The sequence below is a fragment of the Alosa sapidissima genome, chromosome 21 (genome assembly GCF_018492685.1).
Source record: "Alosa sapidissima isolate fAloSap1 chromosome 21, fAloSap1.pri, whole genome shotgun sequence".
NCBI classification, from domain to species: domain Eukaryota; kingdom Metazoa; phylum Chordata; class Actinopteri; order Clupeiformes; family Clupeidae; genus Alosa; species Alosa sapidissima.
The window spans coordinates 31,249,413-31,356,111 of NC_055977.1; the positions used below are offsets into that span (position 1 = coordinate 31,249,413).

At 40.0% G+C, this 106,699-nt stretch overlaps 1 protein-coding gene across 3 annotated transcripts; it reads right to left on the bottom strand.

The window, feature by feature from the left end:
* Nucleotides 1-11,724: 11,724 nt before the first annotated feature.
* LOC121695372 (transmembrane protein 164) lies at nucleotides 11,725-85,511 on the bottom strand. Of its 3 annotated transcripts, XM_042076141.1 has the most exons (6): nucleotides 84,475-85,506; nucleotides 75,188-75,237; nucleotides 74,358-74,424; nucleotides 45,448-45,526; nucleotides 34,190-34,290; nucleotides 11,725-12,686 (listed from the first exon to the last, which is right to left on the bottom strand). In XM_042076141.1, exons 1-6 carry the CDS (start codon nucleotides 84,907-84,909, stop codon nucleotides 12,480-12,482), a joined length of 939 nt encoding a protein of 312 aa, XP_041932075.1. In that variant the 5' UTR covers nucleotides 84,910-85,506; the 3' UTR covers nucleotides 11,725-12,479. The 3 variants fall into 3 exon arrangements, with proteins under 3 accessions (XP_041932075.1, XP_041932077.1, XP_041932078.1); XM_042076143.1 differs by lacking the exons at nucleotides 34,190-34,290; nucleotides 74,358-74,424 and having other exon boundaries at nucleotides 84,475-85,511; XM_042076144.1 differs by lacking the exons at nucleotides 34,190-34,290; nucleotides 45,448-45,526 and having other exon boundaries at nucleotides 84,475-85,508.
* Nucleotides 85,512-106,699: the final 21,188 nt, after the last annotated feature.

Genomic DNA, 106,699 nt, shown 5'->3' on the forward strand with positions numbered 1-106,699 from the left:
GGTATGCTGCCATGGCAATTTACGCTGCATCTCAAACCTGCTCCGAGCAGGTTATGTTCTTGGTTAACCCGAGGTTTCCGTTAACCACACCCTTTATAAGTACCACCCCTTTACTAACAATTTCTCCCGAGAATGTCGGCGTATACCTGGATGATCCATACGACATTGGAGCGCAAATCGTGAGGGGCTCTATTCGCAGGGCGAGGGGTTTTAGAGACCGCCAGATATATATATATATATATATATATATATATATATATATATATATATATATATATATATATATATATATATATATATATATATACACCTGGACAATATTGTCAGCTGTCTCAATATTGTCAGCTGTCTCAATATTGTCAGCTGAGGGAATTCGTTATCTTTGTCAGATGAGCAATGCTCCGTCATAGCAATGCCCTTACGTGGACAATTCATGTATTCCATCGGTGATGCTGAACATCTGAGCAAGAATACTGTATGTCCGAAAATAAATCGGACGTAGGCCTACATATGCTGAACATCTGAGCAAGAATAGCCTAGGCCTACTGTCCGAAAATAAATCAGACATAGCCTACAGTAGGCCTTATAAATTAAAATCACCATTTTAACAAACTTGTTGAATTACCTGCACATAAAGGCTACACATTTCCACAGCACCAGAATCCGACCGAATGCCTCCCTCAACCCCCTCCATAATCGGCCGACTCCTCTGCTACTGTAAAACACTCTGGTGCCTTACAGTAGTGTTCAAAGACACCTTTTTCTTGTTAGCTGTAGGCCTAGCCTACATGTTTTCATAATTAAGAAATATTAAGCAATAACTATATAAACCTATATTCTGAATAATGTTTTTGTGTTTCATTTTCACCTGCTGCCATGTGCATTTGGCAATGGTGTTGGATCTGAAATGTTCACAGGATTAGGCATACACTAAATCAGTCAATGGGGGCTACTTCAACATTAAATTATCCTTATTACTGTAATCTATATGCCCACTTCTGAATTGTGTTGCATCTGTAGGCCTTTTTATGAACTCAAAATAGGCAATTTAATTATTTCAACTAATTTGAGACATTCCGCAAGCTATTAATCCTCCGTAAAACATATTTGAAGAACATGTGGAAATAAAACGTTACTTTTAGGCATTTAGGCTACCCGATCTGCAATACGTTGCCAACAGCCTTGCCTTGCTTTGTTTGCTGCCGACGTATTTGATTTTTGTCGTAGAGTGAGTTTTAATTCCTCGTAACTTGTCTCAATAATTGTGCATTCCTCGTCCGTAAAATAAGGAGATCGCGTCATCATTGAAAGTGCTGACTTGTGCTGCAACCCGCCCCTTTTATGTGAACGCGCACAAACTCCAATTAGGTTAACCCCGGTTCAACAAATCAACTTCTTAATCGGCGTCGTAGTACCGATTAACACCACTTATGATAACCAGGTTTTGTCAACCCCGGTTTTACAAAGTAACCCTGGGTTACATCTGGGTAGGTTAAGCTCCCTTGGGCCCCTGGGCTCATAGGTTGCAGATTTGCTTAGTGGCCTACCAAGGCTCTGCAACGAGACGCGACATGGGAGATGAATCATCGGTCAACTTGCACTGTAGCCTATTCTACTTTCTTACTGCACACTGGAGAGGAAAACATGCTGGTAGGCTACGATAGGCTACTTCATTTAAACTTTGTTACCTTTAGTGTGTGTGTGCGTGTGTGTGAGTGTGTGTGTGCGCGTGCGTGCGTGAGGGGTTGCTCAGTGAAACATCGGAATACACCAATTCCGCAACACCGTCTCTGATAGATAAACAAAGCAGCATGCATAGAAGCAACTAGGCCAAACTGCCTGATTGAAAATTTTACTATTTCAAAGTGTGCTCGTTTTTTTTTTTTGTAGGTAACACAATTTAACAATGTATAGGCTATATTTTTTCATTTGATTGGTTCAACCGCCACCCGCCCGAATTTAATTAAAATATTATATTTCTTCACGTCATCCGCCCGATCCGCGGTTGCCACAACAGACTGATAGAACATCCTGAGGAGCTTGCTGCACATATTGAAGGACCGCAGCCTCCTCAGGAAGTACAGCCTGCTCTGTCCTTTCTTGTAGAGTGCATCAGTGTTGGCTGACCAGTCCAGTTTATTGTCCAGGTGGAGACCCAGATACTTGTAGGTGCTTACCACCTCCACATTGGTGCGTCCACACCCATCGGCAAGAGCTTGTCTCTCAGTCTGAGGGGTTGGATGGTGTTAAAAGCACTTGAGAAATCAAAGAACATGATTCTCACAACACTTTTCCCCTTGTCTAGGTGAGAATGTGTCCTGTGTAGGAGATAAGTGATGGCATCGTCCACACCCACTTTCTCCAGGTATGCAAACTGTAGGGGGTCTAGTGCATGGTGTACCTAGGGTCTGAGTATGCACAAGACCAGTTGCTCCATTGTCTTCATCACGTGTGAAGTTAGAGCGACAGGCCTGTAGTCATTGAGCTCACTTGGGTGTGGCTTCTTAGGGAGGGGGGTGAGACATGATGTCTTCCACAGTGTTGGGACTCGTCCGAGACGGAGACTCAGGTTGAAGATGTGCTTCAGTGGCTCCCCCAGTTCAGCAGCACAGACCTTGGATACAGTCTGTCAGGGCCGGCTGTCTTCCTAGGTCAAAGTTTCTTCAGCTGTCCTTTGACCTGATCTGCCGTGATGATGGGGGGGGATGAGGGGAGGGGAGGGGGAGGGGTGTGTCCTCACAATCAGGTACCAAGTCTAGGGATGTAACGATATTGTACGATATGTAACGAAGATTTAACCAAAATTATCACGGTTTTCGGTATTATCGCAATATTTTTAAAAGTGTGTTCAATATGTTCAGAAAGGACTAATAGGCCTACACAAGCTGAAATAGTTTCAAAAAGTCTGACAGCATTTACTATTACAAAATATAGGCAAAACCTTATATCAAAAGTGCAACATTTAACCAGGGACGCTGGAACTCATTTTCATCTGGGGGTGCTCATAGAGGGGGTGCTGAGGGAGGGTAAAAAATTGTTACTGAGTAGATGTAATTCTTTTATTCTGGTGCATTTTAAGGTGGACTATTGCTACTGGAGAAGGGCATATTTTCATTCACATTCATAGGCCTACATCCTGACTGCACAAACAAACCTGGCTGAGCTGAGCATTCTTAATTCATAGCATAACGTTACCGTGACATTGTGTGTTGTCCCGTTCACTTTTTCCTTGGTCATGTTTAATTGGCTTTGTGCCATAATTAAATCCATCAAGTAGATAACAAAATCAGTAGGGTACCAATTTTGTTTCATTGTACCAGGCCTACTGTATGTCAAAAGCAGGCTTGGATGAAGCTGGGAAGGATTAAACACACATTTTCCACACCGTCGTAATCATCTGTGATAATCGTGATATTTGAAATGAAAACGGTAATTGTTATCGTCAACATTTTTATCGCGGTTTACCATTATACCGGTAATCGTTACATCCTAACCAAGTCCTTATACCAAGTTTGGACTTCATACATTAACCCTTTAGGCGCCAGAGGTTTTTTTTTTTTAAACGTTCGAACATTTCGTTTTAACATATTAATTTCAAAAGGCTATATCTTGTGATGAGAGAGACTTTCTGTAAATTAGAGAAATATTAAGGATGACCCAAAGTTTATGTTGGGATTAAATTTGCATATTATGACGTCATATGGTGGCAGCCATCTTGGATTATAGAATTTTCATGAAAAGTCATGTTTGAATGATAAAATGTAGCACTTCTTTCCCCCCAAAATGTCCCTCACCTTCTGTATGCTATATTGCACAATACTGTATGCTCAGGTTCAAAAGCTCAACAGATCAGGAGTGAGATGACAAGACAAGACGAGAAACAATGTTTTTTTTTCTTTTTGTTGTTTTTGTTGATGTTTTTTTGGTTGTTTTTTTTTTTAGCTGACAAAGACACACACATCACAAGGACATGAACACATTACTAAATGTTTAGGGAAATAGATAGTAAATCAACAGTGTAAATCATTACTAATAAATGGCTGACAAAAAAAAGAATTGATGTAGCAGGCCTTTTGCTGTATAGGTAATGACTCCCTATCCATACAGGGCCGGCATTCCCATCATCTTGCAATAGACTATGCATATTTAGCTGCACCATTGCAAGACACATCTGAAGCCTGGTCACTAAACGAATCACCATCATTTTGAGGGAAGATAGTCCCCTTCAGAATCAGGCTCCGCGAATAGAAGACCAAACACTTCATTTCAGGTAAACTTTTTTGATGCCATTAGATGATAAACTAATGCAAATACTCGCCGACGTTGACAATATCGCTCTGATAAAATTGCTTACACGCACATTAGCTCTGCTATTGCTCGCACTGATTCAACGCGCTCTAGCTTGAAGATTTTGTTTAGAAGCATGACATTTTATGAGCCGTGGATGATGTATGACATGTCTGCCATCTAGTGGAGTGGAGGTCGGACGAAATACGACACCCTATTTGACAAAATTGGCCGTTTTATTCAGTGCCGCATCTTGTTGAGAAAACTCGACTGTGGTGCCTAGAGGGTTAAAGCGTCGCCGAGACATTAGCCCACTTCCTGTTTGGCCATATTTTGGCCATATTTTATTGTTTGTGTTGCTTGGTCTGAAGATCATCACCGCCAAGTTTCGTGAAAATGAGATTAAATTTGTGACTGCCTGAAACTTTTCGTAGAGTTTGGATCAAATCCAATATGGAGGTGGTCCAATATGGCCATAAGTGACGCAATAGGGGTCGAAGAACTCGGGATGGTCCAAGAATTCCGATGCTACCTCAATTGTGAAAATCAGACAAAAGAGTCAAGGATCACGCGCATGAATGCATGTCTAACATTGAACTGGTGGTGGCGCTAGAGCGTCCAATGTATATACATAAAAATTGCTGTGAGTGATTGGGACAGTGTCCTGACTAATGGTATCGAGTTTTGTCATGTTACAGTGGGCAGTGCTTTGATTTGGCCAGCTTCCCTTGCGGTGCGCGCGCGGGATCACGTGGTATCACGCGACTTTAATTTGTATTTTTCCAGTGACGCTGGTGTCTCGTAAAAAGAAACAGAGCCTGGAAAACCCTACACAGACTTCACTACAGACTTTAGCAAACTGGTTTAGAAATAATTTAATAGCCAGAAATATGCCTGCCTTAATAAAGAAATATTTGGTTAACTGCGAGTGAATCCCGTTTGCAGCCGTAGAAGGAACGCAGGGCAAATTAAACATTCTGGCTTTCTCCGAGTGCAACGATGACAGACAGACATCATTTGGACAAAATATAGAGCATATTAACCTCCGTTGCTCAGCCAAATGCCTTCCTGTTACGTCCTGTTATCACGGAGTTACAGGCGATAAATTTTTGATGGTCAAAAATCCCTCCCCTTCAATTTATTGATGCCTTCTGTAGGCTACTGGGTCAATTTGGGAGCTTGCATGCTACCACTCCTTCCTTAAAATACCTTGAAAAGGCTGTCGTTTGCACAATTTCATAAATAATCACTGGGACCGAAACATAGCCTACCTGTCAACATTTTCCGGGTTTATCATGTACTGTATTTTAACTTTAACAAGACGGTGCGAGGCCCTGTGCGAACTTGACAGGTGTGAGGCCCTTTTCTTGCATGAAATCATGCGATAGCCTATTGACGGTGCATTTTTAATAGTAGGCTAAAGGCTACACCAGTCTTTAAGAGGGGAAATTTTATAGCCTATAACATTAGCTGAGTCACATATTTGGCCATAAGCCGTTTATCATAGGCTATCACGAAACCAAACTACAAAGGCAAACACTTTAACAGGGGGAATTAATTGAGCATGAATCATGCTGAACGCTATTTGTCAATGAGTTGAAACACACATGACATTTAAACTATTGATACATTGTGCACTATGGACACTGGTCTGTAGGCTACCATTGGACAAATAAATGACATTGACTCGCCATATCCTGACTCAGAAAAAAAACATCTTCTTGCTTTTTGCCGCAAACTCAGCAATGAAATCATAGGCCAGCTTGCAGGAAGCCAACGTCTTTTTCAATTCATAGAAGGGCGGATGGAAGCAACCGCGAGGACGGCAATGAGTTGTTAACAGACATGAACCAAGACATATAGCCCAGCAGCAATTTATCTAAAATACGAAATATTAACTTTAAGTGTTTTACGATGTCTTTGTAAATTACTTTTCCCCCATCGTAATTTTAAGAATTGTATTGTACCTCCAAGGTTTATTGTACATTTTGTGTATTTGTTTTGTTTGTTTCTTTTCTTTCCTTTTTTTGAAGGGGTGGTTGTTATTTTGAATGGTCTGGCAAAACAGTATTATAACATTGCACAACACTTGTCCAAAGTTAGCCTCTAGCATAGATCTGGTGTGGTTTCACATGAATTACCCAGCTTTGAGCTTGCATGCTTATACATGTTTTCCTATTGGGGTTGCAGTGCTAACTGAGATTGAAGTGTCGGATGCATTGTGTTTTGTGTGGTAGTGAGGCTGTGCTGTTGGTCATTTGTGTGCCCTCGGGCTGTATTAGATGCCAACCATCAATATTTTAACCAAACCATTTGTAATAATAAATTGAGATTATTTTTGGTATACCCTTTTTCCCTTTTTTTGGTATACCCCTTTTCCCTCTTTGAATCCTTTAAGATACCTGTGGAAGGGAGCTAGGCAATACTATTCAAGAATAGTTTCATTATGTTACATAATGGGGGAAACGTACCATCAGGCTACTCAGCTACTAGAGAAAGAATTTCCCCTGTTTAAATGTTCACTCCAAGTTGGCCTACCATAACTTACCAACTCTGCACTGTAGACCCTAAACTGGCTATTTATATTTTTCTGTGAAATAAGCAAATGTATTTGTTCAACTTTATGAAGCAGAATTACGGACTAGGCTACTTGGAACGTAACACATTTGACATAGGACAGATGTATGTTGCTAGTGACAAAATATTAACTTTCAGTGTTTTACGATGTCTTTGTCATGGGGAAGTGTTTTTCCCCATGCATTTATTCTAGGCTACTATCAGTGACTGCCGCGAGAGAAGCGGGTTCTGTGTTTCGTTCATTTCAGTGACTGACGCAAAAGAAGCGGGGTCTGTGTTGTGTGTTGCGTTAATTTATTTTCATTGGGCATGTCCTGCCGTGCCATCAGCTCTTCAGTTCCGACAAAGCCAAAATTACTCCTTTTGAAACAATGAATGCAGGCCGCCGTTTGTATGGTTATATTGCTTGACAGGGGGGGGGGGGGGATCCCAAGCAACTTTCAGCCATAATTAAGAACATTTCCTAATTCACCCGACACTAATATTCAAAATGTTGAAAACTATTTCGGCATAGCCTATAAGCAGTTTAATTAAATGTAATGTTAGTTGTAAACAAACGGGCTACTTGGTGAGGCTTGGCCTCACAGATGCGCTTGTGCCTTAGATGGCAAGAAAAATCTTCACGATTAACTGCCTATTAACTGACCACCCGATTCACGTTGGCTGGGGGGGGGGGGCATCAGACATTTGTGCCCAGTGAATCCGGCCCTGCCCCCAACAAATCACACCTTCCCACCTCTGTGACAGCTTAAAAGAAGTCAAGAGGACTCCTAACTCACAGACCTATTCACAAACCGGTTTTTGTGGCATTTCGCCATGTTTTGAAATCCTATGCGGCTACAGGAGCTTCCAATCGTGAGGAAGCAATTTTGCATTGTAGGCATAACTAATATGCAATAACGCCACCAACAACAACCAAAACTAGGGTACTCATTGTCAACATGTAAATTAAATGTTTATTATTGTGAAACATTATTGTGAATGTGAGTTAAAATGTTATCTTTTGCAAACGTTTTCGATGTCCCAAACGGAGAGCCATACTTTATTGTTTTTAACGAACTCTATGCTACTCACCAAAATGTAGGCATGGGAATATGATGAAGTAGGCTATCCAACTGTCGTTTGTTAAATTATTGTGATTACGAGCCAGTGGTTTTCAAACATTATGCGTGACTTGGACATATAACTAAATGCAACAGGCTCATATCGTCCTCGCATTCGCAAAATGAGGACCAGTGTTTTGTCAAATTGCAAATAGCTATTCGTTTTAACAATTTTTTATGATAGTAACCTATACAAAAAGTACTTCATACTATCTTAATCTTGGAATATGGGGAGGGAAGTGGCGGTGTTTTTTTGTGCGTCTGCAGAAGTCAGCCAAATTTGAATTTAATTCTGCAGCATAAAGCAGATATATTTGTTTATTGTACAGAAAAATAAAAATGGCATGTCAAGCAGTCAATTGACTACATTGCAGTCAAGAAGTAGGGCAAATTAATTTACGAAACCAAAACGTGGGTCATAGTTGTCTAGCCTGGTAAAAACGTTACTAGATTGTATTAAATCGCCAACAACATTGTTTTCTGCAGAAGCCTACCCAAAGCTACAGATTAATTCTGAACAGTTATTTCTCTACTGGCTCAATTATCACACAAGACACTGTTTTGATTTTCATAGTTGCGTTACCCCCAACACTGACAATAATGTAGACAGCAAATTAAGATATTTTTTCGTTTTGTGGAGCGCCACCGGCTATCAAAAGCAGATTTCGATTTTCGTTAGCACCGTGTAGTCAAGCCTTAAGCCATACCCAAGTAGCCTAAATCGAGGTAATGTTTAATTATGCATGATTTATTTTGTTATTGAATTCGTAGACTGGGATTCCTCTCGGCAACAATTAGCCTATGTTTAACGGTAGCCTCCTGCTTTTTCAGAAGGGGTGGCAATCAGGCTACTGACAAAGCGATGTACAGTGGCAGAGCGACGCACAGTGGCTGAAAGTGGTACTAAAGTTTCACGCAGCTTCCTGCCGCGTAATCCGCGACTGAAGTGGCCATTTGAAAGCGACGCCCACTGTAACTCAAAGCGTCGCCGAGATGTTGGTCCACTTCCTGTTTGGCGGCTTCGTCGCGATATTTGATTGTCACAGGCAAACAAACTTGAAATTGAAAAATCTGGCAAGTATCGTTTGTGCGGCTCGGTGTGAAGATCATCTCTACCAAGTTCCGTGGAAAGGAGGTCCAATATGGCGGAAAGTGACGTAATAGGGGTCATTGAACTCAAGTCAGTCCAGGGATTCCAACGGTGCCAGATTTGTAAAAATCGGACGCACCGTTCAAAGGTCACATGCGTGAATGCAAGTCCAGTTTCGACCTATTGGTGGTGCTAGAGTGTTGGGCATAGAGTTCTGTAAATTGGTGAGAGTGATCATGGGACGGTTCTGAATCAGTGCGCCGAATTTCATAACTTTAGACCCAGCGGTTCACTTTTCGGCCAAATTTTGACCCGTTGGTGGCACTAACTAGACTGGGTTTAGAGGTCTGTAAATGAGTGTGAGTGGTCAGTGGAGTGTCCCGAAACTTTCTGCAAAAAATCAGCACTTTTTAGCCAGGCGTTCTATGGGCTGCCATAAACTCAAATGGCAGAATAATAATAGGAAAAGCTAGTAAAACAATGGGTGCCTTCGCAGCTTCGCTGCTAGGCCCCCAATAATAGGAAAAGCTAGTAACTCAATGGGTGCCTGCAGCTTCGCTGCTAGACCTCACATATGTCGTCAGAGGAAGGAAATATGATGAATTGAAGTAGTGGCTTATTATTATAGTAATGTTGTCAAATAAGCCACTACTTCAATTCATCGTGTTTCCTTACTCGCTGACAACATATGGTGATCATTTTTGGAATGGTTACATTTTATTTATTTTCCATATATTTCCTACATACTGGTCCGAAGAACAATAGTGGGCTTACTGGATCATCTCCCTCCATGACTCCGTCTGGGATTCCGGCCATTGGCCTTGCTCGCAACGAACAATTCGACCCCGAGCCAATCAGCGAGCAGGAGGCGGGAGTTGTGAGAGACGACGTCGATATTCTGCGCTGTGTTTGAATTGTAGTCCTCGAGGAGTTGGCAATGGTAGAAGTCAATAAAGCAATTCAGTCCGTACTAGCTACGCTTCCAAATATTCAGGAATTGAAGTCCGAACAAAAGGAGTGTTTAAGACATTTTATTTCGGGCAAAGATGTCGTGGCCCTAGGGCCTACTCCCTACGGGATTTGGGTAAAGTTTGATTTGTATCCCGCAGTAGCCTCGATATTAAATTACAGCATGTGCGGCAGACCCAGTAGCCTATGAACGAAGCGGTGTGTTTTCAATGATCACATCTAGCTTTGACAATTGTAATATTGTAGCGCCGAGACTATTTGCCCCCGTGTTGGGCTTTCCCGTGTTTTCTGTTTTCCCGGCGTTTGCGCGCATGTGTTTGTGCCTCCCTCTCCCTCCTTGTTCATAGAATGTGTCAATGAGTTCTGATGTGTTTTGATTGGGGGGAGGTGTCCGGGAGGGAATATTTAGGGGTTCAGATAGGTTAGCGATTGATAAGGGGAGGGAATAGAATAGGGGGTTCTAAGACGTCTAGTAAGTTTAGTCAGAGTAGAAGTGGATTACGTGCGAGTGAGTTGTGTTGCGTGTTGTTGGCCGATGAGTGTGAATGACGAGTGATTGAGACTGTGATTTATCAGCGATCAGTTTGTTATTTTGTAGTGGACACCTCCTGTTGCCCGTGCACTAGCCTGTACATCTATAGAAAATAAATTACTGGAGTTTTGGAACGATATATCAGCCTCCCCGTCTCCTAACTTCTTAACGGCGTTAGGCCTACAATATGTTATCTTCAACCTTACTGTCGAATAGTAATCTGCTATTTGCTATTCTTTCACTAACTCTTAAATTTGTATCGCAAAGCCGGCATCAGTCATTTACATCCATCTTGTTCGCTCTGGTAGGGAATGGTTGTTGTATACAGCAGCGCACAGAATTTCTGGTGAGCTTTGTAGTGTAGCTTACTTCACGATCGAGCTGGCGCATAACATACGTCAAGGCCAAACGTTAGCGATTGGGTGAAATCAGATCCAATCGTTTTAAACTTCTACAGAGTCCACGCATCCAGCTTGCAAACATTCGTCAATAGCCGAGATCCCAGACCCTTGTAGAAGCTTGCTGGATCAAACCCACTAATAAGAAAACTTAAGAACAATAGTGGGCTTGCTGGATAAAACCCACTTGAGGCCCCCAATGAATAAATATAGTTGCTGGGGACAATGAATGGGGTCCAATCAGTTTTAGAGCATGGAGATACTGGGTGTTTGGGCATTGAGATTATAGAATTGTGGAAAAACTGAGGAAGAATTGAAATCACAGAATGTACAAAGCCTACATATATAAATAGGTACCGGTAATGACTAAACTTTTTATTTGGCTTGGTAGATCTTGGGACACTGTCAACTTTAAAAGGAGATTTTGGGTCAAAAAAGGTTGGGTACCCCTGGACTATATCATCCAGTACTTTTCAAGGAAACCAATATTTTAGAGATTGGGGTTTATAACTTTATGAGATATGATATATGACATAATAACAATGATTATGTTAGACTCATGGTATAAAATAACAACACATTACAGAAATAACAGTAATACAATAATCAAAATAGCATCTAAAAAAGTCAGGATATTAAGAATCAAAAAAGTCAAGATATTAAGAATCTGTGTGGGTGAGTGCCCAGGTAACTTCAATGGGGACAATGCCTTTGTCCTAAGTCTCTAACTAATAGAATGTCATTAAACATATAGAGAAAACCACCAAATTAAACTCTTTAAAAAAAACTTTATTTTTTTCACTGGCCATGGTTATGGTATCATGGTGATGATGGTAGGTTAGAATTTAATCAGCACTCTGATTACCTGATGTACCCAGCTGTAGGTAGTACAGTTCATGGTATAGGCTACTCCAGGTGAATATGCTGATGACTTTCACAATAGCATCCAGGTCTCACTTCAAAGAACCCAGTAGTCCAACACATTTTACACTTTTCATGAATTAAAAAAATAACATTTGAAACTTACTTTTACCTTTACCACAATTTATGTAGGTGCTTGTTATCATGTGCAATGTAAAACAGATAAAATTATTTGTTTTCAAAACATTGCTGAAAGTAACAACTGTACATTAGAAAAAAAAGAAAACTTAACACTTGTGGTTGTAGCCATGACCAGTGAACATAAGGAAGCCACTGGATAAACCTCTGATAGCTATACCATGACTACACTTAATGAAGGCATCATTAGGATAAAAGAACAAGAGCCAACAGCGTTCAACAGCGTGAACAGCGTTCACCAAAGTCAAACTTCAGATGTATACATGAAAAAGTATGCATGAAAAAGACAATTTATTTGGCAAGTTTTGCATCATTACTGGTGCACACACACAAACATACAAGAATGAACTACCCATTAAAACTGATATGAGGACATCTAGGAATATATTCTGACTATGGATTAAACGATAGATTACATGATTTGGGTACGATGAACATGTACTCATGTACAAGAGAATCAGTGCTCAATCAACCTTCTTGCTTCGAAGGCAGGTACTATCCATGAAGTAGCGACACATTGGGATTGTATGTTGAGCAAACAATGTGAGCACTTTGCCGTGAGCCAAAGTTAGAAGGGTCTGATGGCCAGTGGCCCAAACTCTGTACCATTGGCCGTAGAAAGGATCTGACACAGCTGGACACAGCATGTTATTCAAGTTGACTTCCGTCATCTGTGAACAGGGGCAGGGGAAGGTGGTGGAAAAAGGCGAAAGAGATTGTAAAACTGAAATACTGAATAATTATAATTATATAATAATAGTTATAACAATAGTTATTTACTTTTTAATTATTGACATGGACGTTTAGCATTAAAACTGTAACAAAGGCAAAGGCAGGTGCACTTTGTTAAATGAGAACACACTGGCACTGTTTAAACAAAGAAGGCTGATTGTAGTGTGGATTGTAGTGTTTGTAATACACCTTGCGGTCTCAAGTTACAGCCCATGAGTTTCATTTAGTAGAGTGTTTGTTTAAACTACATTGTGTTGTTGACTGTGCCATTAGCCCTATACCTGCCTGGGCTCAAGCCTGTGAACTTGCACCACCTCAGACTGGGAGGCGGGCGTGCTAGCTAGGAGCCTAAAACCCATGTGTGACGATTATCTGAATGCTCTCCTGATGGAGAACTGGACGACAGTGCAAGGTCAATCAGACTTTTTTAAAGGTCAATGTGCTTGCTTACAAATGATAAGTTTGTTGCTTAATCAGTATGATTTCTGTAAAACTGTACATGCATCAAATCCATGTAATGTTGCCATATTAGATTAGATTAAACTTTATTATTGAATGTTGCCATATTTACCACTTCAAGTTGTTGCTTCCATTTGTAACTAGCTTGTAACTGTAAATGTCAACTTTGTAAGCAATGAAATATGAATTGAACTGAAATGAATTATGGAATTGTGTCTGGTGAGGATAATTTGTGGCCTACGGCCGATTTAGAGTAAGCATGGGGGAAATTGCAACGTCTATCCGATAGGGATAAACTGCCATTATTTTTTAGTAATTTCAAGCCAAGTGATGAGTAAACGGAAAGCTGCTGAAAAGAAAGATAAAAAGAGCAGGGTGGATGCGTTAACACAAAAAATGTCTAATCTTAAGGATGAGGTGAAATTGCTAAAGATGGTAAAGATTCAAAATGAAACAAAGGTTGCCATGTGAAACACCTAATCCGCGAGATTTGGACACGAAGTGAGTGTTTGTGTCAATCAGATTTCACCCGAAGAAACACTGTATCCTTTCAATGAAATATGAGAAGCCGCTCTGAAATGTGTGAAGTGATAAATTCAGCAACAAAGCAACAATCCATGATGAATGCGAAAATGTTGATGAGAATGTAGATGAGTATGAAAATCTCAGACCTGTGACAACAAGGCAAGCTAATGGAAATGTTTATTTCTATAAAGTCGCTAAACCTCACAAAATCGATCAGTGGTCTAAGGACATGCAGCATTCTCGGAAAGCAGGCATCGAGGCCTGGTCTAAGATTAACCGCTTGTGCAACATTTACCAGTTGCATCCATTTGATAGCGTGGCTATGTTTGCACTGTGCTGAATACTTCTGAAGCTAGCAGGGTGAGATGTGCTATTGAGACTGGTTTAGGTGAAAATCAAAATTTGTAATGGTTGGGTGGCCCTCCGTGAGTGGATTATGGGCATTACGAATGCAAGTACAAATTGGGCTAAAATATCCGATCGTGAGCAAAAAGTTAATGAAGTTATGGATGTTTTGCACAAAGATTTGTTGACGTGTTTTTGAGACATTCTGGCGAGAGTGGTCTGACAACATTGGATCAAGTGGCAATGGCACGCTGAAGGCTAATCTTTTGCAAAACTTGCTTCCAGATTTTAAGCAAGCTGTTAAAATGACCATGCCCACTTGGGACGACACAACATTCACTCTTAAAATGCTAATCAATGCAGCAAAGAAAAATTTGCAAAGATATGGAAAAGATTTTTGAAAGACTAGAGTTTCAGACCCTCTCACATCTAAAGACAAGTAAAAGAGTTTTAAGTCACAGACTATGATTTTGCAATGACTAGGGATCTTGCAGGGTCACTATTTACAAGACTGCAACTAGATTCCTTTAAATTATTACCCATCGTGCAATAGATATCAACAGGAACTGAAATGACAGCCTACTAAACTCAAAGTCATATTTTCGTGTTTCTGCAGCATTGTTTCGTGTGACATCCCTAACTGATATAGAGTTGTTCTGTCATGTGGAAGAGCCGACTAATGATGTATAAGAAACTAAATAACAAATTATCATATTCATGGGTTTCATCAGGTCCCTTGCCACAGCTCTCGCCTACTTTGCCCCTTCCTGTTTGGTGTTGGAGAGGGGTCACTATTGGTTTTTATATTGTTCACGTCACTATTTGCATGAGCCACAACTAGAAAGACTTGCGATAATATCAAACTCCGACTGACTTAGATCACCACTAAGATTGGCACCTTACATTTAACAATCTAGTTGACGGGAGCACGCCGCGATTCCAGTACAACTCCCATGATTTCTGTCCGACTTTGGAAATGTAGTCGCTGACTGTGAAAACAGACCAAAATCTTACAATGTAAGGCCGCCATTAGATGTTGATATATATGGGTCAGAAGATGAACAGGAGTGTTTATTGAGAAATCCAAATACTAATGATCCGGAGAAGGTGCCATCAAGAGAATGATCTATGATGAAACATGCTCCCAAAGAGAAGTCAAAAGACACGTCACAAATGCAAAATACGAAGTCATTAGGCAAACCAATGCACACTTCGTGGTCATAGCAAGCGTGGGCCCCATAGTTCGAATTACCCCCAAAGAGACAGAAATATCAGTTGTGGGGGTCAGATAATTTTTCTGATATTGTGAAAAAATATAATTACCGTTACAAGTCAACTCCTATTTTCACTGTAGTAACATTTTAATGTAAAGCGATTTCAGACACCCCTATTGTGGACCGTACCATTTTTAAACACCGTGGCGCTAGAAGCAACTGAGATGGAGAACGACTTTCTCAAGCAAGTGTTAAGTTCAACATTGAATGACAAAACGCTAGGTAAATTCCTCCAGTAGGCTAAATTCGGTTTGCTGCTGACGTGCATGGGTAAATGTAAGTTGCTAGCTGACGTCTAGCTTGTTGAAAATGTGTTATTTTACAACCTTCATTTATAAACGTGTTTTGTTCTTTCATAGCTCATGTCACGTCTTCATACATTGAATTACTGGCTACTTACCTGCTACTTACCCACTGAGGCTAGTAAAGTGGACTTTGGTTAGTTAGTGCTACCAAGGATAGTTAGCAAGATAGGCTAATTCTCTATTTAAATCAAGCTTTACATTGTGGTGGTAAAATCGATTGTCATTTCCAAGGAGATGAACTCCATAGGTGTCCATTCTCATTTTATCTTGAATACATTATTGTGCCCTTTTGAAATTAGTTTGGCACAGATCCTGTGTTTTTATATTACCGGTAGGCCTATGCACAAGAGGTTCTGATGTAGCTAAGCCTACATAACATCAGTGAAACCTGTGAAAACATAAAAAGACCCAAGTAGCTTAGACTAAATAGTATGTGCTAGTATTTGAATTTGTTTTTAATTGGTTGGTATTGTTTTTGCATTCTATTATTTCATATGTTTAGTTTGATAAATGTAGTTTCATCTGAGAACCCTGATACTATCTTAATGAAACTAGGATTTTATTTTATTCATAGAGACACTATGAGGAAAAGGAAATGGCACACATCAGGCACTTTTTTGGTGCTAAAAGAGTAAGCAGGAAATATTAACACTAAGATCTACAAACAATTACATTAAAAGTGTAGGTGCAGTTAGGTTTTATAGCCTACACTGTTCATATGTGTTAAGGAAAGGCGTGCTCAGCAGACAGGAGAGGCACAGGATGAAAGCCGTGAGCAGGCCGCAGGAAGACAACAGGATATATAAGAACGATGAGATATTCTGTAGCCTACTGTTTGTCGCATGTTTAGACCTTGTATGTGTGTTGCACAACACATGTTGCACTTGGCGATCATGGTGGGGTAATCCGCACTCTGGTGGGCCCCATTCAAATCACAACACTTGGCACGATAGCGAGAGTGAAAGTATAAGTATAAGTATATATACTTTTGATCCTGTGAGGAAAATTTGGTCTCTGCATTTATCCCAATCCTTGAATTAGTGAAACACACTCAGCACACAATGAACACACAGTGAGGTGAAGCACACATTAATCCCGGCGCAGTGAGCTGCCTGCAACAACAGCGGCGCTCAGGGAGCAGTGAGGGGTTAGGTGCCTTGCTCAAGGGCACTTCAGCCGTGCCTACTGGTCGGGGTTCAAACCGGCAACCCTCCGGTTACAAGTCCGAAGCGCTAACCAGTAGGCCACGGCTGCCCTAGCGGTGATAACGGTGAAGATAATGATAACCAGACTGACTTGGATACTTGTGCTGAATTGACTGAAACAGTCAAGACATGTCATCAGGTAACAGAGGCGTGTGAGGAGTCACTTGACGAGGGACACTCCCTGGTGCCTGGCCAATGGCCGATGGTTAACGACCCACTCAGAGTAGCCTTTGAAGCTAATTGGGAAGGGCCATGCCAGGTGTCGATAGTCACTGATGCAGAATCATATGATTATGGATAAACGTGAGTCCTGCTGTTGACATTTCATAACTTGTACAAATGTGACCCGCCATATGAAAACCAGCAGCAAGTCGGCCTAGACGAAATTGCGCAAAACACAATTTAAGTTTTTTTTCAAATTAGTTATTTTCGTTTTTTTGCAGAATGTGCAAGTTGAAGTCATGAAGAAGCCACTCCATGTTTCAGATAACAGTATAGGTTGCCTTAAAAGTATACATTTTGTCGTTGAAATTGGGTATAGTTTTGGCAAATTTCTCTTTCTGCTGGGGCGTGTTAGCTAATTTCCATACTGAACTGCAGTTGGGCATTTACGTGCTTTTGTTATTTTTCGGCCAATCAGCTGCACGTTACAAGCGATACACATGGCTACTTAATATACAGCAGAGGAACTGGAGCGTGAGATATCAGACGCTATCTCTACGGTAACATTTGAAGGGGAAAAAGACGAAATGGAGAAAATCCGTAACTGTAGCGACAAACTTTCTCCAGAGCTTATGTACAAAATACGGAGTGATTCTATAGCTGCCGAAAGAGAGTGGCAGGACATGCGAATCATTGGCCATCTTGAGGCAAACAGACAGACAGTAGTTACTTCCAGTAGTTACTTCGGAGATGACTACATCCACCAGAAAGCCGCAGACGAAAAGAAAGTCCCCCCGGACCGCGTATTTCATCGGAGGCAATGAAGTCTGCAGGAATACTTTTCAGTTTCTCATGGCATAAGTAGTCCCTGTTACATTGCAATTCCTGCTACATTGCTTGCTAGCTAGCTACATTGTTATTAGCTAGCTCAGTACTGTCGTTTAAAGTGATATGCACATCGAAACTAAGCTGTAATGGGAGGTTTTTGGCTAGTAATGTGAGCATCTGCTATTAATTTGAATAATGCTTGAATTGCTTGAATGGACTGATGCTAATGATTTAGCACCTAGCCTACTGGAGGACAGTTTGTATGAATACATCCAGAGTAAGGTGCAAAGGGGCCTGTTAGCATTGCCTGAATTGAATGTGACGCTAATGGTTTAGCAACTAGTCTACTTGAGGACAGTAGGCTATTGCTACTGAATTGCTATTCAGGGCCTTTTGTAATAAAAGCATTAACATTTCAATAAAGTACCTTCTAATTCTCATTATTCTAAGTCCAGTGAAGTGCCTAATGAAAATAACACTACATCAATATTAACAACACTACAATTCTTTCTGCCCTGCAGGCTAACAGATTCAGGTGTCACAGTGACACCTGTAGGGGTTAGGGCTACAGATACCAGATGTCACAGTGTGACATCTGTAGAGGAGGGCTTATCTCAATGAGATCCAAATGAGCACAATTGTCTTTCATTTGACTCAGGTGAGGTGACAATTTGCAAATCTATCAGGCCAGTTTTCTCAGTAAAAGGTTTTCAGAGGGGTACAGCGGGGAAAATACAGTGGGCATCGCTTTCAAATGGCCACTTCAGTTGCGCATTACGAGGCGTGAAGCTGCGTGAAGCTTTAGTACCACTTTCAGCCACTGTGCGTCGCTCTGCCCCTGTACATCACTCTGCCTGCCGCCCCGAAAATCGAAATCGAAATTTGCTGTCTACATTATTGTCAGTGTTGGGGTAACGCAACTACGCAAATCAAAGCAGTGGTGTGATAATTGAGCCAGTAGAGAAATAACTGTTCAGAATTAATCTGTAGCCTTGGGTAGGCTTCTGCGACGTTTTTAACAGGCTACGCTATAGAGGCTTAGACAACTACAGTATGACCCACATTTTGGTTTCGTAAATTAATTTGCCCTACTTCTTGACTGCAATGTAGTCAAATGACTGTCTGACATGTCATTTTTATTTTTCTGTACAATAAACAAATACATCTGCTTTTTGCTGCAGAATTACATTCATATTTGGAACTTATATAGTCCAATGCATCGTTACTCTACGTTAGTGTTTCCCAAAACCATAATAGCAACGAATGTTCGCAACCACTATCGTAAAGTTGTGTAGTTACAACTACACCTCTCAACATGTGGTAGAATGCTAGTAGAAGCATAGTTCCAGGGATCTTCATGTCAAAGACGTCACTGACGCCAGTTATTTGTTTGCAAATTAATAATTATGAATATATTTAGGTTTCTAATTGATATTTACACTTCTAACCACCATACATCCATATTTTAAAATGCCCAAGGCAGAAAATACATAAATTAAAAGTCAATTTGCAGCCATGTGCACGTAAGTAAAAGTCACACACCTGCAGATAATAATAAGGTGGTGCGCACTTTTTGACGAGTCAGCCGAGAATATGTAGCCTTTATGGGGCCTTGTTAGTTTACGCAAACCAAGCCAAGAAGGCTGATTCTGATTTTGATAATATGATCTGCACAAAAGATAAACTTAGGTAAACAACGATGTCAATATTGTTGTCAAAATCTTAACCCAGATTCGAACAATTGGACAAGGGACTGGTAACTGCTGTGCAACGGCGGCTGTCATTATTACATTACATTTCGCAGTCATCTGCCGGCCTCAACGCAATGCGCCACAGAAGTATGTGCAGGTGCCCGTTCACGTGCTACTAAACGTCATTAACTACCTTAGTCCAGACTACTGAAGTTTGGAAACTATCATGGTCCAAACTTACAGTACTATGTAAGTACGACAGTTTTGGGAAACAGTCGTAACTTACATGTTGGTTAGTTGAACGATGCATCCTGTTAGTAAAAAGCTAACCTCCGTAGTTGTACGGGAAACGCACCCCAGATCAGCTTGTAGGCCATTTACAATCTGTTTATTGTATTTTATGAAGCCTACACAGTAGATCACATGCCACATTTTCACTTTCAATAGACAGATGCAATAGCCATTGGTCAAGTATTGAATATAAAGCAATTAAGATAGTACCCTATACAAAAAGTACTTCATACTATCATAAAAATTTGTTAAAACGAATAGCATTTTGCAACTTGACAAAACACTGGATTAAATATCGTAGGCACAGGAGAAAACTTGTACATCCATTGGCCCGTGGGGAGATCACATGCCAGTTGCCTCTCCCATCAGTGCTAGGACTCGTTCGGCTGTGAGCTTGTTTCGCCAAAAAAAAACTCTATTGCAGATATCAATGCGTCTTTGTTCATGGGTTTGGCCTCACAGCAGAGGCTTAGACAACTATGACCCACGCTTTGGTTTCGTAATTTTCCCTACTTATTGACTGCAATGTAGTCAATTGACTGCTTGACAGGTTATTTTTATTTTTCTGTACAATAAACAAATACATCTGCTTTATGCCGCAGAATTATGCACTTGGCCAGCCTTTAGAACGGGCACATTTTGGAGAGAATAGAGAATGTACAGTACGCACGCAAGAATCTGTAGGCTATTTGTGGCTGGTTACCAGCAAACAATGTTTAATGCATTAACTCAAGACTTCAAACATTTTCTAAACAATACAAACAGAAAGGATGCAGCAGGCAGCAAATGTAGAAGAGTCATTTCCAGTAGAAGAACAAAATGCTGAATGAAGCCCAAAGATATGAAGGCATACAGTATCTGGCAAGTTGTTATTTTTTGAAGACGTAAATGGTTGGGCTATAGGCATAGTTTGCAAGAAGGAGACATAAAGCGTGAGAATGCCACACTATCCACAGCTGTGGTAGCGGGGGTAGGAGGATTACTGTTAGCGCAGGATTTATATAAAATTCTTCAACAGAAGGCCTGCCTCGAATGCAGGCTTGCCCAAAAAAAAGGCCTGTGGTTTGCGCAGCCTACAGTAAGTAGGTCTTAGTGAGTTAGGAGTCCTCTAGACTTCTTTTAAGCTGTCTCAGAGGTGGAAAGTTGCGTTCGTTGGGGGCAGGGCCGGATTAACAATTCATAGACCCTTGGGAACAAATGTCTGATGGCCCCCCCTGCCCCCCAGCCAACGTGAATCGGGCGGTCAGTTAATAGGCCCATTTAAGGCACAGGCGCATCTGTGAGGCCAAGCCTCACCAAGTAACCCGTTTGTTTACAACTAACATTACATTTAATTAAACTGCTTATAGGCTATGCCGAAATAGTTTCAACATTTTGAATATCAGTGTCGGGTGAATTAGGAAATGCCTTATGGCTGAAAGCTGCTTGGGATCCCCCCTGTCAAGCAATAACCATACAAAAAGTTGAAAACAGATGACATGATGCGCGTCACTGACATAATGCGCAAATAATATAGCCTAGATATTCCAATATATTCGAATACATGTGTTTATTTTAGAGGGGATATTCGAACGTCATTTATGAGCAATTTTGACAGCCCTAGTCCACTGTAGGCTACGGCAATCGTCTATTAACACCTTCCACCTAACCCCGGTGAGTCGGGGTCGCTATAATGCGTGTGAAATAGCACCATTGAGTAGCCTATGCGATATAGCCTTAAAATCGTTCCGTTGTTGTGTGCCTTCTGGTTTCTCCACCTACTGGTTTCCTTGCGCGTGCATGCGCTGCAGCAGTTGTCAGACATTCACAAACAAGTTGTTTTAGGCGGTTTGAAGTCGCTTTACATACGCCATGAGCGCTCGGCTACATTACAGCCACTCGGACAAAGGACAAAAGACGCAAAAGCAACACACGTGTGACTCTCTCCATCCTGATTCCCTACTCTTTGAGCCAACTAATATGTTACGCGAATCAATTAACTATTGTAGGCTACAATTAATTAATAACGTAGGCAACACCCAGGTAACATGTTGTCCAGGCTATCTGAAACAAGGGGTTGCCTCTCATCTACAACAACTGGTTACCTTTGGCTGCTACAGTCGTCAGTGCACTGTGCACAGTAGGCCTATGCTACTCTTTGTGGTTGATCAACTAAAAATAAATAATAGGTGTATTTGGTGATGACGTTATTGTAGGCCTAGTAGACCTAAATTCTGAGAAATTAAATGGTATGAGAAACGATCTACATAGCGCACCAGACCGCGATGTCTTGGCAAAAATTAGTGTATTTTTTAAGTCAATAAACATTCTTAATTTTCGAATGTCTTTGTCAGGGAACATCTGACTTTTAAAAACCATAGGCCTGGTAGTCGCTCAGACAAGGAGTTATAAGATAAAGGCAATACCATTTGTGTCACCTAATGCAGTTCAGTGAATTAGCAAGATACCATCAGAAGCCAACAATCATAAGCACCTGTGCGCGCGCACGCTCTCTCCCCTGCGCATGAAGCTGTCTGCGTGTTGTAGGCTAGATTTGCGTGAGTTCTTTCTATCTGCTTTACTTTTGTGAGTTGCGACCACCTAGGCTATGTTATAGACGTGCTATGAGGTACCAGTGTTTAGCTGTGTCACAAAACGATAAGCTTTGTCAGACTACTTTTAAAATGATATTCATATACATTTTAAACATTCGGGGCTGAAATACGCGCCTTGTGTAACACAAAGCCTTGTGTTAATTCTTCAGGTGGGAAGTGTCAGGAATTTTCATACGAGAGACGCTCTCATTGGTGGTTAGTATATGGAGTAGGGAATTGACAGCAACATATCCAATCACATTATGAGATATGCTGAATTTAACATAAACTGCGATGTTTGATTTTAAATTAATGTAAATTTAGCCGGGACTGTAAGCTGGCACACGTGGGTGCTCGATGTTTTCAGTGGGTGCCCGAGAGACGGAGCACCCACGGTATCAGCGCCTATGACAAGTGTATCTCGCGGTTGCATCCATTACAAACAAACATGCAATGTGAACGTCTGGGATTGGGGAGAGCACTAAATGCTCTTCTGAATAAGCACGAAGTCAAGTCTTTAAATTAAAAACACTCTCTAATAATCAAAAAAATAAACGCTAATGAAGTAAACTTGAAGTGACCATGAAAAATCGTTTATCGCCTGTAACTCCGTGATAACAGGACGTAACAGGAAGGCATTTGGCTGAGCAACGGAGGTTAATATGCTCTATATTTTGTCCAAATGATGTCTGTCTATCATCGTTGCACTCGGAGAAAACCAGAATGTTTAATTTGTTCTGCGTTTCTTCTACGGCTGCAAACGGGATTCACTCGCCGTTAACCAAATATTTCTTTATTAGGGCAGGGCAGGCATATTTCTGGCTATTAAATTATTTCTAAACCAGTCTGCTAAAGTCTGTAGTGAAATCTGTGCAGGGTTTTCCAGCTCCATTTCTTTTTACGAGACACCCTGCTCACTTGAGACCTTTGCCGGTTGTTGCAGCGTCGTTGCAGCGTCACTGGAAAAATACAAATTAAAGTCGCGTGATGCCGCGTGATCCCGCGCGCGGACCGTGAGGGAAGCTGACCAAGTCGAAGCACTGCCCACTGTAAGTATTGAACACGTCAACATTTTTTGCAGTAAGTATACTTCCAGTGAGGCTATTTGCATGACATTTTCACCAGACATTAGTATTAACTTAGGTAATCTGCACATATAAAAAAATCCAAACATTAATGTCCATAACTAGAGTTATGAGTAAAAAAGTGAAATGCCACAGGAAAAAAGTGCCTACTGAACATGCCTACTGAAATGTCTTAAATACTTTGTGGAAAAGCCTTTATTTGTAATGAGAGCTTCAAGGCATTTCCTGTATGACGAAACTAATCAGTCGCAGTATTTAGGTGTGATTTTGGCCCATTCTTTTAAACAGATAGTCTTTTAATATTGAAGATTCCAGGGGTCCCACTTGTAAATCCTGATCTTTAGATAACTTCAAATACTGTTAAATTGGATTTAAGTCAGGGCTTTGATTTCCTTTCTCTGAAACCAATTGAGAGTTTCCTTTGCTGAATGCTTTGGATCATTGTCCTGCTGGAAGGTCTAGCTATGTCTCATCCTCATCGTCTTGGTGGATAGCAAGATTCTCCCAGAAAAATGGCTCCATTCTAGCCTGGCGAGCCAGACCTACATTAAAATGTAGGGTCTGGGCACTCACCATTCGCAGTGCTCAGTCCGAGGGGTGGGATAATCAGTTGTCTTTGAAATTCCCTCTGCATGCAATAGGACGCAATAGGATATTTGTTTTCAAGTAGCAGGGAATTCAAGCCAAACCGTTGCAACTCTGCCATCAATCATGATGTTAAACGACTCTATACACGATTTCAAAGGCCTGATTAAGTTTCGATTTCTGGAGCTCACAAGCCAACGGAGAGTTGCTAGACTAGCCCTGGCAACAAATGTAATTTGCTGCCGCTAGGGGCACGTCTAGATTTCTAGGCTAGCTCCATTCATCATTCCTTCAACTGTATGAAGTCTGCCAGTACCATTAGATGAAAAACAGCCCCCCACCGTGATGCCTCCACCTCCAAACCTCACTGTTGGTATGGTATTTTTAGGGTGATGGCACAGTGCCATTTCTCAAAATGGGGACAGATTGAAACAGATATGGAAAACGTGGGAGAGTAGTCATCTTCACAGAATCAACGTTGACCAACGTTCAAAGTCCTCTTGAGTTTTAGATAGCAAAGGAGTAAAATTTGCCTTGAAAAGGTCTTTGAATTTGTGAGTGAAATGAATTCCAAGATATTTAAAGCTATGATGGGCTACTTTGAAAGGCAGGTTGTGTAAAGGGAATGTCTGAGCAGCTGTATTGACAGGGAATATCTCACTCTTAGTAAGATTTAATTTATAGCCAGATATTTGACCAAAGGACTGAAGACCAGGACCAGGGCGGCAGGTATAGAAACAGAGAGGCTGGAAAAAAGATGAGTACATCACCACCATACAGAGAAACCTTTAATTCAATACCGTTTCAGTATATGCTAGAGATATCGGGGTGACAATGAAGTGCCACAGCAAGGGGTTCAATGGCAATTGCAAATAGAAGAGGACTTAGAGGACAGTGGAGATTAAAGTACCCAGATTGAATGTTATTGGTTCTAACTGAGGCTTGTGGGGAGGAGTAAAGCAGTTTAATCCAGGATATATATTTCTCCCCAAAAACAAATTTTCCAAGAGTGTAGAACAGATCCACTCCACTCTATCAAAAGCTTTCTCAGCATCCATGGATATCAAAGCTTCTTCCATGTGAGAGATGGAGGGATTGTAAATGGTATTAAATACCTGTCTAAGATTGGAGAAAGAGTGTCTATTGCATATAACCCTGTTTGGTCAGGTGAGATGATAGTTGTGAGAATAGAGTCTAGACGAAGAAACAGAAGTTTAGACAGTATTTTATACTGTCAGTATAACATTTAGTAAACTTATAGGGCAAAAAGAGGCACAGGCTAAGGGGTCCTTGTCTTTTTTCAGAATGAGAGAAATAGATGCCTGATTGAGAGTCTGAGGAAGAAGGCCATTTTAAAATGATTATACATTTCTAATAGCAAGGGGGAAAGCTGGAGCCAAAACACCTTGTAGAACTCCACTTTGCAATGTCAGGAGCGCTGGATTGAACTCCTCTATGGCTGATCTAAAATATCTACAGCAAATTCTCCAAAACATCCAAACCATTAAAAAAAGATTATTGAAATCGAGAGGCGGAAGTTTGTTCCGTTGCATAAAGTGACATGTAAAAGTCTCTGAAAGCATTATTAATCTCTAATGGGTCAGATGTCTTGCTCGTTTGTATCTGAGGGATTTGATGGGAAGAGGCTGCCCGTAGCAGTTGGTGTGCAAGTAATTTACTAGCTTTATCGCCATGTTCAAAATAGGTTGATCTGGTTCGAAGTAGTAGTTCAGCGGAGGGTTGTGTCATAAGAATATCAAATTCGGCTTGTACAGCCTTTAACTCATTGAGTGCCAAAAACGTAATATTACGTTTTTCCTTCCCATGCGTTGAGTGCCAAAAACGTAATATTACGTTTTTAGCTCTTTTTTTTAATTACGAAACTAGACACTCTAACACACCTTATATGCGATTTTGGGAACTCTGTGATGAATGGAAATGAAATATATGACGATCGAAAACTCATGAAAACGCACAATCTGGACATTTTATCTGCACATTTTATCATAACTCCGTTGCCGCTTTGGGTCGAATCAGTGACGCATGCACGTCAGGTCAAAACCAGGCCATTTTGGTGGGTCTATCACTAGGTGGCAGTCTCGCCAGGTCTCGCTGATCACTTCCCGGAAAGTTTACACAAGTAACAGGCAAAACTTCATATTTCATGAAAGACGTTATATCTCCATTTCTAGAAAAAAACAGCGATTTTGATGAAAACTAGCCACTGTTTAGCTTGGGATTTCTCAGGAACAGAGGCGTGTAGAAATACACGGTTTGCACCCACCGAGAGCTTAAAGTCTCACCTTTTAAACGAGCCATTGTATGTGTTCATAGCTGTAACACAGAATATGCTGTGGCTGTACAAATATCATCAACAATGGTCTAGATTGCTGGCACTCTAGGACAAAGCTCCCGAAAACAGTTAAAATAAACTGCCGAGTTAAAATAAACTGCCATGGACACAGGAGAATGATCAGAAAGAACGATTGCCTCGTATTTACAGGATGACACCGATGGAAGGAGTTTGTTATCAATAAGGAAATAATCAATCAAAATCTGTGCGCCCGGTCAAGGGCTGGCTTGTCTTGGAGACTCGGTAGATCATTGAGTAGCTGAGCTGTGAAGTCAGTGGGTTGCTTTCCCTCTGAACCTTCAGGCTGACCCAACAAGCGTATGTTATTCCATCTCGAACTCCCCTCCAGGTCATCGCATTTCTTAGTAAGGGAATCAGCCAAAGTGGTCAACGTAGAAACTTTAGCTTCAAGTTCCGTTAGCCGATCACTGTGATCATTAGCAGCGCGTTCTAGCTCGCCAACAGTTTCACCCACTAAGCGGAGTTTTCTCTCAAAGGGCTCCAGAACCGCTGTTATCTCCCTTTTCACAGACTGAGACACGGCCGTGTCAAATTTACTAATAATGTCAGAACGCATTTCTTCCACCATTTCCCTGATGTTGACTAAGGGGTTACCATCTGAGGGCTCTTCCTTGGGAGATGCTCGAGGCTTGGTGTTTCAGCCCGTTTTGGAAGAGTCTGGTTTCTGTGGTTTACCAGTCATCTTCAATGTTGCAAGCTGTACAGTCAGCGTAGCTTGAAGTTATCTTTTCTCAGCACACAAAATATGTCGAATAGACGTTAAAGTTGATGAATTATACAGTGGGCAGTGCTTCGACTTGGCCAGCTTCCCTCACGGTCCGCGCGCGGGATCACGCGGCATCACGCGACTTTAATTTGTATTTTTCCAGTGACGCTGCAACAACCGGCAGAGATCTCAAGTGAGCAGGGTGTCTCGTAAAAAGAAATGGAGCTGGAAAACCCTACACAGACTTCACTACAGACTTTAGCAGACTGGTTTAGAAATAATTTAATAGCCAGAAATATGCCTGCCCTGCCCTAATAAAGAAATATTTGGTTAACGGCGAGTGAATCCCTTTTGCAGCCGTAGAAGAAACGCAGGACAAATTAAACATTCTGGTTTTCTCCGAGTGCAACGATGATAGACAGACATCATTTGGACAAACTATAGAGCATATTAACCTCCGTTGCTAAGCCAAATGCCTTCCTGTTACGTCCTGTTATCACAGAGTTACAGGCGATAAACTATTTTTGATGGTCACAAGTTTACTTCATTAGCGTTTATTTTTTTGATTATTAAAGAGTGATTTTAATTTAAAGGCTTGACTTCGCGCTTATTCAGAAGAGCATTTAGTGCTCTCCCCAATCCCAGACGTTCACATTGCATGTTTGTTTGTAATGGATGCAACCGCGAGATACGCTTGTCATATGCGCCGATACCGTGGGTGCTCCGTCTCTCGGCACCCACTGAAAACATCGAGCACCCACGTGTGCCAGCGTGAAATAAAATCAAACATCGCAGTTTATGTTAAATTCAGCATCTCTCATAATGTGATTGGATATGTTGCTGTCAATTCCCTACTCCATATAGGCCTACTAACCACCAATGAGAGCGTCTCTCGTATGGAAATTCTTCCCACCTGAAGTTATTAATTAATGGTAGCCTACAATAGTTAATTGATTCGCGTAACATATTAGTTGGCTCAAGTAGGGAATCAAGTAGGGAAGTAGACGCGTGTGTTGCTTTTGCGGGATTGAATCGAGTTTAATGCTAGTTTTCAAAACATATTTTTTTTTACATGTCTTTTGTCCGAGTGGCTGTAATGTAGCCGAGCGCTCATGGCGTATGAAAAGCGACTTCAAACCGCCTAAAACAACTTGTTTGTTAATGTCTGACAACTGCTGCAGCGCATGCACGCGCAAGGAAACCAGTAGGTGGAGAAACCAGAAGGCACACAACACCGGAACGATTTTAAGGCTATTTCGCATAGGCTACTCAATGGTGCTATTTCACACGCATTATAGCGACCCCCACTCACCGGGGTTAGGTGGAAGGTGTTAATAGACGATTGCCGTAGCCTACAGTGGACTAGGGCTGTCAAAATTGCTCAAAAATGACGTTCGAATATCCCCTCTAAAATAAACACATGTATTTGAATATATTGGAATATCTAGGCTATATTATTTGCGCATTATGTCAGTGACGCGCATCATGTCATCTGTTTTTAACTCAGGGCTTAAAATTCATGTTTCAAAATGGGGGGGAATTCCCCCCTTAGGTTATTCATGTAGGGGGGATTTACACAATTTGGGGGGGAGGGGGGGTCGATTCTGATACCAAGTCAAGAATTGCGATTTCAATACTTCGATACTTTAAAAAAAAAAGTGTTTGATTTTGGGGCCCCCACCACCCTGACGTCATCAGTAATATATACTGTAGTGGGATCATTCACAACAGTGGACATCCTAGATTCTGCTTGACTCTCTCCACACACACAAACACACACTGAAAATGATAGCTTATGTGATATGTTTCTATCATATATTTTTGAATTCATATAGAGTGTATTTATTTAATAATGCATTTTTTAAAGTATAGCATTTTACTAGTAATTACTGTAGTAGCTAAACATATTTAGTAATTTGAATGCCTCATATTGACGTTTAACCTATAACACTTAGGCATATCTTTAATGTGGTGTGTAGGTCCAATTGAGTGCACATTGGTGATGAGTAGGTGTAATTCACTGCCTGTCACTTTAAGAAAATACCTGAGAGTAATTCTATGGAGTAATTAGCCCCCTTTCAACCTGACGGTTTTAGGCTGTAGTCGCTAGTGAATAAAAGTTGTGCATAGTGCGGTATGTGTATGCAAATCATTATGTTTTCTATGTCATTAGATACAATAAATGTTCAAAAAACTAACATGTCGAAGACAATCTTTCTGGGATCAAATGTTGACGTGACCTGAGCTAGCAGGATAGTTACCAAGGAGCTCTTTCCAGATGTAAAAGTTTGCCATGGTAGCGTAGCCTATTTGCGTAAGCGCAAAGTGGTTCTCTCTCTCTCTCTCTCTCTCTCTCTCTCTCTCTCTCCGTGTGTGTGTGCGTCTGCATGAGGCTATGTTCAATTCAACTCGGTAGTTGATCAGTCCGGTCAATAGCACCGCATTCACGCCACTTAATGATTAGGCTATATTAACGTCATCAGACAGGCTGTAAAAGTGTATGCGGGAATTTCTCGCATTATGATGGCTAGAGTTGCGGGACTTGAACAAATTATGCGCAATACCCGCAATCCCGCAGTGAAATTTAAGCCCTGTAACTTTTTGTATGGTTATTGCTTGACAGGGGGGATCCCAAGCAGCTTTCAGCCATAAGGCATTTCCTAATTCACCCAACACTGATATTCAAAATGTTGAAACTATTTCGGCATAGCCTATAAGCAGTTTAATTAAATGTAATGTTAGTTGTAAACAAACGGGCTACTTGGTGAGGCTTGGCCTCACAGATGCGCTCGTGCCTTAAATGGCAATACAAATCTTCATGATAGGCCTATTAACTGACCGCCCGATTCACTTTGGCTGGGGGGCAGGGGGGGGCCATCAGACATTTGTTCCCAAGGGTCTATGAATTGTTAATCCGGCCCTGCCCCCAACGAACGCAACTTTCCACCTCTGAGACAGTTTAAAAGAAGTCTAGAGGACTCCTAACTCACTAAGACCTACTTACTGTAGGCTGTGCAAACCACAGGCCTTTTTTTGGGCAAGCCTGCATTCGAGGCAGGCCTTCTGTTGAAGAATTTTATATAAATCCTGCGCTAACAGTAATCCTCCTACCCCCCGCTACCACAGCTGTGGATAGTGTGGCATGCTCACGCTTTATGTCTCCTTCTTGCAAAATAGGCCTGTAGCCCAACCATTTACGTCTTCAAAAAATAACAACTTGCCAGATATGCCTTCATATCTTTGGGCTTCATTCAGCATTTTGTTCTTCCACTGGAAATGACTCTTCTACATTTGCTGCCTGCTGCATCCTTTCTGTTTGTATTGTTTAGAAAATGTTTGACATCTTGAGTTAATGCATTAAACATTGTTTGCTGGTAACCAGCCTACAGATTCTTACGTGCGTACATTCTCTATTCTCTCCAAAATGTGCCCATTCTATAGGCTGGCCAAGTCCGTAATTCTGCGGCATAAAGCAGATGTATTTGTTTATTGTACATAAAAATAAAAATAAATGTCAATAAAATGTCAAGCAGTCAATTGACTACATTGCAGTCAATAAGTAGGGCAAATTATGAAACCAAAACGTGGATCATAGTTGTCTAAGCCTCTGCTGTGAGGCCAAACCCATGAACAAAGAAGCATTGATATCTGCAATAGTTTTTTTTTTTTGGCGAAACAAGCTCACAGCCGAACGAGTCATAGCACTGAAGGGAGAGGCAACTGACATGTGATCTCCCCACGGGCCAATTGATGTACAAGTTTTCTTCTGTGCCTACGATATTTAATCCAGTGTTTTGTCAAGTTGCAAAATGCTATTCGTTTTAACAAATTTTTATGATAGTATGAAGTACTTTTTGTATAGGGTACTATCTTAATTGCTTTATACTCAATACTTGACCAATGGCTATTGCATCTGTCTATTGAAAGTGAGAATGTGGCATGTGATCTACTGTGTAGGCTTCATAAAATAAAATGAACAGATTGCTAATGGCCTACAAGCTGATCTGGGGCGTTTCCCGTACAACTACGGAGGTTAGCTTTTTACTAACAGGATGCATCGTTCAACTAACCAACATGTAAGTTACGACCCCCCTCCATGAAAATCAAAGGCTACATATTCTCAGCTGACTCGTCAAAAAGTGCGCACCACCTTATTATTATCTGCAGGTGTGTGACTTTTACTTACGTGCACATGGCTGCAAATTGACTTTTAATTACAAGGATACAAGGAAGTTTATTGTCACATGCATAGAGTTACTGGAAGTAAGAAATGCAGTGAAATTATGTTTATGTATTTTCTGCCTTGGGCATTTTAAAATATGGATGTATGGTGGTTAGAAGTGTAAATATCAATTGGAAACCTAAATATATTTATAATTATTAATTTGCAAACAAATAACTGGCGTCAGTGACTGGCGATAGTTCCAAGATCCCTGGAACTATGCTTCTACTAGCATTCTACCACAGGTCGAGAGGTGTAGTTGTAACTACACAACTTTACGATAGTGGTTGCGAACGTTTGTTGCTACTATGGTTTTGGGAAACACTAACGTAGTGTAACGATGCATTGGACTATGTAAGTTCCAAATATGAATGTAATTCTGCGGCATAAAGCAGATGTATTTGTTTATTGTACAGAAAAATAAAAATGACATGTCAAGCAGTTAATTGACTACATTGCAGTCAAGAAGTAGGGCAAATTAATTTACGAAACCAAAACGTGGGCCATAGTTGTCTAAGCCTCTATAGTGTAGCCTGTTAAAAACGTCGCAGAAGCCTACCCAAGGCTAAGGATTAATTCTGAACAGTTATTTCTCTACTGGCTCAATTATCACACCACTGTTTTGATTTGCGTAGTTGCGTTAACCCAACACTGACAATAATGTAGACAGGAAATTTCGATTTCCGTTACCACCGTGTAGTCAAGCCTTAAGCCATACCCAAGTAGCCTAAATCGAGGTAAATCGAGCTTTTTCAGAAGGGGTGGCAGGCAGAGCGATGTACAGTGGCAGAGCCATGCACAGTGGCTGAAAGTGGTACTAAAGCTTCACGCAGCTTCACGCCTCGTAATGCGCGACTGAAGTGGCCATTTGAAAGCGATGCCCACTGTATCATATAAAATGCCACATTTCCAGGAGCCACTGTAAAACATGTCTCACATCGCCAATTGCTCAACAGCGCCCCTGATTTTGCAAAATATCTTCAGCTATGAGGTTAATACACGGGGGCAGTTAATGTAGTATTAATATGGTTTTGTTGTTTTAACTTGCATAAAACACGGCCCTGCAGCTTATATAGATAATGTGGCTAATACACAGGAAATTACTGTATTGTTTTTCTTCTATAATTCACAAAATCAGAGGTTTGAGGATTCCCGCTTCTGCCGATGAGTTCAGGAACTTGGCATCCTATTTGTAAAAGACACTACATAATACTTTTTGGTATTTTTAGATTCTTACATTTGATATTCACATTTTCTTGACCACTACACTATAGGAATGGTTTGATTCTTTACAATCTAAGCATAGTTTGAAAATTTTGATTTTTTTTTTGTGATAATTTATTTAGTTGGTTTATGATCAGATGGGGGATTGTACAACCCCAAAATAGAAAAAGTTGGGACGTTGTGTAAAATGTGAATTAAAAACAGAATGTAATAATCTCTTAAACATCTGCAAATCTCATATTTAGTTGCAAAAAGGACACAGACAACATATCAAATGTTGAATATGACATCTGTCTATTTCATGGAAAATATATGTTAATGTTGAATTTGATATAAGCAACACGTTTCAAAAGAAGTTGGGACGGGGGTAACATGTAAAATGCTGGAAAAGTTGGGTAATAACTAATTAGGGTAACTGGCAAACATGATTGGGAATGAAAAAGAGCATTCCAGAGAGGCAGGGAAGTAAAGTTAGAAAACTAAAGTTAGACCAATTCAAACCCTTCTATGACCCTTCTATGACTGCCATCTGCCCAGCTACCTTGAGTCAGTCTGAACCAGTCTCTTTCACTCTCAAGCTTTTTAAAGACATTTTTGTTGATACTGGGCCTCATATCCTAAGTATCATTAACATTAATAGCAGCCTTATGACAGGTATTGTATTGCATGCTACAGTACAGCCTCTGATTAAAAAGCCTATTCTTGACACTACAGTCAAGCATGCTTTTGCTGCTGCTTATTAGACAGGTCCCTTCTCTAAACATTTTCAAATCCCATCTCAAAGCCTATTTCTACTCTATAGCTTTTAACCCCCCACTTTTGCCACCACCCCCACACACACCCCACCACAATAATTTATTACCTTGTATTTCATTTCTTATTGTCCTTGATCCTGTTTTCTGTTTGCTGATTTATTGTTGTTGTGACAACTGCTTCATTTATCACTATTATTTTAAATTAGGATCTACTTTGTATTGTTATTACTATTATTATTATTTTATGTATTACTATTTATTGTATTGTATTACTATTTATATTATTATTTTTTTCTACAGCACTTTAGTCCAGTGTTTTTTAACCACTGTGCCGAGGCACAATAGTGTGCCGTGAGAGATCAGCAGGTGTGCCGCAGAAAATTACTTATATATATATTTGCACTATTTGTGGTATGCAGGCATTGTACAACAGGGGCCCCAGTATTCACAGAATCATCACATATCCAGTTCATAACAACAATTAAATTAGATATAGTCACCTACAAATGAAACAGAGGGCGCTTGTTTTATTGAGCAGGTCTTGCATAGAAGCCATAATAAGGCCATATCTCTGTATTATTTGACATTTTAGGCTATGGTATGTTTATTTTTTCTTCACACAGGATGTTAGAGTGCCGTGGGACATTTTAAGTGTCAAAAGTGTGCCGTGGCACAAAAAAGGTTGAAAAACACTGCTTTAGTCAGCTGTTTTTAAGTCGCTTTGCATAAAAAGTGTTTGATAAATTACTAATTTTAATATAATGGTCCCATGATTGTTCCTAAATCTGTGCACAAAAGCAGTGAGCTTAAAGGGGTATAAGAGGATTCCATACCATTCCAAGGCCTTGTAGAAACACAAAGTGGTAAAGGAACAAGATGCCAGTTGATAAGAGAGCCCACCACATATCTCCAAGAGGTTCAGGTGTATACACACCTGTCATAGAAAAACATAATAAAAGAGGGAGTGAAACCATTTGGTAAGAAATTGTTGTGAAGTCATTGAAAATTGAAATGCAAGCTCAAACATACAATATCCTTTGATCGAAAATAGAAAAGGCACTCCTTAATTAAGATGTATTTATTACAAAACAACATGTCCTACATGGACCAGTTAAAAATGCTTTTTTTTAACTGGTCCATGTAAGACATGTAATTTTTGTGATAAAAAGCACCCAAAACAAAAGAACAAAAAAAGGAGTCTAAGGATTGAGCACACCATTGACCTTGCATCTGAACAATTAAATATCCTTTCCTTTTTTTATTCATATCATGCCTGTGTCTAGTAGCAGACATAATTAGGATCAGTAGTAATAGTAAAACTAGGTTTAATATACCAGTGGAACTCAAGGTGAGATTTTCAGTGGCAATAAAAAGCAAGTGAACCCTTAGAAATTACCTACATTAAGGGATTCTTTGGCTCTGTTCGAAACGGAAGACAGCTGCCTGTTGCCACCCTCCCTAAATAGAGAGCCGTCTCACTAGACACGACTTTGAATTGAACGCATCTTTTAAAAATGAGCGTAGCACTCTAGAATCGTTGGTTAACACTACCGTATGACGTTAGCAAAAGCCAGAATGTTAAACTAAAGTAGCTTACATAAGCTAGCAGGCTAATGGTAGACATTAGTTTGACGGGCGGCACATATATCAGACCACACACTATCAATGGTTACAAAAATGGTATAATCAGATAGTAAAGGGTTTATTTCTCACGTCAAATCTACAAATCTATGCAAAATAATGTCACACAAATCACATTTAAACAGATTACCATGTCATCCACCACCTTTGTTTACTTTTCACAGCTGTTTCAAACATTGCCACAAAGGATTATGGGTGATAGGGAGCATGAAGTGCGAACCGCACTTGCTGCATTGCTCCCCAGTTAGATATCTAAAAAGGCAGCAGTTTTTACCATTTCGAACAGAGCCTTTGTTTTAAAATATTAGCATGCACAATCTGTTTTCACTGATAACACACAAATTATTTAATCTTGTTTATAGTTCAAACCTTCATAAACTCAGTTGGAAGAAGTATGTGACCCCCAAGGCTAATGGCTTCAACAAAAGCCAGTGTTGGGAAGGATACTTTCAAAACGTATTCTGTTACAGAATACATGCCCAAAAATGTAACGTATTCCATTACATTACTCAATCTGAGTAACGTATTTTGAATGCTGGATTACTTCCACATTAAATTGCATTTTACAAGTGTAGGAATGTGGCCATCAAATCATGCTTACTAAACAGGCCTATTCTGGTGTGTTCTTCTGTTCCAACTGTCTGAATGTAGTCACACGTCAACTAATCAGGTACCTTACCTTTGTCTAAAACTCTCAGGGACTTCCATCAATATGTTACATGCCCCACTAGACAAAATAAAACATTGGACCTATGTTATTGTTCAGTGAAAAATGCATTCAAGTCCATCCCTCTCCCACCTTTAGGCTTATCTGATCACAACTGTGTACACCTCATCCCCTCATATCAAACTGCTCTTAAGAGAGGCAAGCGATAGACTGTGTACATTAAGGACTGGTCGGAGGATGCTTGTCTTTCTCTTCAGGGGTGCCTGGACTGCACAGATTGGGATATGTTTAAGGACTCATGCTCTGATATTGATGAATTAACGGATGTTATCAGTAGTTGGGTGGCTTACTGTGAGGATATTGTCATCCCAACTAAGGCCTTAAAAGTTTACCCCAACAGTAAACCATAGGTTACCAAGTCTCTTAGGGGTCTTTTGCGTGAGAAGAACAGAGCCTTTAAGGAGGGAAACTTGCTAGCACTGCACAAACTTAAAAAAGAGATAAAACGAGAAATCAGGGTGGGCAAACTAAAGTATAAAGATAAACTAGAAACACAACTGAAAATGAACAACCTGGGTACAGCCTGGGATAGTATGAAGACTATAGTAGGGCTTAAAGAAAGGGGAAAGGGGAAGTTAGAATTGAACAGCATACCTGACCCAGGACTGGCAGAGGATCTTAACAGGTTCTATGTCAGATTCGACACACATGACTTCAGTAACAGACATTCTGAACTCAAGAAGAGTCTTCTGGCACCCCCCCCCCCCCCCCCATTTATCCCTTGTTTTAATGAGCATAGTGTTGTTAGGTGTTTCAAATACTGCAATCCAAAGAAAAGCCCTGGCCCAGATAACATCAGTGGCCGCACGTTAGAAGTGTGTGCTGAACAGTTAGGCCCTATCTTCCATCACATATTCAGTTTGTCACTCTCCTTGCAAAGGGTGCCATCTCTATGGAAGCAGTCTGTAGTGGTGCCTGTTGCTAAGGTCAGTCGGCCCCGAATCCTAAATAATTTCAGGCCGGTTGCCCTCACATCTCTTATTGCAAAATCCTTAGAGAAGCTGATTAAAGCTGAGCTCCTAATCAAGGTGCAACCCTCTCTTGGATCCTTCCCAGTTTGCCTATAGGGCCAAGAGGGGGTGCAGGATGCTACCATCACTCTACTAAATCTTCTCTATAAACACCTGGAGGAAAGTGGGAATCATGCAATGTTGCTCTTTGTAGATTTCTCCTCGGCATTTAGCACCATCCAACCCCACCTACTGATTGAGAAACTACTGAACAACTTTAGCCTTGACCCAAGCCTGACTGGTTGGCTACTTGATTTCCTCACGCAGAGAGTTCAGAGAGTGAGGGTAAATAAAGTACTGTCCAGTGGCCTAACATCATCCACAGGCTCACCTCAGGGATGTGTCCTCTCCCCCCTGTTGTACATACTGTACACCAATGACTGCCGCAGCCAGTATGACAACAGGCACATTCTAAAATTTGCAGATGACTCTGTAATTGTCAGTCTCCTGAATTCCCATGAGAATGAGCATGGCCCTGTTATCAATGAATTTGTGTCATGGTGTGAAGATGCTTTTTTGCATCTGAACATCAGTAAAACCAAGGACATGTCCATAGATTTCAGACGCCTTCCCCCTGCTCCAAAGCACAGTGTCATCAATGATCAAGATGTTGAAATTGTATCATCTTACAAGTACCTAGGCACCTTGATTAATGACCGGCTTAAATTCGACCTGAACACCACCTCGGTGTGCAAGAGAGGGCAACAAAGACTCTCTGCACTTAGGAAACTGGCTAAGTTTCAGGTGGACAAAACATTGATGGCATTGTTTTACAAAGCTTTTATTGAGTCAATCCTCACATTCTCCATTATCTGCTGGTATGGAAATGTCACCATCAGAGACAAAAATGCACTTTCCAAGATTGTAAATATGGCCAGTAAGATAGTGGGAGTGAAGTTTGTTAGTCTCACCGAATATTTTAATAAGCAGGTGTTCAACAAAGCGATACAAATATATCAAGACAGGCCATCTCCTGTATTCTGAATACGTGCTGCTGCCATCTGGCTTGCGTTTTAAAACTCCTATTGCTTTTAAGCAGAGGTACAAAAATTCCTTCATCCCCTTTTCTATCCAAGTACTGAATGCACACAACAGGAAAAGATAGATTTGTCCATTTAGTTTAGTTTATTTAATGAAGTTTTTATCTTGTTTTTACTGACTTTTTAGGCATTGTCAGACCTATTTATCACAACTAAATTATTATTTTGTGCATATCTGTCTGTATTGTATTGTGTGTGGTATGTCGTGTGGTATGTGATCCTGTCTGCAATCAAATTGCCCATTTGGGACAAAGAAATAAATTGAACTTGAACTTAAACTTAAACTTGATACAACTATAAAATAGCAACGTGACCAGTAAAACTACAGCTGACGATTACCCTGGCTAATTAAAAACATAACATACTTTAAGATGCTTCTTCAGGTTGGAGCAGGAGCATAGCTAGAAATTATAATTAAGGTGTGCCGGTGAGATTTTAGGTGGCCTCAACCCAGTAAAAGTGAGGGGCGCAGAGATATGACAGGTGGGACGCAATTACCTGGAAATGTAAACACTATAATGTATAGCCTATCAGTGCTCTCAAAATTAACGTGATCACATAGGCCTAATAATAATGAAAACCATGTTAAAATATGCTACTCGAAAGAATAATTCACTTTCAGAGGCTGCACCATAATTCATTTTAAAACTTAAATGTAGATCTAATCAGAAAACAAATGCATTAAGCTATTTTAAGTCTACTATGTCTGCAGTAGGTCTACTGTTCTTTTTAGTCATGTTGATTTGTTATTTTATCATCCTGTTTATGTTGTTGTGTGTGGTGTCTTAAGCTACTTGGACCTTGAATTTCCCCTTGGGGATTAATAAAGTATCTATCTATCTACAAATCAACACGTGAACTAGGCTTTGTTTATTGATTAGCAAAGACTGAATACCGATTGGCCGAAGTAAGCTATTAATGCTTAGATAAATATCTTTTGACATGAAGAACTACAATCAGTGAGGAACAGGAGTTACCAGAACTTACTTCACTCTTAATTTGCTGTGTCATTTTTTTGTAATTTCAGGGTCTCCGATGGCACATTCATAATGCACACTGGCTGCGTTTTGACGGGTGCAATGTGAGGCTTGTGCAAGACGGCGGGGCTTGGATTTAAACATGGAAACAATTTCATCAAAGCTGGCTACTAGGATAAGCTATTATGGTTAGTTTTAGTGTTAATTTTGTCACCTATTTTTTATTTAGTCTTAGTCTTAGTCTTGTGACGAAATGTCCTTTTTAGTCTTTGTCGTATTTAGTCATTCAAATATCATTTTTGTTAGTCAAGTTTTAGTCAACTAAAAGTCTCGTCATTTATAGTCTAGTTTTAGTCAAAAGAAAACTAAAGCTATCTTAGTCTCAGTCAGTTTTAGTCAAAACATTTTAGTCTTTAGTTTTTTCTGATTACCATTTCAGTCAAATAGTGTTTCACACATCTCAATTTTCTAACAATATTGTGTGTCCACAGGGCTACTCGACTGTTATAATTACTCATTCTGATTTTTTTGTCAGTCAGTACATGCACAGGTAAGTCGAGCTACAGTTATAGCTCGGCTGGGATTTGGCCATAGACAGTAAAAGATTTGACTGGACCACTGTCATGATCTTCATAGACCAGTGTTTCACAAAGTGTGGTCCGGGGACCACTGGTGGTCCGCAAGCTATCCCAAGTGGTCCACGAGCAGACGTGGTAAAATATAATATAGATGAGTTGTTTGCAATATTGAACCAACTTGTATGTAAATTCAAACTGTTCTACAACACTGTCTATGTCAGATATGCCAGTTTAAATCATATTAATCCTCTGACACAATTAAACAAAGTGCAAAGACAATAAGCAAGGTGGTTCAGTGAGTATTGTGTAGGCTAATATACTGCTAGGTCTATTTTTTTTTTTAGCTAGGTGGTCCGTGCGTTTCTTTTTTATTGATTAGTTAAGTGGTCCTTCATCTGAAAAAGTTTGATAAACACTGTCTTGGACCCAAGTATGAATGTTTTACTCTGCCACGCTAGATGGGGATATGCGCCCAAACGCAACACAAACTCTCAATCTTAGCTAACTTGCTAGCGAACTTTCCATATTAGCTTACTTGCTAGCAAACTTTGCATCATTAGTGTAACTAGTTAAATAGTTGACATTACTTGCTGAAAATTTTCGTATGAACATTCTGGGGGATGTTAATTTGTATATGTATGAGAGAAGCTTCAACTTCTGGGTATGTAGCATTGTGGCATAAAGCCTAACTCTGGCAGAAATCTCCGGTGTTCTTGTTCCATGTAGTTTCCTGCTGCAGCCACAGGGTTGCAGCAACAGCACGTAGACTAGCCTACAGGAAAGCTGCTGCGCATGAACCATGAACTCATTCGGAATATTTTGAAAAGGTAACAGCTATTCTGTCTTCTCATTTGGTAGACGAAAATGGAAGAGAAATTTTATCTTAGTTTTTATTTCATGCAAAACATTTTAGTCTCGTCTTTTTTCGTCAACAATAATGCATCTTAAGATAGTCTTAGTCAGTGTTTCAGGACATTAGTGCAGTCTCGTCATCGTCTCGTCTTAGTCATGTAAAAAAAGGTTGTTGACGAACATTTTTCCTCTCGTCTCGTCTGACGAAATTAACACTAGTTAGTTTGGCAGGTCAGAATGATAAGAACGGACGAAGTAATGGTAAGCGTGAATGTATTTGGTGGGAAATATTTTAGGTGTGCCAGGCCGACGATTGGGTGCTCCAAGCACACCGTGGCTACGCCACTGGGTTGGGGGTGGAGTCTTTGGACGCTGAAAGGAGGTTGGTGCTGGCAAGCAGAGGTTATATTTCGTTCTCCCTTCTCTTTCTGTAATGTGAAATGCTGTTTGAATTTCCAAGACAGAAACGCATTCCTGCCCTGGCTCTGTTGTGCCTGTTCCAACTCCAGCTCTACCTGCTGCTTCTCTTCCGACTCTATTGTGACTGATCACGCAAATAGCTTTTTTTTTCGTTTTCATATTGGGGCTTTGAGAAATGCAGGGAGTTGCCTTAATTTATTTAGAGAATGGATAAACTTGTGAAACAGAAGTATCGTCATGTAATCCATTGATTTCAACAATGTAACTGTATTCTAAATACCAACTAAATTGTAACTGTAACGGAATACAGTTACTCATAATTTGTATTCTGAATACATAACGCCGGTACATGTATTCCATTACTCCCCAACACTGACAAAAGCTCATTTGAATCAGATGTTAGAAAACCTAGAGTTCAAATAATAAAACAAGTTTTGCCATGTCTGTTAGAGCTACTTTTACTTAGGAAATAAACAAAAAACATTTTGGCCTCTTGCCTGACAATGGAATCTCCCAGCAATAAGTGTATGCCATGTACAGTAGGGCTGTCTATCTTCCTCTATAATCCCATTCGAATTTCATTCATAATTATTTTAATAATCAATTTATATTTGTTATATATATATATTTGGTATATTTAATGCTTACATTTGGCCTGTTATTAATATTTACTTTGTCTGTTAACAACTTATTGCGGTCAACCTGAAGCGTGTAGCCCATCTCGCGGTTATGGAAATATCGTGCACTATGGATGATTCTGCCATTTTTATAGCTAGAACAGTAAGGGCCATATCATGACATTCTAAAGTGCATCGTCACTCGTCAAAAGTCTATTCAAATTTAGTAGGATGTCCAGTTCACATTGGGAGGGGTTTTGTTATCAAAAGTGGAGCGCATAGCGTAACAAGGTGTTCCTAGGTCTTTTAATCAGTCATATGGGTGTGTTTGGGGCGTAACATCATTTTAAACCAATGAGAATGACATCTGTCATTCCCTTTAACGGCGCAACGCACGATATGTCAAATAAATGCATCGGTATTTTGGCATTCAACGGCGCATTTGAAGGAGGCTGCTTGCGAGACCGTATGAAATAGTCATTCTTAAACCATGCATTACTAAAACCTAGCATAGCCTTCACGCATTTGCACTCGTCTATTATTTGAACTCATTGGCAAAGTGAAACTAACTTCACCAAGGTGTCAGTCAACGAAGACAGTTATATGCAGTTACTTTCACTATTGACTGACAATGGGTTACCATCGAAAACATAGGCTGGAAAAAGCAACACTTACCCTAATATTGCTCAAATGACTGAATAAAACAACATTTATCCTGCAGAGGAGTTGCTTATATCTCGTGACAGTGCGTCTTCAGCTGTGCTCCATACGTGTCTCTCGCCTCTCCCCTAATCACTTTTAACCGTCATTACCAATTTGCACATGATGGTGAATAACTACTCATCATGAGATGTACAGTATTTCGTAATATCTTTATTCTAATTATGTTTCCCATTGTAATCGTGCAATTTGTAATGCTTTGCATGGACGTGCGCTGGTGTGCGTTCTTGAATGATAGAAGGATGGTGCGTGCACCTGCCAATATGACTGTTGACATGCGCTCTTAAAATAGCATATGAACAACTCGCCATTGACTTCTGACCAGGTTTAGGTGGTGTATGATAGCGATTTTTAGACAACGCGCTAGTCCCCTCCCTAGGTTGTTAATTGCCACACCCCTGGGCGCAATGTTTAAAAAAATAAACGTGCAAAATAGCGAATTAAGCTTTGCGCGGGTGAATAACGAGCTTTACGCAATGCGCTGGAGCCCAAAATACAGCCCTAAGTGTTCCCATTTATATCATGTTTCTATAGTGCAAAATGTTATTTCACTATGTTTATACGTGGGTTAGGCCACTACACATCCAAATTCCAAGTGTTTCAATCGTCCCGCCACAGACTTATGCCATTATAGCCCGTTTTGCATTCCATGTAAACAAGCATGCTACATTAAAGTCTGAGTTTAAGAAAAAACACTAAATTGTCTACTGAATAAGCTTGACGTCAAACATTTACATGAAAAACACTAGCCTGACGAGCCAGACCCACATTAAAATGTAGGGTCTGGGCACTCACCGTTCGCAGCACTCAGTCCGAGGGGCGGGATAATCGGTTGTCTTTCAAATTCCCTCTGCACGCAATAGGACAGCGCTATGAGTCCTATGTGTTTTCCCATCAGCGGAGCTAGTTGGCTAGTTCAAACTTTTGCCAACTTAAAAAAAGCTTAACTCGTGTCACACTGTTCGCCAACAGCAACATCCATCTTCTTTGTTTTCAAGTAGCAGAGGATTCAAGCCAAACCGTTGCAACTCTGCCATCAATCATTATGTTAAGCCCGCCTAACGACTCTATACACGATTTGATTGGCCTGATAGAAGTTTAATTTTTCGAGCTCACAAGCCAACGGAGAGTTGCTAGACTAGCCCTGGCAGCAAATTTAATTTACTGCCGCTAGGGTGCGTCTAGATTTCTAGACTAGAAAAACCCCCAAGTACAGCTCGCTGCAGCCTGCGGGAAGGCAAGGCTTGACATCAAGCCCCGCCCACATCCAACTCAGCCATGTTTTCTTTGCCTACGTCACTCCCCATACGCTTTGGCTTTAGGCCTGCTGCCGACAGCCCGGTAGCGAATTATATAGTATATTGTTTCATATTAGATGATAGAAACTGATTATTTAGGCTAAACACAAATTACATTTCATGCAACAACAGTGAATTTTTCATGTAGGCCTAGGCTAGTTACTGTAATTGGGTTCGTGTAGGCCTACTTTTTCGTTCATTTGATTTCCGGTTTTGAAACCATGCACATTCACATAAATTGGTCATTTTAAATATTGATGACAATGTGTTCAAATGGAAAACGAGCCATATTTCATTTAATTTAGCCCTCAAAAGTAGAATGGTGTGTTGTTTCATTATCATGGACTATCAGTTTAACAGCAAGAATTCTCCATTACAACCAAATAGCCTACAAAGGGGCAATTTTGCTTTATTGACAACAGGTGAACCAGAAACATGCATTGTGTAACGTTAACCGGTTAGCAGCTAGATCAAGCTCGACATCCTCATCTCAAATATAGGCTACTGCCCAGATAGCAAGCAGCTATCGGACCACCGGTAGATAGGCTACTTGTCAGCAACCCGCGATGGTAACGTTAGGCCATCGGCAGTTCGCCGTATAAACGAATAAAGAAAAGGTTGTCAAATCTGAGGCTCGTTAGCCCAGCGGACCGCGGTAGAACCGATGTGAAAAAAACTCAGCGGTCCGCCGGCGACAGCGAAACCGGTGGCCCGCCGCCAGCCTATTGCCATCTGGGTGGTTAACTTTGCTGGCTAGCTAGCCAGCTAGCTAGTTCCTATCTGACGAATGAGTAGTGTGACAACAGCGTTCTTATGGAAACATTGGTGCTGTTGCGAGTTGCTGCACTGGTTTGAATCCACAGTTTACGTGTTGAATTACACAATAAAACGTGTTTTGCAGTAAGTTGCTGGTTTGTAGAATGTAGCACTAGCAGCTCGCCCAGTCTCGTTGCGAGTCCTGGCTCTCTCTGCCGACTGCCTCCCTCCCTCTCGCCGCCAGCAATTTTAAACTGCGTGACGTAATACAAAAAAACATGGCTGACTTGGATGTGGGCTGGGCTTGATGTCAAGGCCCGCCTTCCCGCAGGCTGCAGCGAGAGGCTCCTCAGAAAAACACTTCTTAATAATCAAAAAATTCAACCACTAATGAAACTGACTTTTAACCATCAAAAACTGTTTATCGTCTGTAACTCTGTGATAAAAGGATATAACACAAAGATATTCGACTGATAGGTGGATGTTGACATGCTCTATGTTTTGACCACTCTGAGAAAACTGGAATGTTTCATTTGTCCCGTGTTTCAATCGTCCTGGTTCTCCCCAAATTCTCGGCTGGCTCTTTGTCTAGTGATTTTTAATTTGGGCCTTTACGACATCTTTACTCATAATAGTAATTTCAACATTCGATTAGTATTGACTTTATAATTCCATTTATATTCGACTACTGAAAATCGTTCCAACAGCCCTAGTGCAGTAGTGTCATGGCCAATGAAGGAGAGGGGTATGTGCCCCCTCTGATAGCTTATCTGGATTATTTTTTTGTGTTTCATTTTATTACAAAATTGCATAATTATATTTAATTATGCAATTAATATCAAAACAGCCGTGGAAACAGTTGTAGTAATCAGAATGAGATTTTGTGACCAATTCATGCCAGGTAACCACCTAATTCCAAAGGGTTCCCATACCTTTTCTTGCCACTATATCAATTCTGTGTGATGAATCACATAGTTAAGTAACATTTTAATCTGGTACTGTTCAGGTGGAAAGCTAGAAGTATATAATCAGAAAAACCTAGCAAACTGAAGAATTAAGGCTTGACAGTTGAACAAGTTGACACTAAAGAAAGAAGCAGCCTACTACAAACTAAAAAGTTGTTAAACTGAACTAAACAGGTTCATGACCTTCAGGGTGTCCTGTTACATGAAATCAATGGATAATTGCCTCTGCCCTATCCAGTAGTGTGATTTCATATAACAGGACACTTCAGCGGTCGTTATTCCTTGGTACAAAGTTTGGGGTCCCAATATGATGAACAATGTCTGAAACAAATGAAAGAAACAGTGCCTAGGATCTTCAATTCAAGAGAGGTGAAGCATGTGCTTTCTGCCAGTTAACAATACAATCTAATGTATTAAAACAGGGTTGAACTTCCTACAAAAGATTATAAGGGTGAGATAGTAGAGTTAGGCAGATTCATGGTCAGCTCACCCCCTTTCCTGAAGAGATAAATGGGTACCAAGTAAAGCATGGAGTGCTGAATGTAGTAAATCTCCTTTTCAAAAGGTAACTGTAAGAGAAAAAAAAAACTACAGTCAGTGATGTCTTGACAAACTTTAATCGAAAGCATGACATTTTGTGTCACATTTTTATCACTCCCATCTAGGTTATGAGTAGCCTGGCGAAACATGCCGCTCCATCTGGCATCCTGTTTTTGTTTGTTTTTTATAATTTTTGTGATTTTATGTAAAGTTTTGATACTTATTTATGTTTACTTGTATTATCTCTTTATTAATGTTGTTTTCGATAGTTTTTGTGTTATTCTTAGTCCTTTTTTTCTGCTTACAAGTTGGCTGATACCGTAACGTTAACGTCAAGTTTTAATGTTATTCCACTGGGCTGAAGAGCTTGCCATAACTACCATCCATCCATCCGTGAACAACACTGCACTTACAATGTCTGATCAGAGAGATTGCTTAGGGCAGCCGTGAACCTACTCTGTGAGAGATCTGCAGCTGCCACGACCACTGAGCTGCTGCCGACCTGAGAGGTGCCATGCTAGCTTCCTGGAGTCTGGATTGCGTAAAGTTAAGGAACTCTGATAACAACGATCTCACAAAACAACAAACTGTCGCTGTTAAAATCCACCGAGCTGCTGATCTGCAAGATCGCTCATGACTTCAGACTGTTCTGTGCTTCCAGTGCTCTCCAGACTGGCAGTAAATCCTCCGGGTGGGTCAGTTATAAAGACACAACCGGGGGCGGAGTGCAATCGGGAAAATCGGGAGTTTTCCCGGTTGGCCGGCCAATAAATTTGTGCGGCGCGGGCCGGCCCATAGATTGTTCAAAGCGGCCGTGAGACGTACGCGGCCAGCCTTATGTTCATTGAAATTAATGACTTTTCTTAAATTCTCCGCGAAAATCTCCAAGATCCCCAGTATTTGAATAAAAGAGAAGTCCAACCAATATTTATACCACTCACTCACTCACTCTACATCTCAGTCATGGTTACCCTGTACACCCATCTCTCCCATTAACCTAATTTTTGTGTAGCCAATCTTAATTTAGTTCTTCTTAATCAAGTGTTACAGAACTTTGGTCACAAATAAAAAAAACAGCAATTTAATTTGTTTGTTTGTTTAGTTACACTTTACTTGACAGTATCGACATAAGAGTGACATGACACTGTCATGAACGTGTCATAAACAAGTCATAAACGTTTATGACATAACGCTTCTGTCATTAAGTGTCATTCGTTTTTTTGTCATAACAAGTTAGGGGTAGGATTAGGATTAGGGTTAGAGTCGATACTGTCAAGTAAAGTGTTCCGTTTGTTCTTAAATTAACATAGAATGGTGCAAAGCCTCCTGGGAATGGGGAATGCATTTATCCAATAAACCAATTAAAGGTTAAGTCTATTTACAGAAATATAGGGGGATAAACGAGTGGCCCCTCGTCTAATGGCATGACCCTAAAAGCAAGCAAGTTCGAGGAAAACTACAGGATTTTTGACAGTCGAAGGATTTGCGAGGTTCCTTGCTGTTTTACACATGGAAGAGAAGAGAAAGGTTAGCGGAGCTCAAACCTTGGCGTTATTGCTAGGCGGGAACTAGCACAAGCTAGTCAAATGCTGGTATGGTAATGACTAATTAGTGGGCCCCTCAGGCTGATCGATGGTTAGTGGAACTCATTGAAACTGTCTATATGTATATACTAGGGATGCACCGATCCAACTTTTTCAACCTTGATACAGATGGCTTGTGTATCGGTCGATACCCGATACCAATCCGATACCATAGTTAAATTAATAAACCATCATGTGGTTTACTGACTTAAACATCCTTTCCCTAACTAAACATCACTTTCCTAGGACAAAATCTAACAAAATAACACTTAGATATAAATGTAATATATTATTATTAGAATTATTATTATTACTACTATTAGTATTAAAAAATAAACAATTGTGCACCAGCAGCAACTTGGAACAGCATTCAAATTCAAGTTCACAGTTATTACTAAATAATAAATCTTACAAGCAAACATAAAACACACAAATACATAACAACTTTCTCCCACCAAAACCAGTTTTGTGCAGATAAAACTCCCATATTAGTGATATACATTAAAACACCCCTGGCAAAATGGTTTCACCCGTGAAACCCCTCTATTTACCCATAGTGGTACGGTCCCTCGGTTTCCCCGCGAACCGCGATATACTAAGAAGTTCACACAGAGTTTCAATGTTCAATGGTGGTAACCCTATGGTATACGAAGTTGTAAGTTTTAACTAATAAATGAGAAGTTTTTAACAGTTAGTGTGAACATTTGCATTTCTTGATACCAAGGATACAAGGAAGTTTATTAGCACATGCATATAGTTACTGGAAGTAAGAAATGCAGTGAAATTATGTCTGGTGTCAGCCTATTTGTGCATTTATGGGGGGTGTGGGGGGTAAAAATTGCAGTAGAAGAGGGGTTTAGTGGATTAAGTGGCAAGGGCTGCATAAGAAAGGTGGTGGAGGATTGGGATTGGGGGGGCACCAACAAGGAGCACCCAAGAGCAACAGGGGCAAGGAAAAACTCCCTTACCAAGGAAGAAACCTTGGGCAGATCCACGGCTCAAGGGGCTAACCCAACTGCCAGGGGTCTTGGTACCAGGAACAGTTTATACAGATAAATGACAAGATGAAAATGACAATGTGTTGAGTTTGAGTATTTGTTGACAGTCACGCATTGAACGTGTTGCCTAAAAATGCAACTAAAATGCATGAATCAATCAAACGTCATTAATCAATGACAAATGGTGATTAATAAAATAATGAATAGTAACCAGACCGTGAGTGACCGGGCGGTCAACCCACGTGTTGGATTGTGAGTTAGGTGGAAATGGAGAAAAAGGCACTTGCAGGAGAGGTGGAGGTAGGTTCTGTTAACTCCAATTATTTATTTTTCACTGTATTCAAAAATAGCAACACTAATAAACAAAATACTTTTCCCTACCAAAAACAAACAAAAATAGCACAAACAATGCACAGTCCAAAGTATCAGCATAATACTCTGCCTCACAACAGGAGAGTCCTTCACCTACTACGCACACAATGGGAACTGAGCTACCCCATTAAATAGCCCCTGCTATTACTGTCAAATGGCCCGTATGGGGATAATTGAGGCACACCATTGAACCAGGGAAGCACTCAAAATATGGCTCAATAATACATAGCATAAATCAACATAACAATGATATAGAAAACAACAGAAAAGTATATAATGAACAAAACATATGTCCGTTATAAATACGTACATAACCACAAGGCATAAAGAAACAATACAACCAAGAGAATAGAACACCCCTGTAGCATAATGCCCTGCTCCCTACCCCTGCAGAATGTTTATAATGACCGTTCCCGGCGCGGAGTGCGCTTCCGCAATGGGACAGTGACAGAAGTCGGAGCGTCAGGAAGTGTTGTGAGTAGATGTATGCGATGTATGCAATGTATGTACCAGATTATAGGCACTATACAGACGATATAACATGGCAAATGGAAGACAAGCTAGTGGGTACCACACTATGTAATTGTTATTGATAAGAATGAAGTTGGTAATGACGTTGTAATGAGTGAATGAGCGAAATCGCGGCAAACCAAACAATTGGTTTGCTGCGTGAACAAACGCCAAACCGGCAGCAAACACCCGACACCAACAATAAAACCCGCTGTACATCCCTTGAATAACACAAAGTCTACAGAACATGCAACAACACTTTACACCACACACAAAACATTTTACATTCAAAGAGGGACGCAGTGGGGGAGTGTGTGCTACTGGCTGGTTGCGTGTCAAGGCTGTCTTCGAAGCTGAAGTAAATTCGGATCGGCCCATGGATCTGCTAATTTTTCCGATCCCCGATTTTGTCAATATCGGGGCCGATATCCGATCAAAATATCGGATCGGTGCACCCCTAGTTTATACTTTAATAATTCTCTACAAACCTTTTCAAAGTGCCTGGTTTTCCAATTATTTAATTACCTGTGTTATTAGGTTGGCATTGTCTATACTTCCTTTTCTAAATGTATACAGGCAACTATTGGAGTGCTATGATACCAAGATACATGTCCTTTTGCATGATGCTTGAAATTTTCATCCACCCACAAAGCTCTTTTTATATTGCACTTAAATATCTATAGTTCCTTACACAATTATTGAAAGTGCCTGATTTTTCAGTGGTTGTATTGCATTAGCACTATCCATAGTTCTTTTCTCCAAATGTAGTCTATACAATTATTTTGATTTATACAAAAAACTTGTTAATATGCATGCTGGAAATTATGAATGTAGTTCTACATACACAATGTCTACAGAGTTTTGGTCCCTAAACTCAGAATTTTCCCAGTGGATTTTAGTGCCCCACTCCGCCCCTGGACACAGCTGTGCGCGGTTTCGCGGAAGTAGTCATCATTGCCCTTGGACATTTTTCAGCCAGTTAGATGCAACCAACTGGACTAATTAAACATGGAATGTCCTTTTTTATTTCTTCCCCCCCCCTTTTTATTATTCGTTAAGGTGAGACACGGCAGGTGAAAACATTGTTTTTTCATGCACTGGTCAATTTCGAGATGTTGGGCTAGTTTGCTACCTTAGCATGTATTCTGTCACACTACTACAACAAAAAAAGTCCGATTTACACATTTAAGTGTTTATTTCATTACATTGTGTTTACTCACGCCTGTATATTTCTCCTAAATTCAACGAAAGTTAGCATTCTAGCCTTACATGTACTACCGCGACCGTGATCGAAAACATTTCATGTGTAGTACCGTTGGAAAGCTCTGTTTTTCCTGCATCACACTATGTAATCCATATATATATATATATATATATATATTATATACAAAAAAATGAGGAAATATCCAACCTTTAAGGACACCAATTTTCTTTGCGAATGAATAATGTATCATAAATAAATAAATGTTTTTCCTTAAAATACAGGGGTCATAAGTATTGGCACCACTATGTTAAATTCCCATAGAGGCAGGTAGATTTTTATTTTTAAAGGCCAGTTAATTCATGGATCCGGGATACTATGCATCCTGATAAAGTTCCCTTGGCCTTTGGAATTAAAAAAGCCCCACATCATCACTTACCCTTCACCATACCTAGAGATTGGCATGGTTATTTCAGTTAGCCTATTAGCTGGTTTGATTTGCATTGAGCTTAATGAGCATACAAATAAAACCATGCCAATGTAATCTGCCTGTCAATGTGACATGATTTTGTTTGTTAGATTTGTTAACAATATATGTCATCTTTATTTTAAATACTGAATTACCCTTGTTCAAACAAAATGTTGAGAAGAGTTGGAGAAGTACATTTTTTCATCCTTCATTCTAGGATGTCAAGAATAACACTAACATGTGTATGAGAACTTCTACAGTAGTTTAATTTGATACCCTGGTCACCATCCCAGCCTTAAAATTCAAAACAGAGGATACAGCAGATTAATCTCAATTACGGAGTAACCGAGGCAATTGTGTTAATTTCATTTGTAACGCCAACACCTTAATGTTGCCTTAAAACAAAAACAGTTTCTTCGCACTTTGTCACAGAATAGGACCTGCACTATGTCTAAATCACGCATTCATGATCCGTTGTTTGACTCCTGAACACTCCCATTATCCAGACATATACCTAAAAACTAGGGGTGTATGAAAAAACTCGATATTTTATTTTGCAATACTGTATTGATTATATACAAAAATATTGATTTGTTTTTTAGTTTAGGCTCTGTGCATGTTTCTGTGCATATTCATGGGTAAGACCTTGTGGAATCATTGGAAATGTGGAATCATTTTGGTTTCCAGAGTAAAGAGAGCACTACCGATATCGACAGGAACCATGCAATTTGTAAACCGTTTCCGGCAAAGATCAAGTACTCGGGTAATATCACAAATTTGAGGGCACATTTAGCAAGACACCATTCAGACGCTCAGTTAAGCGAACAGCAAGTCAACCCCTCACAACTCACCCATGCTTAAAGGAGAATTCCGGTGTGATATTGACCTAAAGTGTGTTGAAACATGATGCCGTGTGAGAACGTATGTCTCATAGCTCACCTCGGCTTGTCCCCTGCACTCAGAAATCTGCCGCTAGTTAGCCAATGCTACCAACAGTGTTTCGTTGTGGTGCCTCGGGCATCGGCCTAGCCATGCAAATAAATCACTGTTTTACACCATTTACGAGGCTCAAAGTAGCTCCATACTTCATTGGTAGACTTCCGAGGGCCTTGACATTTAAAACAAGACATGGAGAACTTTGAAAAAGCACTGGTAGATGGATATCACATCTTTCATGGCCAGTTAAACCTACACATTAGCCTAAATGCTATTTCCCTTGCCCCGCCTGATCTAGGTGGCATGGGTGCCAGACATGACAGTTAAGCAAAACATGACATTCAGATTAATAACATTAGTGTTTCTTTGTTGCCATGCCTGTAAATTAGTGCACATATAGGCATGGGCTACTTCTGCTATTATAGCAAGGTGTTACCATTTTAGACAATTGTTAAAATGGCTAAATTAAATGGCATGGCTATTAAATGATACATATTAGTCGGCTATTTAGGTTCATTGAGGAGAATAAGGCACCATAATCTTTACATTAAGCCTAACGTTACTGTGGCATTGTGTTGCCCCATCTGCTTTTTCCTTCACCTTGTTTAATATGCTACATGTTTATAACTTAACTTACCCATGAATTGGAGTTTTGTTCATGGTCTTTCTGTTATTTGGACTCATTTGAATGTTCTTCTTGTAGTCCAAATCCAGAGTGAAACAAAGTACGTGTTCAAAATAAAACCTCATCTTTATTTACATCCAAGATACAGAATAGGGTAGTCTAGCCATATTTCTAAATAAACGCTACTTGTGTTCATATGTGCTTCGCATTTGTGCTCTGCACTTGTATGGGTGCAAGCATTCTGTCGGGAGGTTGCAGTGATAACATGGCATGGATCGTCACTGATTTGGGCATTTTCCTAATAAAGTAAGTGGAATGGATTCAATATGGAAGCGCACATAAAAGAGGCAGAGAATAGATTGATACAGTGATTTTGACATGGTAGAAGTGTGTGTGTGTGTGTGTGTGGGGGGGGGTCCAAACTAATGATATTAAAAAGTTTGTGGATCCTGTCCCACCCTCATACAATGGTTCTGATGCCCAAGACATACAACAAACAAATTCACAAATAATGAAAAGCAAAAAATAACAGAAATGTTAAATTAGTCCTGTTGGTTGCATCTAACCAGCTGAAAAATGTCCAAGGCCAATGATGACGTGCGTGAAACCGTGCACAGCTGTGTCTTTATAACTGACCAACCTGGAGGATTTACTGGCAGTCGGGAAAGCACTGGAAACACAGAACAGTCCAACTTGTAAGCAGAAACAAGGGACTAAGAATAACACCAAAACTATCAAAAATAATGCAAATAAAGAATGAATCTAGACAAATAAATGTAAAAAAATAACACATTACATAAAATTATGAACATTATATAAAAACAAAAACAGGATGTCAGACGGAGCAGCGTGTTTCGCCTGCGTACCCTTAACCTAGCAGCAAAGTGTACTCTAGCTACATTGTTGGCATCTGGTAAAAACTAGCTATAGATGTACAGTACGTTTTTGAAAAGAAAAGGGCTCATGAAAGCAATAAGGACAAGACGAGGCTCGAGGAGGTTGAAAAGTTGTTTCTCCCATTCCATCCCATGTATTCAACTAGCCTTCACTCACTGTGATATTGGACCATGATGGGACAGCCTTACTTTGTAGAAATTGTTTCTCCGCAAAGCATATCTGTATTTTCTGATTTGGTAATAGAATCTGTTGGGCCCTGCCTGCTCTCCATCTTTAACAGTTCCTTGTGTAATGGTAGTGGTCCCTGATTATTTTAAAACGGTTTGAACCCTTTGTCAAAAAAATCTGGGCTTTTCCTCAAAACTACAGACCTATATTCAAATTACTTTTATATCTAGAATTCTTGAAAAAATAGTGTCCAATCAACTTCTTTCTGCTCTTGATAACAGCATTTTTGGGAAGTTTCAATCTGGCTTCTGAAAACATCATAGCACTGAAACAGCACTACTGAGAGTTACCAATGAACTTTTAAAAATAGCCGATGATGGCTTGGACTTTGTCCCGATACTTCTGGACCTTAGTGCGACTTTTGACACAATAGATCACTGCATACTGTTAGACAGACTGAGGCATTGGGTGGGATTATCTGCTACTCCATTGCAATTGTTTACATCCTATTTGTCAAATAAGAAAGTTTTTTACACCGATACGAGTACGAGTATTTACATTTGTGTACTTGCCGATACCAAGTGTCGATACCGATATTTCTACCACAAAAATAACTACCATAAAATTGCAAAGAATTTTCTTCTCGTTACAATAAGCCTAAAATAAATCTAAATAATAATGAGTATCAAATAAAATATAGAATAGCATAAAAACGTATTCAGAGTACATAAAATATAATATAAAATATTACTAGATAATAAAAATACTTAAATCTAAGATAAATTATATAAATATACAAAAAAGGACAGAGCAGTTGCGACTGACAGCCACTTGGCAGCGCCGTTACTAGGCAACCAATAAACTACAGTAATAGTTTAGCTCACAGGTGAGATGTGGCCTATGATTAAGCTTTACATTTCAATTAATTGTAAATCATTTCTGTGTTGTGCCATTTCATTTTAGTTTCATCTCAATTTCTAATAATAATGTTAGTAATAACTACTAATAATCTAAATGAAAAAGGTGAAAGAAAAACATGAATAATCTTTTATAAGTTCAAGTACTGAATAAATTATGCTTTGTAAATTACATCTTTTTTTAGGGCTGTCAAAATAACATGTTATTAATTTAGATTAATTACTTAGAAATAATAACGCATTAAAAAAATTAACGCTGATTAATCACATTTCATAGTGACATTTGACTCAGTGCAGTCTGGCTATCGTGACTGAAGGAGACAGACGAGAAAGCACTGCTGTGAATGAAACATTTAGCCGACGTTTTAAAAAGATCGCCCAGACCAATACTTTTGACAGGAGCATCAATCTACTATTTCTGCTGTAAGGAATTTCCGTTGCCTATCATAGGAGTTCATCAAGTCTGAAGTAGCATCTCGATGCAAAACAATCCGGAGGTAGGCCTTTGAGTTAGCACACCTCTTGATGATAATAATGCTAGCCGCCAGCCTTGTCAAAGTTAACTTAACGTTTTGCTGAGCCTGACCGACTAACTAACTAACCGACAAACTCCCTTACTAAATTGACTACATTTGTTGCACACTTGTGTAGCAATGAAATACTTTGTCTATTTTTTTATTTTTGTAGTGAATTTCATCAAATCAATGCACATTATTATTGATTGTATATATACACAGAAATTACTATTATTATTATCTTGTGCTAAGTGCTGCACGATGTTGCTAAGCAACCAGTGTTTACAGCATTCCTCAGTTGCAAAGTGGATGCTGTAAGGGGTAAGCCACTATTATTTTCTGCCGATAGAAACAGCATTAATTATTTATATAAAAGTATTGTTCTTGAATAGAAATCACCTGAAAACAATGTCAAGATCTTTTATAAGTATTATTTAATCACTTGTAACCTTGTTTTAGCGAATGTGTAAGAGAAATCAAGAACTAGCGTTCATAGTGTCTTAATGTATGCCGTAATATAATATATACAATTATATTGTACATAAAGTTATTATCAGCCCACAATGAGTGAAAGCGATGTCATAACCTTCTGTTGTATACATCATCATATTGTATGTGTTATTAGTAATATTTGAAGCTTTGAAAATAGTTGAAATAGTTTTTACCGTTATTAGCCTTTCATTGGTATTTGCCGTTACTGTGTGTAGGGAATGGGAGCAAGACTGCTGTGTGTGTGCACATTCTAAAGTGCCCCTTTGTGCCCCATTCTGTGCCCAGGTATTAGGGCTGTAACGATACACCAACCTTACGATTCGGTTTGTATCAGATTTTTGACCCACGGTTCGATACGAATCTCGAATCTCGGGGGGGGGGGGGGGGGGGCTATGCGGGGCTATTAACATTTTAATAGCCTCCCTTAGATTAGAACACCAGAGGATTACAATATAATATATCTATTATTTTATATCCTGATATAAAAATATTTTTTCTGAATGACTGATATTTATGACAGCACACTTTATGCAGATTAGTCTATAGCCTAGGCCTACTATTTTTTATTACAACTCTACCTCTTTAATTCAGCTGTCTGGTTGAAGCCTGGAAATATTGTTAACAAAGTAACATAGTTGACTAGCTTAGCCTATCATAGTCTACTGATTGGACTGTTCAGTTTTCCCATGTGTGTTTAAGTTTCAAGGTAATACTTGTTCTCCTTGGGATAGGCCCTTTTGGGAAACGTTGGTATTGAGATGATCAGTCAACTTCAATGCAAGAGTTTTAAACAAATATGTGCAGCATGCTAATGATGCTAAGCGGATTTAATAGTAATTTAGCTAGTCGTCTATGCGTCCTTGCTTTCACGATTGTGAATGTTTTATTTAAGTTGCGCGTGTTCATTGAGCAGGAGAGGGAGGGAGAGTGAGCGGGAGGGAGCGCGAGAGAGAGCGGGGCAAGGAGAGGGGGTTTACTTCTATACTGTTTGGTAAAGTTGCACACATTCTACAATGAAAGCAAGGAGAGGTATGAAATTATTATTTATTTATTTATTTGTTTTTGGGACAACGTAGGCTACCGATAAGTAAAGCGGGAGTTGTGGGTTGCTTTTGCGGCCGCGTAAGCTGCAAAGCACTGCGTGAAACACTAGAAAGGGTGTGTCGCAATTCTGCCTTTTCACACCGCGACACAGTATCGTGGATATGAATGTCGCGATTTCGGTTTCGACTCGTATATCGTTACAGCCCTACCAGGTATGAAATGTTGAAACGGTTCTCTTTTAATATAAAGTGGGTTCGGTCACCTATTTACATTGTTGTATATCGCCATTCGCCACTATGTATATTTATTATATTACATGATTCATTCTATGTATGACCTGTATTAAGCCAAAGCCTATGATAAAGGCATAGTATAAAGCTAAGGGGCCTACCCGTATTATATATGAGTCTGTTGTTTATCTTTATTTATCACATTGTAGGCCTATAACTTCTGTATTGTATTATATTGTATCTTTGTCATTTATATCTAATTATTATCATATGTATAATTTATTATTTATGATTACTGGTATATGAGTTGCAAAGTGGATGCTGTAAGGGGGAATGGGAGCGAGACTGCTGTGCGTGTGCACATTTTAAAGTGCCCCTTTGTGCCCCATTCTGTGCCCAGTAAACAGTTGCAGATATCCAGCCTCCTGTGTGTGTACTTCATTCTTCTTGCCCTGTGCATTCAACTGGTCCTAACCACTTGACATCTGTGACACTTGAAACAAAATGTCTTCAAAAGTATGTTGAATGTGGTTACATTTATTTCCATTCCAATAACTTCACACACTACATTTCCGTTCGCACTTGTCTTGTAGGCTATGCTGCGGTTCTTTGCCTCGTTTTCCTACTTTAATTTCTTGAACTGCTGTATTTGTTATCCTGGACTGCCACCTATTGGATAGAAAAGGCATCAACCTAGTAATTATGTGAATACAAAAAGAAAAATCATGGAGGGTGTACCCAGGGACGTTTTAAAGCTGCAGTTGGCAATATTTTTTTGATCACATTCACAGAACAACATAAATCATCCGGGTTTAGAAAAAAACCTGCACTTCTACATCCACCTAGAGCCTGTTATTTGTTTTGCAAAAATCCACAGCGCCCGGTTCTTCTGGTCCAATCAGAGCAGGCCTGTGTGAGGTCTGACTGCCAATCACAGTCTGGTAAACACTGACAAGCACTCGATGAGAGGGTGCTCGGTGGTAGTGGGGGAGAGAAATGTAAACATTCAAAATCTTGGGTAAGTCTGCAAATCTGTCAGACTTGCCAACTGCAGCTTTAATACCACCCTAGGCCCTTGGGCTATGGAGGTTTCTGAGCAGAAAGAAACTAGTCGCAACGTCCTCTCTTCCCAGATCCAAAGCTCGCAACTCCTCTTCAGTGAACTCAGGTTCGAAAAGGTAGGGTCTTGGATCTTGGTAGTCGAAGTCATCATCTTCGTCTATCGTGTAATCTTCCATATTCATTGCCATTAGAACTCTTAGAGAAAGCCCACCTGTCAGTGTCAGCCTAGTAGCAGAGAACTTGATAGTCACGCTGGTGTATTGCCGGAAGTTGAGGGTTTTCAGATGCTGCGTGATGTCTTTGCGCCTGGCAGCGGTGCTTTACCGGTGCTATGCCCAAAAATAGTTCCAAATCTAAATTGGTCTAGTAAATCCCTTCGTGTTAATTTGCATTGATATTTGTATGCAAATGTATGATGATATGTATGATATTTGTATGTAAATGTACAGGTTACGAGAAATAATTCTAAAAAATCTTGAGTTATTTGATTCACTTTTGCAACGACATGCTAGCTGGAATCGCCGGATTACAGCGACTACGGTAAGCTAAAGCTAACCGGGCCGTTTCTAGATTAGGACAATGGCTGGGTCGGCTATAAAACGCTTTGGCTCACTCATCCAACTCCTAGGGATTGCGGGGAGTGACCCAATTTCACCTAGGGGTGGCGTATTCCTTTAACACCTCCCACCTAACCCCGGTGAGTGGGGGTCGCTATAATGCGTGTGAAATAGCACCATTGAGTAGCCTATGCGAAATAGCCTTAAAATCGTTCCGGTGTTGTGTGCCTTCTGGTTTCCTTGCGCATGCATGCGCTGCAGCAGTTGTCAGACATTCACAAACAAGTTGTTTTAGGCGGTTTGAAGTCGCTTTTCATACGCCTTGAGCGCTCAGCTACATTACAGCCACTCGGACAAAAGACATGTTTTTAGAAAATGTTTTGAAAACTAGTATTAAATGGGAGCGTACCTATGTTCCCCGGGTCTTATGTTCCCCGCTATTTTTATGGGACCGGGGAACATAGGACCCTTTTTGTAGAAAAGGGTCCTATGTTCCCCGCCTTGTATCTGACCACGGAAATTGCATGGGATATGCTTGCGAGTGCACATTTCGTGCACAAACGGTAGCAAAGTGTATTTTTCTATGAATGTTGCTTGCCGTAGCACACCAGGTAGACCTACACATACGCGCACGGTGCAATATTGACACAAGCCAGAAGGGCGATTTTCCTAACTTCCACGTTGAGTACAGCAGAGTAACATTTTTTATAACATAGGCCTACAATGATTTTACTTGTGTAGTGCTTCTTTACTGAATATAACGAGTTCAAAGTTAACATTCTAGGTTCTTGAATTTCCCCTGGAGGATCAATAAAGTATCTATCTATCTATGTATCTATCTATGTAACTTCACATTGTCCGCTTCAACACTAAATTGAGGACAGCAACACACACGAGCTGCACCTCTCACAGAAGAAACGCGCTACAACTACATGCCTTTTTAAGTTGATATTTAATTGGTTTGTTTTGTTCATTTTTCCGTTCGCTGGCACGCTGCAGGGGGGACTGCGCGTTGCTCCGAAGCCCTATTTCTAGTTTTCCAGCAACATATTAGGAAGCATATGCCATTATACAGCATTGTACAATATATTCAATGAAATGCCAACATGCTGCATTAAATGGATCCATAATCCAGTCATACTGAGCACTGCTGGTTGGGAAATATTTTTGAAATAAACTTTGCAGGGATGTGATGTAGGCCTACTGTTTAATACATGGGATCACAAGAGTGCCTCCCAATCAGACGTTTCAGCGATTTCGCTAAGAAATCTCAAAGGCATAATACTGTCGCGATCGAGGCGCCTGTCCCATACTCAAGTTTTTTTGGTGAATGCAGTAGTCTTATTTGCTAGGTGAGGTGCTTGTCTTTGCCTTGTAACTGGACATTTAACTCAAATGTATCGCTAAGATATATCAAATATATCGCTAAGATAGGCCAGCTTCGTCAAGAAATGTTCATTAGTGAACGTGCTTGCAGATTCAAACATGCGCTCTTCCTCCAAGAAGAGGCGACTCGGAGCTCAAACACGCGCGACAGCACTTTACCAACCCGCGCCTTGCCGTGCGGCTGCAGTCTACTTGGAAGCAGCGGGGAACATAGCCTGGACAACATGTTACCTGTCCTATCTGAAACAAGTGGTTGCCCTTCATCTACAACAACTGGTTACCTTGGGCTGCTACAGTCGTCAGTGCACTGTGCACAGTAGGCCTATGCTACTCTTTGTGGTTGATCAACTAAAAAAAAAAGATGTATTTGGTGATGACGTTATTGTAGGCCTAGTAGACCTAAATTCTGAGAAATTAAATGGTACGAGAAACGATCTACATAGCGCACCAGACCGCTATGTCTTTAAGGGTTGAATGAAGGGAGTTTGCAAAAATTTGCGTATTTTTCAAGTCAATAAATATTCTTAACAGACAAGGAGTTATAAGATAAAGGCAATACCATTTGTGTCACCTAATGCAGTTCAGTGAATTAGCAAGATACCATCAGAAGCCAACAATCATAAAGCACCTGTGCGCGCGCGCTCTCTCCCCTGCGCATAAAGCTGTCTGTGTGTTGTAGGCTAGATTTGCGTGAGTTCTTTTATCTGCTTTACTTTTGTGAGTTGCGACCACCTAGGCTGTTATATACATTCTATGCGGTACCAGTGTTTAGCTGTGTCAAAACAATAAGCTTTGTCAGACTACTTTTAAAATGATATTCAGGGCTATATACATTTTAAACATTCGGGGCTTAAGACCCGACAAAGCCTTGCGTTAATTCTTCTGGTGGGAAGTGTCAGGAATTTTCATACGAGAGACGCTCTCATTGGTCGGTAGTATATGGAGTAAGGGATTGACAGCAACATAGCCAATCACATTATGAGAGATGCTGAATTTAACATTAACTGCGATGTTTGATTTTAAATTAATGTAAATTTAGCCGGGACTGTAAGCTGGCACACGTGGGTGCTCAATGTTTTCCGTGGGTGCTCGAGCGACGGAGCACCCACAGTATCGCCGCCTATGCGTATCTCGCGGTTGCATCCATTACAAACAAACATGCAATGTGAACGTCTGGGATTTGGTAGAGCACTAAGTACTCTACTGAATAAGCACAAAGTCAAGCCTTTAAATGAAAAACACTCTTTAATAATAAAAAAAATAAACGCTAATGAAGCAAACTTGTGACCATCAAAAATCGTTTATCGCCTGTAACTCCGTGATAACAGGACGTAACAGGAAGGCATTTGGCTGAGCAACGGAGGTTAATATGCTCTATATTTTGTCCAAATGATGTCTGTCTATCATCGTTGCACTCGGAGAAAACCAGAATGTTTAATTTGTCCTGCGTTTCTTCTACGGCTGCAAACGGGATTCACTCGCAGTTAACCAAATATTTCTTTATTAGGGCAGGGCAGGCATATTTCTGGCTATTAAATTATTTCTAAACCAGTCTGCTAAAGTCTGTAGTGAAGTGTGTGTAGGGTTTTCTAGGCTCCATTTCTTTTTACGAGACACCCTGCTCACTTGAGACATCTGCTGGTTGTTTGGATTTGTTGCAGCGTCGTTGCAGCGTCACTGGAAAAATACAAATTAAAGTCGCGTGATCCCGCGCGCGGACCGCGAGGGAAACTGGCCCAAGTCAAAGCACTGCCCACTGTAGAAATAGGCTACCTTTAACCTACAGAACAAGTTCGTTGTGACACGAACATTGGCTACCTTATGCATTATCACTTCACTGCCCGACAAATACCCTATATAGAGACATCTCATGCCACCAATGGAGAAAGCATTATGTTTTGTGCAAGTGGGTTAGCACAAACATAGATTTTGGTGAACAGAGATGCAGATCACTAATTAATTTCTTTGCACAAAAGCCCCTGTTCTGCGTTCACTCTAGCGAGACGAGTGAAATAAATTTGTTTCATTATCATAGGGTATTTGTATCTTCAGAGTGGTTCAGTTTGTCAGTCAGTCTCAGCCTCTCTTCTATCTCCTCTACACCAGTTTGGATTTATTAGGATATTGTTAAATTTTGTTACACTTTAGAAGAGAAGACAGAGGAGGGGCCTCGCTCCACCTGCATCGATGTCACCGTAGCAGTGCGATGTGCTCAATTATTTGCTAGCACCAGAGTAATGACACCGCAAATACGGACAAGGCCGTTTATTTTCATTATTGATGATTATTATTATTATTATTATTATTATTATTATTATTATTATTAACCCTTAGAACCCTAAGCTGTTTTTAGGGCATTTTCACTACCTTTATTCATAAGGATTCATTCTGGTCATTGTAAGTGCCACACACACATATTATATATTGTTTTTTTTTTCCAGCAGTCTAGGCTATCCAGATCTGCCATCATTTCATGTATTAGTACTAGCATTGATTTTATTTTGATTTTTAAAGAGTTTAAATATAAGAAGCGTATTACAAAAATTCTTAGATTTCGACATGTATCTCACCACAGCAAGCTCATAGCTCTACATGCATTTCATGTGTGTGTAGGGCAGACTGTCCTGAATCGGGCAATATAATTGCCATGTTGGAGGGATACTCTGGGGCTGAGCAATTTACAGAAATATGTGGTGTGTGATTTACGGAAATAAATTACATTTTTTATTTAGTGATGAAAAATGACCTTTCTGCGCTCCATATCTGTGACACGAACTTATCTGACCTGACTTGACCCGAGGTTGCGTGTTAGCCTGCGTGCCTATAGTGTATGCACTCATAATGATTCTCAACTTTTTACTGCATTGCCATGAACAAAGTAAAGGCAAAAAAGGTGTTTCTTTGTTGAACAAATTGGGATGCAATGTGAGCCTTGAATTGGATGCCATGCAGGAAATTGCTAGGATATCAAAACCAGATTATAAACATGCTTTGCCATAGAGAAACACACGATAGCGTTGGATTATAAACATGCTTTGCCACAAAAACAGAGAAAAACGTGGGGTAAGTCCAGCTATATAAAGTTATTATTTTGCAGTCACTTCGTCTGTTTTATAACCCAGAAGGATGTACTTGGTATCAAATGATAGCTCTGTGTCTCCTCTTTCATTTGACATGCGTGGCATATTTATCCGATCACGGGTCCGCGAGTAATTCAAACGAGAGTAATGGGTGTGCAGCGTTGGTTTGTGTACATGACGTTATTATTTTGCAGTCACTTTGTCTGTTTTTATAAGACATCAGGATCGATATGTACCAATGGATAGCCCTGTGTCTCCTCTTTCATCTGATATGCTTGCCATATCTATGCGATCACGGGTTCGCGAGTAATTCAAACTAGAGTAATGGGTGAGCAGGTGAACGCAAAGAAGTAGACTGTAAACATGATGCAATTTGATTTAATTTCATGATTTTTTTTAAATTTTCATACTTGATCGTACAGACAAGTGATAACATAGAAACAATGAACTCTAAAGTATAAAATGTTGGTTTGGCCCTTCATTGATTCACTCATCTGCCAAACTTGTTTTTAAGATATGTTCATAGCAAAAATGGATGCAAGCAATTAATTTAGATTAATTAATCACAGAGTATGTAATTACTTAGAGGATTTTTTTTTAATGGATTGACAGCCCTACTTTTTTTCACAGCAGATGCCTTGAATGTGTTGATGTCATATTTGTAACTCTCAATCTGTCAGTTTTATTTCGACAAAATCCACCAGAAGTCATCATTTAAGGAGCAGGTGTTGTAGGCTCCTACGACTAAAGGCGCTGACACACAAACCCGATTATCGGCCGTCGGGCGTCGTCAGACAGTCTGTTCGGTGTGTCCCGTGACGTCTTCAGTCAGGAGCCGTCAGCGTTCATTTTGGGCGATTTGACTTGTCGAATCGGCCAGTGGCAGGCGGTCTCAATGACCAATCTGTTTGGTGGAGTGCTAGCCCTTGACTAAACATTATCTCGCATTATTATGACCATTTGACCTACAACCCCAAAACAGAAAAAGTTGGGACGTTGTGTAAAATGTGAATAAAAACAGAATGTAATAATCTGCAAATCTCTTAAACTCATATTTGGTTGCAAAAACGACACACACAGACAACATATCAAATACTGAAACTGACAAATTTGACTATTTCATGGAAAACATATGTTAATTTTGAATTTGATACCAGCTACATCCCAAAAGTTGGGATGGGGTAACAAAATGCTGGAAAAGTTGTGTAATGATAAAGAAAACAAAAGGAATAATGTTTCACAACTAATTAGGGTAACTGGCAACACGATTGGGTATAAAAAAGAGCATCCCAGAGAGGCAGGGTCTCTTAGAAGTAAAGATGTAGGGGTATTCATCCCTCTGTGTAAACCTGTGTGCACAAATGATGAAACAATGTCATCTTAATGCTTCTTCACATGAAATTGTGACATGGGAGTTAATCATCTACAGGACATAATATTATTAAAACATTCAGAGAATCCAGAGAAATCTTTGCAAACAAGGGAAAGAGCTGAAAAACAAATTGGATGTCTTAGTCCATGGGCCAGACCAGATACCGGTACCATCTGGGTGGGCAAATTCTAGTTGTGATTTTTTTATACCTACACATCCCTAGTTTATGTTTTGATATGATAACCACTAAAAAGCTACCAATCTCAGAGGTCTATCACCTAATGAAGTAAACCACCCCCCCAAAAAAAATCGCATTTTAGACACCTGGTGCATGTCCTGGTTGAAGCCATGGTTAAAACAATATTGAATTTTATCATTTTAAAGATTATATCCTGAGCCTTCATTCAAAAACATTGATGAGGTCCTCTGATCAACACAGAGGACACTGGAGCTCTTTGAACTAACAAAAACACAAAATTTTTCACAATTTCCGCCTAAACTTTACACCTTCTTTATGCCCTGTGTACGGTGTTCATTTTAGGACATCCTCAGACTCAGGTGTCAGACTCAGAAAAACATCGGTCATCTTCAGACAAAACTGCATCAGCGTCAGAAAAACCTCTGTCATCTTCAGACAAAACTGCCTCAGCGTCAGAAAAACCAGACTCAGGTGTCAGACTCAGAAAAACATCTGTCATTTTCAGGCAAAACTGCCTCAGCTTCAGAAAAACTTCTGTCATCTTCAGACAAAACTGCCTCAGCGTAAGAAAAACCTCTGTCATCCTCAGATAAAACTGCTTCAAACCAAACTGCCTCAGAAAAACATCTCTAAGGAGTCAGGTCTCAGAAAAAACGCTGTCAGAAAAAGTGGAGTCAGGTCTCAGAAAAAACGCTGTCAGAAAAAGTGGAGTCAGGTCTCAGAAAATCAGGTCTCAGAAAAGTATTAAGTATTAAATAAAGACAAATGTGCTATGCCATGATGTAATACCATATAATACCATTATAAAACGTTAGCAGTTGTCATTGTCATTGCACAACAATAATAGACAGACATAAAGATAGACAGGTACTTGAAATGTAATCCCCAGGGGAAAATAACTGCAGCGTTGTTGAATTCATTTGATATGAGATGTTATCTTAACTTTAGAGAAATGTGCCTTGTTGTTGGTACCTGCTATTTCATGTATTATCATAATGGTATTATATGGTATTACATCATGACATAGCACATTTATCTTTATGGGGGTTTGGGAATAATGATGTGATGATAATGATGCAGGTTTCTTACTGGTAGGTAGTGTACAACTGGGAAACGGTTAGCAAAAGTAAGAAATAATGGTCCAGGTGTCTTTCTGGACTTTCGTGGTGGAAAAATGTTTAACCCACTTTTCCCTAGCTCATTGAATGTACCGTAATCCTACGAAAAACAAATTATTTTGCTGTATGTAGTACGTAGCTTACTCCGGAATGTGCCTTACAGCAGCTGCTAATGTTACTAGCGAAGTGAGGTTAGCTAAGTTACATCCATGGATTTCCTACAATGTGTATACCATTGGATCACTTTCTACCTTTACCATTGGATCACTTTCTACCTAATTTCTACATCTAACCAAGCACCAAATATAACATGCCAGTGAACAGGCTTGGAATTTCACCATTCTGGGGGCAAGGCCACTTGGCCTTCAGTTGGGCATATTTGGTGGGGGGCACAAAGGCCACATGGGCACCAAGGCCAAAGTTAACTATACAGTAGTAGGCTATAAAAATGATCAAAGTTGTATTTAGCCTATTCACTGCAGTAGACCTGCATCATTGTATGAAACATAACAAAAACATGAAACATGACATATTACATATAACTGTAAATCATCTGATCATCTAATAAAAACAGATATCTAGGCTATATATAACATTTATTTTATATTTGGCCTGCTATGAAATCATGTGTTGAACAATTTAAATTTAAGCACAGCTCATCTTTAAGAAACTCAAATAGCCTAGATGCATGCTTAGCATTTTGTGATCAGGCTACTTTCATAAACTCTTAGTCAGCTGTCCTCTGATTTACCAATATCTAGGCGATATTTGTAACATTTATTTTGTATTTGGCCCGTTATGAAATCGTGTGGAACAATTTAAACACATTGTAAAACTTAAAGCCCAAATTTGGAGACATCAATGCATGTCGAAATTTACTGCAAATTCAAAACTGGATTACTCTGGAACGGCTAACTGTACAGGGGACTGCTTTACACCTTTATGTTCGGTAAGGTCTGCTGTTTATTCTGATATGTGGTTTGTCATGTGTTAAAAGAAGGGTTCGTAAAGTATTCCACCGAGATGAATGGGTAGGGAGATCATGGACGCAAAACCTTCAGTAGAATGTATGATTAAATTTAATTATATTATTTACTTTTCTCGCGAACCGTTCAACACAGCAATTATCGGCTAACATCGTTTAAAAGCTGAGAAAAAGCTCTTTCATGTGACATCACTTGTGATGTCTGTGTGATGAATAGGCTACTTTGGGACTCTGTTTTTTCTGACAGTGTTTTTTCTGAGACCTGACTCCACTTTTTCTGACAGCGTTTTTTCTGAGACCTGATTTTCTGAGACCTGACTCCACTTTTTCTGACAGCGTTTTTTCTGAGACCTGACTCCACTTTTTCTGAGGCAGTTTGGTTTGAAGCAGTTTTATCTGAGGATGACAGAGGTTTTTCTTATGCTGAGGCAGTTTTGTCTGAAGATGACAGATGTTTTTCTGAGTCTGACACCTGAGTCTGAGGATGTCCTAAAATGAACACCGTACCTGTGGCATCAGAGAACATTACAGACACAAAAGACAGAACCTGAAATACTCTCAGGACTCCAAGGATTCAGGAAATGTATGCTTTACCCATACTACTTCATTGTTGGATGTGATTTTAGGGCTAAACCAAGAAGGATGATTTTGGCCAAAATTCCGCACATGGAACTTCATTGGTTTGTTAGGTAGATGTGTAATTGTGTTTCTATTGTCATGCCAAGTGTAAATGTAACATTTTGACCACAGCTATATCAGGTAACCTATGTAAGGTAGTTAAGTGTATAAGTTGGTAAGTAAGGTCAGAAGTTTATAACAATGTGGTTTCCACAGGTAGGCTTTAAGGTAATACGTGTATAACCATGTTGTTTCCACAGCAAAGTTACATAAGATACGTAAGGTAGGTAAGTGTATGACTATTTTTGTTTCCATGGGTGTAAAAGGGGAGTATGCCAAGTAAAGGTAGTCAAAAAGAGTTTGATGTAATTGGATTTTAATGAACTAACTGAATTTAATTCAGCAGTTAATTCAGTCAGCACCAGAACATCTGTGTCATCAGCTGTTATGATCACAGCCTTGTAGCCAGACTCTGCTGCATGGAGAGCATGCAACAGTATACGGGTGTCAGCTTCTTCCTGAGAGGATTTGAGCTGTTTCTCTTCCTCCCACTCATTCTTGTTAATTTTGAAGCACCCCTCCTCACAGGTAACATATAAGGTCTTGTCTTTTAGTTTCTGTCTGTGCTTGGGTGCTTTCCATTCCTCAACTAAGAACTTGATAAGACTGGCTTTGCTGGTAGCACTGCAAAGTAGTTTTCTCCACTGCTGGATCTTGTGTCCAGAAACAATATTCCTAAACTGGATGCCCCCCTGAAGTCTGCACCCCCGTTTACCCTTTCTGCATCTTTGATTGACATTTCCTTGTAAACATCAAAGACCACATCAATGCGCTCACTCTTAGCACCTTCATGTAAGACCTTAGCCAGCGTTGATTCTGCCAGCTGTGCAAATGTTTTATCATTCCCTTTCATCTTTTGCACCAAGCTCATCCCATCGATGATGGCTGTTGATGGCTCTGTAATGACTTCTGCTGGGGTAACACTCTTCTCCAACTCTCTGGCGAGAGCTGCCTTGTTAGTTTTGCGGAACGATCCATCCCCATTAGCTAGGGACCATGGCAGTGGTCCCAGGGGATTAGCCAACACATCGCTCAGGTGTAGCTCTCGGCTCTGGGCCACCAGAACCATGTGGCCAAAGATTCCCATCTGCCATAAGAACTACTTTATTGGCTTGACCTTTGCTGAGTGTTTTTCGCCAAATCTCTGAGAATGTTTTTAACTTCTTTTTTGTCATCTTGTCATGGAACTGTGTGATTGGTGGTTTTGTCTCCAGACGCTCATGTTTGAAGACTTGATATGCATCCTCTCCTATTTTTTGGGCCTCAAGCAGGTCTTTGGCCACATCTGGTGGAGCAAGTGTGGCACTTGACAAGCTCACAAACTCATTTTGGTCTGGACTCAGTGGATTCACCCAGCAGTTTTCCAGGATATCAACAATGGACTGTACATCAGCGTAATCTCTCTTGATCCGGGGCAGTTGTAGGTCTGGGTGACTGAGCAGAGAATTGCCTCGACCCACCATCTCCCTCAGTTGCCTCAGGTAGGTACTGCGGTACTCTGATGTTAATTAGTACTTTGACACAGCTCCAGGCTTGAGGCTGAAGCCTTTGGTTCCTCCAGGTGTTTGTGTGTCCTTGTTTACGGTCTCTTCGATAGTTTGATCTTCAGGAATTCGCCCAAAAGGATTTTGGCTGCCAATTTGTACAGAGAAGCTTTCCTGCAGGAAGTGGGCATGCACTTCAGGGTGTTCCACAGGCAGTTGTGTCATCTTGGCATAATAGTAGGATAAGTAGCGAGCATAGTTAAGCTTGTCATAAGCAAAACACCAAGGGATCATCTCTCTGATGCATGCAAGATGCAACATCCAATTACCTTCTCTGGAGGCTCAAATCAGGCCTAACATGATCTCTGTCATATCAAGGTATGACATCCAGAAAGCTGAAAGACCATTTTGGATCCGGAGGGAGCCCAAGTAGACTTGGAACAGTTCCATGATGCAGCTGATTGAAACATCTTCCATAAGCTCTTTGAGTGTTGCCTGACGGCTGTCAATGCTCCTTAAGGCTTGTTCAAGATGGCAATACTCTGTTGGATGTTGGCCTTTAAGCCACAGAGTGAAGCCTTTTCAGGCAAGCTGCATCAGTGCCTCAAACAAGCTTGTGCAGCCTGACAGCTCTGTTGTACTTTCTGCCTTCCATAACACCAGCTACCGACCCCTCAGCAATGACACCAGATTCCACACAGAGGTTTCGCAACCCTGCATCTTGGAAACGTTTCCCCAGAATGGAAAGAAGATTGCAAATGGTGTGGAACATACCCATCCTAATGACAATGGTGTTGAACTTGTCATGTTTCCATGCAATTTCTAATGCTTTAGCATAGAGTGCTTGGTCGAACACACAGACAATTGTCTTTAACTGCAGGGACTCCATGATGCTTACTGACTGGTTAAATATTTCGTAGACAGTAGACAACTCTGTAGCAGGAGCATTTATTGTATAGTATAGTATAGTATAGTATAGTATAGTATATATACTTTTTTGATCCCGTGAGGGAAATTTGGTCTCTGCATTTAACCCAATCGGTGAATTAGTGAAACACAGTTTTACTTTTACTTGAGTACATTTTCAGATTGGTATTTTAACTTGTACTTGAGTAATATTTCATCAAGGTATTGGTACTTTTACTTGAGTACAATATTTTCGTACTTTTTCCACCTCTGCCTGGTAGTTCAAAGTACATTTCATTAGCTGTTGATTTTTTTTAAATAAAAAAGTATTTGCTGCATAAAGGTTTGACTTAATGCTTATTAAAGAGACTATTTAGTGCTATTCACAATGCCAGATCCAGCGTAAAAGTTTACATTGATTACAAAATAACGAATAATGTTCATGGTGGGACGGTTGAAACACCGGCAAGGCAGTAACTCAAAATAAGTTAAGCAAATCCACAAAATCTCATGCCTGTTTCAACCATCCCTGCCTGGGGGGCAAATGAAACAATTTCACATTTTCCACTTTCACAAAAAAAAAATTCCAAAGGATTTTGTTCAGGGCTTAAAATGTGACTACATGTAACAGGAGACAGATGTAGGCTTTCAGTCTCTTACAATCTCTTTATAAATTAAAGCTCCTGTTCTCCCCTACTTTTAAGCCGTAGGCATGTTGGGAATAAGGGGACAGTTATATTGTGTACATTAATCTGAAAAAAAGTGCAATAATTTATGTTATTGCTATTTTTTATTATTGTATAACTTCTGTTTTGCTGCCACTGTCATTTCCCTTATGAAGAATAACTAATCACATAGTAACAGCTAAACAATGTCCAAACTACAAAATTACAGTCTCAAAATAATCACATCTGCAGGATAACAACAGTTTACAGGACATGGCCTATATGACTTCTCGTGTATTTCTCACAACAGTGTACAGGGCATGGACTATATGCCTTCTCTGTGTGTTTCTCCTGTGAGAGTTAGAAGTATGAATTAAGAGCTATATCTATTAGTTAGCAGTTGATGCTTATATGCTAAACTATTTAAAAGAACATAAGTTAAACATGTAAGTTGGCCACAGTCTCATGACACACCATAATATCACAACAAAAGTTTCCACTGTGTCCTTGGGGTGGTGTGGGAATATTTTTAAGATTATAAAATGAGACATAGACAGATACATATCTGAAACAGGGAAGAGGTGGAGGTCACAACAAAATATGACAGTTGAAATAAGTTGATACAAAATGGAAAATTGATACATTAGGGGAGGAAGAAGTTCCATTTGCGGAATTTTGGCCAAAAGCATCATTCTTAGTTTAGCCCTGAAATCACATCTAACAATGAAGTAGTATGGGTAAAGCATACATTTCCTGAATCCTTGGAGTTACTTGGCATACTCCCCTTTTACACCCATGGAAACAAAAATAGTCATACACTTACCTACCTTACTTACCTTATGTAACTTTGGTGTGGAAACAACATGGTTATACACATATTACCTATTTAAAGCCTACCTGTGGAAACCACATTGTTATAAACTTCTGACCTTACTTACCAACTTATACACTTAACTACCTTACATAGGTTACCTGATATAGCTGTGGTCAAAATGTTACATTTACACTTGGCATGACCATAGAAACACAATTACACATCTACCTAACAAACCAATGAAGTTCCATGTGCGGAATTTTGGCCAAAATCATCCTTCTTGGTTTAGCCCTACAATCACATCCAACAATGAAGTAGTATGGGTAAAGCATACATTTCCTGAATCCTTGGAGTCCTGAGAGTATTTCAGGTTCTGTCTTTTGTGTATCTAAATGTTCTCTGATGCCACAGGGCATAAAGAAGGTGTAAAGTTTAGGCAGAAATTGTGAAAAATGTTGTGTTTTTGTTAGTGTACTCCAGTGTCCTCTGTGTTGATTAGAGGACCTCACCAATGTGTTTGAATGAAAGCTCAGGATATAAATCTTTAAAATGATACCAATTCAATATTATACAACACTGACAAGTGTCTTAACCATGGCTTCAACCAGAACATGCACCAGGTGTCTAAAAAGCGATTTTTTTTGGGGGGGTGGTTTACTTCATTAGGTGATAACCACTAAAAAGCTACCAATCTCAGAGGTCTATCATATCAAAACATAAACTAGGGATGTGTAGGTATAAAAAAAAAAAAATCACAACTAGAATTTGCCCACCCAGATGGTACCGGTATGCTATATTTTGGGTCCAAGGACTATCTGTGATCTTTTGGACCTCAGATGACAACAACCATCAACACCAGACCTGTTTCCAGACCGGTCATTGTATGGGCTCAGGAAAACCTCTGATAACCATTGTCTATGTGCCCAGTTTGATACTCAGTTCAAAAACTACAGCCAAAATTGTAACAGCTAAAATTGTATAGAGACATGATACAGAAAATGCCACCCTCTTATTTGGGCCTGAGCTTGTTTAGAATGGACTGAGGTAACATGGAAAAAGGTCCTGTGGTTAGACCAATCAAAGTTTTCCATTCATTTTGGAAATCATTGACTCACCTGGGCTAAAGTGGAGAGGGCCTATCCAAGTATTCAACCTATCCAACTTGTTTTAGCGCTCAGTTTGAAACCAAACCTCTATGACTGTGTGGAAGAGCATTAGTGCCTACAGCATTAGCATCTTGCACATTTGGCAAAGCACAATCAATCCTGAATAATGTATACAGGTTTTGAGCCACATATACTACCATCCAGGTAATGTCTTTTCCAGGGACGACCTTGAATATTTCAGGAAAACAATGCCAAAATGAATTCTGAACATATTTAAATAGTATTTCTCCATAGAGGAAGAGTCCAGGTGCTAAGATGGCCTGAAAATAATGGAATGAAAAACGTGACTAAGAATACCCCATACTGTTGAGCAACTCAAATCCTATATCGGGGAGTAATGGGACAACATTTCATTCTCAAAACTGTAACAAATGGTCTCCTCAGTTCCTAAACATTTACAGAATTGTGTTAAATGAAGAAGTGAAGCAGTACAGTGGTAAACATACTCCTGTCCCAACTTTTTTTGAAACATGTTGCTGGCATCAAATTCAAAATTAACATATACTTTCCATGAAATAGTCCAAAGTTTCATTTTCAACATTTGATATGTTGTCTTTGTCCTTTCTGCTGCTAAATATGGGTTTATGAGACTTGTATATTGTGACATTCAGTTTTTATTTGCAGTTTACACAACGTCCCAACTTTTTCTGTGTTGGGGTTGTACATTCAGCGATGTAAGATATGAACCGGTTTTCTACAAGCCACGTCTTTCCAACATTGAAATTGTATTCTCAAACTAAATAAAGAGAAAAATAACTTTGTGCAAGAGCTTTGCTGAGACAGATCACAAACAATCACCTGTTCTCAAAGGCTCTAGACTCAAAGGCTCTAGACCCCTTAGCTGCTAGCTAGCTAGCGAACATCACTAGCCGTTCCCATTTACTTTCCGTTTAGCTAGCTAGATTGGTTAACGGGCAAAAAAAATGTATTTATTCCGTGTCCGAAAGTTTCATCACACACAAGCGATGACAATAAAATAGTACACAATATATTTATATTTTCTTATTGCTTAAAGCAACACCAAAGAGTTTTTTGTACCTTAAAATAATGTTTTGTACCTTAAAATAATAATTCGTTTCAGTGGTTCATCAACTTGTAACAGGGTGAACGGCACTTCTGCATTCGCTTCACAGCCCTCTATCGGCTATAACCGCACTATGTAAGTTTGCCAGATCGGGTAGCGGATCTGTAGTTCGATGGAATGAGACATAAGAAACTACAAATTTGACTTGCATCTGATGTCGCAATACATCGTACTTTCATAAATCGTGCAACATATTCTACCTTGTCTGTGGACATCGTTATTTGCAAAGCCAGTGCTGGATACACAAATAGCGTGCGTGCGACAGAGGGAAAGTTCTTTGGTGTTGCTTTAATCAGAGAAGTCCAAAACTAGTGGCATTTCGTTCCATTGGCGAATCCTTTTATGATTAATCTTGGTAACTCTTGGTATTTCGCACACACGCAGAACGTAGCATGTGCTGTTATGGAGATGCATTACGTGTTGCGCACGCGCAGAACGTACCCCCAAGTCGGCATCACTTCGGTGTTTTCCAAGGCACTTTTTTGACTGACTCGGGGAAACGTGAGCCGACTGACCAGCCGACTGCCTTTTCTGCCGACGGTCGGCCGTCTGGTTGGTGTGTCAGAGCCTTAACAGCACCACTGCTGGAAAAAAGTCTAGGGGAAACACTGGTCTTATTTGTATTGGTCTTATTTGTATAGACATTTGTTTTTTGTCCTGTTCATTCTTTTATTTATGTAAAGCACTTTAATTAACTTTGCTTTCGAAAAACACTATAAATGAAGATTATTATTACTATTATTATCATTATTACTGCATGGCTAAAACATTTCTATTTTTGATTATTTGGCCAAGAGGAAGGTATTAAAGAATCGTAGAATGAGATGGCTCTTTAGAAAGGACTTTTCAAAGCTACAGCACAGCCTTCAATCATATGCAAAGCAGGCTCCCTAAATTGGCACTCAGTCATCAAAACTTTTTTACTACTGTAATGAAAGCTACGTGTGGTAAATACAATATTCCTGTCCAGACTGATTGCAGTCTGGCAATAACCCTGTACTGCAGGGTTGTGCAAAATTCTGAATTGAATTGAGAATGACAATAATACAATTGGAATTTAAATTAAAGGAAGTAGAATTCAATTAAATTCTAAGAAATTAATTTACATAATTTAAGTGTAGTGTTTAACAATGAAGCTTTACAGTATACGTTAGCTATAATTGCATTGCATATATTCGATAAATAATATAATTTTGAATAAATGTGTACACATTACCTTCTATTAACAGGAAATGTTTTCCCCAAGCAATGAATGTTAAAAGCTCTAATAATAAGTCAAAATTCTGAATTTTGCACAAGCCTGCTGTACTGATAGGATTCTTTATATTAAGACAGCTTAATACTCACCAGCCTGGTGTTAACCACCGGAAAAAGAAGGGCCAGCAGGGCTCCATTTAGCATGTGGACCTGTAGTCTACATAGAGAGTAGAATCCAAACGAGATCTTGCATCAATCCCAATGTCATGTCCACCAAGACGCAAAAATACACACACGCTCTTCTAACTTTCGGCTGCAGCCAGTAAAAAATAAAAATCAACCGACCGAAATCGAAGCCCGTCTTGCTACTCTGGTGTGGAAGTATTTTGTCGTTCATTCATGTCAATTAATACCAACTTACTCAACTTAACAAGTGAAAAGATTATCTAATTACAATCCAAATTACTTTAGGCTAAGGTATAAAATGCACATTGATAAGTGCGTATAGCAGCATATTCCATGAACACTAACCTTGGGTCTCTTAGGAGTGTGCTGAAACAATCAAATTATCATTCTGTGTTGTTTCATTTCACTATGTTCATGTCGTCTATGTTTAATGTTTGTTCTGTTTACAACGGTTTCAAAATAAAAAGCGGTTTCAAAATAAAAGCCCCCAAAACAGAATAGGAAAAAAGCCAAAAAAGAGCAAACGACATAAGGAATGCCATAATAGTAATATTAAAGAAAGATCGAAAATCTAATTGAATCGTGACTTCAAAAATCGAAAATTAAATCAAAGATTTGGAGAATCGTGACACCCCTACTACCTACCTAAGGAAACATTATACCATAGTCAACCAAACATTGCTGAAGAAAAGATGACAATTGTAAACATTAATTAGTGATTTACTCGGATTAGTAGTATTCAATTGCTTAAAGTTTTTTTCTATTCCTCAACAAAAGAACATTATGATACTGACCTGAAAATGATCATAGCCGTTTTACAAGGTGGACAGGCTAGGAGGAAGATCTGGAAAAAAGATCAGGGAGAGTTATAAATACAAGAGAGACAAATAAATACAAATACAACTAGATGTACTGCAAAGCGGTACAAAATATGACCGCTGCTCAGTGCTGCATTATCTCCACAAAAAAAATAACGCTCGTCAATTTGTCTCCTACTCCATCCCCAACTTTTACATGTAAATGAGAGTGAGCATAGGGCGTGTTTGTTTTTGTGTATGTGTGCTTCTCTGTGGGTGTATGTGTGGGGGGGTATTGGGGTGTACGTGTGTGTGTTTGTGTGTCCGCATGTGCCTGCGTGCCTATGAGTGTGTGCGTGCCTGTGTGTGTGAATGTGTGTGCGTATGCGTGCATGTGTACTGTGTGCGTGTGAGTGAGTGAGTGAGAGCTGATATGGCCCCCCATGAACGGAATTCCACAATATTTGGCATGCATTCAGAGGGTGTCATAATGATCTTCAAATTGCATGCAGTTTTGAAGCTGTCAGCCAAAGATACCTGTGATTACAAGCAGGGTTCTAAATGAACACCCGCCAACCCGCCTAATAATTACTTGTTATTTCATTATTTGTTTATGAATGTGATACAAGCAAACAAATAACGCTTTGTTTTTCAGGCTTTTGATTTCATGGTCAGATCAAAAGTATAGAGAGAGGGGAAAAAAGTCCGCAACACCAGTATATGCTCCCAAGTTATAGTTTATTTACCGTGACGTTTCGGGCCCACTCAAGCCCTTCATCAGATCAAAAGTATAACATTTAAAGAACGGCCTCAGGGCCAAAACCGATTTTGATATATTTTTATTCCGATTTCTGTGACCTGGAAGTCAATCCGAAGTCACTTTCAGTCAGTGTTGCCAATTTAGTGACTTTGTTGCTAGATTTAGTGACTAATTTTGGCCATCCCTAGAGACAGAAAATATTGTCTAACAACTAGCAAGAAATTGGGCAACTTGCGCAACGATGGCAAAGTCGGTTTCGCTGTTGACTCGTCAGAAAATCATCTCCCTTCTCATGCCTGTTTCGTTTATGAACATCGCGATCGCCCAAAGCGTTGCCCTATGATTATAGAAGTAATGACTGGCCTATGTACTGTAGTATCAGAAGTCTCTTGCCACATGCACTTACCTGGGTCACTTGCCATAAAAAGACTTATAGTGACCTTAAAGGGGTGGTTCAGCATTTTGGACATAGGACCTCATTTCCAAGTTAGCAAGTGTGATAACTATCAGTGGAGACCGTTTTCAACACGTTTCCTCCCGTCCTTCTAGTTGCAGAGTTCGCAGGTGCTAAGCTAGTGCAAGTCATCAGTATGTGCCTGCCACTAAAAACAGTCTTACCCACTCCACAGGAGTGTATGCATGTGTGCGTGTGTGAGTGTATGCGTGCGTGAGTGTATGCATGTGTGTGTGTGTGTGTGCGTGTATGCGTGCGTGTGAGTGTATGCATGTGCGTGCGTGTGTGTGTCATACAATTCTATATATTATTTTTACGTGGAGAAGGTTGGCCTCAGACAATGGAAACAGATAGAGTGTGTGTGCGCGTGTGAGTATGCGTGCGTGTGTGTGAGTGTATGCATGTGCGTGTGTGTGTGTGTGCGTGTGTGTATGCATGTGCGTGTGCGTGAGTGTATGCATGTGCGTGCGTGAGTGTATGCATGTGCGTGCGTGTGTGTATGCGCGCGCGTGTGTGTGTGCGTGCATATGTGTGTGTGGGTCATACAATTCTATATATTATTTTTACTTGGAGAAGGTTGGCCTCAGACAATGGAAACAGATACAGTGTGTGTGCGTGTGTGTGAGTGTATGCATGTGCGTGTGTGTGTGTGAGTGTGTGTGAGTGTGTGCGTGCGTGCGAGTATGCGTGCGTGTGTGTGAGTGTATGCATGTGCGTGTGTGTGTATGCATGTGCGTGAGTGTATGCATGTGCGTGAGTGTATGCATGTGCGTGCGTGAGTGTATGTGCGTGCGTGTATGCGCGTGTGTGTGTGTGCGTGCGCGTGCATATGCGTGTGTGTCATACAATTCTATATATTATTTTTACGTGGAGAAGGTTGGCCTCAGACAATGGAAACAGATACAGTGTGTGTGCGTGTGTGAGTGTATGCATGTGCGTGTGTGTGTGAGTGTATGCGTGCGTGCGAGTATGCGTGCGTGTGTGTGAGTGTATGCATGTGCGTGTGTGTGTATGCATGTGCGTGTGTGTATGCGTGTGTGTGCGTGAGTGTATGCATGTGCGTGCGTGAGTGTATGCATGTGCGTGCGTGTGTGTATGCGCGTGTGTGTGTGTGCGTGCGCGTGCATATGCGTGTGTGAGTGTATGCATGTGCGTGCGTGTGTGTATGCGCGTGTGTGTGTGTGCGCGTGCATATGCGTGTGTGTCATACAATTCTATATATTATTTTTACGTGGAGAAGGTTGGCCTCAGACAATGGAAACAGATACAGTGTGTGTGCGTGTGTGAGTGTATGCATGTGCGTGTGTGTGTGAGTGTATGCGTGCGTGTGTGTGAGTGTATGCATGTGCGTGCGTGTGTGTGAGTGTATGCATGTGCGTGCGTGTGTGTGTGTGTGTATGCATGTGCGTGCGTGTGTGTATGCATGTGTGTGTGTGTGTGTGTCATACAATTCTATATATTATTTTTACGTGGAGAAGGTTGGCCTCAGACAATGGAAACAGATACAGTGTGTGTGTGTGTGAGTGAAACCAGAAATACTAGATGAAGTCCACTGTAGGTGCAAGAAAGACTACAGCACAAAGAGATGCACATGCAAAATACATGGACTCCCTTGCACTGCCATTTGCAGAGAATGTCATGGTACTAGCTGCACAAACTCGCAGTTGCCTGATTTATAGATGAATATGACCCAGAGCGGAAGAACTAAGCAAAGAACAAACTAGGAACTGATATAGGGAGCAATAGAGAAGGGGTCGAGGATCCACACTGGATTTAAAAAAAAAACAAACATAAAAAAAACTTTACAAATAAAAATGTAATAAATTTTTTTTTTAAAAAAACACACAAAAAAACCCTCCCCTATTGTTGCTACCTTGTCGTGGTGGGGAGGCGTGTATGCCTCTGTGACCCTGAAGACTATACCGGCGGGGGTTATACCCCTGGCAGGTACTACCAGACCAGGCAGTTTTCAGGTTAGAGGCCAGTCTAAAAGCAGCATTGCCATAACCCATTGGCAGTAGGATGATTGGATGAAGATAGGGCCAATGTATTGGTCATACATATGAATGGTGTTTCTGCCGATGCAAATTGTGGAGCTCATGCATATTCAAATTCATGCAGCTGAATAGCTGTGCATATTCAAAAGAAACTTGTACAAAAAAAAGTTCATCTTCATGTATACTTTTACTTTACAATACTTTTTATTGTTTTTAAATCATTGAATGGCTTAGCCCCATCATACATCTCTGATATGTTAACTGCATATACTCCAGCCAGATGCCTACGGTCCTCAAGCAAAGGTCTCCTCTTAATCCCGAGAATAAATACTAGTTCCGCTCATGGTGCTTTTAGTCACTATGCCCCTACACTCTGGAACTTCCTACCTTCTGAACTGAGATCTTCTCAATCAGTGAATTCTTTTAAAAACAGACTGAAAACATATTTATTTGCCTCAGCTTTTGGTTAAAATGTAAGGTCTTTCCAAGTTGGTGTGGCGACTCATTTTTATTATTTTTATCAGAAACTTTTATTTCTATTACCATTTTAACTTTTTATTTTTATTTTATTTTACCATCAATGTGTTTTAAATGTCTATTTGATAATGTTTTTCTAAAAGCGCATTGAGTCTGTGTATGCCATTTGAAATGTGCTATATAAATAAACTTGAATTGAATTGAATTATGTCAAGTTTTATTGTGGTAGGAGTAAAGGAAAAAATTAAGCCTATTCGATTCGTGTATAGCTCATTTGCATATTAAAATTCACTTTTCATGGATATGTTCATTGTGTAAAGTTTCATTTTTATAGGAGTAAAGGAAAAAAATAGCCCTATTGGGGTGCATTGTTGCCTGGCCTTATTGGCACACATCTCGAATTGATGAGAATTTAACATATTTCCTCAACTAGGATTTCTTAGGACTTTTAGTATGTTGTTCTGGACACCTAATAGAAATGATCTATGCTGAAAAAAATATTTTACAATTAGTCTATTGTAAAACGCTACTTTGCCTTGACTACATTTTGAGAAGGAGGTGTTGTGTATATCCTTAACATCTGCTGTACTGCTGCTTTGTCATTGTCAATGGCATCATATGACTGAACCTTGTCTGAGCAATTATTGTACCTCCAATTATTGTACCTCCAATTGTCATGCTCGTATCCCTTCAAATTGTTCCTTTATATAAAAAAATACAGCATGCCATTTTTATGGCTGTAACATAATAATTACTGGTAGCTCAATAGCTTTAAACTTTCTGAGATTTTGATGATGAAACCGATCATTTGAATTGGTATTGTAACTAGCTAGTAAAACTCCAAAATAATCTCCATAAAAGCATCTAATGCACCATATATTCCTAATTATGTATTTTAGATACATATTTTAGATACATCTCTCAGTTTACTTATTGTAGAAACTAAATCCAAATTAATCCATCCATGAGCCGGTTTAGCAGATTTACCTTTCCAGGTGGAATCAATACATATTTCTATTGATGATCACCTTGGTTATTGTTTGGGGTTAGAGCACATTTTTTGGTCTTCATTAAAACATTCAAACAATTGTATCCATGGAACCCCAAATATGTGCCACAAAAACTGCATGAGGAAAAGGCACCTTCACCATTACTTGCTCTGGGGGGTATTCCAAGTATGTGGTTTAGTGACAACCCTGGGTAAGTTAACTCAGAGTAAGTGCTAAACCTCCTACAACAAGAGCCCTATGGCATTGTTTTGTTGGAGAATGAAGCCATACAGCTAATGTAGCCTATGATGGCCTAGACATGTGCGACTTGACAAACAATTAGGCTACTTAAGCAACGTAACTGAGTCACTCACCAAGAGTGTGATAGACGCTACCGTCATTTTGTATGTGTTCATTACCTTTTTGCATGTTCCAGTTCGTAAGAAAAAATCCCTATGCACGATTGAATGGGGTTTCGGGAATCATAAAAAAATGATGCCCCTAACTGCTCGCGAGTCCCCACGTGCATAGCCTATCCACTTAATAAAATCAGCGTGTAGGTTGTCTCCCTTAGGACTTTAGATCTGCTATGTCGCTAAACGCAAGCACCCATCCCAAGCTAGCATCTTTAGGGGAAAGTCTGTAGGAGTCGATTGCATCACGTTGTTGCACTACATCACGTCACGTGACATTTCAAAATTCCAACCTGTTAGTAAGCTAGGGTTTGCTGTTGCATACAACTTCATTTCAATTTCGAAAGAAATACTGGACTATGTTTAAAAAAAAAAAAAAAAAAAAAAAAAAAAAAAAACGGCGACGAAATTGTGAATTTCCAGAGCGTGTTACTCCACACTCGGCAATCGACCCCTAACGATGCCAGCTGCAGCTGCAGCAGCAACATTTCCGGAAAGGTACTGGCTTGATGAAATTCATTCTGGACTCTCTATACGACCACATAAAGACCTCGGGATACTTCGGTTTGGCTTTAGGGACCACGTAAGTGTAATGTTGTTTGGAACTGTAGAAGAGGTATAAAAATAGCGTTTTGTAGCAGCGAAATGACATGCCCTGGTCACTAACAGGCTAACGAGTTTTGACTAAAAACGGTAAAATCAAACTCTCAAAACACATCCGAATGACATGATTTTGATGTCAACTCAACGTATGTACTCCCAATCATCCGTAAATTGATCTAAAGTGCATTTTACTCCGGATAATTCCTTTAAGTATGTCATTAGTAGTTTGTTTTTACATAAGGAAAAATTGTTAAAATTGTAAATCGGGATTGGTGTGAAAGCCTAGCCTTACATGACTATAAAATCAAAAATTAAATTGAATTGAGGACTTTGAGAATCGTGACACCCCTAGTAACGTTATATCTGAACGGTGTGCCAGAATGTGAAAATTCCACACCGGTGCTAATTCGGCTCAGGAAGACCGGTATACCGCCTAGCACTAGTTATACTTGCCTTGAATGAGTAGCTAGTGATATTGACAAGCAGCTGTAATATTATAACATGCTATCCTCAACCAACCTAACAGCATTCTAATGTTAGCTTAGAGATATGGCTTCTTATGCCAGCATACAACTTAATTGAAGAGTTTGGTCTCCAAAATTGACTACGTTGTGATTTACGTTGTGAGCGAGCGTGGTCGCTCATCTTTAGTTTACTTAATCTTGATAATGATTGGTTTTGATTGTTGGTGGTGGCGTTATTGACTTCCTTACAATGTATAATTATTCCCTCGCCTGTAAGGGATCTTGCATGTGCACAGCAAAACTTTGCCATGTTGAATGATACAATCGTAAATGTTTGTGTTTCTTATTGAGTTAAGAGTCCTCTCAACTACTTCTAAGCTGTTCCAGACGTAGGTCCTACGTTTAAACTTAATGCTAAAATGCTATTAGACAAAAAAAAAATAGAAGTCCTAAAGTCATGGCTAAAGGTTCTCCTAAATCCACCAGTTTGGAGCTACTTTTAGCCTTACAAATATTTGTAAATACGAGCCCTGAACTCTCAAGACTCAGTAATAGCCCATCCATCTCAGCCAGGGCACGTCACTCCCCTCTTACATTATGGCTACACACTGCTCTTTGTGCCAGGACTGTGACTATAAACTTCAGGTCTAAATGGCCCTCTTCTGTTTACACGTGTATTTATTACATTATTCATCAAACTATTTAAGATTATAACTTGTAAGGCCTCAACAGTTTGTGTACTACTACTTACTCAACAAGCCTTCAAACACTTCATCTAGCCAACTATTTGCACTTCTTGTTTGATGTAAAACTGCATTTCATTGTGCAAGTGGTTTGCTTGTGCAGTGACAAAGTTGAATCTAATCTAATCAAATCTAGTAGGCCTAGGTGGTCTTTTAAGATAATGTCAATAATATGTCAGATAAAGATTAGATAAGCTCAAGTAAATAGTTCAATTTATGTTCATTAAGTGATAGCTGATTGTATTTTAAGTTTAAAAAACAATAAATAACACATTTTACACAATTTCCATGAATAACCTGACTGTAATAACCGGGCAATATGGTAGCCTACAGCAGTAGGGCTGTCACTTTTGTGAAAAAATCCTGTTCGATTCTTGAGACATAATTGTTCATTGAATCGATTGTAAAATCGATTTTTCATGTCTAAAGACGTTTCAATTTTCACGCCAAATATAGGCCAATCCACGAACAACTAACAGGCATTAGGACAAACGTAAAGGAAGTAAAGTTGAAGACGCACAATGGCGTGAAGTTTCGTGCACAATGACAAACAGGAGTGCAACGTTCTCGAAAAACAATAAGCAGAGTGGACTGCCATAACATCGGTGAAAAACATTACTGCAGGCTTCAACGTGGCTGCGTTTACAATTAGAAATGTCAAACAAATGTTGCCTACGTAGAACTCACAGTTTGCATACCGCTTTGTCCTTCTCCAAACCCCGAAGTGCTTCCATATCGAACTCCAAGTTATTAGGGCCTATCACTCGTATCTCTCATGTCGCACAGGTTGATCGCGTTTTCCTCAATTTTTTGGCAAAACACCAGCAGCACAGCAGCCGATTGAAACATCTGTTTCCGGTGCGTGAAATTGATGGGAATTTTATTTTTAGCTTTCGCAATGATTACTGCACTTCGGAATTCTTTGTTATTTTTCTGCTTGTTTGTGAGTTTTGTTACATCTATCTTTTTCATTTGTTTAATTCGTTTAAAATTAATAGTGTACATATTTGGTTAAAATCGATTCCCTATTTTAGTTTTCGAAACTTGTGTTGGTTGGTCCAATCGATTGTGCAATCGATTTTCGAACGTAAAGTGACAGCCCTATACAGCAGTGGTTCTCAAAGTGTGCTGCGGGGACCGTGGTCCGCAAGCTATCCTAATTGGTCCACGTGCAGACATGGTAAAATATAATAGTTGTTTGCAATGTTGAACCAACTTATATGTAAATCCAAACACAGGGTTCCTACACATTTTCCATTTGGGTCATTCCACGTCAATTGAACCAGGGCCCACACACTTTGGTCTCAAAAAAATCTGAAAAAATTACCAGGTGTACCCGTTATCCAGGAGACACACTGTAAAATTACTCTTATGTAAAACTGGCTGTATCTTGGAAAGTACTGATCTTACATAAGAGTAATTTTACAGTGTGTCTGTGTTTTTTCAGTTTTTTTTTTTGAGACCTAAGTGCGTGGGCCCTGGTTCAATTGACGTGGAATGACCCATTTCAAAATTCCATACTTTTTCCATACTCAAATGTTCAAACTTCTCGGTAGATTTTTCTGACCGTATTCTAGATATTGTCAATGAAGTGTTCTACTAGCATTGTGAAGAGCTGTATAATAATGTTTATTATTAACTTGTTAGCCCTCAGAAAACACTTGCCCATTGTTGGATACTTTTCGATGGGGAAGTGCTGTGTTGGAAGGTGCACTCACATTTGATACAGCATATATGTTGGAGACTAGTGCACTGCTGGCAGAGGCCTCAGAAATCACCGTAAACAGTATTATTTGTTTGCAATAACAGTTTATCAGATAATGCAGTATCCAGATAATGCAGTATCCATGCAGTGTCTTGGTAACTTTTACAAAATCAAAAAAGTCTACCAGTGTTTTAGCCAAAAATAGCAGAGCTAGGTATAGGGCACGTGCATAGAACTGGGGTTTTCGATTTGGTTTTGGTACCAGGGTCCCCTTGTGGGAGAGATTTTTTTCTGAGGACCCCCATTCAATTGTATCTTGATGATGTGGACGGACATCTTAAGCTACACAACAGTAGGACTGGTTCATTATGACCTGATAAATGAATCATATTTAAATTATATGAATCCTCTGACACAAAAAGCAAGGTGCAAAGACAATAGGTGGTTCAATGAGTAGGCCTATTGTATAATATTGTTAAAGTAGGTCTACTGTTTTTTAGCTAGGTGGTCTGTGAGTTTTTTCTATGTAGTGGTCCTTGGCCTGGAAAAGTTTGAGAAACACTGGCCTACAGTTTCAAACTGAGATGTGCATTATGATTTTAGGTCAAAAACAAATAGGCTATGTGTCTTGCTCAAGTGAAATGTATTAGAACGATGAACATCTAGTTGGTTATCTCACCTGCACCATGGTGACAACGTGGCAAGGATTTAGTAGGTATATGACCGTCTTGGTTGCAAACTTAAATCCGACTTCCACTCCAAACGTCATACAAAGTGCTACCAAGAGAAGGTTCTTGCCCAGGCTGTCTTCCTTATTGTTTCGCCCATATTTGATTTCATTGTGTTCTTTAGCAAAGTTAATTTTTTTGAGAGCCAAAACAACCTCTGCAATAGATAAAATAACTATGACCATGCTCTCATTAAAACGTTGTTGACGCGTGATGAAAGCTGCACACTCTGGGCCTCCATTCCCTTCAAATTTAGGGTCCACGCCGCCGTACACCCAATCCAGTAGGCTATAAATATTGTACCGAGACATATTCCTCTTCTCGTATTGGAAAAGGTCAGAACACGACGGAATGAAAGCCAATACGCCAACTTCTTGTCGAAACATGAACTGCTATTTAGTTGTGGCTTCACAACGTGCTGTAACATTTGCTAGTTGTCTGAGATAATCGGAACAAAACAAAAAATGTGCACAGAGTTGAGATCATGCTGACCATCAGCGTAAAATACGCTACATAGCAGAGAGATGCGAAGTGATTGATAAACTAGACACACAATTAAACAGGTAATCGGAAAGGGATCTCCCTCTCCCTAGACGCTACCTCGCCCAGTTATTAGGCTACATAGCAAACTAAGCTAGCGAGTCGACCTAGCTATAATATCGGCAATTGAAAGCGACGTTTGTCATCAAATTGTAATCTACAGATGGTTATAGTTAGGACTTAAAATCAAAATGCGTGAGGCGTTTTAAAAACAGTCATAAAACATAGGGCATGAGTTAACGTTACGTGGCTGGCTAACTCTTAGACCCGGCAGTCCGACATATTTGTTCACTGGCAAGACGGTTATGTTGCACAGGAAGCAGTTGCCGTTGAGGTTTCCTGTACATCTCATCGGTCACAGTTGATTTGAAGTCACAACCCCTTCATGTCTTGTTTATTTGGATTTGGCGATGTAGATTCAGTAGCCTCAGGGCCACGGTTAAAAAAAACTTGCAATGATATTGGCCCCGCCCCCTTTAAATTTAACTCTTTCATTGGTAGAATATGTCACTGCCTGAACAGAGTCCAAGAATGGGCCCTTCAATGGGGGTTTAGGTTCTCAATAGATAAAACAAAGACTTTATTCTTCTCTAGGAAGAAAATAAATGAAGATGTTAAAATCAAATTATCTGGGGCAGATTTAGAAAGAGTGGAATTCTTCAAATATTTAGGAATGTGGTTTGACAAACGATTAACTTGGACAATGCATATACAAAAAAATATTGAGAAATGCAAGAAAGTGTTGAATGTGATGAGGTGTCTGCGTGGAGTTGAATGGGGAGCAAGTAGACCTGCTTTAAAAGCCATTTATACAGGGCTGATGAGATCTGTATTTGACTATGGGTGTGTAGTGTATGGGTCTGCTGCTAAAACATTACTTAAGAAACTAGATGTAATTCAGAACCAAGGTTTGAAGCTATGCTGTGGGGCAATTAAGACCACGCCAGTGGCAGCAGTCCAGGTAGAGATGGGAGAGATGCCTCTCTATCTTAGAAGAGACCAGCTGTCTCTTGTGTATTGGACAAATCTAAGGGGTCATAGTGAAAAACACATGAGTCAATCAGTCTTATGGCAGTGTCAAGAGAGAGAGAGTTACCTTATTAAAAGTTTTGGTTGGACAATAAAACAAAAGGTAATAAATATGGGAATCAGTGCTCTTGAAATAAGCCCTACAGTGGCATATCCTGTTGTTCCTCCTTGGCTGATGTCAGAGGTTCCAGTAGACTTGGGCTTATTAGAGGAAAAGAAGGATGTTGAAGTGGATCATTACAGGGTCCAGAGTTACATTGCGAGCAAATATAAAGAAGCAGTCATTTTATATACTGATGCATCTAAGCAGACTGATAAGAAAATGGGAGTTGCTTATGTTATCCCTCAATTAAACATTGAATCTGGAAAGAGAATCAATGATGATTTAGCTGTATACACAGCAGAAATTATAGGAATATGGATGGCCTTATTGTGGGTAGAGAGCAATAGACCTAAGCAAGCTGTGATTGCGTCAGACTCTAGCTCAGCTTTAATAAGCCTTAAATGTTGTCACTCTGAGTCTAGACAGGACATAGTATATGAAGTAATGCAATTAGCCAACAATCTGCTTAAGTCTGGTATTAGTACTACATTTATATGGGTACCAGCTCATATAGGTGTAGGAGGTAATGAATTAGCAGATAAATGTGCAAAGAAGGCAGCAGGGAAGTCTGATATAGAGTTGAATATTAAATACAGCAAAGCTGAAGTCAAAAGTATAATCAAAGCTAAAATAAATGAAAAATGGCAATTTGTATGGGATAACGAACAGTCTGGAAGACACCTGCATAGTATTCAAGGAAAGGTGGGGAGGAGCAGGAATACATGCAGAAGCAAGCAAGAAGAAGATGTGGTGTCCAGAATGAGGCTAGGACATACAGGATTAAACAGAACATTAGTTACCATGAAAAAGCATGTTGATGGAATGTGTGAATATTGTAATAGTCAAGAGACCATAGAGCATGTAATTATGTTTTGTCCTGAGTACCATCAAGCCAGACAAAGATTTATCTCACAACTTGGTGAAATCCAGATGACATTAAATTTGAATGATATACTGCAAAGAGAATCAGGTGAAATTTGTTTTTCCTTTTTGTTTTCTTTTTTGAAGGTAACTGGGTTATTTAAAAGAATTTAGGAAAGTGTAGGATGACCATTTGATCCACACTCCAGTCCAGATGGTGGCGGTAATGCACCAAAAAGCTGGTTGCCAACCGCCATATAAAAAAGAAGAAGAAGAAGAAGAAGAATATGTCACTGCCAAATTCGATACTACAGACTAGCTTAGAGAAAATTCCGAAGACTAGAAGCTAGTTAAGAGATTTGAGGTTTCATAAATGATTTAAATTTCTGTTGGCCATTTTGTGGAAATGTACAGATATCATTTGGCTGACGCTTTAACCAATTCGACTTAGCCTCAACCCATGGGTCCAGACCAAAAAAAAATCATGCTAACATATGAGGTGGCAGCCTTGTGGCTGGTAACTTTCTAAAGTTACCATTTTCCACTAGCCATTTTTTGTCCGGTGAAAATAAGAGAAATTATGAGTGCCACTGAATGTGTTTGATCATGTAGGCTATTAACATTGTTGGCATGAACACATCCAACAAAATATACACAGAAAGTGCAAACACCCCTGCCTCTTTCCTTTTCTCGCCCCCAGAAGTCTGTCCCAACCACCGCTGCATTTAGTGTAATTTTAACTTTTTTACCGTTTTTCTCAGTCGCTTTGGTGCTTTTCTCAGATCAGAAGTAAAATTCTCATAACTATTAGTTCAACCTCCATAGCATTTAGTCATTTGTGCACATAGTTGCAATTTCTCCTGAACAAAACTTTTGGACATGTATCAGTTGCTTTCATACAATTCTCTGCTGTTTTATAACATTATCATTTGCTTATGTCATGTCAGTCAAAATGAACTATACTTATGGATGCTGAATAGTCGTTCTCAATAAAACTAATAGTCTTCATTTCATTGCTTGAGTCATTACATACAAAATTGTTGAACTAGTTCTCAAATTCTGTCACAATGCTGTAGAATTGCAAAGAGCACAGTAAAAATGTGAAACATATTATTCAGTGTCACTTACTCCCCTAACTACAGCAATGTGTAACTTTACTGTAGTTTTCAAATGGCTGTACAAGTAGTGTATAGCGCTGTCTTGCGCATGTTCAGGTAGTGTCACTGAGTTCTGACCTTTTTTTGCATTGGAAAAAAAAACAGAGAGAATAAAACTGTCATAATGAAAAATGACAAAGTCATCTGACTATCTTGTTCATAAACGATGGTGTCAAGACTTCTCATTTTGATGACACTGACCGTTTCATTGATATGAATACTTATTTTTGAGGAATGGACTATCCATTTTGAGCAAGTGATGTGCTTTTGCAGGTTATCCACTAGGATTTGCAGTTTGCACTAATTGTTTTGAAAAATGCACTAACTGCTGTGCAAATATTAATAGTGCAACAGACTGAGAAAAACTGTATTTTACTTTACTAGGTAACTCCCTCCTCTTTCAGTCTATGCTCCCTGCTCTAGCTCCGTTCGTTCATCTTCTTCTCTAGATGCTCATGGGAAATGTAGGAAGGTTGTAAGGAGTTGTATGGCCCTGGGGACAAATGACTTCCTCAGTCTGCCAGTTGTGCATGACAGTGGACGTATAGTCTCCAACTGGTCAAGCTCTTTTGCTTTATGATAGACCAAGAACAGAGCCTTATGTATCATGCATGTAATGCCTCATGCATCACCGGCCAAACTGGCTATAAGTATTTATTAACACCCGCCAAAATGAATTTTAACCCGCATTTGGTGGGTTGGCAGGTGTTAATTTAGGACCCTGATGATAACCTCTGCAGTGTGGCAGCTAAGTTCATCATGACTTTTATAGGCCTATCCATACTTCACAGGCATCTGGAACAGTGAAATCGGCATTATGAGTGACTATCAAAACCAAGATGGGTTAGGTCACAATCTGGTCTTCATAGGCTACATGTGTTTAAATACATGCATGCAGGGTGTGATTACATTAGGTGAGGAGATATTTGCTGAATGTCACAAAAAGTGTTACATATTAGAAATTGCTTGGCATCGCTTATTCAATGGCTCTCTACCGAAGTACCTGTATTTTGCAGCGATTAGGCTACAAAATGTGTAGGCTATTTGGTTACCGTCAAACAATGGGCTTCATTCACCAATATCTTCCTAAGAATTTTCTTAACTGTGTTCTTAGGATGAAAAATCTTCGTTGAAAAATCCGAAAAATCTTAGCTGAATTACTGAAGCTAAGCAGGTGTGGGCCTGGTTAGTACTTGGATGGGAGACCTCCTTGGAAAACTAGGTTGCTGCTGGAAGTGGTGTTGGTGGGTGGCCAGTAGGTGGCACTCTTCCCTCTGGCCAAATAAAGATCGATCCCAATGCCCCAGTGCTGTGACGGGTGTGGTCATTAAAAGATCCCATGGCACTTATCGTAAAGAGTAGGGGGTTCCCCGGTGTCCTGGCTAAATTCCCAACCTGGCTCATTCAATCTGGCCCCCTAATCATCCCCCACTGTAATTGGCTCATTCACTCTCTCACTCTCTACCTCAAGCTGGTGTGTGGTGAGCGTTCTGGCGCATAATGGCTGCTGTGCATCACCCAGGTGGGTGCTACACATTGGTGGTGGTTACTAGTGAGGTCCCCCCATCCATGTGTTGTAAAGCGACCTTGGGTACCATGAAAGGCGCTATATAAGTCAGCACAGCAGATCCCACCACCAAGTAAAATGATCAGGGTTCCCACTCTAAGTCAAATGTGAAATTCCATGACTTTTCCCAGACTTTCCATGACTTACTATATAATTAATTGTACAGTGGGCAGTACTTCGATTTGGCCAGCTTCCCTCGCGGTACGCGCGCGGGATCACGCAACTTTAATTTGTATTTTTCCAGTGACGCTGCAACGACACTGCAACAACCCAAACAACCGGCAGATGTCTCAAGTGAGCAGGGTGTCTCGTAAAAAGAAATGGAGCCTGGAAAACCCTAGACTTCACTACAGACTTTAGCAGACTGGTTTAGAAATAATTTAATAGCCAGAAATATACCTGCCCTGCCCTAATAAAGAAATATTTGGTTAACTGCGAGTGAATCCCGTTTGCAGCCGTAGAAGAAACTCAGGACAAATTAAACATTCTGGTTTTCTCCGAGTGCAACGATGACAGACAGACATCATTTGGACAAAATATAGAGCATATTAACCTCCGTTGCTCAGCCAAATGCCTTCCTGTTACGTCCTGTTATCACAGAGTTACAGGCGATAAACAATTTTTGATGGTCACAAGTTTACTTCATTAGGGACTGTTTGTTATTTATTTAAGGGGCTACCGGAGGAGTTTTGGGAGCATTAGTCAAAAAAGACGTGACCCTCCCTCGCCAGCAAGAAATTTTTCTATGACCCTCCAAAGTGATTATGAAAAAACGCATGACCCTCCCCTTCAATTTATTGATGCCTTCTGTAGGCTACTGGGTCAATTTGGGAACTTGCATGCTACCACTCCTTCCTTAAAATGCCTTGAAAAGGCTGTCGTTTGCACAATTTCATAAATAATCACCGGGACCGAAACATAGCCTACCTGTCAACATTTTCCGGGTTTATCATGTACTATATTTTAACTTTAACAAGAGGGTGCGAGGCCCTGTGTGAACTTGACAGGAGGCCCTTTTCACCCTTTTCTTGCATGAAATCATGCGATAGCCTATTGATGGTGCATTTTTATAGTGGCCTAGGCTAAAGGCTACACCAGCTTGTTTTTAAGAGGGGAAATTTTATAGCCTATAAAATTAGCCGAGTCACATTTGGCCATAAGCTGTTTATCATAGGCTATCACGAAACCAAACTACAAAGGCGAACACTTTAACAGGGGGAATTAATTGGGCATGAATCATGTTGAACGCTATTGGTCAATGAGTTGAAACACACATGAAATTCAAACTATTGATACATTGTGCACTATGGACACTGGTCTGTAGACTACCATTGGACAAATAAATGACATTGACTCGCCATATCCTGACTCAGAAGTCAAGTCAAGTCAGTTTATTTATATAGCACATTTCATATGGCATACATAGACACAATGTGCTTTGAGTGGAGAGTTGTCATTAAATTATCTAAAATAAAAAACACACCTAGCAAAAGAAAAAGAAAAGTCAAAGAAAGGAAAAAAAAAAGAAAGTTAATAGATAAAAATAATAAAAATAAAAGTGTTTTAAAAGTAGAGAGACCTGTAGTCATGAATTAAAAGCTAAAGAAAATAAATACGTTTTAAGTCCCCTTTTAAAAGCGAGAATTGATTGTGATGACCTTAATTCCAGAGGTAGGCTATTCCAGAGGATTGGGGCACAGTAACTGAAGGCACCATGTGCAGCCTTAGTGTTGATTCTGGGGATTGTGAGGAGACATTTACTGGAGGACCTTAAGTGACGGGTAGGATCATAAAAAGATATCATATCAGAAATATAGGGTGGGGCAAGGCCGCTTACTGACTTAAAAACAAGAAGAAGTATTTTGAAATCAATTCTTTGTTTGACTGGGAGCCAGTGAAGTGATTTAAGAATCGGGGTGATATGATTAAATTTAGGTGTTCTAGTGAGTATTCTAGCAGCTGCATTTTGGATAAGTTGAAGTTTGTTTAGCATCTGTTTTGTTAGACCAGCATAGAGTGTGTTACAGTAATCTAAACGACTGGAGATAAAAGAGTGTATTAATTTTTCACAATCCTGTAAGGACAGGAGGCCACAGACTTTAGAAATATTTCTAAGGTGGTAGAAAGCTGTTTTGGTAATGTTAGATATATGTTTTTGAAAGTTAAGATCTGCATCTAGAGTCACTCCTAAATTTTTTACATCCTCACACGGTTTTACCAAGTGGGAGGTTAGAATTGGGTGAAAGGGATGTCTCATGGCCTTAGGGCCTACAACAAGAATCTCTGTCTTCGCATCATTTAACATTAAAACATTTTGGGCCATCCACTTTTTAATGTTGGAGATGCAGCAAGTGAGGTCATTTAGCAGACTGGAGTTATCAGAGGAGATAGAAATGTAAAGTTGGGTATTATCAGCGTATGAGTGGTAAGAGATGTTGTGTTGCCGTATGATAGAACCAAGAGGTAACATGTACAAGTTAAAAAGCAAAGGACCAAGAATTGACCCCTGAGGTACCCCATATAAAATAGGCAGAAAAAAAACATCTTCTTGCTTTTTGGCGCAAACTCAGCAATGAAATCATAGGCCAGCTTACAGGTAGCCTACGTCTTTTTCATTTCATAGAAGGGCGGATGGATGCAACTGCGAGGACGGCAATGAGTTAACAGACATGAACCAAGACATATAGCCCAGCAGCAATTTATCTAAAATAACACATACTTGAAGTACCATTCATGATATGTTGTCAAATATTGAAGTCGTGGGAAGTTTACATAATTTAAGCTGTAGGATGTTTCATTCGTTCCCCTTAAATAACCTTTTAACGGTTTTGTTTAGAGCTATACATGCAACTGCTTTCGACAAAGGACAGATGTATGTTGCTAGTGACAAAATATTAACTTTCAGTGTTTTAAGATGTCTTTGTCATGGGGAAGTGTTTTCCCCATGCATTTATTCTAGGCTACTGTCAGTGAATGCCGCGAGAGAAGCGGGTTCTGTGTTGCGTTCATTTCAGTGACGCGAGAGAAGCGGGGTCTGTGTTGTGTTGCGTTGCTTTAATTTATTTTCATTGGGCATGCCCTGCCGTGCCATCCACAGCTCTTCAGTTGCGACAAAGCCGAAATTACTAATTTTGAAACAATGAGTACAGGCCGCGTGTTTGTATGGTTATATTGCTTGTATCGCTTTAGGATATTGCTTTTCCTAATTCACCTAATATTCAAATGTTGAAAACTATTTCGACATAGCCTATAAGCAGTTTAATTAAATGTAATGTTAGTTGTAAGGGACCGTTCGTTATTTATAAACGGGGTCACCGGAGGGATTTTGAGTGCTTCAATCAAAAGTTGCATGACCCTCCCCTGCCTGCAAGAAAATTATCAACTACCCTCCAGCAGCCTTTTCAAAAAAGACATGACCCTCCCTGGCCAATTGTCGATACCTTCCACCCACGTTATAAAGCGCTATGTAAACACATCGACTTTAACTGTCATTCTAAACTCACCCTCTGCTTTCTGATCTTACACATCACACTTCACCAAGATGGTGGCCATCTCTAGGCTTCCTCAGTCATTGTAAAGTTGCCGAAGCTGAACATTATCCAAAACTCAATTTCTCAGACGAGCGTCAATTTGGGAGCTTGCTACACTCCTTCCTTCTCAAATGACTTGAAAAGGCCGTTTGCACAATTTCACAAATAATCACAGGGACCGAAAAATACCTAACATGCCAACTTTTTCCGAGTTTAGGCCTATCATTTTAACTTTTCCCCGCTGTCTTGCCGTTTTAATATTTTCCCGTAGAATATCCCATATTACTGTAATACTAGTCCTGCATTCTGGCCTGTCTCTGTGTTGTCCTGTTGTTACCCCTTGCCCTTCCAGAGAAACAGATTTATTCAAATCATCGTTTTGCTTGCTTGAATGCGAAGAGTGATGTTAACCTAGGCCTATTTAAGTTAACGACGTGGTTGTCGTGAAAGCACGATTCATTGGCACTTGCAGTGTTCGGCCGTAGGCTATGTCTACGTGCGCACCTGCCAGGCTAAGAGCCAAAGAAATCCCCCTGTATATTCACTCCAAGTTGGTCTACCATAACTTACCAACTCTACACTGTAGACCATAAACTGGCTATTTATTTGACCAATGTATTTGTTCAACTTTATGAAGCAGAATTACGCACTGCTTGGAACGTAACACATTTTTGTTGGCAGGAGAGAGAATGACAGCGATTAACAAATTGCACTTGTTGCTGGTTACCAATAAATAGGGCCTACTATATATTTTTTTGCAAACAACAAAAACAGAAAGGATGGAGACAGCAAAGCTAGAGATGGGCAGGAACAAGGTCAATTGGTAGAAATGCTTGTCAAAACGTTAGGACCTGGATGTGTGGATGAATGAAGCACAAGTATGCTTTATAAGCATGCACACTGTTTAAAGTTAGGCTAGGCTACACGGTAAACTACAAGTAAACCAAAGTTAAATTTAGCTTTTTTAGGGCTGGATAAAGTTGACCAAATGGATATAGGCTGTTAGGCGTGAAATAAAGTAGGCTACTTTGTTGCTCCAACCCTTCCAACGTTAATGGAGACGGATGTTGACATTTTCCGTATTTTGCGTGAGAAACCCGGGAAATCTCCCTTATTTTCATTGTTCAATGTTGACAGAGCTATGGAACGAAAGAGAACGTTATGGCGACAGAAATCATCAATCAAACAAGCCACTTTGATTTTTTGCTGTTTTCATTAATACAAAAGATGGGTGACCCCCCCTCCTAGACAAAAAAAATTTAGGTGACCCTCCCCTCAACAAAGAATAAAAAGACATGACCCTCCCCTATTTTCCTCCGGTGACCCTGTTTATAAATAACGAACGGTCCCTAAACAAACGGGCTACTTGGTGAGGCTTGGCCTCACAGATGCGCTCGTGCCTTAGATGGCAAGAAAAATCTTCACGATATAGGCCTATTAACTGACCGCCCGATTCACATTGGCTGGGGGGCAGGGGGGGGGGGCATCAGACATTTGTGCCCAGTTAATACGGCCCTGCCCCCAACAAATCACACCTCTGTGACAGTTTAAAAGAAGTCGAGAGGACTCCTAACTCACAGACCTATTCACAAACCGGTTTTGTGGCATTTCGCCATGTTTTGAAATCCTATGCGGCTACAGGAGCTTCCAATCGTGAGGAAGCAATTTTGCATTGTAGGCATAATTAACATGCAATAACATCACCAACAACAACCAAAACTAGGCTACTCATTGTCAACATGTAAATTAAATGTAACATTATTGTGAATCAAATTAAAATGTTCTCTTTTGCAAACGCAGGCATAGGCATAGTAACAGATTAATTTAATAATGTTATAAAGATACTACATCAATCTGTATGTTTCATTAGGCTACTAGGCTATTTGTTTTGCCTTGCTCTTGATTCATTTAGGCTAGCAGGCTTGTGCACAATTCAGAATTTAATTGAGAATGACTCCTATATTCCAATTCAATTCTTGAATTTGAATTGAATTTGAATTAAGGTCAAAAACAGGATGTAGAATTACAATTCAAATATGAATTAAAGGAAGTAGAATTGAAATTCAATGAAATTCGAAGAAATTCATACACATAATTTAAGGGTAGTGTTTTACAATGAAACCCTCACAGTATATGTCAGATATGATAGCATTAAACACACAACTTGAGTGTTGAATGAGTGTTACTTCATTTTGAGGTAAAAGTAAACAGTCAAGTAAACTATACTTGAATTGCTGAAGTTTGTGCTACACTGTAAAATTAGTTTATAATCTTAGTTAACCTGTTAAGAAAAGCATGCAAACTGATTGTCTATGCAATTCCCATTCCAGATTTGTCTGTAATGTCAAGTTGTGCAAACAAATGCTCACTTAGTGTAGTGCACTTACAGTACAGTACACAGAATTGCTATTTCAACTAACTTGGTCATTACAATTACAAGTAAAGTATACTGTATGTTTATTTAACACAAAAGGTGTATTGAAGTTGTGCTAACTAATGTCACAGTTCAGCTAACTGATATGACAAAAATGCATTTCCAGAATACCACAGACCCGGCCTACATATTGTTTAAGGGATCACATATGAATCTTTCCTGATTAAATTCCAATTCGTGAATTGAATGGAGATCCATTCTAAAATTCGGAATTTTGCAAAGCCAGTAGGCTAGGCCTTTTTATTCAGTTATTCAGCTTCCGTCCTTGTGTAGCGCACGCATTCTCAGACCTGTCACCTGCCACTCATCATCGTAAGGGAGGTGTTTGGAATCATTCCCGCGTTACAATCATCAGCCAATCAAGGTGGTCACTTCAGTCAAGCTTGTGCATGAGTAATAACGTCAGCCATAGCAACGAAGACTCACTCACTCTTAGTCAAAGATTCTAGAGCGCTCCGCTAAGAGTAGGTCTGAAAGGCTTTGTGAATAACTTAAGAGAAACTCCTAGCTAAAATATTTGATTGCTGTTTAGGAGTAGCCTACTCCTAGTGGTAAGATAAAAGGCTTTGTGAATATGGCCCCTGGTGTCTAACCCAATGCATAGCCCATTTACACAAAATAATGGTCGAATATTAGGCTACTGATGATCATTGTTATTTAAGAACATGCAGTGCGCGTAGGGCACCAAAAACATCTTGCTCGTAAACAATCATCATACCGCACATTGTGGCGGGACTGTTATTTAACCTACTTACTGTAGGCTGCGCAAACCACAGGTCTTTATTTTGGGCAAGCCTGCATTTGAGGCAGGCCTTCTGTTGAAGAATTTTATATAAAGCCTGCGCTAACAGTAATCCTCCTGCCCGATACCACAGCTGTGGATAGTGTGGAATGTTCAAGTAATAACACAATCTAATGTGTGTATCAATTGTCCCCCGCTGACCACCTCACACATTTCTCTAGATTTTGCAACGACCTTACATGACACAATGCCATAAAATGCCAGTTTTTAGGACACAGAATAATGTTTGTAATGATACCAGTTAGGCCTATGTTTAACAGTAACATAAGTGTAATGAGCTATTCATTGTTGAAGGTGCATGGTGAAGTGAAATTCTTACTTTGGAAAACAAACATTTGCCGATATCATTGGATAGGGGATAGGCCTATTTTTTTATTTTTTACATAGCCTACAATGGCCAGTTCAGACAAAGCTGAAATTACTCATTTTGAAACATTTGTATGGTTATATTGCTTGACTTAAATCCCAGACAGTAGGCTACCGCACCCCACAGTGATGGGCCTAGCGGTCTTGGGGTATAAACAAGCTGAGAATTTAGCGGTGTCACGTCTGCCTGTCACAGACGTTGGGAGCTCTTTGAAGCTTGGGATAATGTGGTACAGTTACTACAGTAACAGTATTTTATCTTACTTCTTATGGAATATTTTTTTTTTTCACTTTTATAAAGGCTTTGTTTGAATGCTGTTGGAACAAATAGTAGTTGATTATAAAGGCAATTTCTGTTGCAATATTCTGTGTGTTCAGCCTGTTCTGCAGGTAACTTGTTAAGCCAGTGGTTCTCAAACTTTTTCTTTCGTTCCCCACTTTGATCAAGGGGGCATTGACTGATGATAGTGGAGATAACGTGTTATCCCGAGGCCTTTGCAAGTCAGCATCTCCGACGGTAGTCTACCCTATTAAAAATATAAGTTTTTGATGTCCCAGAGCCATACTTTACGATCTCTATGCTACTCACCAAAATGTAGGCATGGGAACATGATGAAGTATCCAACTGTCGTGTGTTAAATTATTGTGATTACGAGCCAGTGGTTTTTAAACATTATGCGTGACTCGGACATCTAACGAAATGCAACAGGCTCATTTTGTCCTCACATTCGCAAAATGAGGACATACAGACTGCTCAGATAAAAGGTGTACCTCCAGTTTTGCATGGTTTTAGTCAACTTATAGGCCTGTTTACCTTTAAAGGTTCTGCATTCTGCATTTTGCAATGAGCAGTGCTTTCCCTTTTGAATTGGAAATGCTCTGTGTCATTGTGTGTGTGTGTGTGTGTGTGTGTGTGTGTGTGTGTGTGTGTGTGTGTGTTTCTATGAATTGTTAATCCGGCCCTGACCCCAACAACTCACCTTTCCACCTCTCCACCTCTGGCCTATTGTCCAGGAGGAGGAGGGGCCTGAGGCCTGGACAAAGTCACCAACAGAGTCATAGCACTGAAGGGAGAGGCAACTGGCACGTGATCTCCCCACGGGCCAATGGATGTACAAGTTTTCTCCTGTGCCTACGATATTTAATCCAGTGTTTTGTCAAATTGCAAATTGCTATTCATTTTAACGTATTGATATTCGTTTGATAGTATGAAGTACAAGAATGCAAGTGAGAATGTGGCAGGTGATCTACTGTAGCCTATAGGCTTCATAAAATAAAATAGGGGTGCGTTTCCCGTACAACTACGGAGGTTAACGTGGTACGATGCATCGTTCAACTAACCAACATGTAAGTTACGACTGTTTCCCAAAACTGTCGTACTTACATAGTACTTGTAAGTTTGGACCATGATAGTTTCCAAACTTCAGTAGTCTGGACTAAGGTGGTTAATGACGTTTAGTAGCACGTGACGGGCACACCTGCACATACAGTAACAGAGACTTAATGATGGACTACCTTAGTTTAATCCGTGAAATCTGTTTTTCTCAGTTAATTCATTGGTTCATATAGACTGACCTTGTAAATTAACCACTGCTTTGAATTAACATTTAACACGTGTCATTTAAATGTGCTGGTGAAACAGTTGTGTACTCTATTGTTATTTATCCCCTATTCACCCACGCCGTCAATTCTGTGGCGCAGTGTGTTAAGTTATCAGTCCCCTGTCTAAGAGTTCGTATCTGGGTTAAGCATAGTTAGCTTTTGGGAAACGCACCCCTGATGTCTGATGTGTGATCAGTGGAATATGAGGAGGGAAGTGGCAGTGTTTTTTTGTGCGTCTGCAGAAGTCAGCCAAATATGAATGTAATTCTGTGGCATAAAGCAGATGTATTTGTTTATTGTACAGAAAAATAAAAATGACATGTCAAGCAGTCAATTGACTACATTGCAGTCAAGGAGTAGGGCAAATTAATTTACGAAACCAAAACGTGGGTCATAGTTGTCTAAGCCTCTATTGCGTAGCCTGTTAAAAACGTTGCCAGATAGTATTAAATTGCCAACAACATTGTTTTCTGCAGAAGCCTACCCAAGGCTACAGATTAATTCTGAACAGTTATTTCTCTACTGGCTCAATTATCACACTGTTTTGATTTGCGTAGTTGCGTTACCCCCAACACTGACAATAATGTAGACAGCAAATTAAGATATTTTTTTGTTTTGTAGAGCGGCACCGGTAGGCTATCAAAAGCAGATTTCAATTTTCGTTACCACCGTGTAGTCAAGCCTTAAGCCATACCCAAGTAGCCTAAATCGAGGTAATGTTTAATTATGCATGATTTATTTTGTTATTGAATTCGTAGGTTGGGATTCCTCTCGGCAACAATTATGTTTAATGGTAGCCTCCTGCTTTTTCAGAAAGGGCAGGCAGGCTGACAGAGCGATGTACAGTGGCAGAGCGACGCACAGTGGCTGAAAGTGGTACTAAAGCTTCACACAGCTTCACGTCGCGTAATGCGCGACTGAAGTGGCCATTTGAAAGCAACGCCCACTGTACAATACACTGACAAATGATTTCAGTGCAGCTGCGTAGCGTTCCAGAATCGTTTAACTCTTCAGAGCGGGAGATGAATAAATGGGCATTGAATAAATAAATGTAGGCTACTCTAGCAAGCAGTAAAGCTAATAGCCAGATATACTCCAATTCTGTCTGGAAATATTTGTATTAATGTATTATTTTTGGCAAGTAAATTTAAACTGCTGCAACAAAATTCCCTGACTTTCCATGTATGGAATAGGCTTTCCAAAATTCCATGATATTCCAGAAATTCCATGACCCGTGGGAACTCTGAATTATTAAAGCAGACCAATGTTTTACTGCTTGAAATGTGTCTTACCTTGTGATAGAGAATTTCTCTAAAATATGGAGACACCACCACTTGCGAATGGATGGAATGTCCGTCTGTAATACACATATAATATTGGCGGTTTGTGCTGTTTATTTTTTTTAACATTCTTGCTTACATACAGTACATTCTATGAATTACAACTTACATCCAAAAAGTCAAACTTGGCACCAGTGCAGATGCAGAAGGTGTTCTGTTAAAGAGAGAGAAAAATAATGATTACAGAGATGTAGGACAAACAGGAAAATTTGTGTGGAAATTGTTTTCCATGTTTCCATGTCCATGTTTCCATGTTTACCATGAGCATGTAGATCCCGCAGCTCTGTCCATCTGATTGAACTGGAAATAGCTGGAAAGCAATTCACAGTTACTCAAATATGGTGTTGACCATTGCAGTGTATTGTGTCCATTGTGCATAATTAAATGCCAAAATATTACATAGTAAGTAAAGTTACATCAAAGTCTTTCCAGTCTTTTCCACCCATGATTCAGTAGCCACTGCTCCTGCAAGTTGTCTGAAAAGAAAAAATGCAAGCTGTTAAACATAAAAACTGAATCCATAGAACAAGGTCATTACTCAAACCTGAAGCCATAGAACAAGGCTTTTGCTTAAACCTGAAGCCATAGAACAAGGCTTTTGTTAAACAGGATATCAGTCCATTTAACTCAGTTTGATCTGCATTTGTTAAGGCTGTTACACAGTGTCATCAGAATGAAGATTTTCAGAGTGCTGTTCAGGCTTAACTGGATGAAAGAACTGTAGAAAAGGCACCCATCAACTTTAATTCCCATAGTAGAATGCAACTACATGCACTGTCTGTTCTCTGTGTAAGCCTTAGACAATCACAGGTCAAACCTTGCCAATATCCTCTGCTTATGCGTTTCAAACCTAAATATGGTTCGGTACTCCTCATTTCCAAACCTATTTGGATGCAATGAGTCCAGAAAAATAGCCTCCTTCTTTGCAACAAGTAACACCTGTGAAGCATATATGCCATAAATGCCAGCTATAGGGGCACCCACTGGTTTAAATAAGAGAGGAAACACTTAAAAAATGTAACTGTACACAAAACATGTACTGTAGTGGCTTACTGTTTTTGGCCCCCTACTCCATGCTGGCAAAATGATCATGTCTTTTGATTCCATGTTCTCCTATGAAAAAAGAAAACAATGTTCAGATCTCCATGGACATATCTTCCCCCACCATCACTGGATATTGCACCCCTCCCCCACATGGCGACCACGTACAATGAGGTGACAACGACTTCAGTCAACAGCCATCAGACACACAGACCCCAGATGCACCCCTCCCCCCCCATCATCACAGCAGATCAGGTAAGACATCAACTGAAGAAACTTCTCTCTAGAAAGGCAGCCGGGCCTGACAGACTGTGTCCAAGGCTACTCAAGGCCTGTGCTGCTGAACTGGGGGAGCCACTGAAGCACATCTTCAACTTGAGTCTCCAACTCGGACAAGTTCCAACACTGTGGGAGACATCATGTCTCACCCCCGTCCCTAAGGAGCCACACCCTAGTGAGCTTAATGACTACAGGCCTGTCGCTCTAACATCACATGTGATGAAGACAAGACAGGTACGCCATGCACTAGACCCGTTACAGTTTGCATACCAGGAGAAAGTAGGCGTGGACGATGCCATCACTTATATTCTACACAGGACATATTCTCACCTAGACAAGGGGAAAGGTGCTGTGAGAATCATGCTCTTTGATTTCTCAAGTGCTTTTAACACCATCCAAACCCTCAGACTGGGAGACAAGCTCTTGCAGATGGGTGTGGACGCTCACCTGGTAACCTGGATTACAGATTACCTGACGGAGCGACCACAGCTTGTCAGACTGAAGAACTGTCTCTCTGACACTGTGATGAGCAGCACCGGAGTCCCACAGGGAACTGTACTCTCTCCATTCCTGTTTATCCTGTACACATCTGACTTCTGCTACAACACCGAGTCATGCCACATGCAGAAGTTTTCTGACAATACTGCAATTGTGGGGTGTATCAGGGACGAGCAAGAGGAAGCGTACAGGAGCCTGGTGGAGGACTTTGTGCAATGGTGCAAACTCAATCACCTTCAATTCAACACTTCAAAGACCAAGGAGATGGTGGTGGATTTCCGCAGGTCTAAGCCCGCTCTGCTACCAGTCTTCATTGATGGGGTCAATGTGGAGGTGGTAAGCACCTACAAGTATCCGGGTCTCCACCTGGACAATAAACTGGACTGGTCAGCCAATACTGATGTGACTCTACAAGAAAGGGCAGAGCAGGCTGTACTTCCTGAGGAGGCTGCGTTCCTTCAATGTGTGCAGCAAGCTGCACAGGATGTTCTACCAGTCTGTTGTTGCCAGCGTCCTCTTCTATGCAGTGGTATGCTGGGGAGGAAGCACAAAGAAGAAGGATGCTGGGCGACTTGACTGGCTGGTAAGGAAAGCTGGCTCTGTAGTGGGAGCTGAACTGGAGTGCATCACTTCAATATCTGACAAAAGGACCCTGAACAAACTGATCAACATTTTTGACAATGAGCGTCATCCACTCCACAGCACTATTACAAAGTAGAAGAGCCTGATCAGCTTCGCTCACTGCCTCGCACAACAGACAGACTGAGAAAGTAATTTGTCCCCAGGGCCATTGAACTGTTCAATGCTTCACTTAAGGGGAGAGGAGAGATAGACTTCTCCACATAGTCTGTCTGCCTCTCCTGCCTCTCCACCCTCTCCATGTTTGTGTACTGTCTGTACTATATATATATATATATATATATATATATATATATATATATATATATATATATATATATATAGAGAGAGAGAGAGAGAGAGAGAGAGAGAGAGATAGTTTTTCTATAGTTTCTTATATTACCTTGTCCATATTTATTTTTTGCTGGTTTCTAGACTTATTCTTGCACTGTTGGACTTACTCATTTGCACCATCAACATGACACTCACTCTCACAGAGCACCTTATGTACAGAGAATCACAGGCTCAGTCCCTGCCTCAGTCATTGCAAGCATCTCATGCTAAATCACCCACTATGTGGTTACTGTTTTAGACATGATTTAGATTTAGTGTTATTTAGTATAATTTGTATTTTAGTATATTCTTCATCTTCTACTGTCCTTATTGCTTGTTTTTTTTATATGATATACTTTTAATTACTTTTTCTGCTGTTAGTGAATGTTGTGTGTGATGTCTGTATGCTACTGAGACCTTGAATTTCCCCTTGGGGATCAATAAAGTATCTATCTATCTATCTATCTATCTATCTATCTATCTATCTATCTTCACAATGCAAGTAGAACGCTCAATTGACTTGAATGGAATTTCCCAAAGTTCTAGCGGTCATTGTTTGACGGTTCAAGTTCAGCGTGTTGTTGCAAACTATTTGTTTCTCCGCAAAAGCCACGATGAACGGTAATAAATAGGCTATAGCCTAGGCCAGGGGTGGGCAATCTGGCCCGCCAAGAACTTTGATAATTATTCTACCTTGTCTTTTATTAGGGGTCCGAGCAGCGTAGCTACAGGACCCCTATTGTTTCTGTACCGTTCATTAGTGGTCCGAGCAGAGTAGCTGCAGGACCCCTATTGTTTCTGTACCGTTCATTTTTGGCCAAAATTCTGTAAAAGTCATACTACAGCCTAAACCGTAACTCCAAAACTCTTCAAATTTTCAGGTATGGTTACCAGTACCCCCCTCTGCCCATAACCCAAAATTTGGGGTACTGCACCCAAAGGTGGCGCTGTTGGAAAAAAGAGTTAATTATGCTAATTTCTAATAATCTCTAAACTCAGATGCATCTTTTTGGCCCTGGTTAATCTCTACATTCAGATGCATATTTTCACCCTGGTCTTATGCTCTAAAAATGGTTTACTTTTGACACAATTTCATGGAAAAGCCAAACATTATAAAAAGTTTCAGACTCAAATCTTCACCAAAATTCTCACAGACGATGTTTAGACCAAGCCTCACAAAAGTTATCGCTCAGAATTTTGATATTTTGTTCCATTTCAGAGATATAGGCCAATAAAGTTAGACCACTTAGGCTTATTTTTCCTAGATCACCTATATTCCTATAAACCGTAAGTCCTAGAAACTTCACATTTTCAAGTATTGTTACCAGTACCCCCCACTACCCATAACCCAAAAATTTGGGGTACTGCACCCAAAGGTGGCGCTCTTGTCAAAAATGCTTATTTCTCCTTACCAGATTGACCTAGACTCAAAATTCTTTCATCATATTAATCTCTACATTCAGATGCATATTTTCACCCTGGTCTTATGCTCTAAAAATGTTTACTTTTGCCACAAAAGTCAAACATCATAAAAAGTTTCACAGGCTTCAAAAATTATCAAATCTTCACCATAATTCTCACAGACAATGTTTAGACAAAGCCTCACAAAAGTTATCAAAAGAATTTGGATATGTTGTTCCATTTCAGAGATATAGACCAATAAAGTTCGACCACTCAGCCCATTTCTCCTATATCACCTATATTCCTATATGAGTATTTTTTTCCCCTTGGAGAACAACCATACAACCATCATTATGTGGATACCATTAACAGTGCACATTTTCAGATCTGTACTCTTTTTTATAAAGCCCTTAATTCTATTGTCAAATGTATGCTGGGAATTTTCTTGATGTTGTGTGTTTGCCAACACACATTTTCACCATGTGAATGTGACTGCCAAATATGTAGGATTGTCAGTGGCTCAGTGGGGTAATGCCTAGTGCTGGTGTTTGTTAGGTTGAGAGTTCGAATCCCCGGTAGTGCTCTAGCTCGAATACTATTGGTTATTGAAGATTCACACCATTGAACAGCACCTGAATGACATCAGGCAATCAACATACACAGTCATTAGTTGCCAAGAATCAGAATGCTGAGACACTCTGACATTTAGAGGAACTTCTTTGTTTACTATTTTTCCTTCATCATTAAGTCTATCATATTTATATTTCATCCATTAGTGTTCTTCTCTACAAATGTCTAATTGCCCCAGAATTTCAAAAAGATTTCAGGTGTACTCTTTCAGGAAAGCCCTTCATTTTATTGTCAAATGTATGCTTGGAGTTTTTCTTGTGTGTTTACCAACACACATTATTACTATGTGAATGTGACTGGCCAACATGTAGGGTTGACAGTGGCTCAGTGGGATAATGCCTTGTACTGGTGTTTCTTAGGTTCAGTGTTCGAATCCCCGTTAGAGCTTTAGGATTTGTTATTTAAGATTCACACCATTGAACAGCACACAATGACATCATGTGGTGTCAAATCCACATTAAATAATACAAACTCAAAAGAAGTCCGCACACTGTGGATGTATACTGCAGATGATGGCTTTAATGCACTCCGGAGCATTAGTGAAGCAAGTAAGTAAGTGAAAGCAAAGTAAGAAAGTGAGCAGTGAGCAAAGTGAGCTAAGTAAGATAACATCCTCTGGCTGTTGTCCAGCCTTTATACCCCTTCAAGTCATCCCAGACAAGTCACTCTATGTTTACAGATAACTGACCAAGTAATATATGGTACTTCACCTTTGCCCTCTCATCCTGTTATTCCTACATTCTTTAGGTTGTGCCATTCTTTAGGTTTTGCTTACATTTCCTGGCACCAAACCTTGTCTATGCCATTTTCTGCCAGGCCTGCTCTTTCACTTAAACCAGTCTTCCTTTCCCACACTGAACATACTATAGACTTCAGTTTCACAAAACAATGATATTATACAGAATAAAGATACTACATAAAAGATATATAAACTAAAGGATATATGTCAATAAAAATCACGACAATCAGTCAATCAACATTCACAGTCATCAGTTACCAAGAATCAGAATGCCGGGACTCTCTATTACATTTAGGGGAACTTCTTTGTTTACTATTTTTCCTTCATCATTACGTCTATCATATTTATAGTTATTTAAGTTTTCAGATGTACTCTTTTATAGGGAAGCCCTTCATTTTATTGTCAAATGTATGCTTGGAGTTTTTCTTGTTGTGTGTTTACCAATACACATTTTCACCATGTGAATGTGACTGGCCAACATGTAGGATTGACAGTGGCTCAGTGGGATAATGCCTTGTATTGGTGATCCTTAGGTTGAGAGCTCAAATCCCACTATAACATTACAGCTACTTGTCAATATGGACTTGTAGTGCAAGGCAAGTATTACTGTATAATTATAGGCTGTTTATCTTATTGACTCCAACACAGAACCCACTCCCCCTTCACCTACCACCACAAATACAATTAAATTCTCTGGGAAACACTGCCTTCCATTATCAAACCCTTCATCTTATCCACGACAAATAAATAGTCCTGTAGAATCAAGTATTGTTAGAATACTATTGGGTTGTAGAGATTTATAATTATTATTATTATATTGTTTCTCATTTTCGAATGTACACTTAAATCTGCACAAAGGTGAAAGTGCTGTGGAGAAATTGCAGGATTGTTTGGCTCTGCCACCTAACCACGCCCAGTTTACCTGCTGGAAAACCCTGTAGCTCCGGAGCAGGGGCTCAGACCAGGATAAATTGTTTGCTCGACCTTAGTTCATTCTTTTGTTTATCTCAACCCAGCACTCCAGTGTGTCCTGCTTTGTGTGCGTCTTTGAGTTAACGTAAGTCATCACTTTAATGACCCTCACTATGACTTTTGTGATGTTTATCAGTTTGTAGAGTAGCTCTGCCATCATGTGTAAAGTTAAGGTCTTTGTTTGTTGGTTTGGTGTGTTGGAGTCCCATGTGAGAGATGCATGTGAAGGATGATTAGATGATGTTGGTTGAGTTGGGATGTCAAGTATTGTTTAGTTGTACCTTATATAGCCATATGATTTCAGTTTATTGTTGTGAGTTGGGATCTGTACTGA

Excerpts from the sequence above, each read along its gene's own strand:
- LOC121695372 (XM_042076141.1), bottom strand. The coding sequence starts at position 84,909 with ATGTTTCGACAAGAAGTTGGCGTATTGGCTTTCATTCCGTCGTGTTCT. Across the intron at positions 74,425-75,187 it reads ACGGCTATGATCATTTTCAG|ACTACAGGTCCACATGCTAA; the intron begins GTCAGTATCATA and ends CTCTCTATGTAG. Across the intron at positions 34,291-45,447 it reads TTATCTCTTCAGGAAAGGGG|GTGTGTATACACCTGAACCT; the intron begins GTGAGCTGACCA and ends TTTCTATGACAG.